At 47.5% G+C, this 107,509-nt stretch overlaps 2 protein-coding genes across 2 annotated transcripts; one reads left to right on the forward strand and one right to left on the reverse strand.

Annotated features, from left to right (window-relative positions):
* Positions 1–287: 287 nt before the first annotated feature.
* Positions 288–56,015, forward strand: PLEKHN1 (pleckstrin homology domain containing N1). Its single transcript, XM_056865330.1, has 16 exons — positions 288–421; positions 8,193–8,292; positions 25,583–25,729; positions 26,446–26,526; positions 26,871–26,958; positions 33,343–33,467; positions 37,038–37,187; positions 38,752–38,832; positions 48,869–48,938; positions 49,876–50,030; positions 50,368–50,553; positions 51,105–51,371; positions 52,474–52,626; positions 53,856–54,080; positions 55,388–55,436; positions 55,831–56,015. Exons 1-16 carry the CDS (start codon positions 342–344, stop codon positions 56,013–56,015), a joined length of 2,142 nt encoding a protein of 713 aa, XP_056721308.1. The 5' UTR covers positions 288–341.
* A 9,240-nt stretch (positions 56,016–65,255) lies between these two features.
* Positions 65,256–72,673, reverse strand: PERM1 (PPARGC1 and ESRR induced regulator, muscle 1). Its single transcript, XM_056865415.1, has 4 exons — positions 72,578–72,673; positions 68,425–70,426; positions 66,153–66,266; positions 65,256–65,335 (listed from the first exon to the last, which is right to left on the reverse strand). Exons 2-4 carry the CDS (start codon positions 70,424–70,426, stop codon positions 65,256–65,258), a joined length of 2,196 nt encoding a protein of 731 aa, XP_056721393.1. The 5' UTR covers positions 72,578–72,673.
* Positions 72,674–107,509: the final 34,836 nt, after the last annotated feature.

Raw genomic sequence — 107,509 nt, forward strand, 5'->3', positions numbered from 1 at the left:
TTAAGTGGTCTCTTCAGCCCACCTGGGCAGAAACCGAAACAAAGTCCTTTCTTAGTTTCCCCTGTGTGTGAGAGAAAGGGAGAGAGTTTACTATCAGATCAGAGAGTCGGCAAAGGAGGGGAAGTGAGAATTCAGCCTGAAAACAGCCCTGGGCGAAAAAAGGCTGTTTGCTTCCAGCTCACACCCATAAGAGTCACACTGCAGACGGAAGTGGGGAATGCATGCATGACACACTCTGGGCTGCGCACACCTCCCTGACTTGGTAGGCTCCGTCTGTGCTCCTGTCTGACTGCCTTCTGTTTCCCCCCAGCTGTTCCTGCATTGGAGAAGTTGCTCGCAACATGGGGAACATGGCTTGTGTTCCCCAGGCACCTGGGAGATTCAGATACTCTTTCTCCAGAAAGTCTTCACTCAGGAAAGAGTGAGTATGCTGGAATCTTTTGTTTTATGCCTAACACGAAGGTATTTACCCCCCCCCCCTTGTTTTCTTTTCTTAAGGGTTCACTTACTGTCTTTGTGTTACCTTCCCAAAGGAACCGTTTCAACTGTCTGGCTTTTCCTGGGAGAAGTCAGTCAGTTGTGTGTCTGTGATTTTCTTGGGCTTTGTAAATTGCACAAACACTTGTGGTGTAAGGGACTTCGATTGTGAAGTTCTGGTTTTTTGCAACTGAAGGGAGGCAGCTTTTTTATTTTAAACTATGTTTTTATTTTCTTGAGGGGTCAATGTCACCACTTGACTTTTGTTTCAGAGTTTCCTGGCATCTTTCCCTTATCTATATGCAGCATTAGCAAACATTCCCAGTCTCTGGACTTTTTTTGGGGGGGGGTTTATTGCCCCAAAATATTTACTGCTATTAACTATGGCATGTTTATGTTTGGCATGTTTGGGACAAATAGTTTACACACAGCAGAGCCCCAGAGTGGTTTGTTAGAAAGGCACAGAAGCAAGAGATTTTAGATATATGAGGAATGGTGTGTTCTTTTAGCCATACTTCCCTACAGCACTGTAATCTAGTTGGCCGGTTTCAGAAGTCCACTGGTAGAGTCATGCTTTCATGAACTTTTCCTAAACAGACAGAACCTCATATAGGAAAAATCATGCAAAGTGCATGTATATTGTTGCACATATCTTTTTTTTTTGTTACATGTACATACCATTACATTAATGATACATGACCATGGCCCAACACAATACTTCAGCACCAGAACCCCATATTTTAGGTTGATACTATGAACCGCATGCTACCGTTAAACTAATTTAAAAATGAGGTTTTCCCCCCCCCAAACCAAACTTAGATCTTCGCAACACAGTTCCTGCTTAGATTTTGCTGTTTTATGATGGTTAAGTTTGCTTTTGCAAAAAGGTTTAACTTTAGTTTACAACTGAATTGTAACACCCCCTCCCCCGGAATTCCCCTTTCCATTCCAGGTTTCCCCTCCCCCGCCTAAGCTCTCACCATGCTTAATCTGACTCTAGATAGATCCTGCCTAGACCCTCCCATCCTCTTAAATGACTGTCTGTGTATATGAGAGAAGGGGACAAATAGCTCAAATTCCTAGGTGACAATAAAGCTCAAATAAAACGAGACAGTCCTAAATTTCAGTGTGCCCGGGTGAGCACCTGGGGAATTTTCTCAGCTGTGTGTTTCTAAGCCTGAAACGGAGGACTTAAATGCAGAACTGCTTTAGTATGAGCTGACCAATACTTTTAACTCAAGGATTGGTAGTTACACAATTCTACTGACATATGCATACAACCCAGTTTTGCATTCATTACTGACTGGACAAAAAATAGACAATTCAGGGGTGTGAAATCAACTAAAATGAGCATGTGACGTGTGGAAAATAGCAAAATGTTCAGGGGCCATCCTCCATGTACCCATGTGCAGATACTTTAACTGATGTGACTTCGCATACAGCTCCCATTTGCCATCTGGAGAAAGCCTGCTCCATATTCCTCACCCCCATCAGAAATTCAGCCAGTGTGGATGCAAGCCGGGGCCTTTCTGTTGGCGATGCTCCCACTCCTGGTTTCCAGGAAATTGATTAAAACAACTTTTCTTGGGTGGGCGGTTGGGTTATTTTAATTGGTTCTGATAATTCAGCAAGTGTTTCCCCTGCTTTGTGCAGGTTGCTTTACGTCCTCTCTTTGTTTTGACTTTGTGCGTTATGTTGATGTTTTATGGATAGCGTTGCCAACCTCCAGGTACTATAGGGTTGCCAGCTCCCAGTTGGGAAATACCTGGATATTTTGGAGGCGGAGCCTGAGGAGGGCGGGGTTTGGGGAGGGGAGGGACTTCAATCTCCAGGTATTTCCCAACCCAGAACCGACAAGCCTATTTATGGATACGGAAAGCTGCTCTGAACGTTTCATGACTGAAGAACAAGGTAGAATTGTAACAATAAATAAATAACATACAATTTAGTGAAATTGATAAATGGTACAATAATTGGAATTAACTGCCACAAGATTATGTGGCAATAGCCACTAGATTAGATGGCCTTAGAAATAAACAAAATCATAGAGGATAGGGTCTACTGACATCTATTAAATGGAACCTCCACTTACAGAGGCAGAACAGACTGCTGGACTTGTTGGGTCTTGGTCTGATCCACCAGGGCCTTTCTTATGTTCTTATGTTCTTATACCTCTGAATAGTAGTTGTTGGGAACAGACTAGTGGCTAAAGGCCATCACTTTCATTCCCTGCTTGTGAGCTTCCCTGAAGCAGCCAGCTTGCCACTACTGGAAACAGAAAACTGGACTAGGTTCCTTAATAACAGTTGCCATGCCATCCATGTAAATGCCCCTTTACAGAATATAAGGTCTCTGCCCTAAGGAGCTTACTATCTAAAACTTGACAGGTAAAGAGGGAAGGGAGGGAAGTGGAAGTAGAGATAAAGAGGGAGAGAACCTGCATTCATTCCAGAGGGTTATTTTCTTTAGGGAAACAAACAGACCCGTAGACCCCCGTGGCTTTCCACCTTCCCGGAACCCCTTCGGCAATTATCTGTGGACCAAGGACCTTTAGCACACTTGCCGCAGAGTCCCAGCGCATCCCAGAGGACTCTAGGCATGTTTTATGGCTCACTTGTGGAGACTGGTGGGGCCTGTTGAGCCCTGTGTGAATGCCGAGTATGCCAGAGACCCAATACACTCTAGCATCCAGCCTCAGAAGGGGGAGATTTGCAGGGGTGAGCCAACTGTCTTTGGGAGATGTTTCTCCACCAATACCGATCTTATCATTGAGGAGCTCATGATAAGCTTCTAAGAAAACCTTCCTTCGGAAACAGTTTAAAAACCACTGAACCTTTTGTTCGGATCCAGCAAGACAGTCTCTCATGTTCCTACATCCCGGGCGAATGCTGCTTCTTATGTTTCCCATGCTGGAATTTGGAGAGGCCTTTAGTTTTCGTGCCATCTAGGGCAAGTTGCCATTAGCTTCTGAGGGCAAAGACACTCCAAAAATATAATACAGAAGCGGAGCAGCAATTAGAAATTGTAGCATAGCAAGAATGTTGTGATTGCTATGGACGCGCACAGTGTCTCCAATAAGACGTGCAAACATTTCAAAAGTGTATCCCCCGAGTTGCATATTTGAGGAAAGCTGCTTCAGGGAACGTGTCAGAAGCAAGTCTTATGATACATAAGATAACAAACGCTCTTCTGTGACTGGGACCCAAAGAACGACATGAAGTCCAGCGCTAGGCACATTTACTCTGAAATCAATCCCACCATGTTAAAAGGGCCTTACTCTTAAATAAATGTGCATAAGAGGAATGCAGACATAGGCTTGCACAAAATTTTTGGGGCGGAGCATGAGGAGGGTGGGATTCAGGGAGAGGAGGGGCTTCATTTTTGTCCAGGCGAACTGATCTCTATTGGCTGGAGATCAGTTGTAATAGCAGGAGATCTCCAGCTAGTACCTGGAGGCTGGCAACCCTAGGCACACCCAAGCCAGCACGGCAAGGGGAGAGCCGTGGGCTGGCTGACCACAGGCTCTTGGGCCAGGCTGTGACATTTAAAGCCATCTTTGGCTTCACAGAATTAGTGTTTATGTTCTTTAGGACCTGGTCTGTTTGAGTTAATCTATAGTCTGTATTAAGTGATCTTGAATATGCATACTAAATTTTGCACATCTGACCAGAAGCACATCACAAAGATTAAAACGGGAGTTCAGTGGCACCTTCTTTAAGGTGCCACTGGACTCCTGTTTTATTCTGCTGCTACAGAATAATGCAGATGTCCAACTAGAAAACAAAGATAAGAATCTGACTAAAATTAAATAAAAGGAGCCCCATGGCACAGAGTGGTAAGCTGCAGTACTGCAGTCCAAGCTCTGCTCACGACCTGCGTTCGATCCCGACAGAAGTCGGTTTCAGGTAGCCGGCTCAAGGTCGACTCAGCCTTCCATCCTTCCGAGGTCGGTAAAATTAGGACCCAGCTTGCTGGGGGTAAAGGGAAGACGACTGGGGAAGGCGATGGCAAACCACCCCGGAAACAAAGTCTGCCTAGGAAACTTTGGGATGTGACGTCACCCCATGGGTCAGGAATGACCCGGTGCTTGCACAGGGGACCTTTACCTTTTTAAACTTAAGTAAGGCAGCGGGAAATGGAGAAAAACAAAGAAAAATGAGCCTAAATAAAAGCTAAAACAAAGAAAGATAAAAGCTCCAGATACGGAGCATGGCCTTGAGCATCCCACAGTATCACCGGAAACCCGAAGTCCAACTAGTATTAACATTACAAAGATTTCTTTGGGTATTTTATGGCCACTTCCTTAAGCAGAGTTTGTTTTTAAAATGTTTCCCCCTCCAACTCATTCAAATGTTGAAAGCGGCAACCCTGAGAGAGCTATTCCAGAATTTATCTATGTTGTGATGCAACCTCATGCAATGATGCATAGGGTTAAAACACAAACACCATAATTTCATCCTGGGAAAAAAAATGTTGTAATTTACTTCCAAGAGCTGAAACTGCTTTTGATGATGGGGGTTGCGAAAATTTTTCAATGACATCAGCCGGCAGCTGGTTACTAACAGTAATGTGTGTCTGTGACTGACAGGCCTAGATTGTGGGAGAGCAGTTAATGTTATTTATTTGTATAATTAGTTAATAAATAACTTGGATATCTTTGCTTTCCCATTCGTATAGGAATCTCAGACTTGATTATAGTATGAAAAAGAAAGCCAAAACCATATACATATTGAGATGCCTTACGTTGCATCAAACCATCTGGTACAGTGCTATCTGTTCCATTTGGGAGTGGTGGTTCCCCAGGTAGGGTTGCCAACCTCCAGGTACTAGCTGGAGATCTCCTGCTGTTACAACTGATCTCCAGCCGATAGAGATCAGTTCACCTGGAGAAAATGGCCGCATTGGCCATTGGACTCTTTGGCATTAAAGTCCCTCCCCAAACCCCACCCTCAAGCTCCACCCCAAAAACCTTCCGCCGGTGGCTAAGAGGGACCTGGCAACCCTATCTCCAGGGTCTCAGGCAAAGGTTTCCTCCAGCCCTGTTGCCCAAGCTCTTTTTAATGAGAGATGTTGAGAATTCAGCCAGGCACCTTCTGAAGACAAAGCACATGCTACGTCATTGATCGGTGTCCCCATCACAACCCTCAAACCACAACAATAATTACATAAAGTGAAATTACCACCTCTTACTACAAATTAAAGCCATCGACAAACTATACTCTTCACCAGTTGCAGGCTTCTGATGCTTTAAACCAACTTAAAATTGTCCTCCTGAACAACTCGGCCGGTCACTTGTCTCCATAAAAATAGATAGGGATGTGGTGTGGCAGACTTCCCTCAAGATGGGTCTTCCATTACTGCAGAGTCACTACTGAGAAGACTGCTGTCTACACAAGGGTTGCCAAATGACAGAGGAAGAACCAGTCAGGCCTCCTCCCATGCCTTCAAAAAACAGTTCGGCCTATAAAACCAACAAAAGGAAGCTTTCCAAAACATGGGGGAAGTGTTGTTATCTGCTAAATCTCAGAGATCCAGATGCTGATAAAGGGATGACTAAGGGTGGAGACTTGGCATTACAAGAAATGAAAATCTGTCCCCACTTAATGTCTCATTGTTCCCTCTTCCTAGTAACAGTAGTTTCACACAACATGCAATGTGTAGTCACTGTGCTGTGTGTTGGCTGTCTACAGACGTTAAGATGAGGCAATGCCACTGTGTCCTATGTTGTCTGAATAACAGCATGTTTTCAGCATTCAAAGCATTTCACAAGCAATGTTGTAATCCTTACAGCTAGCCCTACAAGGTAGGACAATATTATCACCCATGTTGCAGATGGGAGAGGATGTGGCTGAAACAGAATGGCTAGTCGCCTAGTGAGTTTCTGGAAAAGGCCAGATTTGAACCAGAGACTCCTGAATCACAACTCATTCTCCAAGTCACTACATTATACCAGTCTTTGGCAATAAACTAGACAAGAGAAAGAGGTCCGGATCAGCAGAGCTTTGTGTCCTAGTAACGTTAAGTTTTGCCTTAAATCCTCACAGGAGGATGAAATTTTGAAAGGAGTGAATTGGAAGACAGGATGATCTCTGTAAGACAGGTGGGTAGGTAGCTGAGTTGTAGGGTTGCCACGTCCCCCCTGGCCACCAACGGGGGTAGGGTTGCTAGCTGCAGGTTGGGAAACTCCTGGAGTTTTGGAGGTGGAGCCTGGAGAGAACAGGGACCTTAGTGGAGTATAATGCCATAGAGTTCACCCTCCATAGCATTCATTTTCTCCAGGGAACTGATCTCTGTTGTCTGGAGATGAGCTGTAATTCCAGGAGATTCCCAGATCCCACCTGGAGGCTGGTGTCCCTACCGTGTTGCTGTGCAGTATAAGAGCTAGATTCAAGTCCGGTAACACCTTAATTTTCCAGGGCATAACCTTTCTAGATTCAAAGCTCCTTTCGTCAGGTATCTGACAAAGGAAGCTTTGACTCTCCAAAGTATACCCTGGAGATGTTTTTAGTCTTTAAGGGGCTCCTGGTCTCAAATCTTGTTCTATGTAAGACAGGAGTTCTATGCTCTCGTTGACTCCTAACAGAAGTTAGCACTAGCTACATACGGGACTGGTATGTTTTACCCCAAAAGAGCAAGTAGCAGCTCTGTGGGGCCGTTTCAGGTTAGGAAGAACAGGGCAGGAGACTTAAGCTGACCTCCTCCCCAATTCTTATCAAACTATTGATAAACTATTGCAGCAGCTATTTAAAAGGGGATAGATCTCACCCAGCTCCCAGTTCAGCCCTCGCTGCATCGTAGAATCATAGAGTTGGAAGGGACCACCAGGGTCATCTAGTCCAACCCCCTGCACAATGCAGGAAATTCACAACTACCTCCCCCCCAGCACCCCAGTGACCCTTACTCCATGGCCAGAAGATGGCCAAGATGCCCTCCCTCTCATGAACTGCCTTAGTTTATAGAATCAGCATTGCCAACAGATGGCCATCTAGCCTCTGCTTAAAAACCTCCAGGGAAGGAGAGCTCACCACCTCCCGAGGAAGCCTGTTCCACCTAGGAACTGCTCTAACCGTTAGAAAATTCTTCCTAATGTCTAGATGGAAACTCTTCTAATTTAATTTCAACCCGTTGGTTCTGGTCCGACCTTCTGGGGCAACAGAAAACAAGCCCTTCAAGTACTTGAAGATGGTTATCATCTTCTTTGAGAACCGAGTGGAGACTCGTATGTTAGAACTATAATCTGTAATTATCTACCTAAATGTTACAAAAGTAAACATTGTGACCTCCTGAAACTTACCTTTGTGGGAGGTTTTTGTTCTGCTTTTCTGAGTGTGTATGTCTGGTCTCCTATTCCATGCCCTGTTGGTGCAACTGTAAATGGGGGGAAAGTATCAGATTAGCTTTGCAATTTGCAAAACACAACTCTTTCTTTAGGAAGGCAGAATCCTCCTAAATTGTCAGCCCATTCTGGGAAGTTACAGCTAAGCCTTCCTTTGTGTGAAAACAAATAAAACAAAGCTGGAAACCTAACAAATGCCTCCCCTAAGCCCCTCACATTCTTGATTGCTAAAGATTTATGAGGCTGGGACACTTAGAAGCCTTGGACACTTAAGAGACTTGTGACAAAACTTGCTAATTTCACCCTTGGCGCCTTTCCCAACTTCCTTTGTTTGCTAGCCTTGATCTTACGTGAATATGCCTTTTTTATTGCTTTGTAGACAAGAGAGCAAGAAAAAGCTGGCCGGCCTCTTCGGTTTAGAAGCAGGACAGGAGAGGGATGTCACCTCAGACAAGATACTCCAGTATATTCCTGGAAAGGCAAGTATTGCCCCACAACCTATGGAGGTTTGTGGGGTGGCTGTCCTGTTATTAACGGTGTATGCCCTACTGCTGTCATGCAGTCTTATTTGTTTTTCACGCTCTCTGTGTGAGAACAGTCGCTATTATCTTTTTTCCCCCAGATGACAAAACTGAGATTGAGATAGGGTTGCCAACCTCCCGGCACTAGCTGGAGATCCCCTGCTATTACAACTGATCTCCAGCCGATAGGGATCAGTTCCCCTGGAGAAAATGGCCACTTTGGCAATTGGACTCTATGGCATTGAAGTCCCTCCCCAAGCCCTGCCTTCTTCAGGCTCCTCCCCAAAAACCTCCCGCCAGTTGCGAAGAGGGACCTGGCAGCCCTAGACTGAGAGACTGACAACTGACAGAGTGTGGATATAGTCTGAACCCATAAAAACTCTTCCTAAGTCTAAAGCCACGCTTGCTCTGTGCTACAAACTGTTTTTAAACTGCACCTTAGCCTAGGGTTGCCAGGACTCTCATCGCCACTGGTGGGAGGTTTTGGGGAGGGGAGGGGCTTCAATGCCATAGAGCCCAATTGCCAAAGTGGCCATTTTCTCCAGGTGAACTGATCTATATTGGCTGGAGATCAGTTGTAACAGCAGGAGATCTCCAGCTAGTATCTGGAGGTTGGCCTTGCTCAGATCTTGCAAACTGAGGGCCATGGCCTCCTTTATAGAGTCATTCCATCTCTTGTTGGGTCTTCCTCTTTTTCCTGCTGCCTTCAGCTTTTCCTAGCATTATTATCTTTTCCAGTGACTCTCGTCTTCTCATAATGTGACCAAAATACAATAGCCTCAGTTATTTTAGCTTTTAGAGTCAGTTCAGGCTTCATTTGATCTATAACCCACTGATTTGGGTTTTTTTGGCAGTCCATGGGACCCGTAACAATCTCCTTCAGCACCACATTTCAGATTGCTAGCATTTGAATAACTAATAGTTGCAATCCTAGTTTTTCTTCAATTGTATACTACATATTAAGAATAGGGTTGGCAGGTCCCTCTTCTCTACCGGTGGGTTTTGGGGCGGAGCCTGGGGGGGGTGGGGTTTGGGGAGGGGAGGGACTTCAATGCCATAGAGTCCAATTGCCAACACGGCCATTTTCTCCAGGGGAACAGATCTCTATCAGCTGGAGATCAGTTGTAATAGCAGGAGATCTCCAGCTAGTACCTGGAGGTTGGCAGCCCTATTTAAGAAGGGTATATTCAAGACATTTCTTTCCTCTTTTGGGAAAGTTTGAGGGAACTTCAACACAGTTTCACAGTGAAAGTGCGGCATGTCCATCAGCCAGCCAGTGGGCCGGCCACATTCATTGTAAGGACATGCAAACTGTTAATTACCCGTATCTAAACTACACAAATTAGCCAGCCTAGCCAGCCCACAGCCTGAATCTCTGCAGCAGGAATTCAGAACGGGGACTGAGTTTCCTAGTTCTCACGCTGTGCTTCTGTGGGTGGAGATGGCCACACAGCCCCATCACCAACCTGTATGTCAGGAATTCTGGGAACCGAGAGATGGGGAGGAAGGGTGGCTGGAAAGGAATCGCAGGGCTCTCCCTGTACTTTGGAAAAGGCAGGAAACTAGTTTGTCGATTAAACATGGCTGAGTCATCCTTCTCGGGGGTACAAGGAGAGGTTGCACCCAACCTTTTTAAGCATAAAGTTTGCACCTGGGAAACCTGTAGCCCAACGCAGCCCTGCTTGAGAATAATTCCTAGAGAGGGTTGTCTGCTCTATACCCTGAAAGATCTATATGTCCCTGCTCCAAACAGGGAACAGACAATGTTGTATAGGGGTTAAATTACTGGAAGAGCACCAGGGAGACCCAGGTTCAAAACCCTGCTGGTGAGATGGTAACGTTTGGAGAGAATGCCGTGTCTGGTCTGGTCCTTAGCCAGTCTATTCCTCCCAGCCAAAGCTACATCACAGGGTCATTGTAATGGTAAAAGGGAGGATGGGAGAACTATGTATATCCCTAATTTTGTTGGAGTAAAGGCGGGATTGTTGCAGTGGAATCCAGAAGTCTAGCAATATACAAAGGTTGTATCTATGAGAGTCACGTATAATTAGAGTTGCCAGGTCCCTCTTCGCCATCGGCGGGAGGTTTTGGGGGCGAAGCCTGTGGAGGGCAGGGTTTGGGGAGGGGAGAGACTTCAATGCCATAGAGTCCAATTGCCAAGGCGGCCATTTTCTCCAGGGGAACTGATCTCTATCAGCTGGAGATCAGTTGTAATTAGGGTTGCCAACCTCCAGGTAGTAGCAGGAGATCTCCTGCTATTACAACTAATCTCCAGCCAATAGAGATCAGTTCACCTGGAGAAAATGGCCGCCTTTGGCAATTGGACTCTATGGCATTGAAGTCCCTCCCCTCCCCAAATCCCACCCTCCTCAGGCTCCACCCCCCAAACCTCCCGCCGGTTGTGAAGAGGGACCTGGCAACCCTAGTTGTAATAGCAGGAGATCTCCAGCTAGTACCTGGAGGTTGGCAACCCTACATATAATGTATTTTGCCCTCCCTGCACTGCTGTATGCCGAACACAGTTTCTTAACGTCCTTGGGAAACCTTAGTGCCCGAGGCAAGGAGAAGTCTCAGTAACTTGCCTGAGGCAAAGGTAGAAAATTTGAACTCGCAGCTTAGGCCTTGACATCCCACCTTGCACTATTTCCCAAGTCCAGTCGCTCATGTCCTGAAGCAAATACCACTGCTAATAAAACAATTTGTGTACGACGAAGAAACTGGAGAAATCCAGATATCAAAAATACCTTCCAAAAAAAAAACCCTCCTTTTTTTTTTAATCAGGGAGAGGCACTGTTTTAGAGATCCTCCGTGACCCAACAACCTGACCAAGGTTGACATCCTTGTTCAGCAGCCGTCCTTGGTGATTAAACTCTACGTCACTACAAACCTATCCTTGCCGGTGTCTAAAAGGAGTTTAATTTTTAACTTGTCTCGCTTCTAGGCTGAGTCAGAGCAGAGCTAGATGCGTTCACGGAGAGGACTAGGGCTGTCCTATAGAGGATGGTGCCGAGTTTTTTTCTGTTGCCCCAGAAGGTCGGACCAGTACCAATGGGTTAAAATTAAACCAGAAGAATTTCCATCTGCATTAGGAAGGATTTTCTAACAGAGCGGTTCCTCAGTGGGACAGGCTTCCTCGGGAGGTGGTGAGCTCTCCTTCCCTGGAGGTTTTTAAGCAGAGGCTAGATGGCCATCTGTCAGCCATGCTGGTTCTGTGACCTTGGGCAGATGATGAAGAGGGAGGGCACCTTGGCCATCTTTTGGGCATGGAGTAGGGGGTCACTGGGGGCTTGGGGAGGAGATAGTTGTGAATTTCCTGTGTTGTGCAGGGGGTTGGACTAGATGACCCTGGTGGTCCCTTCCAACTCTATGATTCTATGAAGTGGTTCTAAGACCCTTAAGACTAGAATGCAAATTGAATCATTTTCAGTTGGTATAACCTATCTTTTTGAGGTTCCTCCCCCCAAAAGGGGCATTAGTATTTAACATAAAACACTAACTGACAAGTCTTGAACTTCTGCATTGTGCAGGGGGTTGGACTAGATGACCCTGGTGGTCCCTTCCAACTCTATGATTCTATGATTCTAGGAAATTGTTTTCAAAATCCTCTCATGTAAATGCCGAGAGAAACCCAAAAGCATAAAAACCTCATCTGAGATTAATGGGAATGTGTGTCTGCGGGAGCAAATATAAACAGCCCAGAGCGGGGGAAACAGTACTGAAAATAAAACATGAATCTGGTTTCTTCTTCCTATTTAAACCAAATCATCTGAGTGTTTTCTGCTTGAGGTACCTTGACAATATTTCATTTTTTAACTATTATTTTTGAAAGGCAAAGCATCAGGTGAGGCTTTGTTCATGCATTTGAGAAACAACAGTATGGGGATTTGAACTTATGGAGCATATCCTGTGATATCCCTGAAATATTTTCAATAAATTATTGGCTGTGTTCCCCCCCCCATAGGTAATGCCTGAGGCATTTCTAGGGTTGCCAACCTCCAGGTACCAGCTGGAGATCTCCTGCTATTACAACTGATCTGCAACCGATAGAGATCAGTTCACCTGGAGAAAATGGCCTCTTTGGCAATTGGACTCTATGGCGTTGAAGTCCCTCCCCAAACCCCACCCTCCTCAGGCTCTGCCCCAAAAATCTCCAGGTGTTTCCCAACCCAGAGCTGGCAACCCTAGGCATTTCACAAAACCTTGGGCCAAAGTAGAGGACAGGCAAAAGACACATGATCGGCTATGTATATTTACTCAGAAGTAAGTCCCACTTTGATCAATGGGAGTTACTTTTCTCAGATTAGTTTGCGTCGGATTGCCTTCTTATCCCGGTATAGTATACCGGCTAGAGTTTTTGGACTAAGATTTGGGAGACCCAGCTTTGAATCCCCATTTTGATCCGGAAGCTCGCTAGGTGCTATTCGGCCACTAACTCTCAGCCTAACCTACCTCACAGGGTTGTTGCTGTGAGGATAAAACCGAGGAAGGAAGAACAGTGTTGTCAGTTGGTTTGGGTTCCCCATTGGGGAGAAAAGCCAGGATATAAATATCTAAATAAATTATCTTTAAAGGCAGTTATAAGGGAAGCAGGTTGTGTGGGGGGGTGTTCTGGCCATTTCCGCAGGCATGTCCCCATCCCCGTGCGTTTTAGCTCCGAGGTGACTAGCTGCTTGGTGGGAGAAGGGTGTTTATGGGGGGAACGGGTTAACCTGGCCCCAATGCTACAACACCAATTCGAATCATGCAGGACGAAAACACACGGTCCCTTTAGCCTCCTTTATTCCCAGTTGCATCCAGGATTCAGCCAGGATCGAACGCACATTCGGCAAAACGCATGCGTTCAATCCTGGCTGAATCCTGGTTGAAACGGGTGGTTACCGCACTTTGTATTCCCAGCGATGTATTAGGAGTTTGAAAATGTTGTAAAAAACATCTCTTTAAAAGGGTTTTTGGATACCACGGCTTATAAATGGTTGGAAGACGTCTTCACAGCTAAAGGGGCCAAACAAAGTGCGAACAGTATTTTTTATAACGTTTTCAAACTCTTTTTTTAAAATATTTTTTTATTTTCTTGATTTAAAATATCAACATATAAAACATTATCCAATGTTAAAAAAAATACTAAAGAGTCAAATAATATTACTAAATTAACCAGAAATTGACTTCCCCCTCTCCCTCTTCCATCTAAAAATAAATTGTATAAACGGAACTAATCCCAACTATTTTAATTAATATATTCTTGTCCTAGCTAACATTATTAGGTCAACACCTAATATAAAATTGATAAAAAGTGTAGATAAGGGATTAGATCGAAGAGTATCCTTTAAATGGTCCCATATTGAATTAAATTTTTCCAAAAATATTAAACACATAGGTTCTTGTAGGTTATCCGGGCTGTGTAACCGTGGTCTTGGAATTTTCTTTCCTGACGTTTCGCCAGCAGCTGTGGCAGGCATCTGGCGAAACGTCAGGAAAGAAAATACCAAGACCACAGTTACACAGCCCGGATAACCTACAAGAACCAATGAACTCTGACCATGAAAGCCTTCGACAATATATTAAACACATAGTTTAACAATTGACATAAACAGTAAAAGATAAAAACAAATAGGAACCATTATTAAAGATATATGTATGTAATCTCGTTTTCAAACTCTTAATACATCGGTGGGAATACCTAGAAAGTGCGAACAGTATTTTTTATAACGTTTTCAAACTCTTAATGCATTGGTGGGAATACCTAGAAAGGGCAAACAGTATTTTTTATAACGTTTTCAAACTCTTAATGCATCGGTGGGAATACCTAGAAAGGGCGAACAGTATTTTTTATAATGTTTTCAAACTCTTAATGCATCAATGGGAATACCTAGAAAGGGCGAACAGTATTTTTTATGACGTTTTCAAACTCTTAATGCATCGGTGGGAATACCTAGAAAGGGCGAACAGTGTTTTTTTATAACGTTTTCAAACTCTTAATGCATCGGTGGGAATACCTAGAAAGGGCGAACAGTATTTTTTATAACGTTTTCAAACTCTTAATGCATCGGTGGGAATACCTAGAAAGGGCGAACAGTATTTTTTATAATGTTTTCAAACTCTTAATGCATCAATGGGAATACCTAGAAAGTGCGAACAGTATTTTTTATAACGTTTTCAAACTCTTAATGCATCGGTGGGAATACCTAGAAAGGGCGAACAGTATTTTTTATAATGTTTTCAAACTCTTAATGCATCGGTGGGAATACCTAGAAAGGGCGAACAGTATTTTTTTATAACGTTTTCAAACTCTTAATGCATCGGTGGGAATACCTAGAAAGTGCGAACAATGTTTTTTTATAACGTTTTCAAACTCTTAATGCATCGGTGGGAATACCTAGAAAGTGCGAACAGTGTTTTTTTATAACGTTTTCAAACTCTTAATGCATCGGTGGGAATATCTAGAAAGGGCGAACAGTATTTTTTTATAACGTTTTCAAACTCTTAATGCATCGGTGGGAATACCTAGAAAGTGCGAACAGTATTTTTTTATAACGTTTTCAAACTCTTAATGCATCGGTGGGAATACCTAGAAAGTGCGAACAGTATTTTTTTATAACTTTTCAAACTCTTAATGCATTGGTGGGAATACCTAGAAAGTGCGAACAGTGTTTTTTTATAACGTTTTCAAACCCTTAATGCATCGGTGGGAATACCTAGAAAGTGCGAACAGTGTTTTTTTATAATGTTTTCAAACTCTTAATGCATCGGTGGGAATACAAGTGCGGTAACCCCCAGGGAATAAAGGAGGCTAAAGCGACCGTGCGTTTTCACCCATGGAGGCAGCTTCTGCTCTCAAAGAAAATTAAAGACTTTTGGGGCAGTCAGCTGGCATCCAAAGCGCACTTCTTAGGGGGTAAACTTGCTTAAGATGGCACATCATGTCCTGGCTTTCTCGTCTTTCTTCCATTTGCACTGTTTACATTGAGAGCACATGGAGGGTGGTTTTTCACATCCTTCCTCTCCTCATCTCTCGCTGTACTTGCGCCAGACCTTGTCATACCTTTTGAGAAGTAACGAGGGGGGAGATTATTACCTCAGATTTCCTCTGAGGGAGCAGGGCATGAACTAGGCCCTGGCGTCAGGGTTGCCAACCTCCAGGTCATAAACAAGTCTCATTAGTGCTTACACCTAAATGACATCAACAGAACAGAGTGAAAAATACATATAGGAACAACCAAAGTTATATACAATATATACCGTTTAAATTAAGTGCAGTCTTTATGCACCAACTGCCATGTTCTTCCAAGTATGCATTAATTTTTCTTCAAAGAGTCCAATAACAGGTACAGTCCCAAAAGAAACGCTTTTGGGGAAAAGATGGGGGACGGCCGTTTCAAGACTTTTCTTCAGCCCCAATCAAAAAAACATGTCCAAAAAGTGAACCCAATAATCAGTTCTTTCACCCAGTTCCACGAGGGATACTCAAAAGTGCAGCTGAGTACTCGGCTTTTGAGTATACTTTTGAGTATCCCTTGTGGAACAGGGATAAACAGATGTTCCCTCTTTTCAGCTTGTCTGAGTCATCAAAATGTAGGGTTGCCAACTCCAGGTTGGGAAATTTTTGGGACTGGAGCCTGGGGAGGGCAGAGTTTGGGGAGGGACCTCAATGGGGTATAATGCCATAGAGTCCACCCTCCAAAGCAGCTATTTTCTCCAGGGGAAATCGATTTCTGTGGTCTGGAGATCAGTTGTCATTCTGGAAAATCTCCAGTCCCCACCTGGAGGCTGGCAATCCGAGTTTATGGACAAATTCTGTCCCACGTCTGCGCTTTTTCTACTTTGTGTGTGGAAGAGCACGGAGAACCCTGTATCAGTTATGGGATGCACACACGCATGTTTACTACTTAGCCAGTGTGCATATCTTGAAGGCAGTGGTTTATTTCTGTGGAACTGTACTTCAAAAATGTGTAAAGGATCTGTGTTATGAACGTTGGCCACACATTGAGGACTGGCAGATGAACCAAAGTTTTATCTGGAGTTAATCACAACAACCTAATTGTTACATGTTAATAGGATGGTGTGGCATCTTTATAGTATGCCCAGTGGTTCTTCTTTATCAGCAACATCAGAACTCCTTAAACCAGTCCATGATCCCCATTCTGCACCATACCCTTTTATTTGCCCGCTACAATAAATTACTTTCCTAGCATGCCCCTTTATCGCAGCATCTACCAATCTACAAACTTTGCTTTATAAACCCACAGCAGCAATCCTTCATCAGATTTCTGCCATCCCAACCAAGACATAATCTGTAGCTGCCATCTAGCAAAACTGGGTATAACAAGCAATGGGTTGTAACCCACGGTTTATACAAAGCAGGCAGGTGCTGGATTCCTATTGGCCTGAAAAGCCTGGGAACACTGGAAAGATGAAATCTAGCAGCTACTTAATGGCCTAAAGGGTGTCTAATTAAGTTTGGGTGTGTGGTTGTGGTGATACTCCAAAATAGGTGGTGTGTTGAGGGGGTGTGAGAGCAGATGGAAGGAGCCATTTGAGAATTCCCCATGTTCTTCCCTTCAGAGAGCTCTATACTTTCCTCAGTCGTTCGCCATGATCAGGGAACTTTGGGTGCATTATGGATATTAGTAAGCATTGAACAGTACTAGCCATTTGCTGTGGACTGTACAGAACTCTTTCATCACTTAATAGTCCTGGCCTAGAAGTTTACGGTTGTGGGGGCAAATGTGCACAATTTTTAAAGGTGCAATTTTCACATTTCTTGTGAAAGCATAGCTGATGCAGTATGCCTGCAAGTCACCACATTCTATAATTGCCAACCTTCACATGGTGGGGGAGAAAAAGGCACCTCTATACTAATACCAAAGGTTAGAAAAATAGTATAGGAGCGAAGAACATTTACAAACAAGGTGCAATTTATATAAGCTACTGAGATACCTATATACATACAATGTACAAACACAAGTAACCACACTATAACCAACACACAGTATGTACAAAATATACAATCAAAGGGCAAAAAGTATTTCAAAGGTCTCAGCAGAGTACCAAGTAAGTAATGAGTTCAAGTTAAATATTCAGGATGAATGAGAAGCCACAATCTTCAATAGGATACGGCCGTTTCAAATTCACAATAATGTAGAATCCTTCCTTCAGTCCTTCAGAGAATTGCTTCTAAAGAGTGTATAGTCATACACAATCATTTTCATATCCCACACAGGGTAAGTATAAATCAGGTTACTATAAGACGTCCAAAAGGTACTTCACATCATGCAGCATGATGTGAAGTACCTTTTGGACGTCTTATAGTAACCTGAAAGAATTTTTGCCCTTTGATTGTATATTTTGTACATACTGTGTGTTGGTTATAGTGTGGTTACTTGTGTTTGTACATTGTATGTATATAGGTATCTCAGTAGCTTATATAAATTGCACCTTGTTTGTAAATGTTCTTCGCTCCTATACTATTTTCCTAACCTTCAGGTGGTGGCTGGAGATCTCTTGCTATTACAACTGATCTCCAGCCAATAGAGATCAGTTCCCCTGGAGAAAATGGACGCTTTGGCAATTGGACTCTCTGGCATTGAAGTCCCTCCCCTCTCCAAACCTTGCCCTCAGGCTCCGCCCCCAAATCTCCAGGTATTTCCCAACTGGGAGCTGGCAACCCTACTCTGCATGATATACTATTGTGATCTTTCCTTTTTCCAAACCACTGTGAGGGTGCATTTCTGCTGTATGTTTGCATCAGGTATGGGTGGATCATCCAGTCACCCCTGATACAGCAGAATTACACAATAGAAACACATAGGGGGGGATGACTCAGTAAGGGTAGGTAGTTCATATCTTTATGTACTCTTTGGGTATCAAAGCAATTTGTGCCTCCAAAATTAATTCAGGAAAAAATGTGCCTTGGCTACCAGAAGTTTGTGAAACATGCTATGTGCTTTTTGCAGTGCATCTGTTAAATTATAATTATAATTACTGGTTCCTCTGCTTTTCAGCAGCTTTATGTTCCTACAGAAGAGAAAGTAGAACAGAATGGCCTTGCGACTACAATAATGAAAGGTTATCTTTAATAATTAAACACAGGGAAACAAACTTTAGGTTAGATACGTTACTGCCTGCCTGCAGGTTGTGTGTGGAATGAAATCCATCCCTTGTGCAGTCCTTGCTGACTTCTGAGGTCGCCAAGGAAGCTCATTATTTTAGGTCATGACTGAACTACCTGGGGTCTCAGCTCTGATACAGCAAAGGGTGGAAATCCCATTGTTCCGGATGACTCTTGTCGGGCTGATCAGGATAAAGGTGTGCCCTTAGCTACAACCTATGATACCATCCCAGCTTTGCTTACGCACTTTTCGGCAGCTGTGCTTTCACCTGGGTGTTTCCACAGATCAACACTGAAACCAAAGCAAATGTGATTTTGGGAGAATCCCGAAACTCACAGCAGTCACTCTGTGATCAAGTCTCCTTCCCCACATTTAAAGTTTAGCAGAACTGGACAGGGTGGATGTGGGCGTTGTAGGCACAGTTCCAGTGCAGTGTAGAAGACGGTAACTGAAGCTCCTGCTTTTTAGCACTAAAATGTACTGATGTTTCTTAATTTGAATTGTCAAGATGACAAGATGTCAAGAATTGTCAAGATATGAGCTTCACTTTTAAAACGTCATCATGTTGATGGGACTCCTAAAATCATGTAGGTCGCTGCTACATAGCACTCTTCAGTGTATGTATGTTTTAATTCCTTCACATTTCTTCCAGAAATATTTAATTGATATAAAGAAATAAATACATAAATTTTATCGTCAACAGTCCTCTGAGGAAGGCTGGAGAGGGGGGAAACAAGTGATTTCTCTGAAATTGTCCCATGAGCACCAATGTAAAGATTTAAACTCGGGTCTCCTTAGGGCTGCCAACCTCCAGGTAGTGGAAAACAAATCAGACACCTCTATACATTTATCATAAGATGAGAAATTCAGTATAGGAATAGCTGTAAATAATGCCAATGAAGTTATGGCTATATATTTACAGTATGTGGTAATATAACCACCAACACCTCATATTACCAACAGACACATGTATTTATTTCTTTTACATATAGAATTTTAAACAACAACAACAATTTCTCAGCAATTCCTATAAAAGGTAAGTATTGCACTAATTCAATATAATTAAAATGTCCTTTATGATGTATTTCTTTTCTTTTGCAGCAGCTGATTGGTTGAAGGAGAAAACGATCGTTTCAAGGCACAGGGCCCGATTCTTCCTCAGTTCTTCCTATATGATACAATAAATAAAGCTCTTTCATAGTCATACTTATCCTAAAAAATATATTCCATATCAAAACTGCAATAAATAACAATTCAAACATTCTCAGCAATAAATATACTTACAAAAATACGTCCTATGCAATTACTCATCATCATCCATAATCTCAGGTTTCCACCGAATAACCATTTATGAATATAATGTACAATAAGTTCTCAGTCGGTGGAAACCAGAGATTATGGATGATGATGAGTAATTGCATAGGACGTATTTTTGTAAGTATATTTATTGCTGAGAATGTTTGAATTGTTATTTATTGCAGTTTTGATATGGAATATATTTTTTAGGATAAGTATGACTATGAAAGAGCTTTATTTATTGTATCATATAGGAAGAACTGAGGAAGAATCGGGCCCTGTGCCTTGAAACGATCGTTTTCTCCTTCAACCAATCAGCTGCTGCAAAAGAAAAGAAATACATCATAAAGGACATTTTAATTATATTGAATTAGTGCAATACTTACCTTTTATAGGAATTGCTGAGAAATTGTTGTTGTTGTTTAAAATTCTATATGTAAAAGAAATAAATACATGTGTCTGTTGGTAATATGAGGTGTTGGTGGTTATATTACCACATACTGTAAATATATAGCCATAACTTCATTGGCATTATTTACAGCTATTCCTATACTGAACCTCCAGGTAGTAGCTGGAGATCTCCTGCTATTACAACTGATCTCCAGCCGATAGAGATCAGTTCCCCTGGAGAAAATGGCCATTTTGGCAATTGGACTCTATGACACTGAAGTCCCTCCCCTCCCCAAATAGGGCTTCCAGGACCTTCTTCGCCACCGGTGGGAGGTTTTTGGGGCGGAGCTTGAGGAAGGCTGGGTTTGAGGAGGGACGTCAATGCCATAGAGTCCAATGGCCAAAGCGGCCATTTTCTCCAGGCGAACTGATCTCTATCGGCTGGAGATCAGTTGTAATAGCAGGAGATCTCCAGCTACTACCTGGGGGTTGCCAGCCCTATCCCCATACCCCGCCCTCCTCAGACTCTGTCCCAAAAACCTCCCGCCGGTGGCGAAGTCGGACCTGGAAACCCGAGGTCTCCTACAACCGAATGTAATCCAAATAGCACAGCATCCATATTCTCCCCGCTACTTTTTTTTTAAAGAGAGAAATCTCCCAGCTCTGCTTGGAACTACTTTGTTGTCAGCGGCTGCATATTTTTTGCTATCTCTTCCAGAGCTGGCACCTGATCAATAAAGCTAGCAGGAAATATTTAATCTTCTTTTCCTTGCCCTTTAATTGCCCCTCTGTGAAATTGTTAACTACTGTTTGGTAGCTTTCCACCTCCAGATGCCATGCTCTCTGATGCCCTGTACAGTCTAATTTATCCCTCTTGGAATGTTCCTAATAGTGGGGTGGAAAGGTAGCTCATTCTCACAGAGAGAGTGAGAGCATCACTGTGGTTATAAACGGAGAGACTCCCTAAGAAGAATTCTGTGTAATTTGAACACAAACCTGGTTACAAACGCATGCTTTCAATTTACTTTCAATGCACTTTAGCAGTCGTCTGCAAGTAGATTTTTGCCGTTTTACACCACAAAATCCAGTTGCAAAGCGGACCTCAAGTGCATTATTCAGTTTGTGTGAAAGCGCCAATAGATATTCTCAAAGAAGAATTCTGTTTAATTCAAAGCATACACACTACTACACCAGCCGGGTGGATAAATGAGTGAGATCCTGGCTACCTTTATATTTTGCATGATGAAGAATGCTGTTTTATCTTTGAAGCCATGCATATTCCATCACCCACAGAAATGGTCCTTATAAAATACAAATATTTTGTTTTCTTTGCACCCCCGGTGATCCTTGGCCGGTATGAAAACTTAGGTATCACACAAGCATATCCCTGATTTCATCTATGAAATGTCAGAAGATATGCACTGTCTTGAGAGTGGAAAGGTGCCAGAAGTAAAATGCAAAACTTTGATCATCCAGGTCTGAGTTTCAGAACTAAGTGTTACTGAGAGCATGTGCAAAATGTCTCACTCTCAACACTATCGTTCTGGTTTGGCATTGGGGATCATTCATGCTGTGGTAACTGGCCACTTCTGAGCTCCACCAAGTCCCATTTTGTAGAGTTAGCAAGTTTCTTGATAGTTAGCACATTTCCTATTCCATGAGATGATGCCTAAAAGTCAGACCTTTTTTTGTCAAGTTGCAACTGATTTATGGAGATCCTCATAGGGTTTTTCAAGGCAAGAGTCAAACAGAGGTGATTTGCCATTGCCTCTCTCTGAGTAGCAACTATAGATTTGGGGATGGGGTCTCTAACTCTTCCATCCAAGTACTAACCAGAGCTCATTCTGTTTAGTTTCTGAGATCTGGTGAGATTGGGCTAGTCTGGGCCATACCCTAACATTAACAGAAAATGTTCCAATAAAGTAAGAAGTCATGCCTTCCTTTCTCCTTCCTTCCTTCCATGCACGTAACATTGCAATTCTGAGCACACCTGAAGAAGGTGTTTTTTGAGGGTTGCCAACCTCCAGGTACTAGCTGGAGATCTCCTGCTATTACAACTGATCTCCAGCTGATAGAGATCAGTTCCTCTGGAGAAAATGGCCGCTTTGGCCATTGGACTCTATGGCACTGAAGTCCCTCTCCTCCCCAAACCCCTCCCTCCCCAGGCCCAGCCCCAAAAATCTCCCGCTGGTCATGAAGAGGGACCTGGCAACCCTATGTTTTCCTCTTTGCCAGAAGACTGGAGCCTGTCCCAAATGGTGTTATCTGTCTATAGGCGCTGCTAAGTTTTTATCCAATTAGGCCCAGCAAAGCCAAAGCAATACAAGATTAAAAAAAAAAAAGAGCTCACAAACAATTAACACCTTGTCACCAGTTAACCGGTTCCTCTCTTTGTGATGATGGAGGCTGGAGTGGGTGTTGTGAAGCCCATTCCAGAGAGGTGAGGTAACAAAAGCACTCTGAGCAGCATAGGACCAGCTATTAACTGCTGATCCTTCCATTTATCAAGGGGCGGATTTTGCAGCTGTCTCCTTGGCATCGGCTGCTGGAAAGCAGCCCATGTGGATTAGGCAGAGATATGACCGGCTAACTTCTGCCCTCCTGGATCGTGCGGTGGGCCAGGGATTCAAGCCTCCATCCAGCTTCAGGCTACGTGTGAACTTTTCCCTTTCTGACATTTAAGTGCATACGTTTGGGTTGCCACAGATCTTTTCCAGGCTGCTTTAGTGTGTGCTTTCCAAGGTCTGACAGGGGAGAAGAAGCTATTAGTTGCTCTCTGGCTGGAGGCAGTTGACAGCTGAAGGCTATATGATAACCCACACCGGTGCTTATGTTGTACCTTTCATCCCGCAATCTACCTCTGATAAATAGGTCTTGCAGGTTTCTTGCGAGGCTCCAATAACCTGCCACACCTGTTTTGCCAAAAATGACAGTGGAGCATTAGAAAGGAGTGCATACAATAGTTCTCATGTACTGTTTTCATATATAAAATCCAACCTCCAGTAAAAATCCAGTAAAAAATATAGCACAGTGAGGAGGGGCTCTAAGCCAGCCAGCCCCTGCTGTGCTACCTCTTTGCTTTTTTATATATAGGGGGGCAATACAAATACTCTGGTTGTGTCTATTTATCTGGTGGCATAATAAAGATTGCTCCTGGAAGTCTTTTGTGAAAAGGTAGGCAAAAACTCTATAGAAAAATTTTGGTTCCTGCTGAGACACCACAGCAACTAAGGTATGATTGTGAGGCTAAATACATATAAAGAAGTGTGTGGAAAAAGACCTCCTGTGTCTAAGCTATGCCCAGCTCCACTTTGGAAAGCAGCGGGAGAGGGTGCACGACGCCCATCAGCCTAAATTGAGCTCTCACTTTTCCCCGAGTCTGGCAACCTCTAGTTTGGGTCAAACTCAATTAGCGCCTTTGCAGATCGCTTAGCTGGGTTAATCATCATGCTGCTTGTAGAGGAGATTAATTTTAGCTTCTTTTAAAGCCCCCCTCACCCGGCTTCTGTCCAGGGCTGTAAGCAAACAGGCCGCATGGAGAAAACACCCTGGGCTGGCATGGAGACCCAGCAACAAACACTCCTCCCGTCTCCCTTTGCCTAAAGAGCAGGCATCTCCGCTGATTAGGATTGCCAACTCCGATGGCAAATATTGCCTCTTCCCCCTCCCCAGTCGGTTTAGGGAGTGGACGGGGTGGGGGGGCAAGCTAATCCAGGTCAGAAATCTGGAGATTTGGGAATACAGCCAGGTCACAATCTGGCGGGGTCATGGGTGAAGTCAGGGCAGAACTTGACTGGCCACATGCAAAGTCACTGTAGAATCTGACAGACAGTAGTCAGAGTCAGGAGAGGTGCTGGTGAGTTGTGGTTGCGATCAAGACAGAATCTGGTTTGTCGTATGCAGATAGGGTTGCCAACTGCAGGTTGGGAAATTCCTGGAGATGTGGCGGTAGAGCCTGGGGAGGGCAGAATTTGGGGAGGGGAGTTTAGCAGGGATGTGATGTCACTCTAGGACTTCAGTTTCTCCTAGACGATGGTATACCATAGAGTCTGCCCTCCAAAGCTGCTATTTCCTCCAGGGGAATTGATATATGTAGTTTGGGGATCAGTTGTGATTCTGGGAGATCTCCAGGCCCTACCTAGAGATTGGTAATCCTATATGCAGGGCTAAAGTGGGATTTGGTGGATTGTGGATGAAACCAGGAAGAACATGATGGGTCATGATGGACAAGGCCTGGCAAAATCTAATGAGTGAGGACCGAACCTGGCTCTTCAGCCCCCAGAGCTAGTAATCTTTGAATCGTTTCCCTGGCTGGACCCATAGAAAACTGATTGGTTGTGAATCTTCCTGTTTTATGTCTTCTGTTACCAAATGTTCTAGGAGCAACATAAGTAAGCTTCATTTTCCATGTGAACTGGACTGTGGGACAGGTTCAAACGGAAGGGGATGAAATACTGTGTGCCCGGGGGTCTGGGACCCTGTTACTTTTAATTTGACAGAACTCCAAAGCAAGCTTAGAAAGGAAAACGAAGACTGTAATAAACTAGAATAATCAGCGTGTTGATGGAGAATCGGGGTTACAGCCGAGTATTTCAGTACATTTCCCCACTGAAATACAAAAAAGGTCTGCACCCAGCCTATCAGTACCAGAACCTGATTATGGCCCACTGTGGCTCAGCGGTAGAGCATCTGCTTGGCATGCAGAAGGTCTCAGGTTCAACTCCTGGCATCTCCAGTGAAAAAGGGATCCAGTAATAGGGGATCCGGTAGTAGGTGAAGTGAAAGACCACCTCCTGATACCCTGGAGAGCCACTGCCTGTCTGAGTAGACAATACTTACCTTGATGGGCCAAGGGTTTGATTTACTATAAGGCAGCTTCATGTGTTCCATATGTGTTCCCCCATCCCCCCAGTAGTTATCCACATGCATGGTGTAGTGGTTAAGAGCAGTGGTTTGGAGCTGTGGACTCTGATCTGGAGAGCCGGGTTTGATTCCCCACTCCTCCACATGAGCGGCGGAGGCTAATCTGGTGAACTGGATTCAGTTTCCCCACTTCCCCATTAAGTTTCCCCACTCCCCCATTAAGTTTCCCCACTCCTCCACATTAAGTCAGCTGGGTGACCTTGGGCTAGTCACACTGTCTCAGCCCCACCTACCTCACAGGGTGTCTGTTGTGGGGAGAGGAAGGGAAGGTGATTGTAAACCGGTTTGAGTCTCCCTTAAATGGTAGAGAAAGTTGGCATATAAAAACCAACTCTTCTTCCTCCTCCTCCTCGAGATACTGAAAAGGCAGTGTAATCTGGATATCAACTGTAATAGATCTCCAGGTGCTACCTGGAGATTGGCAACCCTGATTAACAACCATATTTCAATTAATTGTGGGTTCTTCCTTCAGCGATGGTGATCCATTTTTACATATCCATATTTCAATCACTCCTCTTCCGTCTTTGTTACAGAATCTCACGAGCCAGGAAAATGGGAAGGAAAATTTAGACCAGCGTTTCCCGTCCCTTTTCAAGAAGGGCCGGAGGAAGACCGTGGTGCGCAACCTGGGGAAAATTATCTATTACTCGAAGGTCAAGTTTAAGTTTCAGCACTGCCAGGTGAGTTCTGTGGAAATGCCAAATATTCCTTTGGGAGGCTGGGAGGAGCAAAGTAAGAGTCAAGACAGGCAAGAGTCGTCAGCAACTGGATCCTCCCAGCATTTTGGACATGCAATACAGGAACCACGCAGAGGTTTGATGCAGTTTGGGGCTGCATAAGGGGGAAACGGGATTTAACCCTTTCCCCATAAGGTTTCACTGATCAAAAACAGCCACTCCTCCTTCCAGCACTGTTGTAAAACCTCAAAAGAACAGATGCCTCTGGAGGGAGGTTGATTGATGAAACCACATAGCCGTGAAAGAGTTAAATCCACTCTTGTCTCCCTGCATGGCTCTGATCTGGATTCCAAAAGAAATATGATCTGGTTTTCTGATCTGGATGTTGTAAGATTAGGGTTGCCAACCTCCAGGTACTAGCTGCAGCTCTCCTGCTATTACAACTGATCTCCAGCCAATAGAGATTGGTTTCCCTGGAGAAAATAGCTGCTTTGGCAATTGGACTCTATGGCATTGAAGCCCCTCCCCAAACCCCGCCCTCCTCAGGCTCCACCCCAGAAACCTCCTGCCAATGGCAAAGAGGGTCCCGGCAACCCTATGTAAGATCCATGGTCTCTATCTCGTCTCATTTGACGCATTATTCCCCAATAATAACAAACTCCCTAACTCATTCATTATTCCCCAATAATAACTTTTTGTATGTGTTCTTCCTTTTACAGGAGGTGAATGACTGCTACTTAGAACTTTTCCAGGCCTACCTGTATTTTCAGTCCCTTGGTCCGAACGGACTCACCTATCAGGTAAAGGAAGCCGGAATCTATGAAGCCACATTGGTTGCCTAAAACGAAAAGCAATTGAACACACCAAACAGGTGAACGATTACTTGTCAGTGGGCAGGCAGTCCTGGCTTTGTGCTGGGGAAACTGGCCAGCCAGCTTCCAAAGAATAATGGATTCCTTAGAAAGCCGAGGGCAAGATGGACGCAGGTTTTTTCTGGGTAAAAATCACAGTAACGTCCGAATCTGTTCGGATACATGTATTGTAATTCAAATGGGGAGTGCTTGGCACAGGAAATTGGATCGATGCACAATAAGACTGCAAAATAAAAACCATAAAGTAAATAAGTTGTGTTCTGCTCCTGCAGGGCCTGCTGCCGTTGAAAGAGCTCCAGCTGAATGAAATTGAAAACTTGAAAGGGAGCGAGCAGGAAGTCCACGCTTTCCGAATTACAGGTATGGATGATTCTGCTTCCCTCTTCTCTTCTAGCACGTCCCTTGCCTTATAGTTACCGTGCAGTTGGTTACCTGGTTTAAACAGTGCACCGCCTCTATGCATAAGGGCACCAGGGAGATAAGAAGGGGGACTTGAGCCCCAGGATGTAGAGATGTTGCATTCTGTATGCCTCCTGTGCTGCTGGTTAGAAGGTTGACTGGCTTACTCTCTGGCTTACTCTCTGCATTAAGCCTGGTGAGCATAAATGCCCTCCGTAGAAGGGGTTCTTCAAGTGCCACAAAGTACTGCTGTAATTGCCCATATTTAACTTGTAAACATAACTTGAGAGAGGAGCATATTGATGGAGTAAATCGACATATTTTGTTGTTGTTCTTGGTCTAAAATTCTTTGTTTGATAGTATTGAACGCTGATTTTTCATCTAGCATTGACAAATCCTCTAAGGGAAAAGCTGCCGCTAGTGAGAGTAGATAGATAACACCGAGCACAATGGACCGATGGTCTGACTTGGTGTGTGGCAGCTCAGTGTGTTCCTGTCCTTGGTAGGATCATTTCTGTGTCAGAACACTGTAGGTCAAACCCACTCCCACCCCTACCCTCTTTTCTCTCCCTCTCTTTTAAACTTTGTTCTGAGTCAAGCAGCTTGTCGCAAACCCTTCCCAGGACGGCAACCTGTCTGCTTAGTCATCCCTGAATTACCGCCACTGCTTGCCGGCCACTGATAGTTTAAATGGCATGAGGCAATGGGAGAGAGTGAGCCAATAAAGATTCTGGATGCGGCCAAACCCGAGTGAGTTGCGTAGCTCTGGCTGCCTACGTGCTTCCATGCCAGGTGTGTCTTATAATGGCAACGGATCTGAGGTGTAATTTATGCATTGCAGAAGGGGACAAATGCATTCAGAATGAACACATGGGCCATTTATGCAGGGTCAATTTTGATGCTCGCTCAAAGCTCATTTTAAAAATGCGACTTTAAAAATGCCTATTCACGGTCCCGAAGCAAAAGGAGAAATTCCATCCCCCCACTCGCCTGCAGTAAAGGTTCTAAAATCTCCCCTTGCTATTGACCCTCCAACAACTGACATTCAGAGGTATACTGTTTCTGAACACTGAAATGTCACGGCCAACAGCCATTGGTAGACCCACCCTCCATAAATGTGCCTGATCCCTTTCTGAAGCCATCTAAACTAAGAGCCATAATTAAATCCTGTTGCAGTGAGTTCCATAAGTGACCTATGCGTCGTGCGAGCAACTGTTTCCCTTTGTCCGTCTTGAATCTACTCCCTTTAGCTTCAAGTTCTAATATTATGAGAAAGAGAGAAAAAGGGTCTTTCTGTCCCCTTTCCCCATACCATACACGATTATGAACATCTATCCTACAGCCCAACAGTATACATGAAAGCTGTCAGCGCAAGTTAGTTTCACCAACAGGGCAAAAGAGCATGTCTCAAGGGTTATTTCAGCTTGGGGAAGAAGGTGCGGAGGGAGTGGGAGGCTTAAGCCCCTCCTTTCCAGGCTGAATCAGGCCCTATGTTCCTGAAAATATAAGTTTAATCCAAGAACTTCCATCATATGTCTGGCTGACGGGAACAGTGCATCATGTAGGTTGCTATCGTAAGTATATTTACCAGGAAGAAGTAAGCCCCATTAAACTCAGTGGAAAAACACGTTTTGGATTGGGCAATTTAGGAAGTTATTTGTTCAAGCAAGGTTTTATTATATGTCAGTAAAAGCTCCTTAACAGAAAAATAACCATCCTTATTGAACATTTATGATTATCATAGACACCAAAGTACATGGAATCGCTAAGACTTGGCTTATAGAAATTCCTCTGAATTATGAGTAAATCACTGCATCACCTTGAGTGTCTGTGATAGCCCAACAGGAAATGTCTGCCTACTACATTTTTATTCATCCCTTTCATTAATGAACAGAGGGAAGCATACACAGTTCTCTCTTCCTACATTTTTCTCGACACAACAACCCTGTGAGGAAGGTTAGGACAAGGAAAGTGACTGGCCCAAGTCATCAGTGGGGATTTGGCACCAGATCGCCATCGTCTAACTAGGGTTTACCAATTCCAGTTTGGGAAATTCCTGGAGATTTGGGGGTGAAGTAGGGTTGCCAGGTCCCTTTTGGCAACCGGTGGGAGGTTTTTGGGATGGAGCCTGAGGAGGGTGGGGTTTGGGGAGGGGAGGGACTTCAATGCCATAGAGTCCAATTGCCAAAGCGGCAATTTTCTGCTGGTGAATTGATCTCTGTCGGCTAGAAATCAGTTGTCATAGCAGGAGATCTCCAGCTAGTACCTGGAGGTTGGCAACCCTAGGGTGAAGCCTGGGGAGGGCAGGGTGTAGGGAGAGGTGGCACCTCACGAGGGTTCAGGGGTAGAGAGTCCACCCTCAAAAACAGCAATTTTCTCGAGGGGAACTGACCTCTATTTTCTGGAGATCACTTGCAATTCCGGGAGATCTCCAGGCCCCACCTGGAGGTTGGCAGCTCTAAGCCCAACACTCCAACCACTGCACCACACTGAAATGTACTCATGCAGCAGCCCCGCCCAGTAAGGAAGGCTGTTTCTGGTCCTTCCCGTGGAGTCCCCAGGAGGAATCTACACATGAACACATGAAGCTGCCTTATAGTTAATCAGACCCTTGGTCCATCAAAGTCAGTATTGTCAGACTGGCAGCGGCTCTCCAGGGTCTCAGGCAGGGGTCTTTCCCATCACCTACTTGCCTAGTCCCTATAAGTGGAGATGCTGGGGACTGAGCCTGGGACCTTCTGCATGCCAAGCAGATACTCTACCACTGAGCCACAGCCCCTCTCCATGGCTCTCCAGGGTCTCAGGCAGGGGTCTTTCCCATCACCTACTTGCCTAGTCCCTATAAGTGGAGATGCTGGGGACTGAGCCTGGGACCTTCTGCATGCCAAGCAGATACTCTACCACTGAGCCACAGCCCCTCTCCATGGCTCTCCAGGGTCTCAGGCAGGGGTCTTTCACATCACCTACTTGCCTAGTTCCTTTAACTGGAGATACCAGGGATTGAACCTAGGACCTTCTGCATGCCACTGAACCACGGCCCCTCCCCAAACCTTCCGATCAAACCTTGTAATGCTGGCAGTCCAATCTGCCGTAGAGGCTGGCGTAGAGGAAAACATGTCTTTTTTTGTCTGGAATTTAATCTGAACTTGTTTGCTACTGAAACCAGTCATTTTCCCACCCCAACCTCGCTTTTACTTTTCTGTTGGAATTGCCTGGGGTGGGGTGGGGGGCCAGGAGTTAGCATGGCGATCTTAGATTGCAGAGGGGAAAAGTTCATGCCCTCTGATGAGCCCACGAAACAGCTTGTTATACCGGCATCTGCGAAACCTCAAGATTTGTTCAGGCTTCTCTGTCCCAATCACAAACTAGGGCATTTCAGAAATTCAGAATGCAGGCTGTGCCGCTGAAGCCCTGTGACTCAAAACGTACCGAGCAGAAGCATATTCTCTGGGCCTTGGCCACTCCCAAAGCTCTGATAGGGATTCGCTGCTATGCCTGGACATGCCTGATGTATATCCTCTCTGTGATGTCTTTAATTTGCATGGAAATAGAGTCTCCAGTTGCTTCCAGATTCTCTCCCAAACTGCAAACATGTGGGGGGGGGGCTTCCACGTGACATTGTCATGGAAATCATTCTGCGATTGCCCGCATTCCAGGTTTTCCCTGGCTACGCTGCAAAGTTTCCCAAACATGCTTTGGTATGATATTTCTGGGAAATATTTGCCGTAGAAATTAGAGCCACACCAGGGAATCATCCCTGTGTGGAAGCAACCTCTGCATGTGAGAGGGAAATGAACTGTTTATGTGCCCAGTGAGGATAGTTAGTGGGTATGAGCAGCTATAAAGCATTGGCGGATATGTGCCAAACTGTCCCTGATAGATTGCGTTTTGCCCCGGTTCTGATTTCTGAAGACACCTTCTTCGAATGTCGTTGGCATGTGTTGCTAGAAACTCCTTCCTCTGAGTTTCCAGAAGTGAGGGGGGGGGGGAGAACAGATGTCTCTTAATCCCACACTGAAGCCATTGTTCGTGCATGAACACTAAGGCGCTACCACTTGCCGTTCCACCCTCCGCAGCTGCTGAGGTTTATTTCAAATTGATAACCAATCGTGGGACAATTATGTTTCTCTAGTATATTTTTAACCCAACGTGGGGGGGAAGGCTCTTAGGTAGCAGGTGTTAGGAAAGACCTTTGCACTGCGGGGAGGCACAATGCTCTGACTTGGTCTGATAGCTTTCAGTCAGAGTTGCCAACCTCCAGGTGGGGCCTGGAGATCTCCAGGAATTACAACCGATCGCCAGACCATAGAGATCAGTTCCCCTGGAGAAAATGGCTCCTTTGGAGAGTGGATTCTGTGGAGCCAGCGTGGGGTAGTGGTTAAGAGCAGTGGACTCTGATCTGGAGAACCGGGTTTGATTCCCCACTCCTCCACAGGAGCGGTGGATGCTAATCTGGTGAACCAGGTTGGTTTCCCCACTCCTACACATGAAGCCAGCTGTGTGACCTTGGGCTAGTCACACTCTCACCTCTTCCTACCTCACAGGGTGTCTGTTGTGGGGAGGGGGAGGGAAGGTGATTGTAACTTGGCTTGATTCTTCCTTAAGTGGTAGAGAAAGTCAGCATATACAAACCAACTCTTCTCCTTATCCTTCTCCTTCTCCTCCTCCTCCTCCTTCTTCTTTATACACGGATAAGGTCCATCTCCAAACCCGGCCCTCAAAATCTCCAGGTATTTCCCAACACAGCTAGCAAACCTACTTCCAGTGCATCATTATGTTTTTCCCGTTTTGGAGGACATTGATTCATAGAGTCACCATGAGTCGGAAGCAACTTGACGGCGCTTAACACACACGCACACAGGAAGGCCAAAGTTATTGTTCTGCTGATAATGATTTGTTGTGAAGGCTTGCAGACTGCCAGCTTATCTCAGTTCTCCAAGCGCCTCCAATCTAGCTTGTTTCAGAGCGCACCTGGCGTTCATTTTCATAAGAGGTGGTTAATCAGCGATCAATCCTTAGCGTCAGTCATATCCTGCCTCCTGGAAGCAGGCAGTTAACTCTGCTGTAGTGTTTATTAGGATGACTGGGCAAGGGTGTGAGGGGCGCATGGCTGAGAATACGGGAACAGGCAGGTGGCTGGAGCTGCTTCTCAAGTGTAAGAGAGAGCTGCAGAGGGGGTGATCAGAGGAAGGGCCACTGCCCACTCTTAGGGCGCTCTCACACACGCTGAATATTGCACTTCCAGGATCGTTTGCAAGCGGATTTTCTCACGTCACACAGGTCTTTTATGCAGGGACGTTTCCCCACGGTCACCCCCGTCAACTGCTTCGGGGCTTCCTTTTGCTTATGCATGCCTTTTCCACCCATCAGAAGTCCCCTCACTTCCCCCCTGCGCTTTACCCACATTTTCCAGATTCTGGCTAAAACAGCATCTGGAAAACACGGGCAAAACGCGCTGGGAGAGGGAAGTGACCTCTGACTGTTGGAAAAGGCATGCATAAGCAAGAGGAGTCACAGAATCATAGAGTTGGAAGGACCACCAGGGTCATCTAGTCCAACCCCCTGCACAATGTAGGAAATTCTGAACTACCTCCCCCACACACACCCAGTGACCCATACTTCATGCCCAGAAGATGGCCAAGGTGCCTTCCCTCTTCTCCTCTTCAGGCTAAACATGCCCACCTCCTTCCACCTTTCCTCATATGACTTGGTCTCCAGACCCCTCACCATCTTGGTTGCCCTCCTCTGGACACGTTCCAGCTTGTCTACATCTTTCTTAAAGTCCTGAAGCAGCAGGCGGGGGTGACCGAGGGGAAACGTCCCTGCATAAAAGGCAACAGTAAAATCCAGCGGCACTTAAAGTGCATTTATTTGGCATGTGTGAAAGAATCATATGAAGCTGCTAGCTCCCAGCCAAGCACTAACTATAATTGAAGAAGAAGAGTTGGTTTTTATATGCCAACTTTCTCTACCACTTAAGGGAGACTCAAACTGGCTTACAATCACCTTCTCTTCCCCTCCCTACCCTGTGAGGTAGGTGAGGCTGAGAGAGCTCTAACAGAGCTGTAACTTGCCCAAGGTCGCCCAGCTGGCTTTGTGTGTGGGAGTGGGGAAACAAATCCAGTTCACCAGATTAGCCTCCGCCGCTCATGTGGAGGAGTTGGGGAATCAAACCTGGTCCTCCAGATCAGACTCCGCTGCTCCAAACCACTGCTCTTAACCTCCACACCACACTGACCCTGCTTAGCTTCCGAGATCTGATGACATCAGGCTAGCCTGGGCCATCCAGGTCAGGGCTCCAGCCCTTTGCCCTGTAGTAGCATTTCCTCTGCTCTCTTTTTGCAGGTCCCTTGCTGAACCCTTTGATCGTCTACTGCCCCAACAGGTCAGAGCTGAACCGCTGGCTTTACCACTTAGAGAAACAGATCCATTTAAATGGAGGGAACCTTGACTTGCCCTTCCTGGCTCAGGTGAGTGTCTGATTTTGGTGCCGACCTAGATGTCGACAGACCAAATGAACGAAGTTGAGCAATAGGACCAGTGGCTCAACGCTGCTGTTTGTTATGAGTGTCTTCTAACCCTTCCCTTTCCCTAGCATTGACCACACATCGCACTGCACTGTCCTGAAGACTAGAAGACTGGTTTTTTTTTATAGAAATGCAAATTGAGATTCTCAAGATGCCGAGATCTATACCCACCTCCCGAGGAAGCCTGTTCCACTGAGGAACTGCTCTAACTGTCAGAAAATTCTTCCTAATGTCTAGATGGAAACTCTTTTTATTTAATTTCAACCCGTTGGTTCTGGTCCGACCTTCTGGGGCAACAGAAAACAACTCGGCACCATCCTCTATATGACAGCCATGGCTGCGTATGCTTTTAGGTTAGGAGATCCAGTTTCAAATCCCTGCATGCCAGATGATCCTAAGCCAGTCACTCTCATCCTAACCCACATCACTGGATTGTTGTGAGGATAAAATGAAGGCGAGGATAACCATATATACCACCCTGGACTTCTGGGAGGAAGCATGGGATAGATAGAACAGAAAAGCCGATGCTTTATCAGTTCTAAAGTGAAACAACAAAGTTAACCTTTGGAAGAGCAAAATGTCTGGATCGAGCCAGGGCTTCTTGCTCTTATAAACAGAGATGGAGTTCCCATAGAGTGGAATTGCTGGTTGCTGGAGTTTCTAAGCCACCTAGTACAGCCGACGAACCGGTCATGCAAGTTTCTCTTTCATCTCTGATTCACAAGATGTTTTACGGTGATGTACTGTAAATTAGTCTAAGCGTTTTGTCTGTTTTTATGTCTCCGGTTTTAAACCCTGAGCCATTTGAATACCTTCTCCAAGGGGAAAAAATAGGTTAAAATACTGTAAACAAGCACATCTGTTTTGTCAACCCAGAACACCTTCTTTTTATACGGCGGCAGAAGGAGGAACTGAGTTGTTAGGAGCCAGACGGGGAAACTGTGAGTGGGCAAGAAACTCCTTCAGCAGTCTGTGTCTCATCCCCGACACTCTCTGCTTCCCTGATCCAGGCAGAATTACTCATGCGTGGGAATTCTCCAGAAAGGGACTCGTTTTGTAACACGGAGAAGAGCTTTTTAGCTAAGGAGTTTCCAGGGACTGCTGACGACAGGGCTGAAACTAAAACATTGCAGCCAACCTGCCTGGTGCTTGCTGGTTTAAGGAAGAAACTTCACAGGTGTGCATTCCAGGACAGCTTCCAATTCATACTTGCTAAATCATCATTTCCCACACTGCAAAACCTTTGATGTGGGGGGGGGGGAAGGTAAGCCCTTCGCTCCCGGAATAGGACCATGGTTGGAGCATGAAGGGGAAGGTGTGCCAAGAACACACATGTGTGAAAATGCATGCCTTTTACCCTGTAGATCAGGAGTGGGGAACCTTTTTTCTGCTAAGGGCCATTTGGATATTTGTAACATCATTCGCGGGCCATACAAAATTATCAACTCAGAACTTGCCCCCACACATTCTGGCCCTGCCCCCTTTACCCCTCCATTGTTGCCACTTCCGCCCCCAGCCCTCTTGTAGTACAGAGGGAATATGTTTCTCCATGGCCCAGGTGGGAAAGGGTTAATACAGCTTCTTGGGCAGTCCTAGCAGCTCCATAGCTAACGACTCTTCTGCAAGGGGGAAAGAAGATCCCTTTTCTTGGCAAAACAAACTCGAATCCACCTTGAAGAGAGGCTGTTCCTGTCCACGGGAGGGGGCAGATTGCCAGTCTTAGATCCTTCTGAGCTAGAGATCTGCCAGGACCCACAAAGGGCCAGACCAAATGATTTCACGGGCCTTATTCGGCCCCCGGGCCTGACGTTCCCCACCCCTGCTGTAGATTGCTTTAGGGCCAAACCACACATGATGCTGAAATGCTTTGATATGAACACCAGACGTGTAATTTGGCAGTCTCAGAGGGAGAGAATTCTAGATCAAGGCCATGACCCACACAAAAAGGTGTGGTTAACTCTTCCCCTCCGCCCCACAACCAGAATGGACCCCTGAAGTCCCAATAGGTAAAGGTAAAGGTCCTCTGTTCAAGCATCGGGTCATTCCTGACCCATGAGGTGACATCACATCCCGACGTTTACTAGGCAGACTTTGTTTACGGTATGGTTTGCCAGTGCCTTCCAAAGTCATCTTCCCTTTACCCCCAGCAAGCTGGGTCCTCATTTTACCGACCTCGGAAGGTTGGAAGGCTGAGTCGACCTTGAGCCGGCTACCTGAAACCAACTTCTGTCGGGATCAAACTCAGGTCATGAGCAGAGCTTGGACTGCAGTACTGCAGCTCACCACTCTGCGCCACAGAAGTCCCAATACAGGGGGGGGGGGAGATGAAGAAGGGTTGGTTTTTATATGCCGACTTTCTGTACCACTTAAGGAAGAGTCAAACCGGCTTACAATCCCCTTCCCTTCCCCTTCCCACAACAGACACCCTGTGAGGTGGGTGAGGCTGAGAGAGTGTGACTAGCCCGAGGTCACCCAGCTGGCTTCATGTGGAGGAGTGGGGAAACAAATCCAGTTCGCCAGATTAGCCTCCACTGCTCATGTGGAGGAGTGGGGAATCAAACCGGGTTCTCTAAATCAGAGTTAACCGCTCCAAACCACCACTCTTAAGGTAAGAAACACTCAGAGGTGGTTTGCCATTCCTGCCTCTGCATAGCAACCCTTGTATTTCTTAGTGGTCTTCCATCCAAGTACTAATCAGGGCCAACACTGCTTAGCTTCCGAGCTCAGATGAGATCAGACTGTCCTGGGCTATCCAGTTCAAGACAACATGTCTCTACTATATATAAAATGCCTATCCAAATGTATACCATAAGCACATCAACACAGAGAAATTTGAAGCAGGACATGGAATGGAACACTGGACACAATAAAACTATGGAACAAGTCTGGAACAAATAGCGGATGGTGCCGAGTTGTTTTCCGTTGCCCCAGAAGGTCGGACCAGAACCAACGGGTTGAAATTAAATCAAAAGAGTTTCCGTCTAGACATTAGGAAGAATTTTCTAACAGTTAGAGCGGTTCCTTAGAGGAACAGGCTTCCTCGGGAGGTGGTAAGCTCTTCTTCCCTGGAGATTTTTAAGAAAAGGTTAGATGGCCATCTGTCAGCAACGCTGTCAGCAATTCTTAAGCAGATGATTAAGGGGAGGGCATCTTGGCCATCTTCTGGGCATGGAGTAGAAGGGTGTGGGGGCAGGTAGTTGTGAATTTCCTGCATTGTGCAGGAACTAGATGACCCTGGTGGTTCCTTCCAACTCTATGATTCTATGATTAGACCAGTGGTCCATCTAGTTTATCACCTTGTTGTGCACAGTGACCAGCTAAATGACCCCGGAAGGCCTCAAAGCAGGCCTCCTTGCTCCTTAGCAACGGATATTTCACGGTATATTGCCTCTGAATGTGGAGGTTTAATCATCATGGCTTATAAACCACTGTAGGGCCTGGGGCACTTGCCCATGACAAGTAGATTTGTGTATACTGTACCTGTGTTATTGTTCCGTTGTGTCTTCCTTTTAGAATGACTGGAAGCAGAGCTCCGTTGGAAGGGAGCAGCTGCGTTGGTCTTTGCAGAACGCCCCCGTGCGGGAATGGAGAGGCACCCAGCGGGAGTCTCTGGGCGACATCCTCTGCGTCTCTAAAGTGAAGCTGCAGCATTTGCCCTTCCAGGTGTGACCTTCGGAAAGCAAAATAATATTTGCTTTTTGGGTGGCTGTTAATCTTTTGGGAAGACTTGGGGTGATAGGTTTTTGCCCTGGATCTGACCGAGTCTGTGACTTGGCTCATGTACTTGATTAATCTAATCTGCTTGCAGGACGCTCACAGTTTGGATAGTGATGGAGTTCTAGGGGCCCAGTGACACAGTCATTTAGGCAGAGCTGTGTATATTTTTTTTAAAAAGAGAGACATAAATGCAGTGACTTGTATAAATTAAGCACTTTTGCAAAATGTTGCCAGTTGTAAGAGGATCGAGGAGTTCTGCAGGGCATGGAAGTCCCTTACCAAACCTTTACAAATCATATTTTACCCACCCTTTTACCTTCTGACCCTTGCCACACGTGGCTTATGTGTTCATTATGCTAACTTCATAGCCACAAGGGATAGGTTCTTAGTGGAGAAGAAGAAGAAGTTGGTTTTTATATTCCGACTTTCTCTACCACTTAAGGGAGACTCAAACCGGCTTACAATCACCTTCCCTCCTCCTCCCCACAACAGACACCCTGTGAGGTAGGTGAGGCTGAGAGAGCTCTAACACAGCTGTGACTAGCCCAAGGTCGCCCAGCTGGCTTTGTGTGTTGGAGTGGGGAAACAAATCCAGTTCACCAGATTAGCCTCCGCCGGTCATGTGGAGGAGTGGGGAATCAACCCTGGTTCTCTAGAACAGAGTCCACCGCTCCAAACCACCGCTCTTAACCACTACACCACTCTGGGAAGGTGGCATGGTATAGCCCCATATCATTAGATCTCCGAACCTAAGCAGGGTCAGTATTTGTATGGGAGACCACCAAGGAAGACTCTGCAGAGGAAGGCAATGGCAAATCCCTTCTGCGTCTCACTTTCCTTGAAAGCCCCTTGCTGGGGTCTCCATAAGTCAGTTGCAACTTGAGAGCACTTACACAAGTTTCTCAAGAAGCTTTATTCTATAACCTAATGCACACAGCCCTGGCTTTGGGCAAGGGGTTGAACTGTGTAGCTTTTTGGTGCCTTCCACATTTGTCACTTGCATGAAATACAGTTAAGAGTTTAGGCAGATTGAACATAAGAACATAAGAAAAGCCATGCTGGATCAGACCAAGGCCCATCAAGTCCAGCAGTCTGTTCCCACCAGGTGCCTCTAGGAAGTCCACAAACAAGACAACTGCAGCAGCATTATCCTGCCTGTGCTCCACAGCACCTAATATAATAGATATACTCCTCTGATCCTGGAGAGAATCGATATGCATCAAGACTAATATCCATTTTCACCAGTAGCCATGGATACCCCTCTCCTCCATGAACATGTCCACTCCCCTCTTAAAGCCCTCCAAGTTGGCAGCCATCACCACATCCTGGGGCAGGGAGTTCTACCATTTAACTATGCCTTGTGTGAAGAAATACTTCCTTTTATCAGTTTTGAATCTCTCACCCTCCAACTTCAGCAGATGACCCCGCGTTCTAGTATTATGAGAGAGGGATCTACAACGGTCACCTTGCGGGAAGTTCAATCTTGTTTTGTTTGTTTTTTGTCTCTCAGGAACAGCACGACCGCCTGTTGGTCCTCTATCCTTCCACCCTGGTCATAGTATCCGAAGAGCGCAATGGCCTGTACTTTAAGGTAGGGCTTTTCCCAGATTCCCATCTCTCTGTACTACTGTATTTATTGTGACGTCAGCTCCTGGAAGACCTCCTAGAGATTTGAACTAATACAAAACTCTGCAGCGAGTTTAAGAGAGATGCACTGGAGTGAACTTGTTGCTGTGAAATCCTATTGCAAGGTTTACGTTGACTTTCTGTGTGGCTATTTATTCATGGCTGTTTCCTCGCGGTCACCCCGCTTACTACTTTGGGGCTTTGCCTTGATTATGCATGCAATTTCTGACCATCAGAGGTCACCTTGCTCTCCCCACGTGTTTTGCCTGGGTTTTCTGGATGCTGGCTAAACCCGAATCCAGAAAACGCGGGGAGAGCGAGGCGACCTCTGACAGTTGGAAAATGCATGCATAATCAAGGCAAACTCCCAAAGTAGTTGGCAGGGTGACCTCAAGGAAACAGCCATGCATAAATGGCCTTTGTTGTCAAAGTGCTGGTGTTAACCTGTCTGGGTCATGGATACGAAGGACCACCTGCCCCCTTATGATCTTCCAGCTCAGGTCTTCTTGGGGTACCCTTTCCTTCTGAGGCGGGCAGTGACCAGGGATCAGTAGTGGTACGCTGTCTTTGGAATCCAATTAGTGAGAGAGCCAACTGGGATTCTCACTATTGGCTTTCAGAGGTCCGGCAAAGATTTGCTTTCCTTTTTTCTTGTTAATTCTTTCAGTCCCTGGTCTAATGTACTTGTGTCATTCCCTGTTTGGTAAAACGATTTGCTGCTGTTGATTTTGCCTGTTTTAACCGGTGTCATGTCATTTGGTTAAATCGGGGCGTGATTGTTGTTAAATTGGGTGAGCCACTTTGAACAATTCATAGCGCTTTAAAAAGTGCTCGAGGCACTTAATAAACACGGATCTTGTGGCAATTGTCCTTACAACAGCCCTGTAAAGTAGGTTAGTATAAATTACACCCCACATGCAGTTGGAGAGCTGAGGCCGAACCCCGAATTAGACTTTACAGAGAAGATGTCTGGATTGCCTAACTATGCTTTTTTTTGTATGGGGGACTATGATCAGGAGGAGAAGACAGGCATTTGCTCTAAATTGCATGCTGCTTTCCCACCCATGGGAGTAAAGATGCTCCAGTACCTTTTCTCCCTCCCCCTCTGCTGGGAAGGGTGATGTTAAGCCGGCAAACTCAGCAGGAGGAGAAAGGGTAAATGAGCCCCTTCCTTCCCTACATGCCTCAGTTGAGACTTGGTGGGCTCCCGCAGATGCTCTTATTACAAAATAAATAAATAAATAAATTGCGAGTCCACCCACACATTTCCTGTGCAAACATCTGGTTTGGCCCTAAGAGGGAGGGGCTTGGTTAAAGTTGCTGGGTGAAAGACAGGATTTGAACTAAAGACTTCCTGAGTCTTAGCACCATTTCTATACCCGCTCTCTTAATGACTTCCTCTTCCTGTCCAGTGGTGCCTTAAAGACCAACAAAATATAGAATGATAGAATCATAGAGTTGGAAGGGTCTATAGAGGCCATCTAGTCCAACCCCCTGCTCAATGCAGGATCAGCCTCCCTAGAGCATCCCTGACAAGTGTTTGTCCTGCCTCTGCTTAAAGACTGCCAGGGAAGGGGAGCTCACCACCTCCCGAGGTAGCTGATTCCACTGTCGAACAACTCCTACTGTAAAAAATTTTCCTAATATCCAGCCGGTACCTTTCCGCCTGCAATTTAAACCCATTATTGCGAGTCCTCTCTGCTGCCAATAGGAACAGCTCCCTGCCCTCCTCTAAGTGACAGCCCTTCAAATACTTAGAGGGCAATCCTGTTGTCCCCCCCCCCAACCTCCTCTTCTCCAGACTAAATATTCCCAACTCCCTCAGCCTTTCCTTATAGGGCTTGGTCTCCAGGGTATATCCAGGGTATAAACTTTTGATTTGAAGACCAACAGTATTTCCAGGGCATAAGCTTTTGAGAGTCAACGCTCCCTTTGTCAGATACGTGATGAAGGGAGTTTTGACTCTCGAAAGCTCATACCCTGGAATTCCAGTGGCTCTCTGAAGTGCTACTGGACTCGAACCCTATCCTCCAGGGGAAAGGATATGTCCCTGTGCTTTAAAGGAAATTGAAACAACAGAGCACGTCCTACTGCGCTGTCCTTTATATCAAGAGGTCCGTTCTAAGTTTATCTCCCCCTGGCTTAGTCGGCATCCCAGCCATTCAGGTCAGGAGCAAACTAAAATGTTGCTTATAGACGAAAACCCACAGGTTACAGTAGGGACGGCTAAGTTTTGTGCAGCGGCCTGTAGAATCTGCCAGATGCTGCTGAGAACACCGGTGTGTCAATAATTTTAATGGGTAGTTTATATATAGGGTTGCCAACCTCCAGGTCCTAAGAAGTGAAAAAACCTATGCTGGAAATAGTGAATGCTAAGTAGGAAGACAGCACGTGGCTCAATATTCAATTCAATTCAAAGCAAAACCAAGGGCTAATTTATTCAAATAAAAACATACAAGAATAAACCAACAAACCAAAGTAAGAGATAGAAGTGTTAACATCACACAATTCGCCTCGCAGGGCTTAAGGCAGCACCTCTTAACAACCTCTGAACAAGCAAAGGGCTATATACTTCAAATGTGTTTCAATGTAGCCAATCGGCTATAACATATAACAAGAAAAGATACAGTTTCAAAGCAGCCCAAAGGCTTATGAATATATAATCACGAAGAAAGCAACCAAAATCCTGGAAGGGTCCATCGCAAGAACGCGTTTCGAATTCTTCATCAGCTTGCTGACCCCAAAAGAATTTTAAAAGATCCAGGGAAAAGCTTAACTAACACTATCACAATAACACAGCACAGATAAAAGCCATAAGTCACTACAAGAAGATATCATTAGACATCAAACCCGTTGGCCATTGGACTCTATGGCATTCAAGTCCCTCCCGTCCCCAAACCCCGCCCTCCTCAGGCCCCACCCCGAAAGCCTCCCGCCAGTGGCAAAGAGGGACCTGGCAACCTTATTCATATAGTTTGCAAAGAGTCCAAACAACTTTTTTTTACCAGTTGTATTAGCCTGTGGGTAGAGCGTAACCCTAAGGGTTTTAATGGTAAATTGTGAAGGGCTGTGCTGGTCTATGACTGTTTTTAATAAAGATTGATTGACTGGACTCGAATCCAGCACTTCTACTGCAGACCAACATGGCTACCCACCCCAAAGTATCCTCTTCCTATGTGTTGGGTTGGCTTCTGCCCAGCAGGCTTGCCTGACAGGTTAACAAGCATTTTTCCATCGGAATCTCCTAAGCACTCTCGACATGGGGGAACACCTTGCCCTTCCTTTAGAACTGGGTGGGAGGGTGGCTACGCTGAAGATATTTCGGCCCTCTGGTAGGCTGAGGCTTGTCAATATTTGTGGTTAAACTCTCCCAGAGCTCAAAGGGTGGTTGCATCTGCATTCCTTTGAAGCCGGAGAAATGATCCCTCTTGACATTTGAAGACCAAGCCCATCGGAGGCCTAATTCCCATGCCTGTGTCAGGGCAGGAGCGCTTCCACCTTCAAGGTTCATTGCTCCTTCGTGCATATAGATTTCTCTCTGTATTCAGAATAAAAAAATAAAACCCCAAGAAAGTCACCGAGAAGGGTTACGAGGCTGGCTTCTTCATAACAGGCTGTTGCAAGGAATTTATTTGCATTCAGTCGGCTGAGCCCACAGCTCCAGTCTGAAGTGGTACAGTCCAGACACAGGTTGACCATCTCAGTGAGAACTAGCCTCTTGCAAAGTATGGAGAAGGCCTTGCTTTATGGAATGCCCCTTCGCTAGGGTTGCCAACCTCCAGGTGGTAGCTGGAGATCCCCTGCTCTTACTACTGATCTCTAGGCGACATAAATCAGTTCCCCTGGAGAAAATGGCCTCTTTGGAAGGTGGCTTTTATGTAGGGTTGCCAACCTCCAGGTACTAGCTGGAGATCTCCTGCTGTTTCAACTGATCTCCAGCCAATAGAGATCAGTTCCCCTGGAGAAAATGGCCACTTTGGCAATTGGACTCTATGGCATTGAAGTCCCTCCCCTCCCCAAACCCTGCCCTCCTCAGGCTCTGCTCCAAAAACCTCCCGCTGGTGGCGAAGAGGGACCTGGCAACCCTACTTTTCCAATATGTCTTTTCCTACCACCTCATCTCAGAGATAGAGGCCTAGCTCCATGTTCTCTCTTCATTGGATGTGATATTATTTAGAACACAGAATAAGGCCTTTTCCATGTCGATCTCCCCCTTTTGGAATTCCTTGCCTAGGAAGGCTTGTCAGTAGGGTTGCCAGCCTCCAGGAAGGGCCTGGAGATCTTCTGGAACTACAAGTGATCTCCCAACAAAAGGGATCAGTTCCCCAATGGCAGCTTTGGAGGGCAGACTCTATGGTATCACATCCATGGCAAGCTCCCTCCCTAAACACCACCACCCCCAGGACCCACCCTCAAAATTTACAGGTATTTCCCAACCCAGAGCTGGCGACCCTACCTCTCAGGCCCTCCTGAGAGCCAGCATGGTGTAATGGTTAAGAGCGGTGGTTTGGCGCAGTAGAGTCTGATCTGGAGAACCGGGTTTGATTCCCCGCTCCTCCACATGAGTGGCGGATGCTAATCTGGTGAACCGGGTTGGTTTCCCCATTCCTTCACATGAAGCCAGCTGGGTGATCTTGGGCTAGTCACAGCTCTCTTAGAGCTCTCTCAGCCCCACCTACCTCACAGGGTGTCTGTTGTGGGGAGGGGAAGGGAAGGGGATTGTAAGCCGGTTTGATTCTCCCTTAAGTGGCAGAGAAAGTAGGCATATAAAAACCAACTCTTCTCCTCCTCCTCCTCCTAAGATCTTACATGGATCCAGTCCATTATAACCAAAAGTCGTCTTGGGATTCCTTTTTGAAATAGCAAACTCGTGCAGTAACTGGCCCCTTCATGGATTCTCTGTTCACACTGTGGGACAGTTGTTGCGGAACATGCCTGTGGTTTTATGGGTGATGTGGGAGGACCCAGCTGGCAGTGGCAACTGGCTGAATTTGGGAAGGTTCCCAGAATTCGTGGCGACCTTTGGCCTCTGGTCCTTTCAATGGACAGCGACAGAGGCACTGTTTTGAAGGATCTGCCTCAGTCAGGCCACAGTTTGGGATCTATCTGGATGTTTTCTCCAGCGTGGTGTTTTGGTGCAGTGGTTATGAGCGGTGGTTTGGAGTGGTGGACCCTAATCTGGATAACCGTGTTTGATTCCCCACTCCTCCATATGAGCAGCTGATGCTAATCTGGAGAACCAGGTTGGTTTCCCCACTCCTACACGTGAAGCCAGCTGGGCGACCTTGGGCTAGTCACAGCTCTCTTAGAGCTCTCTCAGCCCCACCTACCTCACAGGGTGTCTGTTGTGGGGAGGGGAAGGTGATTGTAAGCCGGTTCTTCTTAAAAGGTAGAGAAACTCAGCATATAAAAACCAACTCTTCTTCTTCTCCTCCTCCTCCACATCTCTACACACAGTAAGACTAGCAGAACGGCCCAGGCAATTGCAGCGGCGTGGGGGAATGACAACCTTATAGAGTTAACGACCTCAAAGTGGGACTGGGTATTCTTCTGGAATTACAATAATCTCCAGATTAATTTCCTGGAGGAAATGTCAGCTTCCAGTGGGGAGACACTCTATGGTATATCATAGAGTCACAGGGAAATGGAAGTCCTAGAGTGACATCACATCCCCGCTGAGGTCACTGCCTCCCCCAAACTACCCTCCCCAGGCAATGCTCCCACATCTCCAGGAATTTCCAAAGCTGGAGTTGGCAAACCCTCCATAGCTTAGGGTATGTGAGGTGTAACCCCAAAGTCTGTGCAAATACCTTGGAAATAGTGGGGCATCATGTCCCCACTGAGGTCCACCCCTCCCCTAACTCTTGCCCTCCCCAGTCACCCCCTCCCCCAAATCACCAAGAATTTTTCAAGCTGGAGTTGGCAACCCTGCTTGGAAGGCCAGCTGTCATGTTTGCTCTTCCTATGACGGGAAAGGAATATTTGCTTTAGTTGTGGGGCTTTGGGCAGAGGTGTGCTCCGGTGATTCATAACCCTGTGACAATACTGTGGGAACCTGACTTTCCATGGGCATGTCTGGGCACGGAATCATCCGCGGCACATTGAGTTCCCCATTCCAGTCTGCTGATGCTCAAACCCAGACCAATTTGTGTGTTGCAAATGAATGAAAAGAGACAAAATAATTAGGTCGCTGTGGGCTTGGTACAAGTCTCCGAGCGTGAACTTCCACCTGTCCAGCTTCACCGGGGGTTAGGGTTGCCAGGTCCCCCCCTGGCCACTGGTGGGGGATGGGAGCTTAGGGTTGCCGCAGCCAGGTTGGGAAACTCCTGGAGATTTGTGGATGGAGCCTGGGGAGGTACCTCATTGGGGTGCAATGCCATAGAGTCCACCCTCCAAAGCATCTATTTTCTCCGGGGGAACTGATTGCTGTAGTCTGGAGATGAGCTGTACTTCCGAAGGATCCCCAGGTCCCACCTGGAGGCGGGCATCCCTTCTGGGGATCAAGTTAATATATAATGTAATTTAACTTTATAATAATAATAGTTGTTTATTTCCCCCCCCTTTGCTCTGTCCTTCCTCTGAGGAAGGCAAAGTCGTGGCCCCCCTTCTATTTTATCCTCACAACAGCCCGGTAAGCGTCACAGCTAAGGAAGGATTTGAACCCAGATCTCCTCGGCTGAGGTCTAACACTCCAGACACTGTGACCACACTGGCTCACAATAGTGCTGTTGAGGTCAAGAGTAAGCCAACTATTTAAACTAAGAGGCAGAATCATCTTATCCCTCCTTCTTATCGGCCCAGTTGAAAATCAGCCATGTAGCACTTCCTGGTGGCCAGAGAGGGAATCCAACTGGGGTGTGTCGGTCCAGCTAAGACAATAATGGGTTCTTAAGAATGTGGTTTTATTGAACTAAGTTTCTAACTATGAATTGTAAGCCACCTTGAGCCACAAAGAGAAAGGCAGGAAATAAAACATTCTAATAAATAAAGATATAAATTATGCCCCTTTCTAGTGAGCCGTAACTCTCTTGCTTTTATAAGTAGGGCTGCCAGCTCCAGGTTGGGAAATACCTGGAGGTTTTTGGGGCGGAGCCTGAGGAGGGCAGGGTTTGGGAGGGGAGGGACTTCAATGCCATAGAGTCCAATTGCCAAAGGCGGCCATTTTCTCCAGGTGAATTGGTCTTTATCGGCTGGAGATCAGTTGTAATAGCGGGAGATCTCCAGCTACTACCTGGTGGTTGGCAACCCTATTTATAAGTCTACATGCCCGACACATATACAGAATTCACTAAAACAGGATGTGAAGGGTTGCCAGCTTAAGGGGTGGGGAATTCCTGGAGATTTGGGGGCAGACCCATTTTCTCCAGGGGAAGTGATCTCTGTCGTCTGGAGATTAGTTTATAATTCTGGGAGATTTCCAGACCTCACCTGGTGGTTGGCAACCTTAAGAGGACAGGGCTAGTGCAGATGGCTAAAAATCAATTAGACAAATTAATGGGGGATAGAACCATCAATAGCTGCAAGCCATGATACCTAACCTCCCTATTCAGAGGCAGTATACCCTTGAATAACAATTGCCAGAGGATTGGAGAAGACCAACGTGGTGCAGTGGTTAGAAGCAGCAGATTCTAATCTGGAGAACCAGGTTCAATTCCCCACTCCTCCACTTGAGCAGCGGACTCTAATCTGGAGAACCAGGTTGGTTTCCCCACTCCTACACATTAGGCCATCTGGGTGACCTTGGGCTAGTCACTGTTCTCTCTGAACTCTCTCAGCCCCACCTGCCTCACAAGGTGTCTGTTGTGGGGAGGGGAAGGGAAGGTGATTGTAAGCCAGTCTGATTCTTCCTTAAGTGGTAGAGAAAGTCAGCATATAAAAACCAACTCTTCTTCTTCTTCGCCTTCTTCTTCTTCTTCTTCTTCTTCTTCTTCGCCTTCTTCTTCTTCGCCTTCTTCTTCTTCTTCGCCTTCATGCTGTTTGTGACTTTCCCAGAAGCATCTAGCGGGCCACTTGGGAGGGAACATGCCTGTGCATGTTTTCCATTCCTTTGATGGGAACTTCGGCTGCTGTATCAGCAGTGTGCCTATTCCCCCCCCCCCCCACAATGTTATATACCAGAGAACTAACTGGAAGAATCCTAGAGGCCTCATCTGTGGCTGCCTGCTCCAACCTGGCCTTTTGTCTTGGGCTGGCCTTCTCCGGCTGTTATGCCGCACACCCTCTGAAATCTACCCGTCTTGACTCATGCCCGCCCTGGGGCTCCGGCTGCTGGCACAGGGGTCAGAGGGGAGCCATTTGCTGCACACCACAGTTGGAATGTCTCTTGCTCAGCAACTCTGTGCCAACCGCCAGACTCGGATGGGGTGCAATTAGCAACTACACTTGGCGTGTGGGTGTTCGTGCCAGAGCAGGCCATGTGGCCCTTTAAGTGAGGCTTTGGTGTACAACACCCCTCTCTGAGAAACAGAATCATAGAGTTGGAAGGGGCCACCAGGATCATCTAGTCCAACCCACTGCACAATGCAGGAAATTCACAACTACCTCCCCTGCACACACCCAGTGACCCCCTACTCCATGCCCAGAAGATGGCCAATAAAAATCCACCAGGGTCCCTGGCCAATCTGGCCTGGAGGGAAATTGCTTCCTGACCCCAAAGTGGCGATCGGTATTTCCCTGGTCATGTAAGGAAAGGCCATGAGAGCCAAACACTGACGCAACCCCCCCTCTCATGATCTGTCTAAGTTCACAGAATCAGCACTGCTGACAGATGGCCATCTAGCCTCTGCTTGAAAACCTCCAGGGAAGGAGAGCCCACCACCTCCTGAGGAAGCAAGTAGGTGAAAGACCTCTGCTTGAGACCCTGGAGAGCCGCTGCCAGTCTGAGTAGACAATACTGACTTTGATGGACCAAGGGGTCTGATTCGGTATAAGGCAGCTTCATGTGTTCAAGCCTGTTGCATTGAGGAACCACTGTCTAACTGTCCGAAAGTTATTCCTAATGTTTATCAGAAAACCCGTTTGATTTAATTTCAACCCGTTGGTTCTGGTCCGACCTTCTGGGGCAACAGAAAATAACTCTGTATTTGTTATCTCTGGAGGGGAGTCAGGCCTGGTGGAGCAAACTGAATGCAATCCCCAGAGGCGCAGGGGGTACCTTGTAGAAGCCCAGGAATCCTTCCCCCCTCTCCACAAGACCCACCACCACGCTCCAACATTAGAGGAAGCCTAGGGTTGAGCCCTGGAGATCTCCCAGAATTACTGCTGATTACTATTGATCTCCAGGCTGCAGAGATCAGGTCCCCCAGAGAAAATCGAAGCTTCAGAGGGTGGACAGTACCACTTTTCTCTTTCCACCCTTTTTTTTCTCTCTCTCTCTCTTCCACATACACACATTATTTTGTTCGTTCTTTGAATAAAACGGAAACTTTGATCCTCACAAGACGTTCACCTTCCCAAGGTCGCTAGCCTTTCTCGGAAAATTAAGCTAAGCCTGCCACCTTGCCCTGAGCAAACTGCTTGAGAGAGTAAATAGCATTCGGGATCACCCAAGGCTGGTGTTGAACAAGGCCAGTCAGAGAACAAAGTCCTTTAGGGCCACAGAATTTCCTTCCTTTATAGTAGCAGCTCTTGTAAGTGACCACAAGAGTCAGGGGTGATCTTTCACCAAATGCAATCAACGTGCCGTATTGGACGCCAGGGGTGGTCAGGCCTCGAAATGCTTGAATCTCATGGTGCAAAGAGCCTCATTGTGCAAAGAAGAAATCCACAGAAATTACTAGCCCATAGAAATGTTTTTGTAGCCTCACTGGCTTACTTGTGGCTGTAAAGAACAACAATCAACTTTGTAAAGGTTTTCTGGATCCTTCACTCAGAAAGTTAAGTTAGCAACTGGTGATTTACAAGCCTAGTGTGGACAGTATTGGGAAGACTATGTGGATTATTATGGGTGATTAAATATTTGAAGTCTCAGATTTCTCATTCTAACCCTTTTATACAAACAGGGAGAGTTGCCTCTAAATGCGATCCAAGTGCAGTTTGAAGAAAACCAGAAGACCTCTTTTCTAATAGAAGGTACAAACAGGGGTTCCTGCAAAGTTTCAATGGGGGTGGGTGGGTGGGGTGAGAGATTAATTGCTTGGAAATTCTTCAATCCCTCACACCTATATCTCTCCCTCCAGAAATTTTGTATGCTCTTGGGGATTTGAGCAGGCCAATTTACCTCCTGTATTTTCCCCCTTCAAGTGAGTCAACTGCTTATAACATTCTGTGCCTCCTAGAGCAGAAAACCCCAGTGAGGAGCCCATGGGTGCCATGCAGGGTTGCCAACCTCCAGGTAGTAGCTGGAGATCTCCTGCTATTACAACTGATCTCCAGCCGATAGAGATCAGTTCACCTGGAGAAAATGGCTGCTTTGTCAATAGGTCTCTATGGTATTGAAGTCACCACAACACAAGCATCTACACTGTGTTATTGAAGTTATGCTGTAGCAATCATTCTGTGGATGGCTTTGCTTCATGCAGCAGCCATTCTGTTGCCGTGCCCACCATGCCATGTCCAAATGTCCCCACAGGCTCAAAAAGGTTGGGGACACCATCCTAAAGCATGCTCAGTCCTCACCAGGCTGATTTTCTTTTTATTTTGGCCAACGTACAAAGTCTTATTTTGCTATATACCTAGTAAGTCCATTGGAATTGAAGAACGCCCTACCTTGTCTGTAAGTGATCTGCTTGTGTGTGTTTGTGTGTGATTGGCCTGAGCCAGCCACTTTAGTATTATATATTGCCACAGATGGAAACAGGGGGTGGCAGTTATTAATTAATGTGTAATTAATGTGGATTAGAAAGAATTGGTGTTTCAGCTGGGGATGAGACACACAGCAGAGAACAGCTCTGTTATTTGAAGAGACATGGGTTTCTTCAAGCCACAAAACAAACACTGCACAAAGCAGAAGACTGCAAAGAGAAACAGAGAAGACAGAGTTAAACAGATTGATTTATATTCCTCGTAGGCCGATTAATCAACTCCATTCGGGTGATTTGCCCCAGCTATGAAGATTACCAAGAGTGGCTGTACTGTCTTAAGTCAGCTCAGTTCCGAAATGCTGATTCTTCCCTTTCTGGATCTGAAAGTTTCTCAGGACCAAAACCACAACATCTGGGTCTGGTAAGTTTCTATAATACTAGGTGGACCGAGAAACAGAAGACACAATCTGCATAGACCCTCCTCTTCATCAGATTAGCCCTGCCCTTGGTTCTGTTTCTTGGTCACCTCACAATGTGACAGAACGCTGGGAAGTGGCTTTTATATTCAGTACACTTAGTTTTTGTGTTTTCTTGTCCATTATTTCATACCTGTACAATGTAAGCTGCCCATGGTGAGCTTGGAAGCTGACCAGGATTTGAATTTGGTTTTTGTTGACTATGGCCAACGCTCTGTCCTCTGTAGATCTTTGCAAAACATAGTCACTCCAATTGCTTTCCCCCTCCTTTTATTGATTTAGCTCTCTGGCAGCGGGAGAGGATCACTTAACTCTGAAGGCCGAACAAACTCTTGGGCGTCAGGAGGCAAGGGAGCGACCTCCACTCACCACTCCCAGAACAGCATGGGCTCCCTTTCGGAGAGGCAATCGTTTGGTGTGCTGCCCGAAAGCCGGCTGGGAGAAGACTGTCTGCCTCAACCTGGCCGTGTAAGTGCGTGGTTGGAAAGTGCAGGCCGAAGGAAATCTCTTTGGTCTTTTAAGCCAAACAAGAATGTGGATTTTGGAATTGAGGAAGGAGTCATGACTCACAGTGCAGTTCAAAGAAAATTTAAATCCTCTGTTCTGCCAGCACCCTACTTAGCTCACCCCTCATCCACCATATTTTTGTAATCATAAGGGCTAGAAACTTTGTGTTTTCAAAAGAAACTCTGTTCCCAACCTCTCGAAATCTTGTTCATCCACCTCTCTGGCTTTTGAGATTGGCCAAATGCTTTCAGGCACCTCTGCACAGTCATAGGGGCTAGAATCCAGCCCTATTGTTTTTCAAATGAAAGCTGAGATTCTCAAGATTAAAGAATTGTGGACAAGGGTTATATCCATAAGACAGCAGGAAGTCTCCTGCGATTCCTGCTGTCTTACGGATTGTACATATAACCCCTGCCTATAATTCTTTAATTTTGTACATGCGTGTTAGAGGTAATGCATATAATTTGAGATGAATGCTAGGTGACTGACATAAGCATTTTCTCCTGTTGCAGTGTCCTGCAAACCCAGTCTTGACGGCTTCTGGGATACCGAAACCTGAACTGAAAAGGAAAGGAAGCTCTCGACAATCCAAAGGGAAAAGTGTCCAGCCAGCCCTGCAGCCTCAGCCCAACAACCCGGACTCAGAAAGGAGTCGCTTAAAACTCACTCCTGAGCGTCCCAATGGAGAGGTTTTGTCTCCAGTGTACAACGAGCCGTACACAGCCCTGGTACACCAGCAACATCCAGCTGTTCCCCCACTGCATCTGGACCTAAACCATGTAAGGAAGGCATAGATTCAGGAGGGGCCACAGCTCAGAGGTAGAGCATCTGCTTGGCATACAGAACTCCCCAGGTTCAATCCCTAGCATCTCCAGTTCGAAAAGAGCAGGTAGTAGGTGTTGTGAAAGAACTCTACCTGAAGCTCTGGAGAGCTGCTGCCAGTCTGAGTAGATAATACTGACTTGGATGGACCAATGGTCTGATTCAGTATAAGGCAGCTTCATATGTCCATAGATGTAGTGACCAGGTCATGGAATTGACGTGAGAGGGGCTGATAGTATGAGCTGATTCATCGACTGATGAGGCAGTTAGATCTACATATGTTTTATGCACAAAACAATACTGATTAAGGAAAAAAGCCTCCTTTCTTTGTTTGTTCGTGATGTGCACATGTATTGTGGGAGGCATAGTCTCAGAAGAGGTATCCCCTCACCTGTGTGAGAGAACAGGGAATGCCTCTCCTGAAATTCTGTTTGCCTTTTAGAAGGTGTTTAGATTTTGATACCTGTACCTCGGCAGGCATCACCTGACCATTTTTTAATAACATAATTGGCAAGTGGTTCATATCTTCAAAACAGAAGGGAGACTCTTATAGGATAGGTTCTCAAAATGTGGGGCAGGCTCATTGAGGGGGAGGCATTTGAAGGTAGGGCACAAAGTTCCAGGGCTGGAGGATGCCTTCCTACCTTCTGCCAGTTAAGGTTGGGCATTGCAGTCTCCATTTCCTCTGACAAGAGAAGACAGGTAGACTGCCTTTGAATGGGAGGTTCCATTTCACTATAATGGCTAATGTTCATTGATAAGCCTATCCTCTGTTAATTTTTTTCATCCTTTTTTTTATTTTTTTTGAGCCAGCTATGCTAGGGGCCAGGGTCTTTGGCAGATCCATGGTAGTGAGCTCCAAATGTTAATTTTATGTTGTGAGAAGACACAAGGATTGAAAATGTCAGGAGGCCAGAGTGCCAGATTCCAACATTTGTGCAGTATTTCCGTGGCTGTGTGGAATTGCATGTAGACTTCTGAACATCTGAACATTTCCCTGGGACCACTTTTTTCTGCAAGCTTCACACATCCATGTTTGTTTCCTCATTCCCTCTGTAGATGAAACAGTGGAATCTGCCAAGAATTCAGAACTGTACAGAGCCTGAAAACCTGAAGAACAAACCCCTGCCTTCCTCTCCCATGTATGCCGACCCCTACACCCCTAACTCTCCCTCTTCACATCGGGCTGAAGATTGCAACTTCCTAGAAGAGGTACTACGTATGTTAAGTTGATAAGAAGCCACAAATATATAACACAGGAACTTTCACACTGCGGGCTAGAAAAAGAAGAAGAGTTGGTTTTCTTTACCACTTTAGGGAGAATCAAACTGGCTTACAATCACCTTCCCTTCCCCCCCCCACCAGACACCCTGTGAGGTAGGTGGGGCTGAAAGAGCTCTAAGAGATCTGTGACTAGCCCAATATGGGTTCATGCATAGGAGTTGGGAAACCAACACGGTTCACCAGATTAGCCTCCGCCCTTTGTGTGGAGGAGTGGGGAATCAAACCCAATTCTCCAGATTAGAATCCACCGCTCCAAACCACCGCTCTTCACCACTACACCATGCTGGCTTTCTAGTACTAGTATCTTGTGAACTAATCAAATATATACAGATGCCTGTGCCCAAAAGCACCCATCCACAGAGGGGCTGCTTGATGAATCTCTGCATGATTTACTATTCTGACTCGGCCCTCCTTCCAATCAGTTTCCAGTGGTGGTGGTGGGGAATCCGTCCAATAACTCGCAACACAGGGCACAGAAGAATAAAATTACCTGCCTACAGAAGAGAGTGGCCATTGTCTCTCTTGAAGAGTCACAGTTCTGGGCTTACATACTACGGTAACCTACTCAGAATCAAGAGGGCCAGCTCCTCTAAACATGGATTTTTCATGCACACCAAAAATAAATCTTCTTGGATATCAAAGTGAGATATTACATCAAATTTTAATTCTCATCACCAACCTGTCCCATTGTTCTGATCCAAATCTTTTACAGGATTTTAAGGTTTAAAACGACTGTGGTTTTGCTTTTTAAGGTGAAAAAGGTATGTCGGGACATCAAATCGTGGGATATTTCTCGTAATGTATTGTGTAGCGTATTGCTATCACATCTAATAAAGCGAGGGCCAGTTGGGATGTAGTTTTGTTGATCCGCTGATTGCTTTCCTGGAATGGTTTTTGGATTGCAACTGTATGAAAATGAGAGACCGGTAGCTCATAAGCAGAACACAGGCTTTGTGGGTAAGAGGTCTCTATCCAAAGCAAGGCTGTCTGAGACCTTGGACAGCATCTTGGCAGTCGGGATTATTTGCTCCAATGAACTGACATGTCCTATAAAACTACAAAAGGGGTCCAGGCAGGATTAGGTGCAGAGAAGAGCTATTTTTTCTCTTCCTGGAGCAACCAAATTGTAACAAAGCAATGTTCTCCTTTCTTTAAAGTTCCTGAAACGCCACGGTCGGACTGGCTTGGAGCAGCAAAATGGCTACCCAGCCATGCCGGTGTCTGTCCCCGTATCCCACCATCCTCCACTGCAGAAGAAGAACTCCCAGCCATTACCTGGAAACCACTGGCGAGAGCCAACCGCAGCAAAGAGATTCAGCATCCCAGGCCCAACTTTGAATTTTTCAATGATGCCTCATTCGGACCTAGATTATTTGGCGGCAGTGAGTGAAATCCAGAAATGTAGGGTGGTGGCCTGGCTCCTTGGGCAAACTTTGGTCAAACCTCTGGCTGGCCCTGTTTAGATATCAGGTGCTAGAATAGGTAGACATTCAGTTCAGTTAGGGTTGCCAACCTTCTGCTATTACAACTGATCTCTAGGTGACATAAATCAGTTCTCCTGGAGTAAATGGCCTCTTTGGAAGGTGGCTTCTATGTAGGGTTGCCAACCTCCAGGTACTGGAGAGAAAATAGACACCACTGTACTAGTATCTGAAAGATTTGGAAATCAGTACAGGAGCGAAGGATGTTTAAACAAAGTGCAAAACTATTTATGAGCTACCACAATAATGTACAAACAAAACAAAGTGTACTCAATAAGGTCGTATGTCTTATTGTGTGCACTTTGTTTTGTTTGTACATTATTGTGGTAGCTCATAAATAGTTTTGCACTTTGTTTAAACACCCTTCGCTCCTGTACTGATTTCCAAAACCTCCAGGTGCTAGCTGGAGCTCTCCTGCTGTTTCAACTGATCTCCAGCCGATAGAGATCAGTTCCCCTGGAGAAAATGGCCGCTTTGGCAATTGGACTCTATGGCATTGAAGTCCCTCCCCTCCCCAAACCCCGCCCTCCTCAGGCTCCACCCCCAAAACCTCCCACCGGTGGCAAAGAGGAACCTGGCAACCCTACCTCTATGGCATTATACCCCATTTAAGTCCTCCCCTTCCCAAACCCCACCCTCCCCAGACTCCATTCCTGAAATCTCCAGGTATTTCCCAACCTGGAGCTGCCATCCCTAGGTTCAGTTCAGCATGCAGTTCTTTTATTATGCTTCCTTCTCAGATAATTCCCTGGGGCTGGAGAAACATGGAGGCCTCTAAACAGTTCAGGGAATGGGGCGGGGCGGGGGACCCTAATACTATTTCTTTTGGCTATATCCCAAGGGCAAAATGTAAGAGTTGGAGCAGATTTTGGTCTAGGATGAAAAAAAGACCTTTGGTTTAAGAGAAAACATTAAGCCACAGAGTCATCCATGCCTGTTCCAAAAGCATGGCTATTGTACTCTGATCTTCATAAGCACGCTGTGCCCTCTTGTATATGGAGTTTGCTTACTAGTCTGAGCCTCTTGGCCCTTGGGGGAGAAACGTACACGATGTGGCTTTCTCATATGCTTGGTACAAACACATGCAAAAACTGGCGCAGACTCCGAGGTCAATTAAGAGTTGATGCCGATTAAGCCATAGGAGGGAAACGTCTGTGGATTTTTTTTTTAAGTCTGCATTTGTGTTTCTGTTGTCTTCCCCCAAACAGGGCTCCTTATCGAGGGATGAATTTCCAGCACCTTCCTTGCCAGGTTCAGGTGAGTCTCTCGGCAAAGAGTGAGGCGTGATGTCTGTCTTGCTGTGTCATGATACAACCCCCGCCCCGGATGCTCCAGAAATATTATGATAATTTATTCTAAGAACAGGTAGTGATGGATGACAGGCACCGCGGGTTGGGGGTGGGGGAGGATCCAAATGAAACCAAACAAACTGTGGCAGAGAAAAAATTAGTTTGGACACAGCTGAAACCACACAAGAAATAGGTCAGTGGCTGTGTGTGAACTTTGCTTTCAGAGGGCTCAGTCCTGGACATCTCCAGGTAAAAGGTGTTCTGACTGCAGGCCTGTGAAAAATCTCAAGCTGAAGCACTGGGGAGTTTGGCACAAGAGCTTTCTATGTAAATATACTGATTTGGATCCCCTGCTTCCACAGATGAAAGCATCGGAGCATACGACCTGCCGGAAAACGGACGCGAACGGCTGGACTCGGCTTATCACGATTATGCCGAACTCCAAAGCTTCCAAAGTGACTTCAGTTATGACAACATCTGGGAAGCGAAGGAGACGGCATCCCGGCGGATCGGTCCTGTCTCCGAGCAGGAGATTTACCATTGCTGAAGGGCTGTGACTTGAGCCGCAGAGGATAGTTATCCTCTGGCAGCACCAAAAAGAACACGGCTGCTTTGCCTCCGCAATGCTCTGCTTCGCTGCCTGGTGTTGTGCAAATCGGGTAATGAGCTTTGGGCTACCCAAGACTGGCATTTTCAGGTGAAGGGTCTCAGATAGCAGGTGATGGGAAATATCATTCTGCACCTGAGAACCTGGCAAACTACAGCCCGTCACAAGACTGAGCTTCACGGACCAATGGTCTGACCCTTTACAAGGCAGTTTCGTACGCTCATAAGACTCTTGATATGAAGAATACCTGTATTTGTGGGGGGTGGGACAGGGTGGGGTTGACAATGGGGAATACCCTGCGTGAGGAACCAGAAGGAAAGCCAGCTGCTGACCACAACTCTCTGCCTAAAAGAGTCAGAAGCCTTTGAATCGGCAATTCAAGACGAAGACTGACGACTCCTTGTCAGTTTACCGAGAAGTGTTGGAAGAGCTGTAGACCCACAGGTGGTCACAGCTGGACTCTCTTAGCCCTTCAGTATTAGGGATTTGCAGATGTGAAACAACCCAGTAGCCACAGAGGGGTTATCCAAGCCCAAGGAAACCAAAACAGCAAACATCGGTGGCTTAGGACAAAATGAGGAAGCCGGAATGAGCTTGTACTTAGCTATAATAAAGTGATTAAACTACAGAGAGGGGCCAGTATAGGAGATCACACTTGACAGCCAGTTTTTATCCCAAGTTTGGCTCCCCTCTCCCTTTACTGTCTTCATCTTTCCCTCCTTAAAATGCTAACAACGGCGCAGGGAGCTTGGTTTTGAGCATAGGTTGGAGGGTAATAATTTCTCTCCTCCCTGCAGAGCGCTGAACCTGAATTGGGGCCCGCAAATGTGAGCAGCTTGCCTTTCCCAGAGCGGACAGCGATCCGTTCTCTTTATCATGTGCGCTTGCATCCTGATGCCCTAAATCGGAACCGTGTGGATATGCCCTAAATAAGTATTTCTCAGTTTGGTTTGGAGGTGGGTTAACTCCACTCCTTTACCTGTGGTGCATGAACCTACTGTTCACAGTGGCTGGACAGTGCCTCTGTCCGGGCTGCCACCCAGGATAGTTAATACTATTGCTTGTATAACAAGGAAACATGGCAGCCAGGCCTGGGATATCAGTACCGGTTGCCAGCATTGAGATAAAGAGGTGGGGGCGATTTGGTGGAGCTGAGCTGAAGCTGGAGACGAATCTCCGAAAGGTGGTCCTCCGACCCAGAGACAGCAGGTAGTAGACAAGCCATTTCCTTTCCCAAGGTCTCCAGGCAGTCCAAATGCTCTAGGTTACAAATTTTGAAATGTGTGGTAGCAGCCTGCTGGGAGCAGATCTGGAAGCAACCGGTGGGTCTTCTTTACTTGAACTTTTAATTATTTGACAAATCACAGCATCCAACAAAGTTTACACTTCACTACTTTTAGTTGGCTATTTTTATTTAAATATGTAAAAATGGGTGCTTTGGGGAGGGGTAGGTGGGAAAGGGAGGAGGAATCCTATTTAATTTTTGTAATTGGGGCCACGTGCATTGCCCAGCGGGACCACCCTGGGGACTGCGGCTGTTATATTATTTTAGTTCTAAGCGTACCTGTTTTGTACTTTGAGGAGCGGGAGGAGGGTCCATCACCAAGAAAGGCAGGAGATGTTTATGAAGTGGAAGCATGTCCAGGAGGACAGGGGTCCTGCGGCCATGGCTGAGAGCAGTGTTCACAGACCGTCTGGGGAGACTGTGTGTGTGTACATGTGAGTGTGTGTGTGTGCTCAATGGGGCAAGGTTGAAACGTTTAGGACTCCAATGCTGTACAGTTCTCTTGACAATTTCTTCGAAGAGCGTACTCCTAATAAAGTTAATATATCTAAGAGTTTCGGAGGACGTGTTTTTTTTTTTTGGGAGGGGGGAATTGGTGTAAATAACAGCAAAGGTAAAAGCAGCCTGCGGGTGCATGTTGATAACACCCCCAACCCACTGCTCCTACCAGTCTTGCAGCTGCCGCTGCTGTATTGCTTAAAAGAAATCACTGGGGGAAATGATCACAGAACTACATATAACACATAGTAGGGTTGCCATTCTCCAGGTGGGGCCTGGAGATCTCCTGGGATGACAACTGGATCTCCAGGCAACTGACCAGTTTGGAAGGTGGACTCTATGGCATTATACCCCATTATACACACTCTCAGCCTTGACACTGGTTAGAATTTGGATGGGTGACCTCCAAGGAATACCTGAGTCGTGAGGCGGGCAATGGCAAACCACCTCCCAAGGTCTCTTGTCTTGAAAACCCTACAGGGTCACCATAATTCAGTGGTTACTTGACAAACAAACAAGAAACCTTCAGTCCAGAGGCTAGCTCAGACGGTGGGCTGGAACTTGCAGGTAGGGTTGCCAGGTCCCTCTTCGCTACCAGTGTGAGGTTTTTGGGGTGGAGCCTGAGGAGGGCAGAGGTTTGGGAAGGGGAGGGACTTGAATGCCATAGAGTCCAATTGCCAAGGCAGCCATTTTCTCAGCTGAAACGATCTCTATCGGCTGGGGATCCATTGTAATAGCAGGAGATCTCCAGCTAGTACCTGGAGGTTGGCAACCCTAACTTCAATGCCATGGGAGTCCGATTGCCAAAGTGGCCCTTTTCTCCAGGTGAACTGATTTCTATCGGCTGGAGATCAGTTGTAATAGCAGGAGATCTCCAGCTAGTACCTGGAGGTCGGCAACCCTACCTGCAGATATGACAACCCCTTGGAGCACCTGTCTGACTTTTTCATCATCTTGGCAGTCACCTTGCTGTCAGATGCCGGGGGCACAGCAGGTGACCCGCTGAGTGAAGACGGACGTTATGTAGGGGCACCTCCATCCCCGCTTGGAGTCTCTAAATGCCAGCCAATTCCACTTTCCTTGGCAAGGCTCTCTTTCCTTCTCTCTCTCACACACAAAAGGTTTGCATACATTCATCAAGGTCATTGCCCTTACGGTACCAGGAGGCGCAGCTGTTTGTAGGAAAGGCGCGAGAGCCAGAAAGGTTTGACAGGCGTCCCTGAATCCCAGATACGGAGGGAGTCAGGCGAAGGCCAGCCATCGTTTTCTTAAATAAGAGCTGAGACATCTGAGCTGGAAGCCTTTCGAACTCCCCTAGATATGCTGTAAGATTCCTAGTTGTGGTTACTGTGTGGAAACGGAATGATACTCTGTGCATGCTTGGTTGTACTCTGGTAAGAACGTAAAAAGAGAAGAAGAGCCCCGATGGATTAGGCCTCAGGGCTATTGAGCCCAGCTTCCTATTTTTCACAGTGGCCAACCAGTAGCCCCACGACAGGGCAAGAAGACCCTCCGAATTGCCCTCCGGCACAAGTTCTCTAACACACCAGCCTTTACCAGCACAAGCAAACAGGGCTGGTTTTGAATTTGAACCCAGGACCTCTCATGCCCTAAGGGAGAACCATGCTCTTAGACCAAAGAAGCCCAATTGTTATTTCCAAACTCCATAACTGATAGGGTTGGCAGGTCCCTCTTCGACACCGGCGGAAGATTTTTGGGGTGGGGCCTAAGGAGGGCAGGGTTTGGGGAGGGGAGGGACTTCGATGCCATAGAGTCCAATAACCAAAGCATCCATTTTCTCCAGGTGGACTGATCTCTATCGGCTGGAGATCAGTTGTAATAGCAGATTTCCAGCTAGTACCTGGAGGTTGGCAACCCTACTGAAAGAGGCTCCCCGGGTGCATCGGGAGAAGGGATAAAAGGTCCACCTAGGGTTGCCAGGTCCCTCTTTGCCACCGGTGGGAGGTTTTTGGGTCAGAGTCTGAGGAGGGCGGGGTTTGGGGAGGGACTTCAATGCCATAGAGTCCAATGGCCAAAGCGGCCCTTTTCTCCAGGGGAACTGACCTCTATCGGCTGGAGATCAGCTGTAATAGCAGGAGATCTCCAGCTAGTACCTGCTGGAGGCTGGCAACCCTAATAATTGATTCTAGCATTGAAAACGGCTTGAGGGGTTTTGTCCGGGAAGTGTCTTGCTTCAAATCAGGCTATGATGGTAGCTACTTTGTGGTGAGGGGTCAGCCCTCTTTCCATTCTCAGAGGCCCTTTTTTGGGTTTGTTTTTCCACATTCCGGTGCTTGACCTACCACTAAAACTAGGTTCTGGATATATTTCTCAAACACAGATACATGATTATGGCTGGAACTGGAAAAAAAACCCCTTGTGAAGACCCCCCCCCTTCTGCCCTATCCAGGCCTTAATTGACCAGTTTATGAGGTCAACTTTAAGAAGAAATATCACGTGGTTTGAGGTGCCAGACAAAAGAGAGAACACCATAACCTCCAATTTAAAGGGAGAAGCAGACAAATTCCCTCTTCTCAGCTTTTGTCTCAACCATCAAAATGTAGGGTTGCCAACTCCTGGTTGGGAAGTTCCTGGAAATTTGGGGCTGAAGCCTGAAAAGGGCGGAGTTGGGAGAGGGGCCTCAGTGGGGTATAATGTCCACCCTCCAAAGCAGCCATTTTCTCCAAGGGAACTGATTTTTTGTAGACGGGAGATTAGTTGTCCTCCCAGGAAATCTCCAGGCCCCACCTGGAAAATGGCAACCCTAAGAGACACTTTCTTATTTATCCGCAAGATCATTGATCCCATTACTTGTAGATTGTCCTAGGACTTTGAGAAAATGTCTTAAGCTTTTATTATCGGATACAGTAGATAATTTAACCAATACAGTGGCCAGATTTGCTTGACTAGCAATTAAAATAGGGCAGAGCTGGATGAACTCCATGCAATAGCCAAGGAAGCAGGGGACCTTTACTGCCTGGAACCAAGGAGAAGGAGGAGGAGGAGGTTTTTATATGCCGACTTTTTCTACCACTTAAGGGAGACTTAAACCGGCTTACAGTCACCTTCCCTTCCCCTCCCCACAACAGGCACCCTGTGAGGTAGGTGGGGCTGAGAGAGCTCTGACAGAGCAGTGACTAGCCCAAGGTCACCTGGCCGGCTTCATGTGGAGGAGTGGGGAAACCAACCCGGTTCACCAGATTAGCCTCCGCTGCTCATGTGGAGGAGCGGGGAATCGAACCCGGTTGTCCAGATCAGAGTCCACCATTAAACACTACACATGAACATATGAAGCTGCCCTATATTGAATCAGACCATCAAGGTCCATCAGTATTGTCTACTCAGACCAGGAGGGCTCTCCAGGGTCTCGGGCAGGGGTCTTTCACATCACCTCTTTGCCTAGTCCCTTTAACTGGAGATGCTGGGGATTGAACCTGGGACCTTCTGCATGCCAAGCAGAGGCTCTACCCTTGGCTCAGAATAGTTTTATATCAATCTTACGAATATATACGACTGGTTTTTTTTTTTTTGTAATGTTCGTTCCATTTTAAGCATTGTAATTTTAGCCATATTTTGTTTGCACGCTCTACTGTTAATCAAGCAATTCTGTAATCCTGTTTTAGTTGATGGTCTGTGACCGTAAATAAATATTATTGTTTCTTCTTTATCACTACTTGAGTCCAGTAGCAGCTGGAAGGCCAACAAGATTTTTCAGGATGTAAGCTTTCGAGAGTCAACACTCTGACAAAGGAACATTGACTTCCAAAATCCATTGACTTCCAACTAAGGTTGCCAGGTCCCTCTTTGCCACCAGTGGGAGGTTTTTGGGGCGGAGCCTGAAGAGGGCGGGGTATGGGGAGGGGAGGGGCTTCAATGCCATAGAGTCCAATTGGCAAAGTGGCCATTTTCTCCAGGTGAACGGTTCTCTATCAGGTGGAGATCAGTTGTAATAGCAGGAGATCTTCTGCCACTACCTGGAGGTTAGGAAAGCAGTACAGGATAATATATAGGTATAAACAAAGTGCAAATTTTATGAGCTACTGAGGTGAAACAAAGACCATATACATGACGCATACAAAGCACAAATATATACAATATATACAATCCGCACAAAGCAGAAATGATTCCAAAGGTCTCAACCGAGTACCAGGTAAGTAATATTGTAATCTTTGTGTATAGAGTCCTTATAGAGCCACATGGCTCTGGACTCTATACACAAAGATTACAATATTATTTACCTGGTACTCGGTTGAGACCTTTGGAATCATTTCTGCTTTGTGCGGATTGTATATATTGTATATATTTGTGCTTTGTATGCGTCATGTATATGGTCCTTGTTTCACCTCAGTAGCTCATAAAATTTGCACTTTGTTTATATATATTATCCTGTACTGCTTTCCTAACCTCCAGGTATTAGTACAGAGGTGCCGTTTTTCTCCCCACTACCTGGAGGTTGGCAACCCTACTTATTCCCTGGAAAATCTTGTTGCACTTTCAGGTGCTACGGCACTCAGTTCCAGCAGACCACCTGAAACTTCTTTATCATCGTTACACGTTCCAGCTCTCCAGGCCAGTGAAGTTGTGCATGTTGTAGAGCTGGGAGCTGCTGCACCAGTCAAAAGGCCTTTTCCTTCCCAGTTGTTAAAGATACAAGAGTGTTGCCTGCCTTTCCAAACACCCACCCTATCTCCAGGACTGAGCTTGACATTGAAAACCAGGGGCTAAAATGGTGGTGAGCTGTGGAACGCGCCTTCCCACTTTTTCCCAGCAGTGTGATTGATGGCCACCAACATTTGTGCAGCGCTGCGGTTCAAGAAAACATTGCTTTTCAGGCAGGGGTAGCCAGCTGCTGTTTCACCTCGAGGACTCAGGAGTGAGCTTGGCCCAAAGACCAAAAAAGTAAGTGTTTTGTTATTTCTCTGCGTATTCTAAGTTTGCCCTGGACCTTCCAGATCTGTTGTGGAAGCATGTAATTTGTGGTTAAGTGCAAAATATCTGTTGGTTTGCGTTGTTCTCAGAAACACCATACTGGCAACCCTATAACTGTCCCAGTTATTCATAGTTCAGTCTCCAGTAACTGACTGGGTAGTGATACTAAAGAACCAGCATAAACTTTGAGCTTTTGTAGTGTTTAAAAATATGATTTTGGGTGGGCTGTTTCCTCAACATGCTGCCAAGAGAAGGGAGGTTTAAATTTGAAATTCTAAAGAGAGGTGTCCTTATGCTCCAACAGTCCCTCATTACCCAGCAAAATCCCCGTTTTCGGGTCCCTTTCCCTGGCAAATCACTGTCCCCTGTCCCCCTTATTTTATTCTCATTTTTGCCTTGCCTTGTTAACATCCCTTCTGATGTTATCATATCGTTAAAATAGCAGGTTAAAACAAGACACAAAGCAATAGTTTGCCCTGCAAAAGAAATAAGTAAATGACAATAAAGAAAAAAAATATTACAAATACCTCCTGAGTAATAAATTTATCTGACAGATTGAACATTTGAGCAGTAGTGGAACACACCCTGTCCAGGGAAGCAGGTCTTTCTTTATAATAATTAGGGTTGCCAGATCCCTCTTTGCAGGAGGGGAGGGACTTCGATGCCATAGAGTCCAATGGCCAAAGCGGCAATTTTCTCCAGGTGAACTGATCTCTATCGGCTGGAAAGCAGTTGTAATAGCAGGAGGTCTCCAGCTAGTACCTGGAGGTTGGCAGCCCTACACTAAAGCCAAGCAGGGCTGAATCTGGTCAGTGCCTGAATAGGAGACTTCTAGAAAAACCTTGGGGACCGAGGAGGCCACTTTGAGTTCCATAATGGAATAAAACGGGGATAAAAGTGTCATCAATAAATGGAAGCGTTCAGAAAGCCAACCGTCTCTCTCCCACCTCCCTCCTTTGCTTCTCATCCTGGGATTTATAGTGTAGTTCAAAGCCACGTTGCACCCTTTGAAGCCCATTTACTTCAATGGATTAAGAGGGCGAAGGAACAAACGTGGGAAAACATCCAGGCAAGCCAGGGCTGGTTGGTGCTTCCCTTTGGAGCTTGCTGTCTTTAGGATTTACTTCCCGTTGCTGGCTGTAGCTTCTGATACTTGGCTCTCTCTCTCCCTCTCTCTGTCTCCTCCGCCAGGGTCTGGTCTCTAAGGCCGCTATATTTTATCTGCCTTCATTTCCCTGTTGAGAACAAAGCAGCAGTCATGGTAGCTGAATGCAGATCTGAGAAGATCTCCCTAAACACTTTTCTCTGCTCCTAGTAGCTGGGGAGATCAGATCCTTCTCCCAACACACAGGGGATCTGATGTGCTTGCAAAGAGAAACTTCAGTCATTCAGAGCAAGTCGGGTTTTTTAATCTACACACTTCAAGGTAGAGTCATAGGGTTGCCAACTTTTTTTCCCTTGACAGTGCTCCTGTGCTTTAAAAGCAGCACTGTCTGTGGAAACTCAGCGGGTTGCCTTTGTATAGATGCAGTGACAGAACAAAGCTGTTCTTAAGAGAGGAGTTGGTCATAGGGTTGACAGGTTCCCCTTGGGCACTGGTAGGGTTGCCAACCTCCAGGTACTAGCTGGCGATCTGGTATTACAACTGATCACCAGCCAATAGAGATCAGTTCACCTGGAGGAAATGGCCACTTTGGCAATTGGTCTGTATGGCATCGAAGTCCCTCCCCTCCCCAAACCCCGCCCTCCTCAGACTCCATCCCCAAAATCTCTAGGTATTTCCCAACCTGGAGCTGGCAACCCTAGCCACTGGTGAGGGATGGGAGGTTGGGTTGTCACAACTAGGTTGGGAAATTCCTGGAGATTTGGGGATGCGTAGAGCAGCTCTCATCTGGCTACCAGGTAGTTTTGCTGGCCTCATGGGTTTGAGGTGAGTTACCAGATGATAAACCAAAAAGAAGCCAGGTTCCTTACTCAGTAGTTCCGTAGTTTTGACAATGTGTGTATATGTTAAGTGCTGTCAAGTCGCTTCCAGCTCATGGCAACCGTATGAATGAATAACCTCCAAAATGTCCTATTGCTAACAGCCTTGCAATCTGAGGGCCTTGGTTTCCTTGATTGAGTCAATCCATCTCATGTTGGGTCTTCCTCTTTTCCTGCTGTCTTCAATTTTTCCTAGCGTAATTGTCTTTTTCAGTGACTCTTCTCATAATGCGACCAAAGTACGATAGTCTCGCTTTCGTTGTCGTAGCTTCTGAAACCAAAACCTTACATCCGCCGTCATCTCCATCTTCCGTCTGACCTCTTTGCCTCCTCTGCCAGTGGGTGGGTGTGGGGGGGGGTAGACAAGTCCTAGAGTCCAGGATCCCCCCAAAGTCCATTCTCTGCCTCTGAAGATAGTGTGGCAGTCTTTGCAAATCGTCCTCCGACAGCCTGCAAGAAATTAGGTGGGATCGCACTGGACGTGCTTAGGTGCCGTGCTCTCCTGCAACAATCTGCCGTCTGAAGTAGCGGATGGCTGATAGGGTGCCAAAATTTGCCAGCAACACTGCGGGGTGGGAAGAGATGTACCCACAACACAGGCAGGGAGGAAAGGAAAACACATGAGTATGTGGTCCACAAGAGCAGAGCCAGTAAAATCAGAATTTATTCTAATGGGCAGCAGGACATAATCCCTCCAGTGGCGAGGGAGGGATCGCATTATGGGAACAGGGTTTTTTGCAGTTGGGTATGTGGGATTTAACCAAGAGCAGAGTGATTTATTAAAAATGAATAATGTACAGGGGAAAGAAGATACAAAGAAACAGGCAATGAAAATGAGTAACACTTCACTTTCCTTGTAATTTTTCATTCCTGTCCTTCCTTCTATTCATTTAATGTTAATACACACACACACACACACACACACACACACACACACACACACACACACACACACACACACATATATATATATATATATATATATATATATATATATATATATATATATATATATATATATATATTCTCAAAACTCTCCATGGGGGCTTATTTTTGAGTTCTGAGAATTCTTATGTGCTCCAAAGATAAACCCTTTTCAGGGGTAGAAGGGAAGGGTGCCTTCAGTCTGGGTTCAGGAAAATAAGTTTAGGAACCAGAAACTGCAAGAAGTTTGAGAACCAAACAGTACCTGCTGCCTAGTCTGGCGATCAAGGGGGGAGAGAGAGAGAGAAAGACTGTTTCCTGCCTTAATTCTGCCCAGTCCCAGAACGGAACCAGTCAGTTAACATTCCTGGCCTATCTCTCCATGACTTAAACCCACCCCTTCCCCACCTCTGCACAGAAGCGCTGTGCCTCCTACACGAGGCTTGAGATAACGTTACCGATCTTCCAAGCGTCTGGGGCCTGCAGATTGGAGGTCTTGACGGCCCAGGAAGCAAATGCCACGAAGCCCAGGCACATGTCCCTGTGCGTGAGAGCCGGCTGCAGGGGTCTTTCTGGGAAAAGAACCGAAGGGTTTCTTGTGAAAAGCAATGAGGCCCTGGTCCTGGAATCCTACAGCAGGACTTCTGCATTGGGTTGGTTTCATGCAAAGCTTTGGAACGTATGCCTTTTGAATCTTTCTTTTTAATCCCCACAGCATGTTTTTGTTCTCCAGAACTAGGATTTCAAAATACCTTTTCCCATTTAAACATTTCCAGCCAACTCCCTGACTTTCCTTCAGGCCTTTTGTGCAGGGCGGTTTCCCTGTGGTCATCCCCCGCTGACTGCTTCGGGGGCTTCCTTTTGATTATGCATGCCTTTTCCGCCCGTCAGAGGTTGCCTTGCTCTCGCGTGTTTTGCCCACATTTTCCAGATTCTGGCTAAAATAGCATCTGGAAAACACGGGTAAAACATGCGGGGAGAGTGAGGTGACCTCTGACGCGCGGTAAAGGCATGCATAATCAAAAGGAAGTCCCAAAGCAGCTGGCGGGGGTGACCGTGGGGAAACCTCCCTGCATAAGAGGCCTTTGAGTCCATCCCAGGTGTATTCAGGAACGCTTTCTGGTGTCTCATTAGAAGCTTGACTTAAGGTTGCCAGGTTGCAACCCAGAGATTCACACGGTCTCTTCAAATTCCCCATGCAGCAAGAGACCAGACAGCAAGGGCTAAAGATCTTCCTCTCCTCTCTCTGCTGTGTTGCTTCTGTCTCTTACCAAGTGATTAAAACGTTCATTTTGCTACCAGAGGATGTAGTGATGGCCACAGGCATAAACAGCTTTAAAAGGGGATTGGGCAGATTCATGGAGATTCATGGCTACTAGCCATGGTGACTAAAGGGAACCTTTATGTTCAGAGGCAGTCAGCCTTAAATACCAGTGCCAGGAAGCAACATTGGGGGAAGGCTTTGGCCCCTATGCCCTATTGTTGACCCTCCAGAGGAACTGGTTGGCCACTGTGTGAGAGAAAATGCTGGACTTGATGGACCGCTGGTCTGATCCAGCAGGGTTCTTCTGACGTCCTTCTTGTTCAGCATGAATTCTTTCATTCCCTCAAAGTTTCTGTCTGCTTCCTACTCTAATTAATAATGGTTGGGATGACTGTCTGGTGAGGGAAAGGCACTCAGCCCATGCTCAGAGGTATCACCCTCCCACCAACCTGGGGGAGGAATGATGCAAAATATACACCAGTGTGTGGGTATATTAATGTTTTTCTCTTTTTTTTCCATTGATCTAGGGCAGGGCTATTAAACTTTTTCCACTCGCGACCCCTTTTTGCCTGAGAATTTTTTACGGAACCCCAGGTATATAATATATGTATGCAAATCAAACATTTACTGATAATCATAAAGAAAACCATTTTAAAACAATTCTTTGGTACACATATAATTTTACTATTTACTGTTGCCAAATTTTTCGCAACCCCCACATTCAGTTACGCGACCCCATATGGGGTCGCAACCCACAGTTTAAGAAGCTTTGACCTGGGGGGCTGTGAATTAAGGCTGGCTGTTTAATTAGTCCCCACCAAGGCAACCAGACTCTCTTAGGCCAATACTGTGTTTGCAGATTGGTTGCATGCAGGAGAAGCACTAAATGAATTCATGCTTATGTGGGTTTTTTTCCAGCCCGCTGTCTGGCACTTTAAGGAAATTCACACTTTGCTAGGAATTTAACACCTATGCAGAAAAGAGACTAACACCTCTGGATATATATGATGAGTGCCTTTCCTTATTTTGGGGGGGAAACCCCCCCCAAAACAGCATTTGTTTCGATTAAAATGAACCTGCCAACAGGGTGTCTTTGAGCACACACAAAGTATCTTTGAGCAAACACGGAATATAACAAAGGGCTTAAATATAAGCTGCCAGATAAAACTTTACACATCAATAGCAAAAAGAAGTTCCCTGTAGTCCTTCTAGATCTTTAAAAATCTGCAAACAAGGCCCTGCCTAGGATAACATTGCAAACTGACACCAGATTTTCATCCACCGGATGCAAATAATTAGCGCAAACATTTGAATAAGGGTGTGATCCATAATGTGTAGTTCTGCTTTGGGTCTCTCCATTTAGCCCTGTAGGCCTATTAGCCCCGCCATCTCTGTTTACACTGGCAAGAGGTTTTTAAACTCTGTGAGAGCCAGAATTCCCACCTGTGTAATAATTAAATTGGTACCTGGTGACATCACAGCCATTCTTAGGTCTGCTGGTCTTGGTTGGCTTTCTTCCGGTAGCCTTGGTGAAAAGACCACCAGCTTTCCACGGGATCCTCTCCGTAGCGGAGTCCCAGGGCTTGGGGGACGACGTCTGAGAAAGTGGGCAGGTTTGCTTAGGAGGGATTTTAAAGCTCTCGCGGCCTTCCTCGCCTCTGAAGCCGGCATGCTCAGGAAAAGCCGCTTCCAGCCCTTCCTGTCCTGTGCCCCGTTGTTGAAGAAGTGTTCGTATACCTCTGGGACGGAGATCTGCGTGGTGTCATCTGCCGCCATAGAGTCTGAGTCCTGGGAGCCAGACGATGGAGCCAACGGTTGGTCGGAGCTGCTGAGTGTCTCTAGCCCCGTTTCTGTCTCCCTGCCACTCTCGCCCATGCAAGCCCCTTCCATGTCGGTGAAGAAATATTCGTACATTTCAGGCCCGTACATTTCTGGCAAGTCCTGACCAATGTCTGAAACTAGGCTTTCTTCTGACGCCTTGTGCTGTCTCTCTTCTGCCTGCTCTTGGGTGTTCCCACAGGAAAAATAGTCATACTCTTGATGCCATACTCTTGCAGTCAAGTTGCCTTCCAGAGAGTTCTCCAGCGCCAGACAATATGGAATGTTGTCTTCTAAAAAATTTGATCTCTGGCTTCCTTGAGCCGTACTTGGAGGTTCCCCTTCGAATGGCACAGCTGTGCCAAGATGGTGGCAGCGTTCCTCAATGCCATCCTTCTGGGTCTTCACCTTCAATGCAGCAGTTTCTCTGTGCTGATCTAATGTTCCAGAACATCTGGAATCAGTTACTATTCTTAGTTGTAGACCTTTGTTTTCTTCTGGTTCTTCTGGGAACTTTTGCAGATTCACCCTAAGGCCAGCAGAGCAGATTTCTTGGTCGATTTGACCATCCTCTTTTACGATGCTATGGGTCAAGTCCTCACTCTGGTCTGCTTGCCCCTCATCTTGGAGATCTGCATCATTCTCTTCCTTATTGCTTCTCCTTTCCAAAACCCGTTCCCCGTGGCTCTCTGACAGTGGGTCAGATAGCGCCAAGGTCCCTACCAGTGGAACTGAATGTCCTTGAAATAGGGAAGGTTTTTCCTGGAACAATGGCGCTTCTGCCTTCAAGTCAGGCTGAAGGTGCTTGGTACCCCTTTCTGGGTGCTCAGCTCCTTCAGACTCTGCAGATGGAAAACTTGAGGAAGATCCAGGTACACTTCGATCCCTCAACTCTGATTCTGGGTTCCTGCAAACTGTGTTGCTCTCCACTGATAATGGTAACGGGACGTCAACCAAGGCAGTTTTGGAGATATCCGTTGTGGATCGCTGTAATGCCAAGTCAAGGGGTCTACTTCCGTGTCCTCCTGTATGACTGTCTGTTCCCTTTGAGGCACCCATGTTCGTCGGAACAGAGAAAGAGGGTTTCTCCATTGCTTCCCGCCCTGAGATTTGTCCTTGGAATTCTGTTTTTGGGACGGCAACATCTACCGCCAGTAGAGGACGATCAGATTCAGTGAGCCTGTCTCCCGTCTCTGATTCTCTCCCTTCTGCAGCCAATAAAGCCTCATATTCTCTGGCAAGTTCCGGCAACTCATCTCCCAGTGGCTCCGAAGAGACACGGGACAGTTGACTTCCCTGGATTGCAGAAGGCCGTGGAAAAGCTGCACCGCGTCGGCTGTTGTCGCACAGAAACCTGCTGACCGAGCCCAGATCCGTTTCGTCTTCGCTGCCAGACAGAACCTCTTCAGCGAGCAGGTGTCCATGAGGGGCTCCACGAGGCAGGCAGCTGGCTGTGCTGGGAGCCGGCCCCGGCCCCACTGTCACTCGGATCAGCCTGCTCTCCTCAGCCTCCCCTTCCTCAAGGTCACCGGGAAGCTGCTCCTCGGCCGTAGCTAAAGCTGCCGGGATCAAGCTGCATTCTTCGGAGGCCGAGTAGAATTCCGCCCAGTCCCGGTCGTTCAGCTGGATGCTGTACTCAAAATTATCCATCTGGGAGGATGCAAAAAATATGAGGCAGAAAAAGGATGCATTTTAGTGAGGCTAATAAGCAAATGGGTTGATTCTGCCAGCGTGGTGTAGTGGTTAAGAGCGGTGGTTAGGAGCAGTGGATTCTAATCAAACCGGGTTTGATTCCCCACTCCTACATATGAAGCCAGCTGGGTGACCTTGGGCTAGTCACAGCTCTCTTAGAGCTCTCTCAGCCCCACACCTACCTCACAGGGTGACTGTTGTGGGGAGGAGAAGGGAAGGCGATTGTAAGCCAGTTTGATTCATCCTTATGTGGTAGAGAAAGTTGGCATATAAAAGCCAACTCTTCTTCTTCCCTATTTATCCCTGACCCTGTTAACTTCCAAGATCTGGTTAAATTGGTCTGGCCTGAACCATCAAGATCAGGGCTCGGGTTGGCAGGTTCCTCTTCGCCACTGGCAGGTGGTTTTTGGGGCAGAGTTTGAGGAGGGGAGAGACTTCAATGCCATAGAGTCCAATTGCCAAAGCGGCCATTTTCTCTATGTGAACTGATCTCTATCGGCTGGAGATTGGTTGTAATAGCAGGAGGTCTCCAGCTAGTACCTAATCAGGGCACCTAGAAAGAATACCAGAAAGCTATACTTTTTGGGCACAGTTGAGGTGGGGCAAAGCCCCCTTTTGACCTCCCAACACTGGCTGACTTGTCTTACCAGTTGAGATCTCTTTGGTGGGAAGGTACAGCATGGTCAAATCCCAGCAGATACACTCCCCACCCCCTCGCCCCCGAATTTGCCTTCAATAGATATGTCCTTCCCTCAGCAACCACACCACCCATCATTTATTATTTTGTTTATACAGATAAGTACACCCCACATTTCTTCCCAGTGTGGACCCAAAGCGGCTTACTACATGGTTTTCTGCTCCTCCATTTTATCCTTCCAATGACAACTCTGTAAGGTAGGTCAGGCTGAGGGAGGGGGAGGGAGATTCTGAGACTGTCCCTAGGTCATCGTAAGAACATAAGAAAGGCCCTGCTGGATCAGACCCAGGCCCATCAGGTCCAGCAGTCTGTTCACACAGTGGCCAACCAGGTGCCTCGAGGAAGCCCACAAAGACGACGACTGCAGTAGCATTATCCTGCCTGTGTTCCACAGCACCTAATAAAATAGGCATGCTCCTCTGATACTGGAGAGAATAGGTATGCATAGTGACTAGCATGCCCTGACCTGGATGGCCCAGGCTAGCCTGATCTCGTCAGATCTCAGAAGCTAAGCAGGGTCAGCCCTGGTTAGTATTTGGATGGGAGACCACCAAGGAGTACCAGGGTTGCTGTGCAGAGGAAGGCTCTGGCAAACCACCTCTGTTAGTCTCTTGCCTTGAAAACCCCATAAGGGGTCACCATAAGTCGGCTGCGACTTGAAGGCACTTTACACACACACACAGTGACTAGCATCCATTTTTACTAGTAGCCATAAATAGCCCTCTCCTCCATGAACATGCCCACTCCCCTCTTAAAGCCTTCCAAGTTGGCAGCCATCACCACATCCTGGGGCACAATTTAACTATGCACTGTGTGAAGAAATACTTCCGTTTATCTGTTTTGAATCTCTCACCCTCCAGCTTCAGCCGATGACCCCGCATTCTAGTTTTATGAGAGTGGGAGAAAAGCTTCTCCCTGTCCACTCTCTCCATACCACGCATAGTTTTATAGACCTCTATCATGTCTCCCCTTAACCGCCTTCTTTCCAAGCTAAACAGCTAGTTTCCAGTGGCAGAGTGGGGATTCAAACCTGGCTCTCCCTGGTCCCAGTTTGACATTGTGACCGCCACACCATGCTGAGTGTTATCATCATTACAAAGATTTTGCTGCTAAACAAGAATCACTGACAAGCATGCCTTCCAAAGCCATGACCTTCAGCATACAAGCTCTCCCAGGCCTGCAGTAAGTTGCTAACACCTGTGGCTATTTTCACAACCCATGTCTGTACAGATCAGCCGAGGAACCCTGCTTGGTGCGCTCTGCCTTTTAGTGCTTCCAAGAAGCTAGAGAACCGCTTTGAGGGGCTATCTGCAAAAAAGACGTCATGCAAAATACAGCCTCAACTCTGGAAGACCGTCTCTATTCCGGAGGGCAGAGGAGAGAAAGGAAGTGGGGGCTGCTGCTGATCCTACCTTGCAAACAGCTTATGCTGGTGACGGGGCCATGCCAGGCAGAGTGCAGGGAAGTTCTCTTGGAGTGGCATGGCTCTGTACCCGGTATCCCTGGCACTGGTGCTCAAGCAATGGGACGTCGGACAGACCCCTTTCGCAGGCCAAAAATAGCCACTCCCCAACCTGTCACATGAAATTCTATAAATGCAAAGGTCTGCTCCAGGAATAGAAAGACAACTCATGTCGGGCCACTGTCTTATACACACGCAGACGCCGCGACCCGGGTGGTGAATCGGATTCCTACCCAAAGACCAAATGGAATCTGGAAGTCTTCAGAATTTAATGGCCAGACTTAAGAGGTGGCTGCAATTTCTAAGGATCTCCAGATTTGTTTCTCGTGTATTTATTAATTGGCAGGGTTTGTTTACCTCTAAATAGCCCTCTGTTCATAGTGGCTTTAAAAGCAACAAACATATCAGTTAAAAATACAACCAAGCTGAAGAATCACAAGCAACAGCAAAGACATAGCAGCAAAGCTATGGTCTAGAAAGACTGTTTGTTTTTGGGTGCGTGTCTGTCTGTGTTAAGATGGAAATTGACTCTCTTCTCCCTGTCTTAGGGCCTGACACATTACATCCAAAGTTTGTCATCAGAATTATTTCCCTGATGGAAATTGCTCCCCCTCCCTAGGGGTGGGGAGGGGGGAGGAAAGACAGCCTCCCCCCTCCTCCTCCCCCCTGGACACATCCTAGATGCTTTTTAGCCTTGAAGAACACGCAGGGAGATTCAATCACAGGGCGATTCAATAGGGTTGCCAACCTCCAGGTACTAAGCACAGAATCAGGCTAGAGAAACTTACAACCACTATATGGAACAAAGTGTATTAAAGTGCATAAGGTGACAATAAATAAATACATATATACAAATATAACTAAACAGTCCAAAAGGTACAGGTATCAAAAGTTCATAGTAAGTAGAAACTGGAACGATGTCTTCATGTATGAATGTTGTAGTTCCAGTTTCTACTTACTATGAACTTTTGATACCTGTACCTTTTGGACTGTTTAGTTATATTTGTATATATGTATTTATTTATATATAGTCACCTTATGCACTTTAATACACTTTGTTCCATATAGTAGTTGTAAGTTTCTCTAGCCTGATTCTGTGCTTATTTCCTAACCTGTGGTAACAGTACAGTGGTGTTTATTTTGGTTGCTCAACCTCCAGTTACTAGCTGGAGATCTCCTGCTATTACAACTTATCTCCAGCCGATAGAGATCAGTTCACCTGGAGAAAATGGCTGCTTTGGCAACTGGACTCTATGGCATAGAAGTCCCTCCCCAACCCCTACCCTCCTCAGGCTTTGCCCCAAAAGCCTCCTGCCGGTGGTGAAGAGAGACCTGGCAACCCTAAGATTCAATCACATGTAGCGTGGAACTTCCATATGGTAGAGACACCCACCATTCTTCTCCGCTAACCCACTTCCTGCTTTTTGGGTTACAGTCAAACTTCCTTTTGGTTAAAACGGCTGAATTGGAGTAACCTGCAAACCGCTGCGGGAAGCACAAACCTTCCAGCCAGACAGCTTCAAAAGCCAAAAGAGGGGATATGCTACCAATAACATTGCAGCTAAAACCACAATACCGCAACAGACACGAGTTCATCACACCCTGTCTGAGATACACAGGCTGGGAACAGATGACATTTCCCCCTCTCTTGAGAGCTCAAAGAGGGGGAATCCATCGCTTCCTGTGGCGGGTAAGTTCCTCCTTCCCATTTTGACATCTGCTCACCAGCCTGGGACATATTTTTTGGTATTGTTTTGAAACGCTGCAAAGTCTGTTTGACCAAAGCCAGCGGCGGGGGGGAAAGAAAGACGCATGCCGGCCCCGTGAAGGCGCTCTCAAACGACTTTCAGTTCTGTTTAAAAATAAACACCATCGTCTGTCCAAAGAATGCCGGGGATTACTTTATTTATGTAGTGCAAATGATTACCCTGCCTTTCTACTTGAGTAAATAGTGCCAATTCCGTGACTGTAAAAAAAAAAAATCAACCATGAGCAAATGATAAAATAACAACTGAAATAGCCAGATTGGCAGAGCTGCAGCAATTAAAAAATCATAATACTGTCACATTAAAAAACACCATTACAGCCTGTAGCACAGAAACAGACTCATTCATTGTACAGACTATGAGCAGTTGACTCCAAAATACTCTTCTCCTTTGGGGTCTTCCTCCAGAGAAACTGCCACAGATAGGGGAGGGGCTGTGGCTCAGTTTGTAGAGCATCTGCTTGGCGTGCAGAAGGTCCCAGGTTCAATCTCCTGTTAAAGGGACCAGGCAGGTAAGGTGATGTGAAAGACCTCTGCCTGAGACCCTAGAGAGCCGCTGCCAGACTGAGAAGACAATACTGACTTTGATGGACCAAGGGTCTGGTTCAATATAAAGCAGCTTCATGTGTTCACTTCCTGGATTTTCTATATTTGAGTCCAGTACACTGTTGAAGTAGAATTTTCTAAAAGTATATTTTTGTTCTAAGGACCGTAATAATAAATTGATTGATTTATTGAGTCCAGTAGCACCTTAGAGACTAACAAGATTTATGGGGCATGAGCTTTCGAGAATCAAAACTCCTTTTGACAGATCCTGGATTTTGTTATCCTCAGCAGGGAGGGGGGAAAAAAGACAGGCTCTCTTCTTTAGAAGAAGAAGAGTTGGTTTTTATACCCTGATTTTCTCTACCTTTTAAGGAGACTCAAACCGGCTTACAATCACCTTCCCTTCCTCTCCCCACAACAGGCACCTTGTGAGGTAGGTGGGGCTGAGAGAGTTTGGAGAGAAACTATGACTAGCCCAAGGTCACCCAGCAGGCTTCGTGCGGAGGAGTGGAGAAACCAACCCGGTTCTCCAGATTAAAGTCCGCCGCTCATAGGGAGGAGTGGGGAATCAAATCCAGTTACCTGTGTTCCTGGTTATTATATGCAGAGGCAGGGCAATGGCAAACCACTTCTGTTCATATCTTGCCTTGAAAACCATTCTGGGTTGCCATAAATTGGGTGTGCGCTAGACTGTACTTTCCACATCTGGATTGCAAAGTAAAAACACGGAATAACGAAATGCTGGCTGAAGGGTGCCACCTGCTGGTTATATTGCCGAAAAACCAGCATTTTTTGGAATGGATCCATCCTGGCTTTCGTGGGGATGGAAACTGGGTTTTAAATGCCTGTAGTTGGCATCTGACATGCTGAACAGGGCGAGCTTAGCTACTTTGCTGTCCTAGGCAAGAATTAATTACGCCCACCATCGAAAAGCATCTGTATGCAGTCAGCAGATGGGTGTTTGGTATCTTTTGACTCTTTTCCCCCTCCTCTGGAGAGCCAGCGTGGTGTAGTGGTTAAGAGCGGTGGTTTGGAGCGGTGGACTCTGATCTGGAGAACCGGGTTTGATTCCCGGCTCCTCCACATGAGTAGCGGAGGCTAATCTGGTGAACCGGGTTGGTTTCCCCACTCCTACACATGAAGCCAGCTGGGTGATCTTGGGCTAGTCACACTCTCTCAGCCCCACCTACCTCATAGGGTGTCTGTTGTGGGGAGAGGAAAGGAAGGTGATTGTAAGCCGGTTTGATTCTTCCTTAAGTGGTAGAGAAAGTCGGCATATAAAAGCCAACGCTTCTTCTTCCTTCCTCAAGGGTTTTCCTGATTGGGAGGGGGTGTGGCTCACTGTTAGAGCATCTGCTTAGTATTCACAAGGTCCCAGGTTCAATTCCCCGGCATCCCCAGTTCAAAAGACCAGGCAGCCGATGATGTAAAAGACCTGCGTGGAACTCTGGAGAGCAGCTGCTGGTCAGAACAGGTAAGACTGACCTCGATGGACCTATGGTCTGATTCAGTGTAAGGCAGCTTCATGTGCGTGTTGAAGTATGTGTGACCTCAGCCCCTTTCCCCTGGTTCCTTACAAAGGAGTAAAGGGACTTGGTGTCCATTCAATTTTATAGCATGTGATGGAACATTTTAGGTTAAGTTGGTTCTTGATTGGGAGACTGCCTGAGAACCACACACATTCTGCTCGAGGAAAGCTGGGTGGAAATGAAATTAATTTGGAACAGGGAGGATGGGCTGCAGATTAAGAGGAATGGTTGAAGGGACAGTTGACCCCACGCCTCTAGACATGCTGCTGTAAGGATCTGGGGGTGGGGACAGGTCGTCTGTCTGCTTCCCTTAGAGGAGTTTTCAAGTCACCCTGGAATCCTGCAGTTCCAGGCAGCAACCCTTGAGCTTTTTTTTTTTTAGCATCCCTGGGGTGGGGTTTTCCTCCACAATCTGAAACTCTCAGTCAGTTTTGGAAGTGGTTTGTCGTGTGACTTTTCAGACACACAAGCCCAAATCCCTTTTGACTGTACGGAAGTAGTTGCACAGTTTTGTTTTAGACCACAGCTTTGCTAAATTTTCCAGGAGATGTCAAGTTTCCTGGTCTAATTCTTTATTGTTTCCTGTTGGAAACTTTGTGGGGAGGGGCGGTTCTCCAGAGTCTCAGGCAGAGAAAGCTCTTTACCGGTACCTGAGATTCATTAATTTGATATACAGGGGATTAACTGTGGGATTTATGATCTGGCTATTAGTTAAAACCAGGAGCCAAAAGCTTATTGCCTTAGGTATATTGGGCTGCTGTTCAGATTTGTTACTGTATTGTTATGCTTGGGTATTTGAATTTTTTATTAGGGTATTTCGAATTGTTGGCTGTGAGCAGGGTAAAAAATGGATAAATGCTACAATCTTGCATTCTTATGTCTTAGTGCTCATGCACATAACACATCTGATGAAGTGAGCCCTGGCTCATGAAAGCTTGCGCGAGAAGGAATTGTGTTGCTTCTGAAGGTGTACCTGACTTCTGGTTTTGTTTAACAGTCTACACATGAAGCTGCCTTATACTGAAACAGACCCTTGGTCCATCAAAGTCAGTATTGTCTACTCAGACCGGCAGTGGCTCTCCAGGGTCTCAGGCAGGGGTCTTTCACATCATCTACTTGCCTAGTCCCTGGAGATGCCAGGGATTGAACCTGGGACCTTCTGTATCCCAAGCAGATGCTCTACCACTGAGCCTGAATCAGAGTATGGTCTGATTTTTTTAATCATATACTGGAGACAGACAAGAGAGACTTTCATGCTCTGCCCTGCTTTCAGAGACACCTGTTGCTAGAAAAGGATGAACCTTTGTCTATCCATAAAGGTGATTCTTAGAGGCTGGATAAGGCATCGAATTTGAAGGAAATTTTACCAATTGTGAATTCCGTGTAGGCCACTAGGTGTCACTCAAGGCCAGAGAGAGAAATTATACCCCAGACCTTACCTAGGGGTAAGACCATCACAGGTATGAAGCGGCTTCATAGTGTGTTTGGACCACCGGCCTGTCTAGCCCATTATCGCCTGCTCCACGTGGCAGCTGCCCTGCAGGGTCTCTTGCAAAGAGCTGTTCCAGCCCTGCTACTATACCTGTGACCCTTAAATGCGAACCTTGTCCCTTCTGCATGCAAAGCGTGTGTTCTCCTACCGAATTACGGAGCCTCCCCAAGGTCTTGGCTGGGGTAGGACTTGAACTCGCACACCCCCGCGACTCAACCCTGCCTCTGTATCTGAGGGGACCACCCTGATTCTCGCTCCTCGGGAAGCCTTTGGCTGGCTGCCCTTCATATTTTAAGAACGGGAGAGGCTCGGCTGCCTGCCCCCTCTCCCACCCCCCTTCCTGCACAGCTGATTAGTTTCCCTGTAGTTTGAAGCATTCCTCTCTCCTGACCCCCCACCTGAACAAAAATCTGTTCCACATCTGCATGATTCAATTAGTCCGCGGGCAGCAGCTTCCCTTCTCTTCTTTCTCAGGCCCCCACCAGTCCCCACGCCTCTTCCGCCACCCACTCCTGCCAAGCAGAATTGCATTCCAAGCAGAACAAGGGCCACGCATGGAAGCTGTTAGGAAGCAGGCGTGACACCCCCCCTGCTCTCTCTCTCTTGCTCCCCCTCCCACCGCCCGGCCCACCTACTGTCTCCGGCTTCAAAGTGCATCCGAGGGGGGAAAGGTCAGGTGGCAGCCAGGGCGGTGTACACCCGGTAGCCCCTTCCAGACCACCTGAAGTCCCCACCCCAAGTCACAAGCAGAAAGATGGAGGATTTCCTGGGGAGGCAGCGGTAGCAGCTGCGGCTGCGTTCTGAAATCCACTCTGGCTTGCATTTAAACCAGCAGTTCGGGGGGAAAAAGAGAGAGACAGCAAGATTGATTTAAACCCTGGAAATGACGGGGAGATGGTTCCCCCCCCCCCATCCCTCCCAGGATAAGTAAAATTCGAACTGTGTCTATTTATTGAAAGCGCTTCTGGTTCTTGAGGCAGCCTTACATCGCAACAAAAATAAACCGCTCCATTAAAACAATAAAAACGGTAACTACTTAGAAGAACAGCCCAGTCAAAACCTTTGGGGCCTAAAAAGGAACAAAAACAGGAACATAAATAGGAACCTCTCAGATAGCACACTGTTCCCTAGTAATACAACATAGAAACATAGAGCTGGAAGGGACCTCAAGGGTCATCTAGTCCAACCCCTGCACAACATAGGAGATTCACATCTACCTCCCCCGCTACTCCCCCAGTGACCCTAGCTGTATGCCCAGAAGCCTGTAACGCCTTAAGACAGTGGGTCTAAAATTCAGAACCAGCATCATAAAGGCCAGTGGAGGAAATGCATATACAGAGACAAACATAACCCCAACCACTCAGCAGAATGACTAGGAAATAAAAATAAACAGGTTTTGACTTGGTGCTGGAACCAAGAGAGGTTCAGCATCAGTTAAATGGATGGGGGAAATGTGTTGTGTTGGTTGGGTGCCCCACTCAGGAAATCCCAGGAAGCTTCAAAGCAGGGCTGTGGCTCAGTGGAAGAGCCTCTGCTTGGCACGCAGGAGGTCCCAGGTTCAATCCCCAGCATCTCCAGCTGAAGAGGACAAGGCTGTAGACGATGGGAACGACCTCTTCCTGAGACCCTGGAAAGCTGCTGCCAGTCTGAGTAGGCAATACTGACCTTGATAGATAGGGTTGCCAGGTCCCTCTTCGCCACCAGCGGGAGATTTTGGGGGCAGAGCCTGAGGAAGGCAGGGTTTGGGGAGGGGAGGGACTTCCATGCCATAGAGTCCAATGGCCAAAGCGACCATTTTCTCCAGGGGAACTGATCTCTATCGGCTGGAGATCAGTTGTAATAGCGGGAGATCTCCAGCTATTACCTAGAGGTTGGCAACCCTATTGATAGACCAAGGGTCTGATTCGGTATAAGGCACCTTCGTGTGTGTTCATGTGTCCCATGTCACTCCATGCCTTATTTTGGGCATCAGGGGTAGACAGGTGTTCAGGATCTCCCTCTCCCCAGGAGATGTGAGGTGGGTGGGGGGATATTCTGTTTGGCTCAGCCTCCTGAGGCAGCCGTTTTGGGTTTGGCTCCTCCTCTTACTGCAGCCATTTTGGAGTGGCGCTCACCACTCCCTTCTCTAAATTCCAAAGGTGCCCACAGGTTCAAAAAGTTTGGGGACCCCTGACGTAGATGGCAGGCCACTGATTCTGCCATATAGCCTAACGCTAAAGGTTTCGGGGAAATGTCCAGCTTTCTTGTTCCTTCCGTAGAGGGTTGCCAGGTCCCTCTTTGGTACCAGTGGGAGGTTTTTGGGGAGGAGCCTGAGGAGGGTGGGGTTTGGGGAGGGGAGGGATTTCAATGCCATAGAGTCCAATGGCCAAAGCGGCCATTTTCTCCAGGGGAACTGATCTCTATCGGCTGGAGATCAGTTGTAATAGGAGGAGATCTCCAGCTAGTACCTGGAGGTTTAGCAAAAAGAAGCACCCAATACTAAGTAGACTAGCTATGTAAAAAAATAGTATTCAGCTCACACAACTTATGCAAAAGTGTGATGTTATTATTTACAAGTGCAAGAAGCCAACAATGATAGAGATACATGCAACAACATATATACAAAGATAAAGTGTAGCTAAAGAGCTACCAATACAGATGGTCAGTTTCAACCTGGAAAGTCCTTTAAAGGTAAGTACAACGTCTTTTCTATTTCTTTCTTCTCGTCACCTTTCTGGTGCATGTATCTCTATCATTGTTGGCTTCTTGCACTTGTAAATAATAACATCACACTTTTGCATAAGTTGTGTGAGCTGAATACTATTTTTTTACATAATTACCTGGAGGTTGGCAACCCTACTTCCGTAGCACTCCACCTTGAGCAATATTAAAACCCAGCTTTTTGCAGATGAAAAGGAACCACCTCGGAGGAGGTCTCATCAGCGGCTTCTCCCGCAGTTATGTCCGCACGGTCGGTTGCTGCTCATTACTTTTACCCAGTGGGGTTGACTAGCTGCTTCACTTCCCCCCATAGAGTTCAATGGGGATGCATTCGGAGCCGCTGAATGGCCCGCTCCGGTGGGGGAGCGCAGCCCAGCTAATCAACCCAGCCTGGGTGATTCCTCAGCCGGTTGCTGGCGGTCGAAGGTCACGGGACGGGTTACAGTAGGGGCCGAGGAAACGGGAGTCACTGGCTTTTCTTAATGCACCTTTCTTTTTCATCCCTTTGCTTTCAGAACGTCTCCGCATGGGTTTCGGTGCGCCGCCCTCCCGTGTCGGCGTCTCAACGAGGCCTGGTGCCGAACCGGCTTTAAAAAACACCCACAAAAAAACAAAAGGAATTGCATGAAAGGGGGTGGAAAAAGCCCGGCGGGATAATTAAAGGTCATCCAGGCCATTCCGGAGACTTCCCAATTACTGTGGCGAGAGTGTCGCTAATGTGAGATAATGATGCCATGGGACCGCTAATGAGACGGGTTAACCAAATCCAGCTCCCCACCCCGTACCCACCAAGCCTTCTGACACCTCCCCTCCCAGTTCGGGCCTCGCACTCGGACCTCTCGGACAAAAGACAGCGGCTTCTTTCCCCTCCGTGGGCCGGCCGGAGGCAAAAATGGCCGCTGTCACCCTCTCCTATTAGCTTCCTCTAATGATGCACCTTGTGGAAATTGGCGCCCGACAAAGGAAGCAGGGGAGGAGGAGGAGGAGGAGAGAAGAAGAGTTCAGAATCTTCTTTGATGGATGGGTGGGTGGGTGCGGAGGGGTGTTTCAGTGAGCCTCATTCACTTCCCACTTCATGAATCGCTCCTTCAAGCGATGTCAACAAGACATTGTTCTGTCCTGGCCTCGGTCTTGTTTTTCCCCACTTGGCCCAGGTTCCAGCTCCCATTAATGCTTCCTAATTGAACGTAATCTGTTGCTTTTTTTTTTTTACAAAAAAACCCTCTTTTTAGCAAAATCACCAATCTATTCCCCCTCTCCCCAGCTACCCCCCAATTCTATTTAGACGGCCTGCCCCTAGGAGGAAACACAATCGCCCTTCGTCTCACACCGCCTCGTTCGGGGCAGGCTGGGCAGACCTAGCTTTTGAGCCGAGGAGGCGGAAAAGGCCCCTCGTCCGCCATCTGAAGGAGCGAGGGTCCTTTGCCATCCCAGTGGGGTTTGTCCCCATCCTGAGAAGACCATTGTCCTGGCCTCCCCTTAGACTTAACCCCCTGGGAAGGCTGGCTGTGTAAATTTTTGATTTGTGCGCTAAAACTTCTGGCTAAAAGCAGCCACGCGGGGGTCTCGGGTCAATATTGGTTTTGGGGACAGATGTGTGTGTGTGTGGGGTGGGTGGGAGGGAAACGTCGGAACATTCAATTCTATGGGCTCTCCGCTGCGCTGTTTGCTTCTGCCGTCCTTGGGCCCGGCGCACTATTAGTGTAAACGCCTCTTTGTCTTACGGCTCAGGGAAGAGGCAGGAGGCACGCAGGCTAAGTCGCTGTAACTGAGATTAAAGTAAACCCACAAATGGGAAAAAAACCCATGGGGTCCTTTGAGTGCTTTGAGATGGGGGTGGGTGGGTGGTTGAAGGATAAAAAAGGAAGGGGTTAGGAGGGAGGGAGAAAAGGAAAACAAACTTGCATGCACATTTAAAACTCCAAAAGAGGCCGTCAAGACCATCAAGATTTTTGGAAGCTACACAGCTTGTGGGGGGGGGGGGGGAACGGCAGGTACACATAAAGTTGGCAGACTGATAAGGGGGCTTACCGTTCAGTGCCTGTTCTACCCACATGTCCACCCCATTGGTTTCAGTAGGGCTTAAGCCAGCGTGGTGTAGTGGTTAAGAGTGGTGGTTTGGAGCGGTGGACTCTGATCTGGAGAACCGGGTCCGATTCCCCACTCCTCCCCATGAGCGGCGGAGGCTAATCTGGTGAACCGAGTTGGTTTGACCGCTCCTACGCATGAAGCCAGCTGGGTGACCTCAGGCTAGTCACAGCTCTCTTAGAGCTCTCTCAGCCCCACCTACCTCACAGGGTGTCTGTTGAGGGAAGGGAAGATGATTGTAAGCTGGGTTGATTCTCCCTTAAGTTGTTGAAAAAGTCGGTATATAAAAAACAACTCTTTTTCTTCTTCTACCCACATTTCCAAGGAGCCCCGTGGCGCAGAGTGGTAAGCTGCAATTCTGCAGTCCAAGCTCTGCTCACGACCTGAGTTCGATCCCAACGGAAGTTGGTTTCAGGTAGCCGGCTCAAGGTTGACTCAGCCTTCCATCCTTCTGAGGTCGGTAAAATGAGGACCCAGCTTGCTGGGGGTAAAGGGAAGATGACTGGGGAAGGCACTGGCAAACCACCCTGTAAACAAAGTCTGCCTAGGAAACGTCGGAATGTGACGTCACCCCATGGGTCAGGAATGACCCAGTGCTTGCGCACAGGGGACCTTTACCTTTACCTTACCCACATTTCCACCCCATTTGTTTCAGTAGGGCTTAAGAACCAGCAGGAATGAGCGCTAGATTGCAGCTAATGGTCTGAATGGGTTGGCTTCATAGACATGATCTGTACCCTTCCTGTTGGTTAGCCTATTATTGTGTCTGAGGTGGTAAAGGTTTTCGTTACTGAGGCCACCATCTTTGACCTCCTGCTGTTTGTGGGCCATGATTAAGCCCTTACTTAATCTGAACCAAACACTTAGTTTTCCTTTTAATGGGCACAGGGATAGCAGAGAACAACGAGAAAGGCGCAGGTTCCCCCCTAAGAGAAGGCACAGCCTTCCTGCCAAGAAAGCAACGGTGTCCATGTGCTGTAGGTAGGGTGCCAGGTCCCTCTTTGCCACCAGCAGGAGGTTTTGGAGGCGGAGCCTGAGGAGGGCGGGGTTTGAGGAGGGGAGGGACTTCAATGCCATAGAGTCCAATGGCTAAAGTGGCCATTTTCCCCAGGTGAACTGATCTCTATCGGCTGGAGATCAGTTGTACTAGCAGGAGCTAGTACCTGGAGGTTGGCAACCCTGCTGATCCAGCACCAGTTCCCTGTTCCCTGTGCCACCAGAGCTACTGGTTGGAGAAAGAAACTGGAGGTCGTTCAAGCTACATTTCCCCCTGGTTCTGATAATCAGGTGATCCCTAAGAGTCTCGCGGCTTCAGTCTGAGTAATCTGGGAGACCCAGGTTTGAATCCCCACTCTGCCATGGAGGCCTGCTGGGTGGCCTTGCGACAGTCACACACTCCCTCAGCCTAGCCTACCTGATGGGGCTGTTGTAGGGATACAACGGAGGAGAGGAGGATGACGTCAGCTGCTTTGGGTCGCCTCTGGGGAGAAAGGCCAGGTATGAATAAATAAAAATAGAAGACGTAGGGTGTGAAATGACCGGTTGTGGTCCTCTAGCGTTCATGCGCATGTGTGTATATGTCTATGTATTAGAGACAACGTGACCATGTGCTTTAACTTTCTAGAAATTCTGGGGAAGGAGCTTAGTTTCAGGTGGTTAGCCATCTTGGTCTGCCGTAGAAGAGCTAGACTTGAGTCCAGTACCACCTTAGAAACCAACAGGACTTTTGGGGTGTGAGCGTTCAAGAGTCAAAGCTCCCGTTGTCGGATAGAGGAAGGAGCTGGACCTCAAAGAATGAGAATAGCATTGCACATGAAACATTTTATCAGTGCATCCCCTTGAATGCGAAAACCGAGAAAGCTGTTTACCGGGGGAAAGGTACCAGGAAATCAGGGACTGCCCCTAGTAATTAAAGATACCTGGAGCTGAGTATGCTGCCCCTTATGTGTAGGCGTGTCCCTATGCAGATAAGGTAACAGTAGTCCCCTGTGCAAGCACCGGGTCAATAATGACCCATGGGGTGACATCACATCCCGACGTTTCCTAGGCAGACTTTGTTTACGGGGTGGTTTGCCATCGCCTTCCCCAGTCGTCTTCCCTTTACCCCCAGCAAGCTGGCTACTCATTTTACCGACCTCGCAAGGATGGAAGGCTGAGTCAACCTTGAGCCGGTGACCTGAAACCAATTTCAGTTGGGATCGAACTCAAGTCGTGAGCAGAACTTTTGACGCACTCTGCGCCACGGAGCTCATCATCCCTATACAGATACAACCAGCAAAGATTTCCTCGGTCACCGGACCTGTCGGCTTTAAATCTTGGGGGTGGGGGAGAGGGGGTGCTGCTGCTGTTGTTTTCTTCCCCTTTAGTAACCTGTGCAAAATAAACAGAGACTCTGTCACCCATCTGAGTTATACCAGGGAGATTAGCAGATGGGAGAGTGAAAAAGTTAATTGCTTAGCACTTCAGTTAATCATCCTGAGAAGAGCCCGGTGGGTGGCAAATTGGGAGCCGCCTCATTAATTTCCAAGGCTACTGTTTTGCCCGTTGATGTGAGCGGGGTTTGGGGAGAAACCCTACCCCCATCATCCTTCAGAAGGGTTTGTCTTACCTTAAAGCAGTGCGACGGGCCCCAAATTTCTGTCTCTGTGCGGTAGTGGTTAAGAGCAGTGGTTTGGAGAGGTGGACTCTGATCTGGAGAACCAGGTTTTATTCCCTCCTCCACATGAAGCCAGCTGGGTGACCTTGGACTAGTCACAGCTCTCTCAGCCCCACCTATCTCACAGGGTCTCTGTTGTGTGGAGGGGGAGGGAAGCCGGTTTGATTCTTCCTTAAGTGGTAGAGAAAGTCAGCATATAAAAACCAACTCCTCTTCTTCTTCTTCTTCTTCCTCCATCGTCTCTCACCCTCTCCAGAACAGACACAAGAGATGTATGTACATGGTCACGTTCCCACCCCCCAGCAACCCTGTAAGGTAGATTAGATAGAAAAGATTAAGACTGATCAGCTCTAGTCGAGTTTCATGTTTGAAATCACTGGTCCAAGTTTGACATGTTATCTAAATCATCCTGAGGATTGGGGGGAACGTTTATTTCTAAGCCCCCCTCTATCAAAATACCCATTCACATCATTCTTTTGGAATATCAGTGGTAAATGTTACAATGGCAAACTCAAACAAACTAACAAGGCCCCAGTTTATAAAGATGATAGAGGTCAGAAATGGCACTAAAATACTCCTGACGTGAAAGAAACAGAAATAATCTTAAAACGCCATAAAATAATAAGCATTATAATGTTATAAAACCAGCAGCAAAAATAATCTTAGCACAAAAATAGCAGTTTCTTTGGTATTCTGCCCCCGTCTTTGGGTCTCAAGTAGTTGAATTTCTGAGTATGGGGGCAATAAATCTTGAATCTAGTGCATATTGGAGTAAATGCCTGCACCTGAAGCCTAAGGCTCCAGGCAGAGGACATTCTGCCCATCCACACAGTGTGCAAAATCTCTTTTGAGTACATTCTTTCCCAAGAGATTTTATCAGGTTTGGGAAAGATCAGAACAAAACAGAAGAAACCTGAAAAGCAGACAATTAAGTGCGGATCCTTGAGACAAAATCGGAGTAAAACCTACATGGGCCATGAGGAGTCATGGCTCAGAGGTAGAGCACCTGCTTGGCATCCAGAAGGTCCCAGGTTCAATCTCCGGCATCTCCAGTTAAAAAGGACCAGGCAGTAGGTGATGTGAAAGACCTCAGCCTGAGACCCTGGAGAGCCGCTGCCCATCTGGATAGACAATACTGACTCTGACGGACCAAGGGTTTCACTCAGTATAAGGCAGCTTCAAGCAGAAGCAATGCAGAAGGCAGTTTCATAACTTGAGGATCAGTAATGACAGAGGGGAGGGACCTCAGTAGGGTACAATTCCATAGGGTTCACTCTCCAAAGCACCCATTTTCTCCAGGAGAACTGATCTTGGTCGTCTGGAGATCAGTTGTAATAGCTGGAGACCTTCAAGTGCTACTTGGAGGGTGGCAACCCTACTTCACAGGTACCAGAATAGGGTTGGCAACCCTATGCTAGAATTTGGCCCTGACAAACACAATCAGGGGCCTTGGTGGAAGGGTTTCCAGGTCCCTCTTCGCCACCAACAGGAGGTTTTCGGGGCGGAGCCTGAGGGGGGCGGGGTTTGGAGAGGGAAGGGACTTCAATGCCATAGAGTCCAATTGCCAAAGCGGCCATTTTCTCCAGGTGAACTGCTCTCTATCGGCTGGAGATCAGTTGTAATAGCAGGAGATCTCCAGCTGGTACCTGGAGGTTGGCAACCGTACTTGGTGGTGTCTAAAATCTCCATTGTTACTGAAGAAGAAATAAGGAAAGGAGGTCAGAGAAGGGCAATCACCTTGGGAGGCTCAGCTGAGTAAAACGATGACATGTGCGCAGGGAGATGGTGGATTGACGCCAAGAGGTCTGGAAAACAGGTTGTTTGGAAATGCACGTTCTGGCCGATGGGCCTGGCTTTGGCGTACGGGAGCAGAACAGGCTGTAAAATCCTTTGCTTCAGTGGACTTCCATGCAATGCATCCCAGCTAGGCCTGGAGCTGCCAGCGTGGGGTAGGGCTGCAGAGGCTGCGGATGAGGAGAGCCGAATGGCACACCAAAAAAAAACAAGACGCTGTTTTACAAGCTGGTTTCTACTGCCAGGCAGGTTCCTTTCTCCAAGTACCAAGGTGTTAACAAACCCCAGAATTAAACCTTGGAACAAAGACAATATTTAGTAATTTCCCACTTCCTTCCTGCTATTGTTTGCCAGAGAAAACGCTTCGGGAAAAGAAATCTTGAGTTCTAAAAAGGAATTGCACTAAGCAAAGGCTTCTTCTTCTCCTTCTCTTTCTCCTTCCCCTCCTCCTCCTACTTCTCCTCTCTCATTGGACACATTTTGTATTCAAAAAGGCAAAACTTGGGAATGGAGCTTCAAATTTGGCACAAACTGGCAAATAGTGTCACAAGACACAAAGGACTATGGGATTGTCAGGCCTTTGCTTCTCGCATGGCACGGGGCCGAAAGAAAGACGGCCAGCAAGAATGACTCCTAGTACAGAAGTGAAGCAATCCATTGGAAATGTCAAGATGCCACTGTTTTGAAAGAGGAGGTGCCAACCAGGGACTCCTCCGCCCTGATGGAATCCACTAGACAGCCGCGGTCATGACCAGATTATTAGGCAACCCCTCTCAGCCCACAAGAGGAATGGCACGGAGACCTTCAGCGACGCCCCGCTTGCCTGCGGTTGTCAGCCTGACCAAAGGCGTATCAATTAACAGTACAATTAACTGCACCTTCTTGCAGCAACGAGCGGGTGGAGCGGCGTGCTCTTTGGCCCTTAGGAGAGAGACATCCGCGCACCGGCGCTGATCCGCCCTCCTGAATTGCCTCGGAAGCACGCAGCCGCCTGTGAGTGATGCCTTAACAGTGCCAGGAAGGCGAACGATGCGTAACAGTGCCAGGAAGCGCTGCACCCGTTGAACTTCTGCCTGCTGCTTGGCTGTGAAAAGCACAGCAGCCCTGCAAGGGTAAAAATCAATGATGGCTACTTTACGTATGCTGCTTCTGCGTCTCTGTTTGTGCCAGGAAGAAACAACGGTTGCCCGTTTGTGGGTGTGATTGAAAAGATTCACTCTGTGCTTTTAACAGTAGAATAATTAACAGCAGAATGATGGCTGCCAACTTGGAAGGCTTTAAGAGGGGAGAGGTCATGTTCGTGGAGAAGAGGGCTATCCATGGCTACTAGTCAAAATGGATACTGGTCATGATGCATACCTATTCTCTTTAGGATCAGAGGAGCATGCCTATTATCTTAGGTGCTGTGGAGCACAGGCAGGATAACGCTGCTGCAGTCATCTTGTTTGGGGGCTTCCTAGAAGCACCTGGTTGGCCACTGTGTGAACAGACTGCTGGACTTTATGGGCCTGGGTCTGATCCAGCAGGGCCTTTCTTATGTTCTAAGGCTTTAAGAGCGGTGGTTTGGACTTGGAGCAGTGGACTCTGATCTGGAGAACCGGCTTTGATTCCCCACTCCTCCACATGAGCGGTGAACCGGGTTGGTTTTCCCACTCCTACAGACGAAGCCAACTGGGTGACCTTGGGCTAGTCACAGTTCTCTCAGCCCCACCTACCTCCCAGGGTGCCTGTTGCGGGGAGGGGAAAGGAAGGTGATTGTAAGCCGGTTTGATTCTTCCTTAAGTGGTGTAGAAAGTCGGCATATAAAAACCAACTCCTCCTCCTCCTCCTCTTCTTCTCCTTCTCCTTCTCCTTCTTCTCCTCCTTCTCCTTCTCCTCCTCCTCCTCCTAAGTGGGCCTTGGCCTGATTCAATCAACCAGTCCCGTTTGACCGAATTCTCCTCCCCTTTCCCCCAGAAACAGCTTAGCTTGTTTTATTTCAATGACTTATGATTGCTTTATCATTACTATTCTGCCGGACGGCGGCCTCGGGATCCAATCCGCCTTGCAGTGGCCGCTGAAGAGTTAACCCTCTTCTTTTTTTTTCCTCCTCCGCGGCCTCCTCCTCCTCCTCCTTTCATGAAAGTTTTTTCCCACACTCCTGACTCCCAGGTTGGGCAAGAGCCCGTCAGACGGGTGGCTGATAAACCGCATGCCATAAAATTTGTCAGAGGCCTCGGCATACTTGACTCCTGAAAGCGGGCCTCGCCCTGCCCTGCCGCGGCTCAGGGCCGGGGTGTGTGCCTGAGCCTGCCAGGTCCCTTGCGCTCCCACACGAACGCACTCCTGGGTAATTCATTAACCCGGGTTCTTGGCTTGCGCCCCCGGGACAGGCATATAACCTATGGCTCGGAGTCAAGGAGGGTGGAGAGTTCCCACACCGCGCCTCGCCTCTCTCTCCCCCAGAGGTGCAGGCAGCCGTGGCGGAGACGGCGCATTCCGGCGGGGTGCGTAACAGGTGTCTAGAAGGGAGCCGGCGGGATAAGCATGCAGGTGTAACCCGCAGGCGGAGAAACAGCCCCAGTTAGGGTTGCCAACCTCCAGGTACTAACTGGAGATCTCCCGCTATTACAACGGATCTCCAGCCGACAGAGATCAGTTCACCTGGAGGAAATGGCCGCTTTGGCTATTGGACTCTATGGCATTGAAGTCCCTCCCCTCTCCAAACCCCGCCCTCCTCAGGCTGCGCCCCCAAAATCTCCAGGTTTTTCCCAACCTGGAGCTAGCAACCCTAGCCCCGGTCCTCTCCGCGCCTGGCACTCCCGCACTGTTAGGGTTGCCAGGTCCCTCTTCGCCACTGGGGGGGGAGGTATTTGGGGCGGAGCCTCAGGAGGGTGAGGTTTGTGGAGGGGAGGGACTTCAATGCCATAGAGTCCAATTGTCCAAGCGGTAGGGTTGCCAACCTCCAGGTGGTGACTGGAGATCTCCTGCTATTGCAACTGATCTCCAGCCGATAAAGATCAGCTCCCCTGGAGTAAATGGCTGCTTTGTCTGGAGATCATTTGTATTTGACAAAGGGAGCTTTGACTCGAAAGCTTATAGCCTGAAAATCTTGTTTGTCTCTAAGGTGCCACACCGGACCAACACAACTACCCTTTGAATAGGGTTGCCAGGTCCCTCTTCGCCACTGGCAGGTTTTGGGGACGGAGCCTGAGGAGGGCGGGGTTTGGGTCCAATAGCCAAAGCGGCCCAAACAGACACAGACCTCTGAACGTCTCTTGCCTTGAAAACCCTAAGGGGTTGTCATACGTCGGTAGTGACTTGGCAGCAAAAAGGGGGGGAAAAGGCTCTCCTAAAACCAGTGGAGAGGAGATATTCAAAGGTAGGGTTGCCAACCTCCAGGTACTAGCTGGAGATCTCCTGCTACTACAACTGATCTCCAGCTGATAGAGATCAGTTCCCCTGGAGGAAATGGCCACTTTGCCAACTAAAGTCCCTCTATGGCATTGAAGCAGGAAGGGAGGTCCGTGAGTCCTACTTGTAGCTGATGAAGGGAGATTTTACTCTCGATAGCTCATACCCCGAAAATCTTATTGGTCTCTTAACATGCTACTGGACTCAAATCTAGCTGATTAATTCACAGTGAAAACTTATTTCTTTGGACATACAGAACTTCGGACTATGAGAGCCCTGCACCGCTCTGCACGTGGCCGCCTGTGGAGCGCAATGGTTGCGCTTAGTGCCAGAGACGCCCGTGTGGCTTTTGGCAGCCAGTGCGCTCCTTCCGGCCACAGGAGCTGCACGTGGGCCCACTTGCCCCGGCGCTGCAAGAGCAAACACTCCCGGGCACTCCAAGTTTGCGAGCTGCTTACTGTAAACAGATCTATCAGTTTTCCAGCCTGAAGAGGGGTGCTTAACTCTTAAGCGCGGGACAAAAACTGTTTGTCTGGCCCTGCGTGTTTGCACAATAAAAAGCAAACAGAGGGGGAAAAAACCCTCCCCAAAATAGATGTTTTAAGTATAACAACGCAGGAGAGGAGGAGGAAGATAAAAATTGCTCCCTGCTCCCTCCCTGGGAAATGGCTTGAAAAATTATCCGGCTTATTCCTTCACAACCGGTAAATGTGTAAACGAACCACCTTGATAACAGCATTTGAGTCTTCTGTACTTTCTTCTTCCCAGTGGCACTTCCCTTGCTGCCCCGCACTTTCTGGCACTTGCTCCAGGAAAGGCAAGTGCAAGGATGGGATAGAATCATAGAGTTGGAAGGGACCACCAGGGTCATCTAGTCCAACCCCCTGCACAATGCAAGAATTTCACAACTACCTTCCCCCACGCACACCCAGTGACCCCTACTCCATGCCCAGAAGATGGCCAAGATGCCCTCCCTCAGATGCCCTCTACTCAGACTGGCAGCAGCTCTCCAGGGTCTCAGGCAGAGGTCCTTCACATCACCTACTTGACTATTCCCTTTAACTGGAGATGCCGGGGATTGAACCTGGAACCTTCTGCATGCCAAGCAGATGCTCTACCATTGAGCCACTGCCCCTCCCAATGACTAGGGTTGTGATTAGTGTTGCCAACTCCAGCCTGGGAAATTCCTGGAGATTTGGAGGCAGAGACTGTGGAAGTAGGAATTGGGGGAGGGATTTCAGTTAGAATCTATGGTATACCATAAAATCTGTCCTCTGCAGCTTCTGTTTTCCGCGAGGGGGGGGATTTCTGTAGTCTGGAGATTCGTTGTAATTCTGGGAGAACTCCAGGCCTTATCTCAAGGTTGGCAACCCTAGTCATGATAGGTAAATGAAACCTCCACATGCAGGGGCAGCTTGCCTTTGAGTACCAGATACTGGGGCCCCACAACTGTATCAGCTCCATGCTTTGCTGGTGAGCATCCAGAGACCTCTGTTTGGCCAATGTTCAAAACAGGATGCTGGACCAGACGGACCTTGCTCCAACCCAGCGGGGCATTTCAGACTTTTTCTTAGCTTTCAGGGAGTTCAGCCAAGAGCACAATCGGATCACTGAGTCCCTGGAAGGGACAGCTGTGTTTGCTAAAAGATTACATATTGCCTCCTGGCATAGACCGGTCCTTTGGAAGTTGTCTCGATTTACCTTCGAACACCGCAGCTCAGTCCTCCTGCCAACTACAGTTTTACCTGCCTGTGTGTGCCAGGAGGGGTCAGATTCAAGAAGAAGAAGAAGAAGATGAAGAAGAAGAGTTGGTTTTTATATGCCGACTTTTTCTACCACTTAAGGAAGACTCAAACCGGCTTACAATCCCCTTCCCCTCCCCACAACAGACACCCTGTGAGGTAGGTGAGAACTCCTTATCTGTGGCTAGGGTTGCCAACTTCCAGGTACTAGCTGGAGGTCTCCTGCTACTACAACTGATCTCCAGCCGATAGAGATCAGTTCACCTGGAGTAAATGGCCGCTTTGGCAATTGGACTCAATAGCATTGAAGTCCTTACCCTCCCGAAACCCCGCCCTCCTCAGGCTCCACCCCAAAAACCTCCCGCCGGTGGCAAAGAGGGACCTGGCAACCCTATCTGTGGCCCAGACTTCCCATGGTGCTCTGCGGCATGCAATTGCATGTGTGTTAAGTGCCGTCAAGTCGCTTCCGACTCATGGCGACCCTATGACTGAAAGTCCTCCAAAACGTCCTATCTTTGACAGCCTTGCTCAGATCTTGCAAATTGAGGGCTGTGGCTTCCTTTATTGAGTCAATCCATCTCTGGTTGGGTCTTCCTCTTTTCCTGCTGCCCTCAACTTTTCCTAGCATGATTGTCTTTTCCAGTGACTCTTGTCTTCTCATGTGTCCAAAGTATGACAGCCTCAGTTTAGTCATCCAATTACCCCCCAATATTTTCTTTTTTTTAAAAAAATTTTTTACAGCACATGACCATGGAGAGGATGAAATGTGAAGTGAAAAATCAGTGAGGGGAGGGGTTTCCCTGTCTCCCATGTGGGGGAGAACAAGATCAGTCACTGCATTTTCCCATGGGTTACAGTAATGACCGTTTTCTAACCCATGTTGCTACCCGCATGCTACGAACAGGGAGCAAATTTTACGTCTAGCCTGATTTCCGTTGGCTCAGTTACATGTGTACAGTGCTGATATGGGCTGCCAACCTCCAGGCGGGGTCCAGCAATGTCCCAGAATTACAACTGATTTCCAGACGACACAGATCAGTTCTCCTGGAGAACATGGCTGCTTCGAAGGGTGGACTCTATGGCATTATACTTTGCTGAGGTCCTTCCCTTCCCTAAACCCTCCCTCCTCCTTAGCTGGAAGGACAGTTGGACTCCTGGGAGGTCTCCAGACCCCCATGTGGAGGTTGGCAATCTTAGCTATGCTGGTCTTCATTTTCTGCTTCCCCCCCCCCTTAACCATTTTCATTTTTAAAAAGTAGTCCAGCTCTATTAAAAGTAAAGGTCCCCTGTGCAAGCACTGGGTCATTCCTGACCCATGGGATGACGTCACATCCCGATGTTTCCTAGGCAGACTGTGTTTACGGGGTGGTTTGCCAGTGCCTTCCCCAGTCATCTTCCCTTTACCCCCAGCAAGCTGGGTACTCATTTTACCAACCTCGGAAGGATGGAAGGCTGAGTCAACCTTGAGCCGGCGACCTGAAACCAACTTCCGTCGGGATCGAACTCAGGTCGTGAGCAGAGCTTGGACTGCAGTACTGCAGCTTACCACTCTGCACCACGGGGCTCTATAACTCTATTATTACGGGGCTCCAGCTCTATTATATCCAACTGTACAGAATCTTAGTTCCCACCACAACCCCCTTGATTCATTATCAGTACCCAGAGGGGGGAAGAAGACTTTTCCCCCACATAGATATTTCCCTACACACACACACACACCCTTCCCCACACCCCGCCCATTCAGCTCTAAGAGTTTGTATTGCATGTTCTGTAGAAAAGGTGTATTTACGGTCAACAACTAAAGAGTTACAGATGTTGTCGTAGGATCATTGTAGCATGATGCAACAGCAGAGAGACAATTTATTGTAGCTTGGCCATCCCTAGGAAATATTTATCTAACCCTTGGTTGCTCTGTATTTGATGACTGGCAGTTGAATGTGTAAACAGCCCGCTGGAAAGTGTTATGTTGGAGGCAGAGATGCGTCATTTCTATTTGGGGTAGCCCCCATTCATTTGCAGCAGCTAGGATTTCCCCAAACTTTGAGCAGACAGGACAGGTTTTTTTCTTGTAGCATGCAATCCTACAACTGGTGTGCGATCCAAGGACTGTGAGACACTGTGAGAAAGATACAGTAGATAGAAGAAGAAGAGTTGGTTTTTATATGCCAATTTTCTCTACCACTTAAGGGAGACTCAAACCGGTTTACAATCACCTTCCCTTCCCCTCCCCACAACAGACACCCTGTGAGGTAGGTGGGGCTGGGAGAGCTCTAAGAGAACTGTGAGTAGCCCGAGCTCACCCAGCTGGCTTCGTGTGTAGGAATGGGGAAACAAATCCAGTTCACCAGATTAGCCTCCACCGCTCATGTGGAGGAGCGGGGAATCAAACCCGGTTCTACAGATCACCGCTCCAAACCACCGCTCTTAACCACTACACCACGCTCACACGTCCAAATTACCCTGTAGAGCAGTGGTTCCCAACCTTTTTTTGACCAGGGACCACTAGGACTTTTTTGTTTGGTGCAGGGACCCCAAGGTTCAAAATAAAAATTCCAAGAATTTGAAAATAAACTTTAATCATAACTGTTAGTTAAACATTAAACTTAGAATAATATTTGAATATATATTTTATAATAGAGAACTTGTAATTGAAAATATTAATTTATTATGGGTTTATAACTTTGTTTCGCGGACCTTAATTTAGTTCTCGCGGACCCCTGGGGGTCCACGGACCCCTGGTTGGGAACCTGTGCTGTAGAGGAAGCTGCCCTGTTGCATCTCTGTATGATGCGTTGCCTCTTTCCAGTCCTGCCGCATCTCTGCTTTGTGGATTATTCAGTCACTTTCAGCAGAGACACCACCAAATCGCTCACCCTCGGTGGAGGCTACCTGTTGTATCTCTGCATGTGCCCCTGTTTCCTCCACTTCTGTGGGAGGGTGAAAAGGGCTAAATTCGCCAGATTTCTGAAACTGGGTGTGAGGGGATCGTTCAGTCACTCCTGAGGCAGAGACTGAGCAGAATTTGCCGCTTGCAACGGAGAATGGATGCCCATTCAGATTTTTCATGAGTTGAGGCCTAGGACTAAACTCTTTCTAGACAGATTCCACAGGTGTTGTGTGTACTTCTGCTGGGCCTCTAAAACTGTGTGTGATTCGATCATTCAGTCGCTTTCATGATAACAGGAATCCCCACCCTTGAGGATGCCTGTTATGTTCCTGGCTGAGTTGCTGCTCCAGACTACCTGCTTGCCTGCAGGAAGCATGCCCAGAACAGTGACTCACAGGCGGGCGGGGCTCCTTTTAATGGGTGCGAATGTTTTCCTGGTGTAAAGTATGGTTGCCAGATCCAGGTTGGGGAAATCCTGGATATTTGGGGATAGAGTCTAGGGAGAGCAGAGTATGGTGAGGGGAGGGACTTCAGTGGGATATAATGCCATAAAGTCTAACCTCCAACTCAGCCATTTTATGTATTTATTTATTTAACTTATACCCTGCCTTTTCTCCCCGAAGGGGACCCAAAGCCGCTTATGTTGTTCTCCTCTCCTCCATTTTATGCTCATCGCAACCCTGTGAGGTAGGTTAGGCTGAGAGAATGTGACCAGCCCAAGGTCACCCAGTGAGCTTCCATGACATGAGTGGGGATTTGAACCCGGGTCTTCCAGGAGGAGGAAGAGGAGGAGGAGGAGGAAGAAGAAGAGTTGGTTTTTATATGCCGGCTTTCTCTACCACTTAAGGAAGAATCAAACCAGTTTTCAATCACCTTCCCCTCCCCTTCCCACAACAGACACCCTGTGAGGTAGGTGGGGCTGAGAGAATGTGACTTGCCCAAGGTCACCCAGCTGGATTCATGTGTAGGAGTGAGGAAACCAACCTGGTTCACCAGATTAGTCTCCGCTGCTCATGTGGAGGAGCGGGGAATCAAACCCGACTCTCCAGATCAGAGACCACCTCTCCAAACCACCGCTCCTAACCACTGCGCCACGCTGGCTCCTTTCCTCCAAGGGAACTAGTCCCTGTGGTACGGAGAGCAGCTCTAATTCCAGGAGAGCTCCAGTTCCCACCTGGAGGCTGGCAACCTTCAGTATAAGGGCGAAGCACGCCTTCCGTTTTAATTCAGGGAAAGAAGCTGGAATGGCACACCTGGGTTGCCAGGCCTCTGGGAAACGCTGCTTGCTAAGGGCCGGGGTGCCCCGGCCAGAACAGTGGCTCTGTATTCCTTCCCTGACAGCTTTCATGCAAGGGATTAAGCGCCGAAACCAGCTAACGTCAGGCTGGCTTCTCCGTTCTCCCACCTTCCCCACCTTTCTGCTGAAACCAGATCCGTCCCTGGCTCAGATGTGCTCTCTCTCTCTCTGCTGTGATGCCTTTCCTCTCCTCCCTCCCCCCTTCACGTCTGCCCTGCCGCAGATTGAAGCTGTCATTCTCAGCTCAATAAATCTCTTGGCACTGGATTCTTTTTTTCTTTCTCTCTCTCTCTCTTTTTTTTAATTGAACCGCTTGCTTGCCTGAGGGGGGGAACCCGGGCTTGCAAAAGGTTCAGGAGAGCAGCATTTTCCCACGCACAGGACACGCTGCCTTGTGCATTCCCTGGCTGCCAGGGCTTTCGCAAATGTTTGCATAGCCTTGAACAAACACCACACCTTCTCTTAAAGGGAAGCCAGCGAGGAAATTTTGCTCTACCTCCTCCTTCCCCCTCCCCCTAAAAAACAACAACCCTTCGTTCTCAGCAGATACATGCACACACACAGAGAGACACACACAAAGACATTGTGTGTGTGCGCACGCTTGTGTGTGTCTGTTTATTCTAGACTTGTCCTGCCTGCAGGTTTGAAGGCTTTCATCCAGCAGATACCTGATGCACAGAATCAACCCTTCTCCTCCCCATTTCTCTTCTTCCTACCATTCCTCATATTCAGGCTCCTGTGGTTCACCTGTTATATTTCTGCGTGCTAGGCAGAAATATAACAGGTGAAGCTGTTGTTTCATATGCACAAACAGTCCCAGTTTACAAGGGATATCCTAGGGTTACCATGTTGGCTATCGGTGGTAGATTTTGGGGCGGGGAAGGGCGGGGTTTGGGGAGGGGAGGGACTTCAATGTCATAGAGTCCAATTGCCAAAGTGGCCCTTTTCTCCAGGTGAACAGATCTCTATCGGCTGGAGATCAGTTGTAATAGTGGGAGATCTCTAGCTACTGGATTTGTTTCCCCACTCCTACCCATGAAGCCAGCTGGGTGACACTGGGCTAGTCACAGCTCTCTCAGCCTCACCTACCTCACAGGGTGTCTGTTGTGGGGAGGGGAAGGTGATTGTAAGCGGTTTGATTCTGCCTTGTGGTAGAGAAAGTTGGCATGTAAAAACCAACTCTTCTTCTTCTACTACCTGGAGGTTGGCAACCGTAGGATAACCCCATCCCTGTTTTCTGGCACAGGTAAATCACTGCCCCTATTTTATCTCTGTTGTTGGTTTCTGGGGATGTCTTGTGAACAGAGGTTTGCCAACCTCTAGGCGTGCCCTGGAGTTCTCCTGGGATTACAACTGATCTCCAGGCGACAGAGATCAGTTCACCTGGAGAAAATGGTTGCTTTGGAAGGTGGCATTTTACCCCACTGAAGTCCTTCCCCTACCCAAACCCCACCCTCCTCAGGCGTCACCCTCAAAACCTCCAGGAATTTTCCAGCCCAGAGTTGGCAACCCTACTTTGGACTGGACGGTGTGGGAGCACGGGCAGGAGGGTGCAGCTGGGGGGCAGCTGGTTGGCTGCTGTGTGAACAGAAAGCTGGACTTCAGGGACGCTTTGCTCTGATCCAGCAAGGCTCTTCTTATGCTCTTACTGTGGAGGGATATTCTGTGCTGGTCGTAGGTTTTTTTTAACTTATTTAACGTACACCCTGCCTTTCTCTCCAATGGGTTGACCCAAGGTTTCCCCTTTAACCAGCATATAGCATAGTAACACCAGTTAAAAGATGCCAGCTTCCCTTCGCTTTCAGAATCCCACTACTTTTAAAAACAGCGAGAGAATGCTACTTGCTGAACCAAGACGGTATGTTTTGCTAGTAAATATTTTAAGGATGAAAAATTTCTGCGGACTTCTGTATAAATTGCGATGGCAAGTATAGATGCTTTCTCGAAAAGACAATGTGCATATTGTTGCATCACCTTCCGCCTCCCTCCAAATTGGACATTGATATTGGTGGAGGGGGATTTGCAGGGGAAATTTGGGGGTGCATGAGCATTTCTCCTTGCTTCCTGACTGTTCTCCCTCACATACTAGCACTGTGAGGCAAACACAGGGGTAGGAACATCAGTTTGCTGGGGTCCCCTGCCTCCCTGCTCTAGTCTGAAATGCTGGGAGGGTGGGGCGGGAAATAGCATCCTGTATCCTTCCTCTCGATGGCATCCCTGCCGGACTACTGGCCAAGCCCTTCCCAAAAGGTCCTTTAAGAATCCCACAGGGTTCCTGTGACGCACGCAGACTCCACTGTGCACGGGAGCCAGAAGTTCTGCCCGGAGCAAGAAGGGAGGATTCTGTTAGGGGTCCAAGTCCAAGTCGACAGAGGGATGGATGGATGTCTGGCCCGCAAATCCATCCACTGGGCCAAGCGGAAAAATTAAGGGGGAGGGAGGAAGGGGAGGAATCCTTGTGCCTGGAAGGACTGATGTCCAGCGGGGAAGAGTTCAGCGGCCTCCTGCTGCATGCTTGGGATTAGGGAGGAAGAATGCCAGCAAGCAGAGCAGCTTGTGTCTCTTTGCCGTGGCGAGCGCCAGACCGCCTACGCGGTAAATGCAGCTGGAGGCAATTGCCCGGGCTTGCTTGGAGTTTCTGGTGGGCTAAGGGAAGAGATTTCATCCCAGCAGCTGGGCGTAACCATCACAACCCCGTAGGAGCGAGGCTGTCAATGTTATGAGAAGACTAGAAGACAGATGTGGGGAAAGCTTTTAAAGGGAGAGATTCTGTCCTGCCCAGTTAGCTACACTCTCTCTGGAGAGCCAGCGTGGTGCAGTGGTTAAGAGCAGTGGTTTGGAGCAGTGGACTCTGATCTGGAGAACCGGGTTGGTTTCTCAATTCCTACACATGAAGCCAGCTGGGTGACCTTGGGCTAGTCACAGTTCTCTCAGCCCCACCTACCTCACAGGGTGTCTATTACGGGGAAGGTGATTGTAAGCAGGTTTGAGTCTCCCTTAAGTGGTAGAGAAAGTCGGCATATAAAAACCAACTCTTCTTCAGGAACTAATACTTGCTACAGCTAATAAATATTAAGTTCTGTTACTTACGGGGGGGGGGAATCATCTCGAGATTTTTGAAAGAGATGCAAACTGTGATTTATTTATTTTTTCTGGAGAGGCTTTTGCTCCATGCTGGACGTTGTGCTCCCTTGGCAAGAGACCAACCTGTGTGGTTTCATAAGAGCACATGCCTCTGGGCGAGGACGGAACTTGGACAGGATTAATAGGGCACAAAGCTACAGGCCTGCTGAGTTCTGGGAATTTAGTGCGCCGGAGCCCTCCTGACAACTCCCCCCACCCCCGGCCTCCTCCCCACCCAGCTTCCTGTGGCTGCTTTCCCCGTGATGAGAAATTTGACCTCCAGTGAGTTACAACTGGAGAGTTTCCAGAATTTTAGATTTCTTCCTGCTGGGGCCGTTTTAGCCAGTAGGTCAGTGAAGTAGGATGAAAAGGGCATTCTTTTCCTGGTATTGGTAAGCATACCTCGTCCTGGTGCCGGGGCAGGTAGCCTAGCGGAACGGGGCAGGGGCGTAGGATGGAGTATTATTTCCTTTAAAAATTAATTGAAACAGGGGTGCATTGTGTTGCTGGAGAGGCGCGCAGCTGCAAAAACGAACCGCACGTGCTTCCTCATCCCACCCCCCAACCAGAAAAAAAGGTGCATTAAATGATAGGGGCATCTTGAACATATGAAACTGCCAAGCCTGGGCAGTTTACCCAGGTCTTAAACGAGAAGGGACTGTGTGGAGGGGCTGCAGCTCAGTGGCAGAGCATCCGCTTGGCATGCAGAAGGTCCCAAGTTCAATCCCTGGCATCTCCAGCTAAAAAGGACCAGGCAGTAGGTGATGTGAAAGACCCCTGCCTGAGACCCTGGAGAGCCGCTGCCGGTCTGAGTTGGCAATACTGACCTTGATGGACTAATGGTCTGATTCAGTATAAAGCAGCTTCATGTGTTCATGTGAGCCACAGCTCATCCCCTGCCAGAAATTTGGTTAGTCTTTTAAGGTGCGACTGGACTCTTGTTCTTTTCGACGGCTGTTGACAGACTAACAGGGCTACTCATCCTGCCCTTTGCACACAAAGATATCCTGGGGCAGGGGCTGGTGGTGTCAACCCTTTTGCTCGGTTGTGACTCAAAACCATACTGCGTGTGCCTAGAAGCACCCAGATGCTTCTTTTGTTTTGTATTGATGTGCTAGCGTGGTGTGGTTAAGATCAGTGGTTTGGAGCGGTGGACTCTAATCTAGAGAACCGGGTTTGATTCCCCACTCCTCCACATGAGTGGCGGAGGCTAATCTGGTGAACCATGTTGGTTTCCCCACCCCTTTACACGAAGCCAGCTGGGTGACCTTGGGCTAGTCACAGCTCTATTTGAGCTCTCTCAGCCCCACCTATCTCACAGGGGCATCTGTTGCGGGGAAGGGAAGGTGATTGTAACCCAGTTTGATTCTCCCTTAAGTGGTAGAGAAAGGGCAAAAACGCATGGTGCTTTAGCCTCCTTTATTCCGTTTCCGCCAGGATTCAGCCAGGACTGAACGCATGTGTTTCGCTGAACACAACGTGCATTCGATCCTGGCTAAAACAGGGAATAAAGGAGGCTATTCAAAATATTGCCGAAGGCGTTCACGGTCAGAGTTCATTGGTTCTTGTAGGTTATCCGGGCTGTGTGACCGTGGTCTTGGTATTTTCTTTCCTGGCGTTTCGCCAGCAGCTGTGGCAGGCATCTTCAGAGGAGTAACACTGAAGGACAGTGTCTCTCAGTGTCAAGCGTGTAGTGTCAAGTGTGACTATATATTACTCTTCCTACACAGTTGACACTGAGAGACCCTGTCCTTCAGTGTTCCTCCTCTGAAGACGCCTGCCACAGCTGCTGGCGAAACGCCAGGAAAGAAAATACCAAGACCAAGGTCACACAGCCCGGATAAGCTACAAGAACCAAAGGAGGCTAATTCAACCATGCGTTTTCGCCCAAAGTCGGCATAGACATGCGTGATAAAGTTTATTGTCTGTGGCCGAAGGCCATCGCAATCCACCATCCCAAACATTAATATAACATTAAAATAACATTAAAATAACGTTAACACAGTCTGACCCGCAAGAAACTAGTATGTAAAGGTGTTAAAAAAGTCGGCATATAAAAACCAACTCTTCTTCTTCTCATGCTGACCACAGGCTACAATCGGCGGGAGGGGCTGAAGGGGGGGAATGGCGCTCTGCACATGTTCAGAGGCTCTGGAAAGAGGGTGGCTTGGCATGGAAGGAAGGAAGGAAGGAAGGAAGAGAAAGAAAAGAAGGAAGGAAGGGAGGGAGGGAAAGCACCCTCGGTTGCCTGCCCCTGGTGCTGCGCTCCCCGCACGCGCCGCGGAGCGCGGAGCCACGCGACGCCCGGCGGGAGCAGCAGCTGCGGGCGCGGCGGGAGAGGCCGAGCGGCGCGCGCCCGCGCCTGCCTCCCCGCCCGCGCCGGCTCCGGTGCGCGCGCGCCCCACCCAAGCGCTCGGAGCAAGGCGGGGGGCGCGTGCAGAGCGCGTGGATCTCCCTTGCAGGGCTGGCCGCCGCTTTCCTTTCCGGGGGTCGGCTTCGGTCATCAAGCACGGTGGGGCCTTGGAGCACGTGCAGAGGGCGGAGCTTGTTTCCCCCTCCCTGGATTAATTCACCGACCTTGCATTCATGGCCCATTACCAATGCTGATTTCTCCACACCCGTCTCTCCCCTGGACATCACAGACTCTTCTGCATCCCCATCAAGCCTGCTATTCACATTTACATACTGTTAACATTTACATACGAATGCTTGTCTGAATTCACTCTCCTCTACTTAAAGACCGATGGATTCACATTCTAGCTGTATCTGAAGAAGTGAGCTGTGGCTCACGAAAGCTCCTACCCCTGCCAGAAATGTTGTTAGTCTTTAAGGTGCTACTGGACTCTGGCTCTTTTCTATAAGAGTTGGGTGTATGTGTGTGTGTAAAGTGCCGTCAAGTTGCAGCCAACTTATGGCGACCCCTTATGGGGTTTTCATGGCAAGAGACTGACAGAGGTTATCTTATCTAAAGAGTCAAAAAGGGCAAGAGTCCAGTAGCACCTTAAAGACTAACAAAAATATTTTCTGGTAGGGTATGAGCTTTCGTGAGCCACAGCTCACTTCTTCAGATACAGGTATCTGAAGAAGTGAGCTGTGGCTCACGAAAGCTCATACCCTACCAGAAAATATTTTTGTTAGTCTTTAAGGTGCTACTGGACTCTTGCCCTTTTTGATCCCTGGATTAAGCATATCTTGTTCCCCTCCGGTAGTAGAAAAGGGCAAGAGTCCAGTAGCACCTTAAAGACCAGGTGCTCCTGGACTCTTGCCCTTTTCTACTACTGCAGACAGACTAACACGGCGACCCACTGTGAATTTTCTTCCCCTCCGTTTTTCCCCACTGGGACGTCAGTGCTTGCTTTCCAGCTATGGTTGCCAACCTCCAGTCATCCGTGAGAAGCGGGAAGTCATACACTGTACGAAGGGAACAAATGTGCCAGTCGGAACAATCGACATAGGATCGCCACGACCCAAGAAGCAGATGCGAAATGGGATAAAATGCCGGAACCCCGTTGTCGGTGGCCGCTATGGACATTTCTATTGTGTTGTGTTATATACCACAAATATTGAAAAGCCACTTTATTGTGAAAAAATTGTGGTCCTTGTTAACAATTGTACAGTGGCAAGGCGCTCCCTTGCTAGCTGGCTACACACTGTATTTTACAAGTGTCAAGGACCTAGATAAAAGTTGCACTACTCTGAAATAGGCTTTACAGCTTTTTTTATGCCACAAGTGCTCAATTTTTTATTTCACAACCTCCAGGTAGTAGCAGGAGATCTCCTGCTGTTACAACTGATCTCCAGCAGATAGAGGTCAGTTCACCTGGAGAAAATGGCCGCTTCGACAATTGGACTCTATGGCATTGAAGTCCCTCCCCTCCCCAAACCCTGCCCTCTTCAGGCTCCGCCACAAAAACCTCCCACCGGAGGCAAAGAGGGACCTGGCAACCCTACCCAGACCTTTTATCCCTTCTCCCGAATCACCCGGGGAGACTCTTTCAGTTGGGTTGCCAACCTCCAGGTACTAGCTGGAGATCTGCTATTACAACTGATCTCCAGGTGACAGAGATCAGTTCCCCTGGAGAAAATAGCCTCTTTGGCCATTGGACTCTATGCCATTGAAGTCCCTCCCCTCCCCAAACCCTGCCCTCCTCAGGCTCCACCCCAAAAATCTCCAGGTATTTCCCAACCCGGAGCTGGCGACCCTATCTTCAGTAACAAAACCTTGGTGGTCTCTGAGGTGCCACTGGACTCGACTCCAGCTTTTCAGTAACAGGGAATCAGTGCAAAATCAATAACCTCTGGGCCTGTGCAGAGTGTATCACTCTCCCAGGTGAATCTTATCCTCTGGTTTCACCAGTAGGGCATCAATAACTTGGGTCTATTCCAGCCAGGCATTGCTCACGTTCACTCCCGAACAGCGTTAGGATGGATTAGGGTTTTGTTGGTCAGTGCTTGTCAGCAAGAATGTGGAAAGGGGCATCTGCTGGAATGCCCCCCTCAATGTTAAAACCCCAGCACGGCAGGAAGAATAATTGTTCTTTCTGTGATGCTAGTTTTCCGCTTGCAGGGAGATTTTTGTGTAGAGGACCCTTGCATGATTAAAAAAAAAAATCTGCACAACCAATCAGACCTCCAGTGGCCAGTCTGAAATCCTGCTGGACAAAAGCCCAGGCCTCGTCTCAGGGTTGCCAGCTCCGGGTTGGGAAATACCTGGAGATTTTTGGGACGGAGCCTGAGGAGGGTGGGGTTTGGGGAAGGACTTCAATGCCGTAGAGTCCAATGGCCAAAGCGGCCAATTTCTCCAGGGGAACTGATCTGCATCAGCTGGAGATCAGTTGTAATAGCGGGAGATCTCCAGCTACTACCTGGAGGTTGGCCACCCTACCCTGTCTACTTTCTAAAAATGCTTGGCAGGCGCCAGGAAAGGTTGGGGATCCCTAGCCTATTTGATGGCCTGCGGTGTCATCACCCCCCCCCCCCGGGGTAAGCCAGGAGCATCTCTGATAAATTGAAACCGAGGTCTCTGAGGCCGCCTTTCTAGCGACGGAGCTTCCTGTGCCTGTCTCGCCAGCACTCTCTTCTCTCCCCTCCTGCTCTCCTCTTCTGCTCGGTTGACGCAGCAGCGCAGGTCCCTCCGTGGCCGGGGCTCAGAAGCGCTGCCAAGCCCCGCTTGCGGCCTGCGCTGCACACGGCCAAACGGGAAGGCGACTTGGTTCAAACGAGGTCTCTGTCTGGTACGCGGGCGGCACGGCTTGCCCCAGAGAGCCTGGGAACGGCCGGCCTCGCTGCGTTCTGGCCAGCCTTCAATTGTCTGTTGGCACGAGCACAGCCCACAAGCATGTTGCAAAAAATGAGCATGTTTCCTGTGATTAGTTTCTAAAAGAGAGATTCTAACAAGCCACGTTCTCTGACCTCAAAGGCTCCGACGTCCACACCACGTTGCAGATCGAGCTATCTTTATGCTATTCCAACCAATTGCAACTGGATGTTCCTTCAAGGTACTTTTGGGTGGGTAGCCATGCTGGTCTGCAGTAGAAGAGCTAGATTCGAGTGCCGTAGCACCTTGGAGACCCACAAGATTTTCGAGGTATGAGCTTTAGAGAACCAAAGCTCTTGTATCTGATGAAGGGAGCGTGGACTCTCAAAAGCTTAGACCCTCAAAATCTTGTTGGACTTTAAGGTGTTACTGGACTCGAATCTAGCTGGACTGCTCTTTGTGGGCCAACCAATTCATTTGGTGTAGTGGTTAAGAGCGGTGGTTAGGAGCCGTGGACTCTGATCTGGAGAACCGGGTTTGATTCCCCAATTCCTCCACATGAGCGGCGGACTCTAATCTGGTGAACTGAATTTGTTTCCCCGCTCCTACACACAAAGCCAGCTGGATGACCTTGGGCTAGTCACAGCTTTCTTAGAGCTCTCTCAGCCCCATCTACCTCACAGGGTGTCTGTTGTGGGGAGGGGGAAGGAGATTGTAAACTGGTTTGATTCTTCCTTAAGTGGTAGAGAAAGTCGGCATATACCGTAAAAACCAACTCTTCCTCTTCTTTTTCTTCTTCTAGTGCAGTGTAACCACAGTATCCAAATGTGGTGATTCAGTAACCTGGGAATTGCATTCTGCACACACTCAGAGGCACCAGCTCCTTTATTTTTAATTAATGTTCTGGGGCAAGGGTCTCCAGCATTTTTCAGCCTGCGGGCACCTTTGGGATTCTGACACTGGATGGCGGGCACAGCCACAAAATGCCTGCTGTAGGAGGTGGAGCCAGACCCAAAATGGCTGCTGCCACAGCTTACCGTCTGGCACACAGGGCAGATCTTTGCACTGGGGCGGCAGCTGCTGCAAAACAACGTTTTAAAAATCTGCACAACCAATCAAATCTCCAATGGTCAACCAGAAGCCTTGCTGGGCAAAAGCCCCATCTGGCTCCACCCACATTCTAAAACATGTGGCAGGCACCAGGGAAGGAGTTGGCAGGTGCCGTAGTGCCTACGGGCACCACATTGGGGGAACCCTTTTCTAGGATGAGCTTCACCGTTTAAAAACAGCGCACAGGGGCTGAGCAGGGCACGTTTCCTGGAAAAACCGCAATGCTTTCCTTTGGCCTCTATTAAACAAACATGCAAAGGAAAACACAGGAGATTTTATAGGGTTACCTGGATATTGAAGCAACAACAGCCCAGATTCTGATACCGGCAAGATGCTTTGAGGCCAGGTCTCAGTCTGAGAGAGGTGTGGAGATTTCAGGTCAGAGGTTGCGGTTTTGCAGCAATTTTTTTTAAAAAGAAAATTACCTTTATATTTTGAGAACCGAGTGTTTTGGACACAGCTTACTTTGGGAGACCCCTTTCTGTATGGAAAAAGCAGACACCTGAGCAGTTTGCACATCTATTTTGCAAGCTAGTGGTGTAAGGCACAAAAAACTTAACTAGGGTTCGCAACTCCGGGTTGGGGAATCCTGGAGATTTGTGGATGGAGCCTCAGGAGGGTAGGGTTTGGGGAGGGGAAGGACCTCAGCAAAGTATAATGCCATAGAGTCCACCTTCTGAAGCAGCCCTTTTCTCCAGGGGAACTGATCTCTGTAGAATGGAGATTACTCATAACTCTGGGAGATCTCCAGCTCCTGCCTGGAGGTTGGCAACCCTAATTTACCTGCATGGTAGCACACAGGGAAAGAGGTGGCTGTATGTAACCTTGGAATACGAGGCTCCTATCCATCTTTGTCCCCAGATTTCTCAGTGCATGCTGAGGACTAGTAACCCAGGACTTATCTGCAAAATGCTTGCTGGGTATGCATATGCTGGTTTTGGGTTGGGCAAGAGGTCAAACTTGATATTTGCCAGCTGTTTTCATTACACATCCAAACGCAGTCACATCACAACAATGAGGTTTAGAAACTTGCCTTTTACATATAAATGAAAGGAACCTTACTTCTGTGGCCCAGGACCACATGTTGCATAGATAGCCATATACTCAAGGTGTTTGCACAGCTTTGGCTGTATCCAGTCATGTCCAAAACTCATTTTGAATCCTACAGTTCAGAATGGTAGGGGCTGTGGCTCAGTGGAAGGGCATCTGCCTTGCATTGCAGAAGGTCCCAGGTTCAATCCCCAGCATCTCCAGGTAAAAAAGGACCAGGCAGTAAGTGATGTGAAAGACCTCTGCCTGAGACCCTGGAGAGCCGCTGCCGGTCTGAGTAGGCAGTACTGACCTTGGTGGGACTAATGGGCTGATTCAGTGAGTCCTCCATTCAAGGGCCGTGGCTCAGTGGTAGCGCATCTGCTTGGCATGCAGAAGGTCTCAGGTTCAATGCCCGGCCTCTCCAGTCACAAGGGTCCAGTAGTAGGCGATGTGAAAGACCTTTGTCTGAGA

This window comes from Euleptes europaea, chromosome 19 (assembly GCF_029931775.1).
Source record: "Euleptes europaea isolate rEulEur1 chromosome 19, rEulEur1.hap1, whole genome shotgun sequence".
Taxonomy (NCBI): Eukaryota; Metazoa; Chordata; class Lepidosauria; order Squamata; family Sphaerodactylidae; genus Euleptes; species Euleptes europaea.

Coding starts and splice junctions, on each gene's coding strand:
- PLEKHN1 (XM_056865330.1), top strand. CDS start 342: ATGGGGAACATGGCTTGTGTTCCCCAGGCACCTGGGAGATTCAGATAC. Junction 26,959..33,342: donor CCACGCTTTCCGAATTACAG/GTATGGATGATT, acceptor CTCTTTTTGCAG/GTCCCTTGCTGAACCCTTTG. Junction 51,372..52,473: donor TGCATCTGGACCTAAACCAT/GTAAGGAAGGCA, acceptor TTCCCTCTGTAG/ATGAAACAGTGGAATCTGCC.
- PERM1 (XM_056865415.1), bottom strand. CDS start 70,426: ATGGATAATTTTGAGTACAGCATCCAGCTGAACGACCGGGACTGGGCG. Junction 66,267..68,424: donor AATGGCTGTGATGTCACCAG/GTACCAATTTAA, acceptor TTCTTTTCCCAG/AAAGACCCCTGCAGCCGGCT. Junction 65,336..66,152: donor CCCAGACGCTTGGAAGATCG/GTAACGTTATCT, acceptor CCCACCCCGCAG/TGTTGCTGGCAAATTTTGGC.